The sequence below is a fragment of the Phodopus roborovskii genome, unplaced genomic scaffold (genome assembly GCF_943737965.1).
Source record: "Phodopus roborovskii unplaced genomic scaffold, PHOROB, whole genome shotgun sequence".
Taxonomy (NCBI): domain Eukaryota; kingdom Metazoa; phylum Chordata; class Mammalia; order Rodentia; family Cricetidae; genus Phodopus; species Phodopus roborovskii.
Window position 1 is genome coordinate 4,948,171 of NW_026126598.1, and position 122,371 is coordinate 5,070,541.

At 46.5% G+C, this 122,371-nt stretch overlaps 1 protein-coding gene across 7 annotated transcripts; it reads left to right on the plus strand.

Annotated features, from left to right (window-relative positions):
- The first annotated feature begins 40,393 nt into the window (after nucleotides 1–40,393).
- Sfswap (splicing factor SWAP) lies at nucleotides 40,394–113,021 on the plus strand. Of its 7 annotated transcripts, none has more exons than XM_051205015.1 (19): nucleotides 40,394–40,770; nucleotides 43,157–43,326; nucleotides 43,885–44,016; nucleotides 48,248–48,333; nucleotides 54,440–54,665; nucleotides 56,506–56,618; nucleotides 58,035–58,170; nucleotides 79,702–79,942; nucleotides 81,623–81,751; nucleotides 82,324–82,417; nucleotides 83,558–83,639; nucleotides 90,063–90,293; nucleotides 91,386–91,576; nucleotides 96,114–96,379; nucleotides 101,640–101,792; nucleotides 102,795–102,920; nucleotides 110,821–110,994; nucleotides 112,054–112,126; nucleotides 112,630–113,021. In XM_051205015.1, the coding sequence occupies exons 1-19, from the start codon at nucleotides 40,553–40,555 to the stop codon at nucleotides 112,693–112,695; spliced, it is 2,907 nt and encodes a 968-aa protein (XP_051060972.1). In that variant the 5' UTR covers nucleotides 40,394–40,552; the 3' UTR covers nucleotides 112,696–113,021. The 7 variants fall into 7 exon arrangements, with proteins under 7 accessions (XP_051060972.1, XP_051060975.1, XP_051060970.1 ...); XM_051205013.1 differs by having other exon boundaries at nucleotides 40,395–40,770; nucleotides 83,558–83,723; XM_051205019.1 differs by having other exon boundaries at nucleotides 40,627–42,758; nucleotides 43,157–43,279; nucleotides 83,558–83,723.
- Nucleotides 113,022–122,371: the final 9,350 nt, after the last annotated feature.

A 122,371-nucleotide genomic window follows, 5' to 3' on the forward strand; every position in this document is an offset into this window, starting at 1 on the left:
TCCAAGAAGGCCACACCTCCTAATAGTGCCGCTTCCTTTGTTGGCCATCTTCTCCCAAACCACCACAGGCTCCATGGCTCATGAGCTAGTTCTGTAGCCATGGCTGATCCAGGCAGTTTGTCACATTGCTCAGCCAACATAACAACTCAGGGATAAGGTCACAACCCGAGGACCTCCAAGGAGATGTGGTGAGAGTCAGGGCCAGAATGCTGGAACAGAGACTCACTTTTCTCTGATGGACATGAGCCCTGAAGGACAAGGTGTCCCTAGTATGAAGGGAGAACCTAAGTGAGAAGGAGGGAGCCCACCTCAGAAAGAACCTAGGGACGGAGCCTAAGAGCTAAAGTGGAGATAACCCTGTAGAGCAGGGCCTGGAGACCTCCAGCCAGAATAGACTTGTTTTCACATGGAATACTTCACTACAATATGAACACTCCTTCATGACTCTCACTCCAAAGTGAGCCCTAGAGAAAGGCCTTGATTTGGGCCTGGTGACATTATACAGATTTTTGATCAAGCTGCTCCTGAAGTCATTGCATTAATTTTACAGAGTGCATAAGGGAAAATTATTTTGTTCTTGGTTTGCTTGTTTGTTTGTTTTTGTTTTTGTTTGAAATAAGGTAGACTAGGCTGGCCTGAAACTCACAAAGATCTGCCTGTCTCTGCCTCCTGAGGGCTGGGAATAAAGGAATGTACTACTGCCTGGCTGCAGCCTCTTTTTGCTATAAAACAAGGAAGGTGTTTTGTAGAGTGTTGGTTTGTTTTGTTTTGGATATTTGTAACTCAAAGTATGTATCTGTTGTATAAAGACACTTGGGCTGGGCAGGAAAGATGACTCAGCAGTTAAGAGCACTTGCTGCTCTTGCAAAGACCCGAGGCTCAGTTCTAAGCACCAACACTGGGCAACTCAACTCACAAGCACCAATAAATCCAGTTCCAAGGAATCTGGCATACTCTTCTGACCTTCTCAGATACCTGCATGCATATACAAAAACATTAATCAATTAAAATTTTCATTTGGAGATTTATAAGCACACTGGATCCTGTCTCCTAGACATTCTGCTTAGTAGAACAGTGTGGCCATGGCAGACCTGGCTTGTACTACTCCAGATCCCCAATCTGAGCCACCCATTTTTGTCCTTCAATAGCTCTTTTGAGAACCTGTATCTCTTTATCCCTTGACCCTGAATCTCTTAAAAGTGGAAATGATTCCTGATGACTCAGAACCTCAAAATCCATGTGTTCTGGATCTGAAATAGCCACCCAAGTTGCTTTTCTTGCCTACATGGAGCCTTGGTCTACTTTGAGCTTCTAAGGTGTCACCATGCAATGAACTCACCATTCCAAGGTGTCACCATCCGATGAACTCACAGTTTATCATGGTTCCTTGGATCTCTCTATAACAAGGAAGCCAGAAGAAAAGCCCTCAATGCAATTGCTTATGGGGCACATGTCACTGTACACCTCTACATTAGGGTCCTGTTCAGCCATGATCATACCGTGTGCTTTGGGATCCCAGCATGCAATAGTTAATACTGATGTTAACTTAACAGGTTCTAAGGTCATCCAGAAGACAAGTTTTTTGGCATATCTGTGATGGAGTTTCTAGATTAGATTGAGAAGGGGGAAAATCACCCTGACTGTCCCCATGGGCTTCTGGGTCTGAATAGAAAGGAGAAAGTGAGCTGAGCACCAGCATCCATCTCTCTCTGCCTCCTGACCGTGGATGCCACGTGACCAGCTGCATCCCACTCCTGCCGCCATGCCTTCCCCACCATAATGAACTGTACCTTTGAATTGTGAGCCACAATAAACCTTAAGTTGCTTCCAATGGCTATTTTGTCACAGCCACAAAGATAGCATGAATACATCTGTCTGGCTCAGCCCAGCAAAGGGGCAGCCATGTGCTCTGTGGGTTCACACAAATCTTCAGACAACCCTCTGAGTCCCACAAGCAGCAGATGTGATCCTCATAAAGGGCACACAGCAAGTGGAATGCTGTTCCTAAACCACTGAGATTTGCCAATGCAATCGATGCTCTGTTCCCAAGCCCACAGCAGCTCTAGGGATAAGGATTTGCTGTGGCAGCTACAAATATCAGAAACAATGACACCTCTCCCCGGTGTCACTAAAACAGTAAGCTGTCAGGAAGGTAGATTCTTCTGAGATACAAATAACACTTTGGTCCCAAAATGACAAGTCTCTGAATCCTAGGTAATAAAAAGTCATTTTAAGAGAATATACATGTCTATACTCTCAGTGCTTGAGAGGTGAAGGCAGACTGGATATGAATAGGGAGTTCGAGGCTAGACTGGACTAAATCAAAACCCATCTCAAAATAAGAGAAAAAGACAGGGAGCTGGATAGATATGCTTGCCACCAAGCCTGACAACCTGAGTTCAATTCCCTTGGGTCCCACAAAATGGAAAGGAGAAAACCAACTCTCATTCCTGTGACCTCTGCACCCTCAAGTGAATGCACGCGCGCGCGCGCACACACACACACACACACCCACACACACACACACCAGAAAGAGGGGGGATAAATAAGAAAAAGAATATGAATTTATTTGCTGCAAATTCAAAGTATAGCCACAAGCTGGAAGTGGTGGTGCATGCCTTCCTTAATTTCAGCACTGGGAAGGCAGAGACAGGCAGCTCTCTGTAAGTTTGAGGCCAGCCTCATCTACATAGCAAAATGTAGCTGTAGAAGCAGGGATTGAATTGCAAAGCAACAGACTCCTGTTGAGATCTGCAGGTTCTGCTAATAAGCCTAGCTCTCAACAGCTCCTTGAATTTGAAAAGACCTCACCTTAAGGAGAGCCTCAGAAGCCCCACCCTAATTAGTGGGGGCACTAATTTCATGTACATACCCCATTCCTATAGCATTCAGGCTGGTGTGAGATTTGAACCCAAGGGCACCTACTCATCCGCTGTGGTTCAGAGCAACCACTCTGTGCTGAGAAAAAAAAAAAAAAAGCCCCCATGATCATCAGGGTCTTGGTTGTCACGTGGGAAGCATGAAGTAAGTGATGATCAATGACAAAGAACCTGGATCATTGGTGACCCAAAGCCTCCAAAGATTCCTATTACCCACATAAGAAGAGGGCCTCCTAGATCCATCTCTGGCAAGTCACCAGTTCTTGCATCTTGGGGACATGTATTTCAGAACAAGAGCATGTGAAGGGTCACTACAGCACTCCTCTGTAAGGAGTAGGGTTTTTCCTCCCGCTGCCGGTCTTGTCCCACCACCACGCCAGCCCCAATTAACACACTGAGACTCTGTATTGATATAATTTTGTTGGCCCGTTACTTGTTTCTTATTGGCTAGCTCTGTCTTAAGTATTAACCCATTTCTGTTAATCTAATATTTCCACGTGGTCTTCTTACCGGGGAAAGGGGCCAGCGTCTCGTCTCCCCAGTCACTCCATCTTGACTCTCCTTACTACTTCCTCTTTCCTCCTTGTCTCCTAGTCCCTCCTATCTTCCTTTCCTATTGGCCAACAGTGCTTTATTCATTAACCAGTATGAGAAACATATATACATAATGGCATCACCCATCATCTCCTCTTTTCTGTCTAAATAAAAGGAAGGGTTTTAACCTTAACATAGTAAAATATATCATATAAGAGTTATCAAATAAGAATCACAGTTAATACTATTTAGTCCATTAACATTTAGTAAGATTAAAAGAAACTATTTTATTATCTATCTTATATTTGTGAGTCTAAAGTCCTATATGTAACTTATCTTTAAGCTTAACTAAGGAAAACTATAACCATAACTATCTGTCTTTAATTCCTTCAAAGACCACAGAAGGATAGTATATAAACTCTAGAAATGACAGAGACATCTTAACTTGTTAGTCACCTGAAGTTCTTTTGTAATTTTTTATCTTTAGCCCATAGGCTATAGTGTGTCTGGCAGACTCTTTAGCAAAGCAGGAAATTTTAAACTGTCTTTTTGTATTGGCAGTTTGTCAGTCACTTTTCTCTGTGTCCTGCAGACTGTCTGGCAGACTCTTCCACGAAGCAGGAACTCTGTAGCAATGTCCATCTTTAATCAGCAGTCGTTTTTCTGTGGGTCCTGCATGTCCAGTTTATACAGCATAAAGTCAAACAGTCCAGACAAGAGCAGTATCTTGTCCAAATGGCTAGCCTTGCCATATTGGAGGCAAACTCCATAACGTGTTTCTTTAATGTCCATCTTCCTTTTTGACACAGGTGGTGTTGCCAGGAGCAGTTGTGCCTCATTGTCAAGAAAAACCCTAAACCATTTTAAATGCCACATTCTGTAGGTCTTTGAAAGGTTTGAAGAATACCTATTCGTTTCAAATACATGTCTGTATATCTAGAAATTCGAACTCACCTAACTATAAGTTTTGACTATTATAGGTAACTATCTAAAATATGTACTAAATTATACATTACATTTTTTAAATGAGTTATATAAACACAATACCTAAACAAAAGGAGAAATATACACATCATAAGATTGACCTTAAATTGTATCAATAAATGACAATCCATTCCTAAACAAAGTACTCATATCTATACCATAATGGCATCTCCCATCACTCCTCACACCACATTACTGAGCACCAGGACAGTGGAAGAAGTACTTGGGGGCAGGATACGGGAAAGCATCCAAGGTATATACCCCAGGCCTGCCACACCCTCACTGACATGAAAGCTGCAGGGGTATCATGACTTCCTCTGGAGCTGGGACCCCTCCTCAACAGTGGACTCGCAGATGCTGTGTCCTTTATTCTTGGCATGGTCCTGCTCAGGTCACATCTCCAGTGGACATGGGACTCATGTAGGTGTGAGATGTTTCCTGCTAGGGTCTGCTAGGGTCTGTCAAAACCCTGACTCTCAGATCCCTCTTGGATGTCCACACAAGCAGAACACACATCTAGTGAGGAGACTAAGAGAGAGCTAAGAACAACATGTGAAGGCTATGGGAGTGACTGGATAAGGACATGTGTGTGCCTGGATTCTAAACATATTTCCTTTCCAAAGTGGATGGACCATTGTGAACCCTAACACGTCCTGATGCAGATCTGAGTTTCTTTTTCCCACAAGACACTAGAGTTAAATGGCCCTTTGAACACAACCCCTTAAGCAGTTCAGAGTGGGTCTCCACTATTGACTCATTAAGAGTCACAACCTCGAACATAACAAGCCAAGGTGATGCTCACAATGGTTCTGAACTCAGAGCATGGACACCAACCAATCAGATGTGATCAATACATCTGCTTTCCAATGCCCAGAGCCTGAACCGAGGGGACCAGCATGAGAGAGGTAAACACCAAGATGCAGTTTCCATAGCAATGGTGATGCTGAAGAGCCCTTGGAGGAAGAGCAGCCAGGATTTCACAGGATCTGGGCCATGGAGAGATCAGGAGTGGTAAATGCCAGAATGCAGTTTCCACAGTGACAGTGGTGCTGAAGCAGGCTTCACTACCAGAGGGATATGAAGGACTCAGCCACCTGCCATCACCAAGGAAGATAAACACAAGTGGGATCCCAAGAGAAGCTGAAAAATCCTGATTCTTATGTGGGATTTTCTAGCTCTTCACCACCAACTCAAAATGCAGAAAACAAACCAACCATGGTGCACACATGCAGGAGAGTTGGTCCAGATGTTTCAGCCTCAGAGCATGACATGTGTACTGTGCTGTCGATAGTCCCTAAGGAAGCAGGCAAGGTGACTGACCCAAGAGCCTGCATCAGTCTCAACAAGCTACACTGGACACAGGGGAAGTTCATCCCATCCCCTCAGTAGCTCCCACCATAAAGGGTTATAATGAAGAATCCAACAGGAAGTCCTATGATATTTCCACAGTGGTCATCACACATGCCTAACAGAAAGGTCTGAAGCCAAATCCAGCCATTCCAGGATACATGTTCAGGTGTTTCCCACAAATACTGAGTGACACCCTCCACCCTCCACCTTCCACCCTCCAACCCAATCCCTGTCCCTACAGCCACCTGATAAGAGCTCAGCAATTCAGCAAGACTGGTTGGTCAGTAAGACCTAGGATCCTCCTGTACTTGCAACCTCCAAAGCTATGGTCACTGGTGTGCACCATCATCCCTGGCTTTTTATATGAGTGCTGGGGAGCTGAACTCAGGTCCTCACAGTGTGCAGCAAACACTTTACCCACTGAACCATCTCCCCAGCCTCCTGCCCTTGTTTATGAAGATTAAAACCCCCCTACTATAGCTGGGAGAGGTTTAAGATAAGAGCATCACAGTAGTTGATGCTGAACATGCCTTGTTTCTGAGCCTGGAATCTTCTAGAAATAATGAAGTGGAATAGGGTGAGAAGCAGTTACAGTATAGCTGGGCTCCATGGCCTCAGAGGTGTTCACATGGCTAAAGGACAGTGGTTTTCAGGCTGATCTACCAGTGGCCCTGGCACTTGTGTACCTTCTTATGAGGTTTCTGGAGTGTGGTGTGCAGAGAGACCCTGGGATGGACTGCAATGGGTTCCCCCAAAGCAGGCACCATTTCTCCTCACTCAGCTGTAATTGTCTTCATTTGTATTAAATACATGCAAAGCGCAAAGCTCCGAGCTCTTCACAGTTTCCTCATAGAAATGATTCAGGTATCTAGAGCTGTGCGCAAAAATGAACTGACATTGAACTTGGACCACTCCTGGGAGAGTCAGTTGCCCTGCAGCTCAGGTGGAGGACACTGCACACTCCAGTGGGAAACTCTGCTCAGCAACCATCAAAACTTAACCATGCTACTCATGTTCAAAGTTTAATGTCTTTTTCTGGGCACCGGGCTCGCTAGCAATGACAGAGTGCTAGGCATGGTACTCAGGGACCAGAATGGAATGCCAGGCATGGTGCACAAGGACTAAGCTGTAGTGTCAGGCATGGTACACAGGGACCAGGAAACAGTACCAGGCGTGGTGCACGAGGACTTTGCAAATGCAATGGAGGCTTTAGACACTTTTCTCTGAGTCTCCTGAGATTTTTCTGTGATTTTGCACTGTGGGTAATGGGTCTCTGGCTTAGGTTTGTGTTTGTCTCCTCTTTGATCATTCTCCCGGAACATTCCCTAGTATTTCTGTCCTTTCCTGGGGAGCCCCTGGTCGGGGAAGGTTAAAGAACTGTCAGCAGAGCTAAGCTGGGCTTCCTGAATTCTCCCCCAACCCCAGGACTGACACAAATGTGCAGCTGAAAGCTTATGTGTGTGCCAAAGTGCCACAAGGGAAGACACTACACGTTGTGTGAGTCTCCATGCATAAGGCTACAGCTTTCCAAAACAATTTCTCCCATCAGCAAATTATCCCTGGCTGTCATCTCAAACTTGCCAGTTGGCATTAAACTCCAATTGACTCTGGAGTGTGTCCACGGAGCAGCTGACCTCAGTGGAATCCCTGGGGTACTTTTTCTATGTAATGAGGAGGCAGGGTAGAGCATGTGTATATTTTATGTTCAGACATGTCACAAGCCAGTTGAAGTAAGATGCTTATCTGAGATCCCATCCAGTTCTGAGAAGCTATGATTTTAGTGAATATTAAGTAGACTGAGGGCAAGCATGACGGATTTAAATAAACTGTGAAATGCAAACAATGAGATTAACTCCACATCTCAGTGACTTACCCATTCATATTGGGTATGGGTGCCTTGGGGGAAGTAACTTTAACACTGGGTCATACCAGTGTTACAGATATGCACTCATTGTGTGTCTGGCAGCAAGCATCAGCTCTTACTGTGCACAATGTTGCCACCCAACAGCAGCATCAGGACCACATTGGCTAAGAGAAGTTCTTGGAAAGGGCATCCAGACCTCGAAAAGTACCTCCTTCTTCCCCTTGTTTGTTTTCTTCTCCATCCATAAATGACACCAGCAGTGGTGAGAGGTGAGTCTCTGTTCCATCGTGGCAATTGAGAATAGGTTCTGGTTTTGGAGATATAGGTTGTTCTTAACAGAGCATCCAGAGTTTTCTTTTTCTTTCTTTTTTAAACATTTTTTATTTATTATGTAAACAACATTCTGCCTCCATATATGCCTGCATACCAGAAAGCGGCACCAGATCTCATTACGGATGGCCGTGAGCCACCATGTGGTTGCTGGGAATAGAACTCAGGACCTCTGGAAGAACAGCCAATGCTCTTAACCTGTGACCCATCTCTCCAGCCCCCAGCCAGGGTTTTCAGACATCTCCAACTATCAGTGGTTTTTTTTTTTTTTTTGTTTTTGTTTTTGTTTTTTTTTGATGTTTATTTGCTTGTTAATTTTCATTATTTTATTTATTATTTTTGTATGCTTGGGGTGGTAGGCTCCTGCAGATCAGAGAATACCTTATAAGGATCCATTCTCTCCCCCCCCCCCGCCCCCATGTGGGTCCCGGGGACTCGAACTCAATAGGTAGTCAAGCTCAATGATAGGCATGTTTATCCACTGAGCCATCTCATTTCCCATTTTCTAGAAGGCTTTGGGGCCTTCTAGAAGGCATTATCACTGTGCTTTTTTCTATGTCCACATGTCGTGACCTTTTGATTTCATTTCCAGCACCGAGTAATGGAGACTGCACCTGGGAAGCCTGACAACTACACGCTCTCTGCAAAGATCATCAGCCTAGACTAATAAACGCAGGCCGTAGTTGGCAGCACCACAGCGAGGGGGGCGACATCTGAATTCATATTCAAGGTGCATTTTTTTTTTCTAAATAAAAATGCCACCAGGTCCCAGAGTCTTTATTCCTTGTCAGTCATATGAGCTGTGGGGTTTGGGGGGTGGGGAGAGGCAGGAGCTCTTTTTTTTTTTTTAATTTCATTATTCCATCCACATTTTGCAGAAATGAGTCAAATGGGCAAATGGGATAGAAATAAAAAGACATTAGAGATAGCTGCTTTGTACCATGTGATCATGTTAAATAATCTTGGGGAAAGCAGTTTAAAGCATTTATTATTGTTTAGGATTAAACAAATACTTCATATCCAATGTTTACTGCTTTGCCCTAATTTCTGTGTTGTTTCTATGGAAATACAATATTGCTTGTAATTTGTTGATTCTTTCAGCTTCATTTTGGATGCTTCTTCAAGAGTCTAACTTGTCTTCATTGTTTGCTGTGTACAGAGCTGGAATTGCCAGTGCTGAACCATGCACATATTAAGACAGGGTCTCACTATGTTGCTCTAGCTGGCCTGGAACTTGCTATGCAGTTGGGCCAGCCTTAAATTGCCTGTCTGTGCCTCCCCCACGTGCTGGGGTTAAAGGTATGGTAGTGGTGTACCACTTTACCCAGCAAGAACTTTTTTGTTTGTTTCTTGGTTGTTTGTCTCAGACAGAATCTCATGCAGCCTAGGCTGGCTTTGCACTTCTGATACTCCTATATCTATCTTCCAAATGCTGGGATTGCAGGCGTGTGCCATCATACCCAAGGAACTTCATTAGGACAACTTCCTATCATGGTTGGTATGGAGGTTTTAAGATTTATTTTCTTGTGCATATGTGTGTGTGTGTTTACATGTGCATGCATGCACATACATGTGGCAAAGGCCAAAAGAGGGTGTCAGACCCCCGGGAGCTGGAGTTATAGGTGGTTGTGAGCCACCCAATGTGGGTGCTGGGAACTGAACTCTAGAAAAGCAGCAAGTGCTCTTAACCATTGAGATTTCTCTGTCCATCTCTCCTTTGTATGTTTTGGGGGTTGTTTTTATATTTATTTAGTTATTTATTGTATTGTGTGTGTGTGCACAGACCATGAGGTCAGAGGAGAACTTGTGATAGTCAGTTCTTTCCTTTTATCATTATGAGTCTCGGGGATCAAACTCAGGTCATCTGGCTTGGTGGCAGATGCCTATACTCCCTGAGCTATCTCTGGGACCTGCTAAGGAGGTTTTGCTTGGGGGATATCTGCTTGCAGAACTTTTAGGCAATTCCTCACAGGACATGGTAGGTTTGATCTGGATGTAGTCTGTGGGTGTTTGGAGAGAACAGAATGTCTGTTCAGGGAACGGCCTCCACAAGGAAGCCAGAGAGTTGCAGCTGTCACTCGGCCTGCAGAAATACCTCAGTGTAAGTGAACAAAGATTAGAGGGCTACTTATCAGAGAAACTCACTAGGGAACTGAATCCAACTTTCATCACTTTTAATGGGGTTGGCATGCCATTAATGAATCTGAAACCTAATTTGTGTTCTGCTCCAGAGCAGAAACTGGGGTCAAAGATGAGGCAGCTCAAGTAGGAGGCCCTAGAATCCCACCCCACAGTCAGGTGTGCTTGAAGGAGCATGCGCCTGAGACTTTGTGGCCTAGGGTCTGCAGCCCATGCCACCTCAGGCCAGCAGCTAACTAAACTGATAAGACAATGAGAAAGCAATATTCTTCATCCCAACAGGAACCTTTTCTAACATGGCATTGAAGAAAGCCAATTTTCTCACCTACCACCCCAGCAAGTCTTGCATAGCCCTGGATCTCAACAGGAGACCTTTTCTGATGCATCATCCAAACAGCTCCATTCTGATCCATCATCCCAGCACAATCTGATGTTGACTGTCATCCCGGGAGTATCCTCTCCTGATCCATCATCCCAGGGGAGTCCCCTTCTAATCTGTCATGCCAGCAGAACCCTCTTGTGGTCCATTACCCCAGCAGAACCCTCCTGTAGTCAGTCACCCCCAGAAGACCCCTGCTGTGGTCCACCATGCCAGCAGAACCATCCTGTGGTCCATCATGCCAGCAGAATCTTCTTGTGATCCATCATACCAGCAGAACCCTCTGCTGGTCTATCATCTCAACTAGGGCCTTCTGATGCCACATCCCAGCAGGAAGAACCCCCTGCCAATCCATATCTCAGCAGAAAGTCATCTTTCCTTCTCTCTGAGTGTCCCTGACCCTAGAGGTGGCCAGTTCCCTATTCTTTGGTTCTGTTGCCCTTCAGGACCAACTACCTCAGCACTGTCCATTTAGACCTCTGGCATGTGCTCCATATCTTACCTCTGCATAGCAGTCCCATCTACGCCCTGCCCAGTGTCCTAATTATGGTCCTCCAGGTCCTGAGACACACACTATTGAATAACATTGGGGTGAACCTTGGGGGCTATTTGCACCATGGACCATACTCCTTCTGCACTCCAACCTAGTATTTATATTACTAGGTTCTCCCTTGTTCCCCCTTCACTGGAAAGAGCTACCCATCTACCCCTGCCCCGGCGCGCCTGCTGCCCAGGTCTTGAGTTAAGACAGTTTTAATTAAATTACTTTGCCAGAAGCTCTTCACTCAAAAAGCAATCGCTCTAATTGCTCATTTTGGGATCTGATATGTTACTTCCTTGACAGAGAGGCCTGTGGCAATGACGTTAGCAGAAATTAAATGTCTACATCTATATAGTCTATCAGTACCCATGGGTGCTTGCACTCGCCCACATGCACACACACACACACACACACACACACACACACACACACACACACACGCACACGCACACTGTTTAAAGGGACTTTCCCCATCTACCTGCCACATTCTACAAGTCCCCAAGAAGCCACACTTCTCTGGCTGTGACTGGTCTCAGACTCTTCTACAGGAAGCTGGCATCAAACATCACCAAGCCACTCAGCTTCCGGAGTCCCCAACTCCCCTGCTGTGGAGAAAGACCCATCTCAGATTCACAGAATAGTCCTCTATAGAGGCTGTGGTCCCTGCAGCATAGGAGCCTCATTACCTGCCCTTGGGTATTTCTTGAGTCTCTTTGAGACTACCACACACCACAAGGCTGGATCCAGGTGTGTCCTGCTCTCAGGTAGGAAGCTGCTCAGCAGCCAGAACTAGGACCACACCAATTTCTTGGTGCTAACAGGCTGTGTGACTTTGGCTTGTGCTTAACCTTTCGGGACCAAAATTTTCCTATCTCTGCAACAGGCAGCTGGTTTCCGCGGTGAGACCAGGAGGCTGCAATGTGCTGTAAATGGCTGTAAGCATGCCTGTGCTGTCCCATACACCCACCCTTTCTCACCCCCATTGTCTCTGTTCACATCTCCGCCAGCGCATATGCGGCCAGGCCAGCCTCACAGAGTGAATGAGTTGATGCAACTGTACTGTGGCGTTCACGGGCCCTAAGGTTCGCAAGCGCCTTCCTTCGTGAGCTCATCCTCCATAAAACAAGTTTTCAAATTACAGCTTGTGGCTGATGCTAACAGGAATCAATCAACGTTATATTTTAAAAACGCTTCCTTCGGCCTAAGAGCTCATTTTTCTTCCAATTTGAAAAGAAACTGAAACACTTTAGCCATTCCTAAGGCCTCAGTCAGGCTGGACACACTCCAGCAAGATCTGCAACCATCTGGCACATGCCAGCCAAGACCTCCCCCCCACCCCCCACCCGGGGGCTCCAAGAAGAAATCCAAGACAGTCTAATCGGACACTTGGGTCACGTGGCCATCCCTTAGCCAATGCCGAGAGCATGGGCTGGAATATGCTGATTGAGGGTGTGGCTTACCCATCCCTGGGGCCTTTGCCCATTCCTTTACTGAAATCAGTTGCACTGAGCAAGGGCACCCTAGCAAACAACAATAACAACAAAAAATAAATCTTGAAAACAGCAGGTGAGTACCAGAAAGGCCAGCTGACCTCCCGCCTTGGAGACCATGTGACAAAGTAGGACATGATGCTGGTCCACAGCCCAGGGACTCCTTTCCAGGGAGGGGCAAAGATGTAGACTGACAGACATCTGCATCTCTGTGTGGGGTTTTCCCCAGCAGTGCTTACAACCTCAGGGAGGACCAATGTGGTCCAGCCCAGGGCCAGAATCTGTTCTACAGTGGTGCTGTGTCCTCAGGGAATGTGGACACTGGGTCCTTTATTGTCCCCACAGGTGGACGAGTCGGTGGCAGAGGCTTTGTGTTGTATGGGCTAGAATCCTCCTTCCTGGCCAAGACCCTCCCAGGCCTGCACCTTGTCTGAAACAGAGATGATTGGCTCCTAGATGGAAGAGCCCCCAAGAAGGCATCTCTACTTGCTGCCAGGCAGAGCCCCTTGTGTAACTCTCCCACTGGTTGAATGCTGGCAGGCTTGGAGCACCCAGGAGTTACTTCTGAGCACATGCGGGTCTGTCCTCAGTGCCAGGAGTGGTACACACACAGCATCTGGGATGCTGTTGAGACATCTCATCTTCCCAGATCCCAGAAACCACATCCAGGTGTCCTTCAGTTCTCCAGGTAGAGTCAGAGCTCTGAGCTGTACACACAGACACATGTGAGTGCTTGTGTGGACACATACTCTCCACATACACATGGAGTGTAGATCAATGCTGTGCACACACCCAGTTTCCCTAACCATGTGACACATCACATGTGCACACAGCTTGCTCTCTTGGGATAGTACCTGGGTTTCCTAGGGCAGCTTTGAGTCTTCTGTCTGGAAGGGAAGGAGGGAGGGAGAGGTAAAGGAGGGAGGCAGGGAGAGACAGGAGGAGAGACGGAGTGAAGGAGGGAGGGAGGGAGGGAGGGAGGGAGGGAGGGAGGGGCAGCAGGGCTGGTGGGTCCCCCTCCCATCTTCCCTGATAGAAGAGATCAGGGGTCAGTGGGAAGAAGGAAGCCGTACTTGGACGGTCATGAGCAGGGGAAGTTGGCTACATGAAAGACCTTCAGAGAGCCACACAAGGCTTCCTTGTGTATAGAGCAGCCTCTCCAAAGCTGGGATTTCCACATAGGAGGGTGTGGGGATAAAGGTCAGCCAGCTGCAGTGCGTGGCTTTGTGGGGTCACCCAGGTCTTTTTCTAGCTCCATCCACAAATGGGAAGGGGAGGCGGGAACCAGGCTACAATGTGGGCAGGGGTGGGCTTAGCCAGGTCTATTTCTAGCTCCAGCTATTTGAATGAGGCATTTTGCTGAATGAGGCATTAGACCCCTGCAGCTGTGACCTCGCTAAGAGCAAAAGTCACAGTTCTCAGAGTGGGAGTGAGGCCAAGAGCCCAGTTGCAAGAAAGAATGGAGCTGAGGCTTCTGCCCTGGAAGAGGCTCCCCATAGGGACCCAAAACGAATTACCTTGTCAGCTTCCAGCACTCCCATTGCTAGGCAGAGCATCACTTCCTCCTTGCTGGGTGCTCACCTTTCTCATAACCACCCTCATTACTTCCCCTACTCTCCCCAAACTGCAAACCACCCTCTAGGTCCCCATCAAAATCAGCAGCCTCCCTCAGCAAGGCATAGGTGCTGCCCTCTGAGTCCCAAGTGCCCAGAAGGTGGCTAGGCAGTGCCCACACTCCACAAAACATCCAGTGAGTACAGAGTGATGATGTCCACGGGGCAGGCCATGGTTGCTGGGAACAACAAAAACCACCAGCCTGAAAAGAGCTAACAGAAAGCCTGGACCTGGGCATGCCATGGATGTCAGTCCTAAAGGGGCTGCCCCCACAAGGGCGTGCTGCAGGATCAGCCCCAAAAGCCTGAGTCACAGTTTTGTTCTCTTTGATCCCCTCTGTATAAAGTAGGAGGGAGAATGATGATGGGAGCCTGAGGGGGTTACAGGGAATTGATAAAGGACCACATATGCAAATGCTGAGGTCAGCCTCCCATACTGAGCACCAGCATGGCCCATGTCAGCAACTGATGGTCCCCTGATTCACAGAGGGATGTGGTTGTGCTGTGGGGGAATGTCCCTCTGTCAATCATCGGGTTTTAAACAGTGATGGGGGAATAGGTAGTTCTTGTTCTTGTACCAGTCATGAAGCCCAGACCTCAGCGAACCTTGTGTGGGCTTCTCAGCCTTAATCACTGAGCTGCAGAACCTGAAACTACTATGGAAAGTCCCTCTGCATGAGGATTGGTGAGATGGTTCAGCAGATGAAGGTGCTTGCCATCTGGCCTGATGACCCAAGTTCAGTCCCCAGAATCAATGTAGTAGAAGACCAGGTCCTAGTAGCTGGCCTCTGAACTCCACACTCATGCTGTCGCGCACCCACGTGCACACACACACACACAACTACACAATCAATAAAAATCATTTTTAATGTTCCCAGGAGGGATAGTGGGAAACAAGAGCAATATCTAGCTACCTGGGTCTCAGAAGGGGCATTTCTGCACAGGCTATCAGCAAAAGGTCGCCTACATAGCCCTCTTGTTCCCTGACCTTCCTAACCAGGGCATCTCACCTGAGCTGAGCAGGACGCATTCTCCAAACTGAAGTTCGGGTCTCCTGGCTGACCCTGTCCCCACTGAAACTGTGTCTACTTCTGTTGTCATAGCAACCTGAGAGCTCATGCATCCTCATAGTGAACTGCCATGTCCATTGAGTGTCAGTGTAGGAACACAGCAAGCACTAAGTCTCCCTGAAGCAAAGTGACCTTTGGGGAGATTATACCTCAGGCCAGAGTCAGCTCAGAGCAATAGAACTGAATTCATGAGTCATAAAATAATATGTCGAAGTGATGCCCCAGATACCTTGGGGCAAATGGGGGGGGGCCTCAGGCTTCTGTGGAAGAATAGGATCCATTCACACAGGTAGCCTAACAAGCCAGTAAAATCCAGTATCTTGTCATTGTCCCTCAGAGTGACCCCAGGCTGCTGTGTCCCAGGATGTGTAATTGTCCACTCTGTGTTCTTCTTCAAGCTGAGCTCAGGCTTGCCAACGCAGTGGCACATGCAGGATGGCCAGCTTCAAGCCCAGGGCAATCCTGCAGCTCAGGCCTCAGGCCTCCTCCCTGCCCTGGAGTGCCCCCTCAGTTTCCTGTGTCTATGCCCTCCACATCCCACTGCGCATCAAGGTAAGACCTCTGAAATAAGAGTCTCCTCCAAGCAGGTCCAGCTAACTGCCCAGCCCTGCACAATGGCCCTGCTGAGAGAACAGAGGCTCTGATTGCTTGCTCACAGTGAGCTGGGGCAGAGTAAATAAAATAAGCCCAAGCTGTCAAAAAGGGAGTGGGAAAAGTGAGTCTTCAGGTCAGCCTGGAGCTTTACCTGAGAGAGCAGACAACAGACCCTCTCCCCTAGACGCACTTCTTCTGGGTTTATAGGGACTTTGGGCAGGAGTAAGACTGCCTCCTTGAAGTAGCTAAAACAGTCCTCCTGCTTTCACTCATGGAAGCCTGCAGGTGTCCTCAGGAGAAGGACAATCAGAACACAGGAAACGAGGAGCCGCCACAGGTGCCCACAGATGAAGAGAGTTGCCTACCCTGTTTTCTTAAGGCTGTGATATCATCCCCCGACCCCGGATGTCACCCTCCCCTGGGACGTTGTCCCAGCTTTTCAGTCTCCCTTTGTCACCCAAGCCGCGTTTTCTGACTGACTGCTCTCTTCTAGTATGCTAGGAGGCTAAAACACAGCCACAGGCCTCTTGCTAATTAATAAGAGGCAGCAATTAGCCCTCTGCAGCAGAGCAAGCACTGGTAATGGGGTTTCTAATTCTGGAGGGGAATAAAGATTTAAACTATGTTCAGAGCAAACACAAGTTTTGGAGTCTAAGATGTTTTCAATTCTGGGTTGGGTTCTGGTAATTAATCAGATGGGAGTCATTAAACTTCATGGGACAGATCAGAGATAATGCCCCATCACAAAACATCTAAGAGATGGGGTAACTTTCTCTCTGGGAACCACCAGGGCTGAACACATGGATGCTGCCTTAAATGGTATGGGATAAAGATATAGAAGTGTATCTTGCTGCCTTTGACTCTTAACAATGCTGAGCAGGGCCACTGCTCCTGTCTAGAACTGGACTCCATACATGTGGTAGAATCCCAGCTCCACACTGCTAGCCCTGGGCAACTCTGAGCCTCAGTTTCCTTGATGAAGTTGAGATGAGGACTCTGCTCTGTGGTTCCAGATACAGTTAGAGCATTCATGTGCGACCTGTCACTAATGACACCTTCAGAGCTTCAGAGTGTCCCAGATGTCCCTGCTACCCATCTGCTCTCTTCCTATGAATTCAGCTGGCAATCTGCTTATCACCATCCTGAAAAGGCCAAATACCAATGTGTAGGGAACAGACCCCAAAAGGTGTCACCTGCATCTGAGTACATACCCCTCCCCAACCTGTACCCACCTCCCCTGTACCTGTGTCTGTGTATCTCCCCAATATATGTTCCCCCTTCCCTGAACCTAGGCCTGTGCCCCTCCCCAACCTGTGTCCACCTCCCCTGAACCTGGGTCTGTGCCCCTGCATACACTGTGTCCCCATTCCCTGCACTTGAGTCTGTTCCCCTCCAAAACCTGTGTCCCCCTCCCCTGCACCCAGATCTGTGTCCCTCCCCACCTCTGCTGACCTCCCCTGCCTCTGGATCTGGTCAGAAGAGAGCTGTTCTGTCCCCCCCAGAGACCACCCACCCCCTCTCCCCAGTCTTGTGCAGAGCCTGATGGTGGGGTGGAAGGGGGAAGTCGGGGGAGACAAGGACACATCCGCTTAGCCAGGAGGCGTGCTGGTCCCTCTAGACTAGCAGGCCTCACACCTGTCCTGCAGAACCCAAGCCAGCATGTTGAAAGGTATCTTCTCTCATACTTTTGAGCTGACATTTAATGTTTCTTTTTTAAATCTGGAGTCTGGTTGCACAGGACACAACCCCTCCGGTTTGTAAACACTGACATTTTACATTTCAAACTGGTGTCTCTTTCTCACGGATCCAATGCACCGCCGACAACATGTTCCCTCTATTGTCTATTCTCAGCCTCACCTGCCATGAAATCTGCAGGAAAGTTCCCAGGCCCCGCCCCAGACTCTCATTCTCACTGTTCCTGTGTCTCTGGGGCTGTGCTGAGACACCAAGAGATACGATTCCTCTGTAGAGCCGGCTTTCCCAGAGCAGGAGCTCGGCCTCTCTGGTCGCTCTCGCTCCCCCTCCATCCACACCTGCAGGGCTAAAGTCTAAATACAAAATAGTTACTGTGCTGCAAAGCTCCAAGGGTTAGCATGTTCTTCTGGATCACGTTTCCCCATGTTGTTGGCAGACAAGTTATGAGTACAGCATCAGCACCCTCTGTGTTTATCTTATTACATAAATGGGCACCTTCATTATGTGATGTCATTTGTAACACACCCTGTGGAGTGTGCATCATAGGTTTGTGTATTTAATGCCAGAGATAAACATACATTTCTTTAGGAAAGAAGTTATGGGCTTGTTTATGGAAGGACATGTTATGGAAATGTTTCCTGTGGGCATATAAAAACCTGCAGCTTCTCCACTCTGTGGTGGGATGCTGCAGCCTTGCATGCCACCATGCTGGTCTGTGTCACAAGTGCCTGAGCTTTGAATTAGACACCATCACACATGGGCATCCCCGGGGAATCGCTCTTTGGCTCAGCTGGTGGAAGAGGAAGCCAACTGTCATCTCCATCTTTAATTTGCACTCTGGTCTGCAGCTCTTGGCTTTCTGTATGCGCAGGAGCCATGTGTGTCCTTCTAACACAGCCCCACAACCCCAAATCTCTTTACTTATCATCTGCCTCACATCCCCCAGTCCTGGTACCCGCATTCTGCTCTCTGTTGCCAGCTGTCCAGCGCATCAGGGACATGGAATGGAGCCGTGTAGAATCTGAGTCCTTCCCTTGGCTTCCCTGACTCACTGCAGACTCACCCCCACTTCCTGTCTCCACTGTCAGCTCTACTCAGCGCTCAGCCATGACTGCTGGGTGGATGGACCATGAGTCCACATTTAGCCACAGACTGAGGAACATTCAGATTGACTCCAGTGTCTGTGGCCATAGATGAAGCTGGGAGCGTTTCTCCATGTGGAGGTCTATGTAGTCATCCATCTTTATTCCTCTTCAGCAGCGCCTGCAGCTATGACTCATGGGGGAGGGGGTACTTAACTTAACAGCTAGGCTTTCACCAAGTGAACATCACCACACAGATTTCCTATCGCCACAACCCCATTGACATTGACACATTTCCTCTTCCTCTCATTTCTTAAAAAAAAAAAAAATTCAGCAAGGCAGCTTAATGAATAAAAGTGATAAAAGTGCTGGCTGCCAACCCAAGGACTTGGGCTCAGTCCCCAAGACCCACAATGGAAAGAAAGGACAGACTCCTGTGGTGTACATGTGAATGTATGTGTGTGCAAACTGCACACACAAATTGTACTAAGCATTATTGGTCATGCTAATGAGTTTTGTGTTGTAGTTACTTTCTCACTGCTGTGAGGAAATAAATACTATGTCAAAATCAACTGAAGAAAGAATGAGGTTTGGGGAAGCTCACAGTTATAGAGGAACATAATCCATCATGGTGAGAAAGCCATGACAGCAGGCAGGGGATAAATAGTGGCTGGAGCAGGAGGGTTGCTGGTCACACTGTAGCCACATTCAGGAGACAGAGAGAGATTAATCCATGCTGCTGACCAACTCCCTTCTTCCACTTATCCCCAGTACGGGATCCCAGCTAGGGAATGGCGACACCCATAGTAGGCACGTCTTTCCACATCAACTAATATACCTTAAATACCCCCCGCCACTTGCATCTCCCAAAGATCTTCAGGTGACTCTGACAATCCAGAAGCTTGCAGCTTTGCCTTTAATTTCTTCATAACTCATGAAACTCAGCATTTCTTCCCTTGTATATTTGCTGCTTGTATAGAGAGGAGTAAAATGTCTGTGAAATTTTTGCCAGTTAAAGGACACTAGAGTCTTTGTTTGGTTGTTATTGTGTCTGAGGTCATTTTTATGTCCTGCACACAAGTGTATTGTCACATATGAATTGCAGATGCTTCCTGCCCAGCTGAGGCCAGCCTGTCACTCTCTTAACAGTGCCTTCTGCAGAGCAAAAGATTTTAACTTTGATTTTTCTCGATGGCTCGTGCTTTCAGCCTCCCCTACGCCAAGGTCACAAAAATGGCTCCTTTTCTCCTCTGAGAAAATACAATCTTGCATTTCACATAATGTCCTTGGTACATTTGGAGGCAGTTTTCACAGACGATCTGAGGTCATTTTTGCTCAATTGCTAAGATGATGTGTGGTAAAAAGTCTCTTTCCTCTGGCCAATGGCCTGACATGCAAACACGTGGTAAATAATAATAGTTGATACAGAAATCATCTCAATCACTCACACTTGTTGAAGGAATGAAGGTGTAAAGGGCCTGGACCAGGAGAGACCTTACTGCCCTTGATCGGCATCAGCACAGGAGATGGACTCTGTCTCAGTGTGGTGCTGGTGTCGGTGCATGTTTCCATGATCCTAAGCTTCCAGGGTGTTCTGGGATTGGTCTGGTGCTGATTGGACCATGCTCACTCCCAGGACCCCTGGGTTGGAAGCCCAGCTCCTCCCTCTTAGGCTTTGAGGCCCAGGGCTGTTCCAGCTCTCCTCCACTCTGATGGGGACCTGGGAATTGTCTCACTCTGGAGCCATAATTGGTCTTATCAGGCAGGGAAGGGGTGGAAATGGCATCCTCACACTAATGAACCCATGCTCTCGCTGCAGATCTACGGAGTTGATCTGAGATGCAAACTGAGGTCAATAGAAGTCACTGCTCTGTGGCTGGGAAGTGGTGGCCCACTCCTTTAATCCCAGCACTTGGGAGGTAAAGGAAGGCAGATCTGTGAATCTGAGGCCAGCCTGGTTTACAAAGTGAAGTGAGTTCCAGGACAGCCAGACCTACTCAGAGAAACCCTATCTCAAAAAAAAAGGAGAAACAAAGGCATGGGGCAACATGAAAAGCCGGACTGCCCCCCTGGTCCAAGGCCTTGATGTCATGCCTGTCTCCTTTTCAAGATGGTGAGAGGCACTGGGGAAGAAACCAATATATTAAAGAGAGTGGGGGCAGAACACATGGCTCATGTTCAGTTGCCTGGGTCATCCAGGTCCTTGAGCAAGTGACCGAGATGTCAGTGTGGGCCCCTGAGGGAGCAGAGAACTGACAAGTCCATGAGGTCAGGTCTCATGTGAACTAGATGCCCTGGGTCACCAATCAAAAGCTAGTTCTCAAATAGTCATGAGTGCATCTCAAATCATCAAGTGTGCACATGGCAGACTCTGTCCCGGGACAGCAGGGGGCTGGGAGCCATGGTACTGGGTTTCTGTATCTTCCAGGATGTGTGTTCTGCCACTGACTAAAATGACTGCAGTTGGCACAGCAAGCTCATGGTCTGTGCCTGCCCCTTGTGCTGAGTCCTGGTACAGGATTCTAATCATTGTCTATGTGAGTCCCCATGGTACAGGATTTTAATCATTGTCTATGTGAATCCCCAGGACTGCAATGCCATGCTCCCCATAGCACACCTTTATATTGAAGCGATCATCAGCCAGTGTTACAGATAACGGAATCAAGCAGCTTGGATGGTGCTGGATCCTTGAGCCTGGGCTGACTGTGAACCCTCTCTGAAGGATTCCTCCCCCAAGGGCTCACCTAGAGGATAGCTGCTGCTTTGAGGTCTTAGGCAATGTGTTATTAAAGTGGACATGCACGATCCTATGCTCTCCCATCCCGCTCCTAGACAGCTAACTTTCTAGGTTCAAGGAAACAGCCTAGCTCTCCAGGGACAGTCTAGAAGGTTGCACCTTGGATGGAACATGGGGAGGAGATCTCAGCTTCAGAACACAGTCAGGGAACTTGTCCACCTGGCTTTTACATATCAAATTGGAATGAGACTCTAGGGTGGCACAGTCTACCCCTGGAAGGCACCAGGAAGGGAACATACTGGAACAGAGTCCTGCTCCCCATGAAGGAGACAGCAGGTCATTGGCAGGAGTGGGACAGTGAAGGGGGCTTCGCGTTAGAAGAGAACATGAACTGCCCCTCAGATCCCAGCCTGATCTTCAGGAGCCCTTTCACCCTGGAGGGAGGTGACATGAGCTTAAGGATGCCACACTCCTGCTTTGCCTAGGGTCTCTCCTCCAGGGATAAACTGGAAAGGGGTGAGGGGTGGGTAGATTCCCAACTCCTTCTAGGTCCCATGGGACATGATGATTGGAATAATAGTACTCTCGAAGGATCCTGGGTTGTCAATATATGACACTGCCCAATTAGGATGGAAGGGTTAGGCAATCAAGATGAACCCAGGGCAGAGCAAGGTAAACCATGGAATATACAGATTGAAGTATAAGCCAATGAAGGTGGAGCATGGGGCCCATCAGATGAGAGTGAAGCAATCAGCATCAAGCATAGAACACACAGGATGATGGGGCGTGGTTCCATCACAGAAGACATGTCAACAGACAAGAGAATCTCAGGTGGAACTAAGCATCTGTCCTGGGACCTCATCACACCTGCTTGTCTCTCTGTTCCAGGTGAAGAGTCTGAGATAAGAACCTGAAGGATCTAAGCCCAACTCCCCTCTAATACTGCCCAAAGAGCACACTTTCAAATAGAGGATTATGTTGGATGAAGGAGCAGGAACCCTGGGCTATATTGTCTGAATGTGTGTATGTCTCTGTAGAACCCAGGGACCTCAGGCAGCTTCTGCTGTCAAGGACAGATTCTTCCTGTGCAGATCAGGGCGGAGCCCTAGACTAGCAGATCCTTACAGCACAGATGATTAAGATGTGTCCCCAGGAGCTGACTGTAACTTGGTGAATTAATTTTTAATAGTTAGTTGACATTTATTGTAAAGGATGAATGTCCTTGCCGGTCTTCATCCATCCCATCCTTGGGACCAAACACGGGACATCACTTTACTTGCTTTACAGTGTGTGTTTCCTGAAGTCTTTACAGCTGTGCATTTCAGTTTATCATCAGGGACACTTTTACAGCACTGTCTGCTGCTTCCTGGAGATCCTGGTTCCTAACAGGCTCTGATAGGAAAGAGAGAGCACCCCTGACCCCCCCAGGGGGAGTGAAGGAGAATATTCTTCATACCCCAGCTCTCTCCTCAACTGACTTATAACCCAGAGACTGGCACCTTCGAGGACAGTGCAGCCTGAGATTACAGTCCAAGACAGATGTTGAGGGAGGGGGCACACTCTGCCTGCATGTCCCACACTGAATAGCCTAGAGTGAGCTTTGGGGGCATGTTCTATCCAGCAGCCTTTACCCCAATGCCTATTACTCTAAGGAAGCACCCTTCCTAGAGTTTGAGCTCCTTTCCAGTCCAGGGACAGATCACATGGCCAATTCTCAGACAGTCAGTACCCTGTCCCCTGTGATAGGGGTGGGAATTTTACCAGGACCAATCACATGCCAGGAGACTTAAAGTGAGAGTCCAACCTTCCCTACTGTATGTGACCCAAGATAAGTGTGGACACAGGACACCCAGGAGGAACCCAGAAGTAGCCTTGCCCTCAAAGAGGCGTGGCCCAGGGTTGAAAGAGATCAGAGTTCTAAATTCCTGGCCACTTGCTGCTCTCTAGGATAAGCCAAGCCACCTCCCTTTGGGATTAAATAAAGGTGTTGAATTAGGGTGTGCTGTTGTTATCAATATCAAATGAGGATGAAATGGTCCCCCCTTCAGATCATCGGGGGACAGTGAGACGTTCTTAGGGACCATCAAACGAGCCCTGGACAGGGTCACTTACCAATGAAGGGCTTGAGAGTGGGAGATGGCATGGTGCTACCCACTGTGTTAACTCTGTGCCTGCGGAATGGAACAATCCAACACCTGGCAAGATTCGTTAGGAGCTGACTTTTACTGTGCTCATGCCTGCTCTCATCCCTGCCATCATCACTCTGCTATCAGCATCTCGTCATCGCCATCATCACTTTATCACTCTCATCACCCTGCATCCCTGTCATCATTATTCTGCCACTACTTCTGTGCACTGCATAGACCTCAGCCTGGCTGTGGTCCCTAGTGAATATCCCCTTTAATCTCTTTTTTTTTTTTTTGCTCCTATCTTTCCCCCCTAAATTTGGTCCAGCTCGGCCTCTGGACCAATTCTCATCCTTCTTGCTAAGGGTCAGTACCAGGGTTAAACCCTTTCTAGATATTGTTGATCACCCATCCAAAGATTGTCTGCTTCCCTTTTTCCTCCAACATCACCAACCGGCACTCTAATATATTGTCTTGGTGAGTGTCCCTGTTAGGGTTTCTATTTCTGTGATAAAATGCCATTGCCATAAGCAACATGGGGAGAAGCAGATTCACCTGCATATAATTTGCATAGAGTCCTCCCCTCCCTGTTTGCTGCCTTCTCTGAGCCTAGTTCTCTCTCATTTGAGTCTAGCTAGGTAAAGACTGTACCACAAACAAAAATGGCTATAGCATCTAAAAGGGAGCTGGCCTGCCTGTGAACTACTTCCTCCCTTAGGGACAGAAGTCCCTAATAGGGTCAGGGGCAGAGGATTCCTGGGCTATAGGTACCCAGGACATGGCCTTGGGCTCTGCCTGCTGAATTCACGAGTAGGACTCCCCATACCTGGTACTAATTAGGCCCAAGAGCCTCTGGGTGAGCAATATGATTCAGGAAGCCCCTCCTTCCAGGACCCATAAGGATGCCTCAGGAGCTTGGAGACATGAAACCCAGGCTGCAGCAGATGGAGTTCGTAACTCCTAAAGGCTGGATGGATCCAGGCTCGGAGCTCCTACATGCCACAGGTTTCTGTGCAGCTGTCTGAGTTCCCTTATTAAACCCCTCCTGATCAGTCTCCTGGGGATCAGCAGCCTCACAGGGAGTCTGTGGGATACAAGACCTTGCCCTGACCTGCAAAACCTGCACCTCAGCAAGATCTGAGGGGTGGCCAGCTTCAGAGCTGCCCATGGCACCTGATGCAGGCTACAGCCACAGGGACCTTCAGAACCATGGTGAGGGGGTTAGCATCCTAAGGGGAAGTGGAAGACAGGATCCCTTGAGCTCTGGTGGGCTTCAGGAAGCTCCCCATTAGATTTCATCTAAAGGCACATCTGAACCCTGAGCGATGAGAAGGGACACAGCTCAGGAACAAGAAAGTACAGACCCATAGCAGGTGCAAAGCACAGAGACCACTCCAAGCCTTGGGGTGTCTATTTGCAGAGTGGCAGAGATTCCTGAAGGCTCTCTGAAGGCAGTGTGCAGGCATGAGAATTAATAATGCAGACATAGAATAACGCAGACAGATGTGGAGGCCGGGTCATGTCAGCCCCCAAGGCTGTCCCTGCTGAGGCTACTGTCACTATTTTTACTGAGCACAATTAAGTCTGCTGTCTATTAGTGAGCTGGGATGGGGATGAAGTTCTAGTTTGCAAATCCCCCACTCTGCAGTGGACACACCCATGTCAGGGCTACGTCCCTCTACTTCACCTCCTGTGATGAAGTTGTCCACAGCAGGGCTGGGAGAGGAGGATGGACCCTCCCCTCCCCTACACCTCCATGCCCCCCCACACACACAGGACACATCTTTCACAGCCTCTGTGGAGGCACATCTCAGGTATGCCATGATTCTGAGCATTCTGCCACTTGTAGGGAGCAGAGATAGAGATGGAGCAGAGGTGTGGAGCCCAGAACCTGGGCTATGAAGCCCTGTAGTCAGTTCTCAACCCTGCAGGTCATCCAGACCTCTTGCTTCTTCTCTAGAGAGACCTCTTTCTGTCACTGCTGAGCCCACGAGAGTGGGAAATATCCCTCTGCTCCTGCGGTCACACCAGGGCTTCACTGCCAGTGCCCTTACAGACGCCTGATAGCTATGAAGGCTCAGTGGGAGGTGTTTTCAATATTTTCAAAACAGAAGATGTACGGACCGTGCATGCATCAGAAGCTCCAGAATGTGCTAGCTCTTCCACCTTGGGGGTCTTGTCCAAGCTGTTCTCTCTCTGTACAGTCTGCTTCCATCAGGTGTCTAATAACCTGCCACACACATGTCCCTGATGCTAGAGTGAAGGGTCACTTCACTTGGAAGAATGGCTGGTTTGTCATTTGTCTTGGGGCCTCTGGAAGTGGAGGGCTGTGGTGATGGGCGTCATGGCAACCTACCACACTGGCTCCAGGAAAGTCCTGAGCTGAGGCTAGTTTAATGACTCACTTACCCTGGGGAATCCAGCACGAAGTCACCTTGAACATAAGGCCAGACTGTTCAGGACTGGAACTGAGAGGCCAGTCCCCAAGGACTGTAGAGAGACAGGGGCTTACACAAAGACAAATGCCCTGTCAACATCTGTAGTCATGGCCACCTCTGTGCCCACACACTCCAAAGGGGAGCAGAGGATCTAATGAGTGGATAGACTGGCATATTGTTCTGCTCAGGTTTTTAAAAATAAATAAATAAACACAGCAATGGGAGATGAGGTAAGAGGATCTCCGTGAGTTCCAGTCCAGCCTGGGTCATAAAGTGAGACACTCTAAAATTAAAACAGAGAGGACTGAAGAGGCAGCTCTATAGGTAAAGGGCTCACTGTGTAAATATGAGAACCTATGTTCAGATCCCCAGTACCTATGTTTGGGGTGAGGAAAAAAGCTGGCATGGTCACATGTACCTGTAATCTTAGCTCTGAGGCGGCACAGACAGGCACTGAACAGTATAGCCAAATAAGTGGGTTCCAAATTCAATGATGATCATGCCTCAAAAATAAGGTGGAGATCGGGCAGTGGTGGTACAAACCTTTAGTCCCAGCACTCAGCAGGCAATTCTCTGTGAGTTCGAGTCCAGCCTGGTCTACAGAGAGAGAGTTCCAGGGCAGCCAGTGCTTCACAGAGAAAACCTGTCTCAAAAAATAAACAATACAAAAAGGTGGAAGGCTACCAGAGAAGACATTGACCTCTGTCCATCATACAAATGTACACATCTTAAGGAAGAGGAGGAGGGTGGAGAGAAAGAGGAGACAGGTACATGTCCTGGGCACTGTCCCATCAAGCTGGCCTAGCCCTTGGAACAGTGTCTCCACCTCAGCCTTCATCCACTCCCAGCATGACTCTCTCTAGGATCTCAAGGTAGAAGAATGTGGGGAGAGGGAGAGGCCTCAGACAGCCTCAGAATAAACAGCAGCACTGTGGTCAAGGACATGGACAGCCACACCGGCAACTTCCTGCTTTGTACTAAAGGCCCAGATAGGCTCACATGTGCCAGCTTGGGGCCACCAAACTCCCTCCTAAGAAGCCATGGTGAAGCTGTGACAAGTGTCTGCACTTCAGGAGGGAAAACTGGATCTGAGCTGCGCAGTAGAGCGGCCCTTCTGAGGCCTGAGACTCCCGTGGCTCTGAAGACGGTGGTTGGTGCTCCCTGAGGCCTGAGATTCCTGTGGCTCTGAAGAGGGTGGTTGGTGCTCCCCAGCCTTCTCCCCAGCACTCCAGTATGAAAAGGCCAAGGCCCACCTTCCCCAGTCCAGCCACAGGACTTTCCCTTCCCATCCCCAAGAACATCATTAGACTGAAGTAAAGTCATGATTGTGTCATGAACCTGTGACCCCAATAAGCCATCTTGCCTGGTGTAAATCAGAAAAGAAACAGTGTGGCATCACTCGGGAGTGGTAATTGCTACAAGCCTCCCTGCTGAGGGAGCAATGCAGGCACTGCTAAGGGAGCCTCTGATTGCAGCTAGAGCCACTGAAGCCTCATCCAGAGCCCACAGCCTAAGCCAGGTACCATGCAGCTGGAGTCCCCATGGCCAGAGACTTAACTTACAGCTCAGGTGAAACAGCCAGGGACGTTAATCTCCACATGTCCACATAATGGAAGCAAGCCTGTGGTCTCAGAGCAACACGACTCACCTAGGCATCTAGAATTCCCAGGGCCGGCAGTGGTGATTCTCAAGCCACTTTCCCTCTAACTCTCCCTCTACCGTTGCCCCCACACCATCCCCTCACACACACACATGCACACACACACACATGCATCCATGCACACACACCAGAGCAGTGATCCCTTCTGTGTCTCTGTTCCCAGACAAGGCCGCACTGTCTGGTCAGGGATATTAGAAACCCAAGGATGCTCTCCTCATAAGGGAGGTGCTGAAGGAAGCATTCCAGAAGTGGGAAGAGGCAAAAACAAAGACAGCAAGGAGATGGCCGTTGGGAGTAGAGCAGGATCTGTCCAGGTGTGATGCCTGGGACATCAACTGGGAACTTCAACTGAGGAATTATCCCCATCGGACTGGCCTGTGGACATGTTTGTGTGTGTGGCATCCTCTTAATTGTTGATTAATGTGAGAGGGTCCAGCCCATTATGGGTGGTACCATCCCTAAGCATGTGGTCCTGGGCAGAATAAGAATAATATCAGAACACGAGCCTGGAGCAAACAGTAAACTGCCCTCCTCCACAGTCTCTGCATTAGTTTGTGCCTCTGGGTTCCCGCCTTCAGTTCCTGCCCTGGCTTCCCTCCGTGATGGCCTATGTCATGGAAGCATGAGCCAAATAAATCCTCTCCTTCCCCAAAGTTGGTTGTGGGCAGAATGTTTATCATAGCAACAGAGTAGGGGCTGGAGCTAGTGCCAGGAGACCCTGCACTGTCCAGAGCTGGCACCTTGTCTCTTCCTTCCATCTTAACTTTCTACATTCCTCATCTCTTCAAAGAGTGCTGGGAGACAGTTGCATCACATACACCTCTAACAGACATTCTAAAGATAGTTGAAAAATGAAATACAGATGTCTCCTAGCAGGGTTGTCTTGGCATCTGATAATGAAATGTCTGCCCCAAGACCCGTCAGGCCTCATCTCTATCCTGGGAGACTCCTAGGACTCTCTGCATCTGCCCTATGTCTGTCCTCTGAAGGAAAAAAAAATAGTGGCATAACTTAGGTTCCTTCTGATAGTGCTGTCTACACTTTGAACTCTTCAAGCAGAATGAAAGCTTCCCGTCACAGTGGAATTCAAGAAACTTCCAGAACATTCTAGATGGTCCAGGATGAGTCACCAGCTTCACCGCCTTGTCTCAGGATTCGGGGTCCTTGCACAGACAGTGGTCTGTGCCTTACAGGAGTGGAAGGGACATGAAAAGAGGGTGGGGAGGGGGTGGTGTCTTCTCAGGCTCAAAGCAGTGTGCTGGAGTGAGATCAGAGTACCTGAAAGCTGTTATGAAAACCCCTAACTAGTAACTACTCAGGACTATGGACTCTGGGCTGCTTTTAGATGAGTGACCAATGAAATGGAGTCCAGTAACAACAAAGTCACACCTGAGCCAGCCTCCCACTTGCCATTCTCCCCATCTGACCTCAACCCTGCTCCCTACCACACCTTTCCTGGCCCACTACAGATGAGAACATGGCACTGACCACACCCCTTCCCAAGGGACAAGGATTGGAGACTACGTCTCTTGGCTTCTCTAAACTGCCAGAATCGGTGACCACAAGGAGAGTAGGGACAGTTACAGCTCAGAGGAGCTCAGGTAGTGAAACCTGCACTGCATGAGGAGCAATGGGGGACCCTGCGACAGGAAAGAGGTTTGGGGGATTACTGGTGGAGTGTGGGTAATAGAGAGCGAGCAGACAATAGCATGGAGATAGGATCATGCACCTCAACCTAGCATCCTAGTATAATGTGAGGTCAGTTAGAGAGCAGTGATGGGAGGCCTCTGTGTAGACACTCAGAGATGCAGTCCTGGTCCAGCAACCCAGGAAACCCAGACTGTTCTCAATAGTTACAACTTGCTGAGGAGAAGTGTATTGATGCTAGCTAATGCCTGTATCCCAAGGCAAGAGGATGACCTTGAGTTTGAGACCAGCTTGTGCTCCATAGTGAGGTCCAAGCCAGGCTACAGAGGGAGACTTGGTCTCAAAAAAAAGAAAAAAGAAAAGAAATCAGACTAAATATGAGAGGACTACAGATCTGAAGAAGAAACATGTCAGACCCTGAGCAATGGTCCCCAGCTTGGGTGTAACACAGTGGACATCTGAGCTTGGAGGTGGTAGCTTCCCACTACCACCAAGATGCTTCACCAAGGACCTTGCATGAGCCTATGGTTCTGAAATTGTTACACTTCTATTTGTTGCTTTAATTTCCCAAAATAAGGCAGGCCTAAGGCCCAAAGGGGGTAAGTACAAACTGGTGACAATGAGGAGAAAACAAAAAACAAAACAACTTCATTCTTTTGCGGGATTCTTTTTTTTTTTTTTTCTTTGAGACAGGAGCTCACATAGCACCGGCTAGCCTCCAACTTGCTATGGAGCTGAGACTGGCCTTAGACTCTCTATCCTACTGCCCCTACTTCCAAAGTGATTTACAGGCCTGCACCATGTCCTCTTAGTGCTGAGGATTAGACCTGGTGCCCTTGATGCTGGGAAGACACTGTGCCAGCTGAGCTGCATTTTAAATAAAGTTTTATTTGTATTTAGGTGCACATGTGTTCATCTGTATAAGTCCCATGTGTGTGGGTGCCGATGGAGGCTAGAATAGGAAGCCAGATTCCTTAAAACTGGAGTTACAGGCAGTTGTAAGCACCAGATTGATGTAGGGCTGGGAACTGAACTTGGATCCTCTGGAAGAGCAGTAAGTGCACTTACCCATTAGCCTTCCCTGCAGCCCTCTGAGTTCCCTTGTTGTTGTTGTTGTTTTGACCTCACAAGACCTTGTTGGCATATCTGAAGACAGCACTGATCACCCTGTCTATAAGGCCCACTACAGAGAGAGTGTATATGTAAACAAGTACACAAACCTGCCCCCTTACAAACACACACACACACACCTGCTCACTCCTGCTCCCCCCATGTGCATGCACACACACACAAATGGCCTCATTTTTAGTGCATTTTTATATTACATGATTCTAAATGGCTATATTTCAATGCCCTCATTATTTTTAATGGCTCCATGCCCCATTGTGAGATGTTCCATAACTTACTTAAGCAATTTCCTATCTAGAAGCATTCATCTCGATCTTTTATTTCACTCAGCACCGTAATGAGTGTCTTTGTTCCAGTGTCTTTGTATACATTACAGGCTTTTTAATGCCTGCTTGGTATGCAGCGAGCATGATATACAATCACTCACAAACCACATCCTCTGTTTCCAACACTTGCCTTGCCTTCCGAGTTTCCACCATTCTAAATACATTTGGTATGCCATGTATCTCTGCACACACCTCTGCTTCCTTTTTTGTGGATGAGTTTCTACACGGGAAGTGCGGGGTAAACTTGTTTTAACTTTAGCTGGTTGGAGCCCATTTCCCAAAACCTGAGTCAGGGCCAGCCTGTGTGGTGGTGCAGGTTGTACACTGTCTACAAGGGAGAAGAGGATGAAGGGGAAGCCCATTGTCCCTTCACCAAGGATTCAAATGTCACTTACAATAAGTGCCTTTTCTAATTTGCATAAAGGCAATGTAATTGGTCAGTGCCAATCACACTAGGGCTCCAGCTGAGTTATCAAAGGAGGACTCTGAGGTCAGAAGGCCCCAGGAGGCCCACGTGGTTTGTTATGTAGTTGGTGGGGGGAGGACACCATGCCTGCCTCTCTGTCCTCCACCCAGGGTTGTCCTGGGACTCACTGAGGTCTTCCTTCCTGAAACTGGAACAGGTATTATGGTCTGTATCTGTCATAGTTTTTGTTTGTCAACCCAGGAAGAGAAAAATCACAACTAAGGAATTGCTCCCCTCAGCTTGGCTTATGGAGATGTTTGTGGGACATTTTCTTGCTAGTTAATGCAGGAGGTCTGCACACTGTGGGCCATGTCATCCCTGAGCAGGGGCCTAAGTTGTGTAATAAAGGTAGTTGAACTTGAACTGGGGTCAAGCCAGAAAGCAATGTTTCTCCTTGATCTCTGTTTCCATTCCTGCCTGGCTTGGGTGTCTGCCTTGGCTTCCCTCCATGAGAGACACTAACATGTAAGCCCAATAAACCTTTCCCTCCCGTGGTTGTTTTTGGTTGTGGTGTTTATCACAGCAACAGAGAGCAAACTAGGACAGGATCTGAAGTGTCCCCTGTAAGGAGTAAGGTTTTTCTGCTGCCACTGGTCTTGTCCCGCCGTTGCACCAGCCCCAAATAACACACTGCGACTCTGTATTTGATATAATGCTGTTGGCCAGGTACTAGTTTCTTATCGGCTAGCTCTGTCTTAAGTATTAGCCCATTTCTGTTAATCTATGTATTTCCATGTGGTCTTACCGGAGAGCCGGCTGGTGTCCTGCTCTCTCCAGACTCTCCATCTTGACTCCTCCTTCCTCCTTCCTCTTTCCTCCTTGTCTCCTAGTCCCGTCTATCTTGCTTCCCTATTGGCCAACAGTGCTTTATTCATTAGCCAGTATGAGAAACATATTTACAGAACGACATCTCCCAACAGTCCCCCACCCTCAAAGGCTAAATGTGTTGAAGTTTTGGTCCCTACTGTGGCAATAATCATAGATAAAGGTTTCTGGTCCTTTGGTGGATTAATCCATTAATGGATTCATAGCTTAACTGCAGGCTTTTGGGATACAGTGGATACTTTGTCCAGTGGGCCTAGTTGGAAAAAGAAGGCCACAAGGAACATGCCGTTAAGGAATATATATTGTCCCCATTCCACTCCTCTGTTCTCATCCTCTCCCTTCTTTCCTCTCTCCCTCCCTCCCTCCCTCCTTCCCTCTGCTCCTCCCTCTGTCCCAGATACCACAGAAGTGAGCAACTCCGCCCCTCCTGACACACTCCCTGCTATTATTTTCTGTCTCGCCACTGTGTCGAAACAATGGACCAAGTAGCCATGAACTGAAACCTCCGAAACATGAGCCCAACTAACCCTTTCCCACCTTATCTATGGAGAGCTGCACATCAAAGAAGAAATGTCTCTACAGGACCCTAAAGAAAGCTCTTTGGATCCAGGCATGCTCATCTATGACCCCAGCACTGATCCTGAGTTTGAGGCCAGCTTGTCTGAGGCTACGCTAGGCTATATAGATGAGGTGGGTGGAGGGCACACGGGATCCACTTGAAAACTCAGGTGACCATTGTGATATTGGCTCTTATGTGGAAGGGCAAGTCATATAAATTCACTAAGCACTGCAGCCTCAAAGATGGGTTTGACCCAGGACTTGCAGGTCACGGCAGCTTTTTCAGCCAACTGGGTTTCCCTGCTCCACCTTCCAATGTATAAGTAATGGAGCTTCTCTTAGAGTCTGACATGAATTTAATTCTCTCTGTGCTTCTACAGTTAGATCCAGCTCTGCCACTGCAGCTAAGTTGGAAAGGGACCAAAGGACTTGTATATTCCCATCAGCAAAAGCAGAAGGTGCAGCCGGTGCAGAACCTGAGGAGCTAGCTCTCCAAACAACTTCCTTCAGGTGAAAATTAAGTTCTTGGCTTTGCCCTATAAAAGGATGTCTACTATGAAACAGGATTGGAATTTATTAAGAAAGCATTTTAGGGTGGGCAGAGGTGGCCCATGCCTTTAATCCTAGCACTAGGGAGGCTGAGGCAGATGAATCTCAGTGAGTCCAGGACCAGCCTGGTCTCAGGACAGATAGGGCAGTTACACAGAGAAACCTTGTCTCAAAAAACAAACAAAAACTATGTTTGTGTGTGTGTGTGTGCGTACACCCCACACACACACACACACGGGGGGGGGGGCAGCGAAGAAAATGTTTTATCATAGATTTGAAAGAGAGAAACAGTATACAACTAAATCATGGTGTGGACCTGTCACAAGAGAGCCACCTTGACTGTCTTCACAATAGCTATGTATGTGGTCTTCGTGACGTCTAAAGTCACATTGTCCAAAGAATGGTTGAAGAACTGTTATTGTTTCCATAAATGAGGCATGGAGTGGTTTCTGAGGAGCACTAGACAGGCTAATATGGCAAAAACAGGTGAAAAGAGTCAAGGAAATTCTTCCTACAAGTTGGGTGAAAGGAACTTGATGTGTTTTGATTGTGAAGAGCTTCCTATTTTTGTCCATGAGATTCCCAGAAAGGAATTACATGTTTACAGATGAGAAAGGAGGCAAGTTAAACCCAGAGATGTCACACAGTTCCAATAACGTTTGTCTGTCAGCCACCTTGCAGGACAGTCAAAAGCCAACACAACCATGGGTGGGTGATGGTCAAGATCACCCCTTGATCAGACTGCTTAATTTTTCCCCCCAAGACAAGGTTGCCCTGTGTAGCTCTGGCTGTCCTGGAACTCACCTTGTAGACCAGGCTGGCCCCATACTCATGGAAATCGACCTGCCTTTACCTCTTGAGTGCTGGGATTAAAGGTGTGTGCTACTACCACCCAGCTAGGACTGATGAATTATGCATACCTCTTCCCTTCTATTTAAATGTAAACTTCATGTCAGTGACCCAAAGATGAAGTGGGGTGGGGTAATACCTAATATTGATTGACAGCCTCTAGAATCCCCTAGAAGACAGGCCTTTGGGAGAGAATGTCTAGATAAGGCTAATTGAGGTGAGAAACCACAATTTAATGGTGAGTGGTGCCATTCCATGAGCTGGGGTCCCAGACATTATAAAAAGGAAAAATTGAGCTGAGCACAGGCTCGCACAGGTTTACATTTCTTCCCCTCCTCCCTCTAGCCTGCTTCTGAATCTGAAGACTAGTATCAGTCGTGAGGGCAAGGGAGAACATTTAAGGTGGTTGTTAGGACCTGGAATTTTTGTTGTTGCTGTTATCTTTCCCTAAGGCTTAGCACTCTCAAAAATAACAAGAGGGGGGGAAGGGGAGGGGAAGGTGAAATCATTATGAAGATTTGAGATAAGCTCCTGTCTCTACCTCAGAAATAAAATTCCCCTTTGCCAGCCGGTGTGCAGCCACTGTATCTGGCACAATTCCATTTCATTCATCTCCAAACTAAGCTGTTAAAATGCCAAGCTGAGGAAGATCAGCCCGGGGCACATTGCAACCAAGACACTTTTATTTTTAAGGACATGATGGTGGATGTGTGTGGTGGCACAGGCTTCTGATTCCAGCACTTAGGAGGCTGAGGCAAGATCAAAGTCATCCTGGGCTATCTAGAAAGAACCCTGTCCGTCTCAACAAAACAGCAAAGCAGCAAGTTAGAACTCAGCTGGTGAATCACTTGCCTAGCACACAAAGCTCTGTTATAGCCCCAATACCACATAACACACTGGTTCTCAAACTCTGGGTCTTCACCCCCTTGCTGGAGGTGTCAAACTATCTTTTCACAGGGTCATCTAAGACCATTAGAAAACACAGAATATTTGCAGTATGATTCATAATAGTAGCAAAATTGCAGTTATGAAGTGGCAACAAAAATAATATTATGGTTGGGGGTCACCACAACATGAGGAACTGTATTAAAGGGTCACAACGCTTTAGAAAATTGAGAACCACTGGTATAAAGCCAGACATGTTTCACATTTGTAACCCGGCATTTGAGACAGAGAGGCAGGAGGATCAAAAGCTCATGGCCTCTTCCACCACAGGGAGAGTTCAAAGCAGGCCAGGGAGACACAAGAGCGTGTAGTTGTAAAATGTAGCAACACCCATCTTTTAGCCTGTTTCCCTAGCTTGATGCTAAGCCTTGTGAAAACAGACACAATGAGCTATGGTTTCTGTGATGAGCATGACCCACTGGGAGCTTCATCGGTCACACCAGGATGACAAAGGGCCCCAAACACCTTTACGCAAAAACCATACTTCCTGGCTCTCTATAGGTCACATATTCTGAAAGCAACAACTTTAGCAAGCTCCAGGGGTGTGGTTTAATCTAGGTCTCTAAAGTTGTAGACACAAATGAAGGGCTAGGGATACAGTTCAGTTTGTAAAGTACTTGTTGTGTATGTATGAGCCTCTGGGTTCCATCTCCAAGACCATATAAACCAGGTGTGGTGTCACACCCCTATAAACCCAGCACTCAGGAGATAGAGGCAAAAAGATCAGAAATTCAAGATAAGTAATCCTTGGCTACATATAACAAGTTTGTTTTGGGTTTTGTCTTTGTTTTTTGAGACAGGGTTTCTCTGCAGCTTTGAAACCTGTCCTGGAACTCTCTATGTAGACCAGGCTGGCCTCAAACTCACAGAAATCCACTCAGCCTCCCTCTGCCTCCTGAGTGCTGGGATTAAAGGCATGTGCCACTACTGCCACCACCACCACTGGCCATAAGAAGTTTGAAATCAACCTGGGCTACTACATAATGTTAGGTTTCAACAGCTGAGGTGCCTATTAACATATCAAAGCTGATGCAGGCTGCCAGGTTCTCCCAGTATCCCTCAGGCCCTACCTATTCCAGGGTCCTCCCAGCTGGCATACTGTAAATGGAACTCTCTATCCCAAAAACTGCTCCCAAGTAATCACATAGAGGCTTACTACTAGTTATAAATGACAGGCCAATAGCTCAAGTTTGTTATTAGCTAACTCTTACATTTTCAAATAACCCATATTTGTATCTATACTTTGCCACATGGCTTGGTACCCTTTCTTTTTCTCAATACAGCATGCCCATCTTGCTTCTCTTTGCATATGCTTGCTACTCTTGACTCTGCCCCCACCCCTAACCAGTCAGCTTCTTTATTAACTAATCACAGCAACATATAGTCACACAGTGTAAAGGAATATTCCACCGCATATCCTGGCCTCCTGCCCTAAACTTATCCCAACCATTTTTTTTTTTTTTTTTTTGCCTCTTGGCCTCCTGGCTCTCTTCTAGTCATGTCTACTCGGGACTCTCCCAGATGCCTCTGTTTCTGTCCGTGCTCTCCTTTACATCTATAATAAAAACTTCAACCCCTTAGGAGCAGTCATGTCTTCCTTTTATTTTTTTTTTTCATTCACATGAGACTCTATCTCCAAAAATTAAAAAAGCAAGCAAAGCTGGAGAGTTTGCCCACTGTATTATAGTTAAATGAGCTGTATAGGTAAAATACCTTGAACAATAATAGAAACAGATGTGCAGTATGTATTAGCAAAATTAATCTCAAATTTGTACCAATATACAACATCTGTATATCATATACAGAAGTCCAATCCAATGTAAAATATTTAAAACTAGTAATTGCTTTTAAGAGTAGATTCAATAATCTACCTTTTCATCTTATCATATCTATACCCCCTTTTATTCTTTTTAGAGTAGATTCAATAATCTACCCTTTTTGTCCTGTCATATCTGGATTTTTTTCCAAAACAAAAACTTTGAATATAATCCCCTTTGTTCAACTTCCTTTCTGATCATAAGCAACAACATTTTGTAACCAATCACCCTAAACAATGACAAATATTCATAACCCAATGAGTGATCAAAAACCACCCACCCCACCTCTTGGGAATGTGGGCATCATGTTCTCAAAGTTACTTCCTTATGTCTGGGGGCTTCGGCATCTTTAGGGGATCCTGAAAAGAAAATTGGGGTTAAGCTGTATCATTTGTTGTTCAGTCTCTGTGTAATGAGCAAGTGTAGTACTTGTTTCAAATGCTGGCTAAAGTAGTCTGCGAGGCTGGATCACCTCAGTTAGCCACCTCGAAATTGTTATTAGTTTGTAGTCTAAAGCTGATCTTTGGTGGTGGTGTTTAGCATAATGGTGTTGTCATAGTCCTGGTGAAATTATCATTGTGGGACCCCATCCTTCTTTTGGAGACTTGAAAGATCACTGTTAGGGGTGGTCATGGTTCACTGAAGAAAACTGAGAAACTTAAACCTGCAATTGTGTACATGAAGATAGGTGAAGCCTCTTTCTAGAATTGGTTAATACTCTATATGACCATTAATACCATGACAAAAATTATGAGATTAGTAGCAATACAATAGTTCTAAATATTTGTTTTTCTTCTGTTCCATATCAGATGGCTCTTCTGACATGAGACAGAGGTATTGGATTATACTTTAACAAGGTATCACCACATTTATGCCATCCCCTCCCAAAAAATTGTTCCAATAAAGCTAGAAAACACAACATAAATTGTGGGACCTGGCCTGAGGGACTTGCCAGTGGTGACCTCCAAAGCACAGCAAGACACAGAGGCCACAAAAGATCAATGTGAGACGCATTAACTGTGCACTGGCTGTCAGTGTGTCTGAACCCAGTGAGGCATAAAACACCCATGCAACAAGTTACACCAAAACAACTTATTACCCACAAATAAGGCTGGAGGGACAGCAGAAGGCTACATCTGTGAGCCAATCAGTAAAGGCTCAGACAGCAAGCTGCATAGGGGAAGAAGTAACAACCACATCACAGATACGAGTTCCAAACTGCAGCCTTCATGATGTCATTCATGTATCTATAGAAATATGTGTTTGTAGAGGTTTGAAAGAAAATGGCCCCCAAAGGGAGTGGCACTATTAGGAAGTGTGGCCTTGTTGGAGTAGGTGTGGCCTTGTTGGAAGAAGTGTGTCACTGTGGGGGTGGGCTTTGAGTACTCCTATGCTCAAGCTACCCCCAGTATTACAGTTGACTTCCTGTTGCCTGCAAGAGGTAAGACTCTGCCTGCACACTGCCATGTCCCACCTTGATGTTAATGGACTGAACCTCTGAACTGTAAGCGAGCCACATTTAAATGTCCTTTTTAAGAGCTGTCACTTGTCACGGTCATGGTATCTCTTCACAGCAATAGACAGTGACTTATAGGGGTCCCAAGATGCTGACTCACAGTGTTAAAGGGCATTGGTTCCTTGGGAAGACTTAGATGGAGCTGATATGGCAAGTGTGCATATGCATGCCAAAGAACTTCTGGTGGTATTTCTCAAGTGTCAGCCTATCATAGGGCCTTTCACTGGCCTAGAACTCCCCCAACTAATCAGGGTGGCTGGCCATTGAATCCAACAGATCAATATTGTCTCTACTTTTAGAGGTCAGGAGTATAAGCACCCACCACTATACCACTTTTTGCATGCGTTCTGGCAACCAAACGCAGGTGCTCATGTTTGTAAGGCAAGTACTTGCCAACTGAGGCATCTTTCTAGCACCAACTACTTCTCAAAATGTGGCCTGATATCCCAAGCGAGGCTGTGTAACTGAATGTAGATGTCAAATGCAATAGTAGGTTTATGAATGCAAAATTATTATTATTATTTGTAATTTTTTTAAATTTCAAGACAGGGTTTCTCTGTGGTTTTGGAGGCTGTCCTGGAACTCATTCAGACCAGGCTGGCCTCAAACTCACAAAGATCTCCCTGTTTCTGCCTCCTGAGTGCTGGGATTAAAGGTGTGTGCCACCACCACCCAGCAAGAATAGCAGTATTTTTATACTATCTAAAAAAGTGTTCAGACTGGGCATTAGTCTCACCCACCTTTAATTACAGCACTGGGGAGGCAGAGGCAGGTGGGTCTCTGTGGGTTAAAGGCCAGTCTGTTCTACAGAGTAAATTCCAGGACATCCAAGGCCACACAAAGACACTCTGGGGGGTGGGGGGAGATGAATTGTTCACTTTTTCATTAAAAATCATTAAATGAATTTGGCTTGAGATTAAGACAACTGTCCTGTGTACTACATATTTGTGCAAAGAAACGTTCTTCCCCTTAACTACTACTTCACTTAGTATGTTTCTAGTGTGTGTACATGCCCTTATATTTGCACGTGTTTATTCAAATGCACATGCATGTAAATGCCAGAGTCAACATCAAGTGTTTTCCTCAATCATTATCTACTTTCCAAAAATGTAATTATTTATGCGGGCGCCTGTGTGTGTCCTTGGGAACGCTTCTCTACCTCCATCACATGTCGGTTCAATGACCTAATTTGGGCAGCGCCATACTTACACACTAAATAAATAAATATGTAGTAAAAATTTTTATGTCAGCCTGGGAAACTTAGCAAGATCTTATCTCAAAACTAAAACGAATCTCTGTGAGTTTGAGACCTGCCTGGTCTCAAACAAGAGCTAGTTCCAGGACAGTCTCCAAAGCTACAAAGAGTAACCCTGGCTCGGAAAACCAAAATAAATAAATAAATAAAACAAATAAACAGAAAGAAAGAAAGAAAGAAAGAAAGAAAGAAAGAAAGAAAGAAAAGGAAGGCTGGAGATATTGCTTAGTGATTGAAGTGTTTTGCCTAGCAAGTGTTGAGGCCCTGGGTCCATGTTCAGAACTGAAAGGGAACAAATGAAAACAGAAATACGGACATTTTTTTCCCCCTTAGGCAAGACCATTAGTGTTTTATTCCAGTCAACTCTCATCCAGCAATCTGGGCCGGATACCAGAAAAACTGCAGCCCAGCAGAGCTCACGTCGAGCCAGGGTTGCCAGAGTTCGAGACCAACCTGAGTTACAGAGCGACCCCGCCGTTAAAAACAAGCAAAACAACAACACCAACAAAAAAACCCTACTTCCCAGAAAGACAACCAGGCGGGGTGTCTCCGAGCTGGGGTTTCCCTCTCCCACTGCAGCCCCCGAGAACTGAAAGCACGAGACCTCCGACATTTACGCCTCACAAGTCTTGGGAACCTTCGGAGTCGAACGGCCAGAGCCTAGGCTTCCCAGTGATCTAAAAATCGGGGTGTCAGAAGTGAGGAAAACAACGCAGCCCTCCCTAAGACAACAGGCACACGAACCCAACGAGAACCCGCTCAGCCTCCACACCTCACCGCCTCTCCAGAAGCAGCGGAAGTCGGCGTGCGGCCACAAACCTCACTTTCGCCACATCCTAGGTGGCCACAAAAAAATCAGAAGTAAAATGCTTCGTATAAACACAAATTTCGAACGCGATATGGAATCGGACAACGGAAACCAAGGTCTCTGTATTTTTTGAGAGGTTCCAGTGGCCCGCGGCCGTGGCGAATCTACTACTGTTGTTCCGGAAACGCGACCCTCCTACCGGAAGTTGCGTTTCCTCCATTTTGTGGGCCCGCTATGGCGGCTGTGTTAAAGTTGCGACGAGGATGCGGCGCCTTTGACTGAGGGGGTAGGCCAGGCGAGGCATCTGGGACGTTGTGCGGCACAGCAGCAGACCGGCCCGGACGTCGGGGACGCTGTCATGTACGGTGCCGGCGGGGGCCGCGCCAAGCCAGAGAGGAAAGGAGGAGCGAAGGAGGAGGCCGGGCCCGGCGGCGCCGGCACTGGGGGCAACCGGGTGGAGCTTCTGGTTTTCGGCTATGCCTGCAAGTTGTTCCGCGACGACGAGCGGGCTCTGGCCCAGGAACAGGGACAGCACCTCATCCCCTGGATGGGGGACCACAAGATCCTCATCGACAGGTCGGTTCCTCCCCCCACCCGTCGACCCTCCCCTCCCTCGCCCGCTTGATTTCGCCTGATGTTGACTTGATGGCCAGGACCGAAAAGGGGGTTTTGCGGAGCCCGGGGACCCGGGGGCCTCCCTGCCCCACGTTCCCCGGCGTCCGGGGGGAGGGGACGGTGAAACCGGCCCTAAGGCTCCGGCCAGAGCTGGCGCCGCGCCGTCGCCGGAGGGATCGACTCTGCTCCCGCAACCCCTCGAGCCCGGGCTGCCGCTAGCGACTCAGCGCGGTGGAAGCTGCCCGGGCCTCCCGCCCGCGCCGTGGGGCGGGTGCCGCTGCCCCTCCGCTCGCTGTGCGGGAGGGAGCCCGGGAGTGCGCTTTTGTTCCTCCGAAGCGCCGCACGCCGAGGCCCTGGGTAGAAGCTTCTTTTGGACCCCGTGAGTTAGCCTGAACCGTCTATGGCCGGCTTGACTTTTGGCGTCCGGCGAGCCCCTCCCCGCGGGTATTCGACCATTTGACCGACCGCGGTAGTTGGTGAAGTTGCCGTCTGTTGGAGGCCGGCCGACCCCGTGCGGACCTTGCTCTTAGGGGTAGCGTTCTTAGAGCTGGTTTCACTGTTTCCTAAAGCTGAAGGGTGGAGCTGGGTTCCCTTTGTGTTGTTTCTTTTCAAATCACACCCACTTGAAGGTGCCCGGAGTTGAGGGTAAAGGGGCGGCGGGGCTGTGGATTTTTAACGGCGTTTGATTTGAAAAGGATGGCATTACATGATGTGGGTGGTTTGCTCCCCACCTTTCTTCTCATTTTTTTTTTTCAGTCCCCCTCTCCTTCCCCACCACCCTGGGTTTGGGTATTTGTCCTTCCACTGGGCAGTATGCTTCTGGGGCGAGGACTGAAAGGCTAACTGTGACCAACCATTAAGCTGTGGAGTGGTTTTCTCCAAGTGAAGGAAACCCATCGTTTGAGACAAGTAAAACTGGATTCTGCAAGGACTTGGAACATGCATGACTGTAGGGATGACCTCTGAGCTGGCCAGAACGGACACATAAATGACCAGTAGGCCTTTGCAATCTTTTACATCTGTACTTGGAGACAGATCTAGGAAAAAAAAAGGACTCATGAAGGGAGTGTTGCAGATCAGATGGGCTCTGGATCTGCTGGTCCACTCTGCTGGAATGTCCTATTTACCCTTCTTGAACCTCGGTTGATAGCAAGTGATGTGATGTGTACTGTTAAAGTTGGGCACATGCTGAAGCCTCTACTCCATATGTAGTTTCCATATCATTCTGTGCATGATTTGAGTTAGATCCTCCCAAAGCTGGTGGGGAGCAAACGCCACACATGTATATGTGTAATATTTGAAAATAATACATTTGTAAGTTAAGGAGGTTTACATCAAAGTAAAAACAAATTTTGAAAATTAATAAAATGTAACCATTGGGGTTCCCAGGAATTTTTGGCCTTTTTCCTGTGGTACACTTTTTCCTTCCTTAATTTGGTCTCCGTTACAAAAGTCATCATTAATACATTTTACAAACTTTTGTTTGTCACTCCACATTTACTCTTGCAACCTAAATTTGAGTCTTTCAACACTAACCCACTTATTGTCTGGTAGTTGTACAATGACAGCATCTCCATTGAATCTTATGCTCAAACATAGCAGAAAGTGCTCTTCTTCCTAATTTGGTAAAGTACCCATTGGTCTTCAATGATGTGTCTTCATTTTGGGATTTAAAGTTTAAGGGACATACTAGTGCTTCGCCTTCTGGTGGTTTTGCCGTGTTTGCAGTGAACCTCCTTAAACTGCATGTATATGTCACTGTTCCTTTGTATGTGTGTCTCTCTACCACATAACCCAGCACTTCTTTCCTCAGCCAAGTGGCTAGGGGCGAGCCTAGCCAAGATTTTACCTCCAATGGACGCAAGTTTCTTTGGTGAAGATCTCTCCTGAGAGTTCGGGACTAGCAGGAAGAAGCGAGGAAATTTCGCCCGTTTGGTTCTGTCGGATAGGTATTTATGGACTCGGTCTGTGTGAATGTAAGCTGTACTATTTAACTGCTGAGAACAGATATTTTTTTTGCAAGTGGCATTGAATTGTTGACCAAAGCATACATGGTAAGAACTGCTAGCAAGGGGGATACGTTTTCTGCCCTAAAGGATTGTCTGCCTTTAGCTCTAAGTTCTGTTGTACTGTAGAGAGGAGCTTAGATTTGTTATGATTACTTCAGTTTAAAAAGTAGGTGAGATATGACATATGACTAGTCACATTAAATATAAATCTGAAGCTTTGCATTTGATTTCATATTTTTATTTCATTATTTTAATTGGTAAGTATGTGCATAGAGTGTCAACACACAACCAGCATGGGTGTAGACTTCCATCCATTGACCAGCATGTTCATATTACAGATACGACGGTCGTGGTCACCTGCATGACCTCTCTGCGTACGATGCTGAGTACGCCACATGGAACCGAGACTATCAGCTGTCTGAAGAGGAGGCGCGGGTAGAGGCGCTGTGTGATGAAGAGAGGTATTTAGCCTTGCATACGGACTTGCTTGAGGAGGAGGCAAGGCAAGGTACTGCTCAAGAAAGACTTACTTCAGCCACACCCTTTTAAAATTTTAAGTATTTAAAAAGTTACTCCCATTCATTTTTTTATACTCACTCTTTCTGATATTATCTTGACAGTACCCAGTGGATTGGAAAAACAGGAGTCTTTGCGTTCTGAGAGGACCTCAGGATAGTTTATATGAGGGCAGACTGGGATTTGAAAAAACAAAAACAAAAAACAAAACTCTTTAACTGTTCTTCTTTAACAGTATCGTATGAATTAAAATCGATGTTCTTGTCTTTGCCTTAATTATCTTTAATACAGTTCTTAACCCCAACATTTCCTCAGCAGGAAGAAATTTTCCATAAAAGACGTGTAATCTGCTGTCTGTGGGTAAACACATACTGGCAAAAGTACATAACAATAGATACCAAGTGTGCATTTCCAGAAAAATCTTCTCCTTAAAAAAAGAGATTGAAAAAAGTGTGTTGTATGCTTTACTGATAGCTGCACTTTAGAAGTGTATGAAGTTTTCCTCGGTAAGCGTCCATTTCTGTTAATAAAATTCTCGTTTTTATTCAAGAGGAAGAATACAAAAGATTGAGTGAGGCGCTGGCAGAGGACGGGAACTACAGTGCCGTGGGGTTCACTTACGGCAGTGACTATTATGACCCATCTGAGCCCACAGAAGAGGAGGAGCCTTCGAAGCAGAGAGGTGAGGGGAAGGAAGCTGCGTCTGCTGGGCACTGACCACAGCACTGCTGTGACACTAGAGAGGTGCCTTTTGCTGGGACAAAGCTAGAAACCACAAGATGAGTTGTGAGTGGTGTTGGAAAGATAATTCTGACTTTGATGAGCTACCTGGATTAGTTCCTCTTGGGGTGGGTCTCACCAAGTTCTTCATCCTGTCATTCATGCTTCTGCATTGAACACACTCTCTTCCTGTCTTAGTCACTGTTCTTTTTGCTGTGAAGAGGCACCAGGACCAGAGAAAACTCTTTCGAAAGAAAGTGTTTAACTGAGGGCCTGCTTACAGTTTTAGAGTTCATTAGCATCGTGGCAGGGAGCAGTAGCTGAGAACTACATTCTGATCCTTAGGCAGAAAGTAAGATACTCTGGGCTTGGCATGGGTTTTTGAAACCTCAAAGCCCAGCACTAGGGACACACTTCCAATAAGGTCACACCTCCTAATCCTTTTAATCCTTTCAAATAGTGCCGATTCCTGGTAGCTAAGCATTCAAATATATATGAGCCTATGGGGTCCATTCTTATTCAAACTACCACACTCCTGTAGCCTCAATATCTACTTGGGGTCACTGGAAAGTCAGTTTTGCCTAGGAATCATTAATGTCCATCTCTTTCCTATGAACCTCTTCATAGCCTGTTCCCCACAGAAGTAAGTGTACAGTGGAAAGACTCCTGAGGGGCTTGTTAAACCAAACAGAAAGACAAGTTAGTATAACTAACTTGTTAGTGTAACATTAAATTTTGAAGCTAGTGCCCTTCCTAGGCTAATGTCGCACCTTTGAGCATAAAAAACAAACAGTGCTATCAAAAACTCCAAGCATTTACAGTGTAAACAGAGTCCCTGATCGCTTCTATGAGCCCTGAGAGAGCACCATTGTCACAGTAGGACATGCTTATTGTCAGTAACTGTGATGTGAACTTCAGACATTAAGGACAGGTCACTGACAATCAGGATGTTCTGTTTGAACAAGAGCAAAACCTTTAACATTGGAAAGCCGTTTGTTCAGATATTTAAAATAGGAAACTGGATCACATCTTGCTGAGACTTAAGGTCAGAGCTAAATCTGTCCTCGTGAACGTGAAATGAGATCACAGCTGCATAATCCAACAAGACGATGTCCCCCTTGTGTCCTGCAGTTGCACTAGCTCAACCCTACCTCATTCCATCCACTGAGTGATATAGTAGGACAGCAGCAGGCAGGCAGACTTGCATGCAGGCTTTCCTTTGCTCTTGTGCTAGACACACTCGTCACCTTATGGACAAAGTATAACATGCACAGCTGCTGTGTAGACTTGCTCAGACTTCGCAAGTGTAGCTGGGACTGTGTTGAGAAAGGCAACTTGAGGAACTACCCATGTTCTGTGCTGAGGGGGTGGTGAGGGGGAAGAGGAGAGAGAATATGAATATGTGTTCCTGGCTGGTCTGGCCTGTATTTCACTATGTAGACCTGGCTGGCCTGAAGTTTGTTTCAGTGCTTTTGCTTCCCAAGTGCTGGTACCTGCATTGTCTTCTAAAACAAGTGTGATGTGCTAGAAATCTTCCACGGGTCTAGGAACTAAAAACCCTTTGATTTGTCTGGATTACATTATTTCTGCTCAACTTTGTATTTGTTGTTACCAGAAGGAAGAAAGACATACTGTCACCATTTTCTAACTAACGGGTTTTGAAATGCAGAGAGGGCGTGTATTTTTTTTTAACATCGCAGCAACTGTGTTTAGAAAGGAGCCCTGTATTCCTAATATCGTAGCCATGCCCACAGGCCAGGTGCCAGTTTTTTCCAAAGGCAGTTTCATTGGAACACAGCCATGCTCCTGCCTCATTCATTGCATGCCTGTGCTTCAGCAGAGTGGAGTGGCAGGGGCAGAGCCTGCGGCCCCAGTTGGTGGTGCCCCTCTACACTGTTTGCTGACCCACCGGTCTAGGCTTGGGTCTGTCGCAGCTTAGTCTGAGCAGCGTGATGAATACCAGTGTGGCTTCATGGGCTTCCTCTCGCCATGCGGTACTTGGTTCTTTTCGTCAGAAAATCGTGTTCCTAGAATTTTATAATTATCTTTCCGTATTGGGGATCAAATTGAACAGGCACTGAACCAGTGAGCTACAGTCCCAGCTCAGCCCCCCCCCTTCCCATTTTGGCACAGGGTCTCACTAAGCTGCCCAGACTGGCCTTGAACTTGAACTTGTACCGTAACCCAGATTGACCCTGAATTATTGATCCCCCTGTCTCAGTCTCCCTGATGCTGGGAGTACAGGCTTTTGCCACTAGGGGCTCATCTGAAACTTACAGTGTGACTTTTTTTAAACTTGTACTAACTAGTAACTAATAAAATACTGTAAACTTAATAGGATTTCGTTTGGAACCTAGTACTGCTGATTGCAAAAATCAGTGTCACATGGTTTTTCTGAGCAGCATGTCTAAATATTTCTTGACTTTGAAGATTTGAATATTCTCTTTATTGCTGAGCATTCAACCTTTCAGTGCTAGCTTAGTACTTGTATACCTGTGCCTGTGACTGATTCCTCATCCCCCTTTCACAGCACACTGGTGAGCCTGGTCCCTCCTCTTACACTTTCACGGCGTTTCACCGTTATACATGGTTTTAACATTTTGGGTGACTCTGGTTTTGTATCACAATGATTGGTTGGCTTTTGTTGTTGGTTTTGTGGGGTTTTGGGTTGTTTCAATACAGGGTTTCTCTGTGTAGCCTAGGCTGTCCTGGAACTTACTCTGTAGATCAGGCTGGCCTCACAATCACAGAGATCCACCTGCCTCTGCCTCTGCCTCCCCAGTGCTGGGAATAAAGTTGTGCTCCGCCTCCTCCCCCGATAATGATTGGTTTCTGTTTCACACCCTCAGTGCTATTTTTCTGTGAGTAACGGTCTATGTAAGAGTAGAATCTATTTAGCCATCTGCCCCAGAAGCTCTTTTAAATTGGTCATCATGGAGCTGACAAGGTGGTTCAGCTGATATAGCTGCTTGCCATCAAGCCTGGCAATATGAGTTCAGTCCCCAGAATCCATGTGGTGGAAAACTGACTCCCATAGGTTAACCTCTGACCCGTACACAAATGCAATGGCATGCTCAGATGACAATCACACACAAAATATTGTAATCATAAAATAAATAAATTGTAACTTTTTTTTTTCATGTGTTTGGTACCTTGGAATTCAGAAAGGTTGATGTATGGGTGGGACCTTGTCCAGTATACAGCGGACAAATGTTAAATGGACCATAGTTAAAAAATAGAAATGGAAAAAAAAAATGCATCTGATTGCTATTTTAAACATGCTGGTTTGCTTGAGTACAGACAGCTTAATTGTTTTTCAACTTGGTGATCATAATTGATTTTTCCAGACATTGATTACATTGTGTTACTATCTAGGATCCACAGAAACAGTTGGAGGATGCTTTGCTTTTGATGGCAGTTAATGTGTCTGTAGAATAGGGTCTGGGAAAGGCAAATATAGCTCAGTGGTAGAGAAAGCCCTAGGCTCCATTCCCAGCATGGCAAGAAAATTACCCCTCAGCAGAGGACAGACTAAGGTACTAGACCTATAGTAATGTCAGGAGGGGAATAAGATTTTAAGAGCATTCATCAGGAAGCTAAAGAAGTGGGCTTGTGGGTAAGAACATTAGTTGCACATCTGAGCACCCATGTAAAAGCTGGGAAGCAGTAGCAAGAGCATCTATAATTCCAGCACTTCTATGGGAGGTGGGGTAGAATGAGAATTTCTGGAAGTTTGTAGACCAGCTAGTCTGAACACTTCACAAACAACAAAAATCCCCGTCTCATGGTTGAAGGCTAGAACTGACACCTAAAGCATTCTGCTCTGGGGAAGGTGGCCATGTGAGCTAGCTCCCTTACACCAGGGAAGTGAGCTGGGCTGCAGTGAAGCAGACATGGAAAAGGACATAAGAGAAGCATACGTTCAGAATTCCAGGGTTCAGAAATACCCAGGCTGCATTTCAGGTCACCATCTGCCCCCAAAACATGCTCTCTCGCTGCACCACCATCACACCTCTGCCATCCATGATCAGGGTAATGAAGTGTAATGGGATAGAGCAGGAGGCTGGAAGGGGTTTCTGAAAGTAGTGGTGCAGAGGTGAAGAGTTGGGAAAAGTCCACACTGTATCATTGCCTGCTGGTGGTGGGTCATCAGGGTGCAATTCTTCATTTTCTTTCCTTCCTTTTTTTAACAGAAAAGAATGAGGCTGAAAACTTGGAAGAAAATGAAGAGCCTTTCATTGCCCCTTTAGGATTAAGTGTCCCGTCTGATGTGGAGCTGGTACGTGTGCTTCTTCACAAGCCTCTGCACTGTGGCATGTTGCTGGTCTTTGTGGTGCAGTAAAACATAGCCAGTGTTTAGGGACTTCGTTGTAGGAGAAAGCGCACAGCCCACTTACCTCTAAAGAAAAGTGGGTGCCAGGTGTGATGGTGCGCAACTGTCATCATCTTGGGACTTGGTAGGCTAAGGCAGGAGGATCTCAAGTTCCAAGCCAGCCTGAACACTCTAAACTGGGACCCTGTCTCAGAAAACAGAAGGCGGGTGGGTATGGCTGGAGAGATGGCTCAGTAGTAGATTGCTTTCTTCTTTCCTTGCAAAGGACCCTGGTTCAGTTCCCAGCAGCTACATAGGTGGCTCACAACCTCCTGTCCTCCAGTTCCAGGGGCTCACATACCCTTTGCAAGCTCCTACACACACATGGTACATGTAACCTCATGAAGGTACATACATGTACACATACATACATATTGTACTTTTTAAGAATGTACACACCTTAAAACAAGAAAAGGAAGAGGCAAAGAAATGAGAGAGTGGAAGTACCGCATCATTATCAGCTCGGCACACCGGTGAGTTGTACTGGGTCTGTGTGAAGCTCTGTAGGAATCTCTTGTGTTTATCAGACAAGTCAGGGATAGGCTGAGATGTTGCTGTCCACATACAGATGTGAAAACAGTTGTGCTCAAGGCAGCCTTGCTTTCAAAAGTGCCTGGTTCTGGCTTTGTCTAGTATGAATTGTGGAGGCACTTGGGTCCATATGACGTGTCCAGGCTGCATGGAAGAGGAAACAGGTAGAGCTCTTGGACTGAATACACCTGCCTGTCTGTTAAGGTGCCAGTTTGGTGTTTGGTTTGATAAGCCATCTTGCCAATCCCTTTTAAAATAGTTTTGAGACAGAGTCTCGTGTAACTCAGGCTGGCCTCAGACTCCGTATATGGCTGAGTGAGATTGGCCTTGAACTCCCATCCTCTCTACCTCCATCCCACCCAGGTGCTAGGATGTCAAGCATGTGCCTCCAGCCCAGCATTTCTGTCATGTTTGGAAAGGCTTCCTAAGGGTTTGTGCTCAGGAAAACATGTTTACTTTGACATTATTCTCACTTCAGTGGCAAGTGTCGGAGGTATAAAGGTTCCAGGTTTTGTGCCTGGCACAGGAGGACAGGAGACACCATAACCCGCCCACAGTGCCAGCATCTCTGACACACTCTCCCCACTTGGTAGTGGCTACCCTCAGTGCAGCATGGACTTGAGACTCTCGCTCTTTTCCTCTCCTGCATCATATGAGGGAATGTGGCACCTGGCTCTTCCTTTTGACATCTTTTACAAATCTGGGTAGAAATTTCTGTGTGATAACAATTCTGTTTGCTGTGGTTAGAGCTGAACATGTTTACCTGAAGAGCTAATGTCCTAAGTATTACATTAATATATATTCTTGGTTTTTTGTTTTTTCTTGTTTGTTTTGTTTCTTGAAGATTCATTTTTAAATTATGCTTATCTGTGTGGGTGTTTGTGCACATGAGTGAAGGTGCCCACAAAGGCCTAAAGAGGGTGTGAGATCCTTTGATATATACTGTTTCTGTATATCCTGAAGTAGACTATTGTGCATCGGAGGCCCATTGAAATTGAGCCTTAAAAACCTGTATTTTATGCTAGTTTTAAAATTAACAGATTCCATCCCTCCTTTTCCAATTTTTTTATTATTTATTTCTTTCTTTTTCTTTTTGGTTTTGGCTTTTTGAGACAGAGTCTCTTTACTTAGCCCTGTCTGTTCTGTAACTCATGTAGACCAGACTGTCTAGGAACTCACAGAAATCTGCCTGCCTCTGCTTCCCAAGTGGGATTAAAGGTGTGCACCACCACATTTGGCTATTTAATTTTTTTGCTTATGTGTATTGGGGGATGTGCATTGTACACATGTGTGCAGGTGCCCAGGGAGGCCAGAAGAGGGTATCAGATTCCCCTGGAAATAGTTACAGGCAAGTGTGTGTGTCAGCCTGCCGACAAAGGTGCTGGGGTTCAAACTCTTCAAAAACAATATGTGCTCTTAACGCTGAACTATCTCTCCAGCCTCTCCCTACCCCCTTTTTTGGAGGGGGGGGGAATAGGTTCAACTTACATATTGTAAGTTGATCTTGAACTTGTGATTCTGTTTCTTCTGTCTCCCTAGTGTGAGGTCTTTTGTGTGCTTATGTACTCCTGCAAGTAGAGGCTAGAGGTCAGCCTTGGGTGTCATTTTTCAGGAGCCGTTCACCTTATTTTTTGAGACTGTATTTCCCTGGGACTTTAGGTAGCCTCATACCCTAGGGCTTCTCCATCCTGTTTCCCCAGCTCTGGTAGTACAGACACATGCCACCATGCTCAGCTTCTCACCTGAGTGCTAGGAATTGAACTCAAGTCCTCATGCTTGTACAATCAGCTCCTCATTGACTCAGCCTTCTCCTCAGCCCTTTGTTTCAACACAAAAGATTTTTGTCTTTTTTTTTTAATCTGTTCAGATAAAAATACAAAGGTACAATAGAATGTCGATGACTTAGCTCCTGTTGCAAGATGTAACAGCTGTGTAGTCTGAATGTAAGCATCACCAAGCTGTTAGTAGTTACCTTGAACCCACAGACAGTTAAGGGAGCCTTGTTCTATTGCCACAGTTCTCCAGTATTAAGGTTTGAGAGCTCCCTGAGTCCTTGACTGAGTGTCTGCTTTGTTTTGGTTTTTTGTTTGTTTTTTAACTCTTAACAGTGTCAGTATCTCACTCTTCTCAGTTGTGGCTTTAGACATTTGTTGGGTAAAGCATTCAGCTATGGAGTGTTGATGGCAATGTACTGTGTAGTTCATGTAGCCTTTGTGGTGTTGATGGGGAACGAGAGGGGACAGTATCTGCAGCAGCAGTTCTGGTTGGTGACCAACCCTGAGTGGTGGATTGGTTACATGCACGAGTTTACTGTGGCAGCTGAGGAGGGGTGGATCCTGACTTGGAAGGTTGAGTTGGGGGCAGGTAAGGAGGCAGGTGCTCTCAGAGCTCTTGGTTTACCCTAGTTGTTGGGTGAGAACCCAGGGAACACAAGGACCTGGGATACTGTCTGTTTCCTTCTGCATACCTGCTAGCCTGCACATCACCATGACTGATTCTACAGCTCCTGGTCCATGCCTGCTTCTAGACCCTTGGATTTTAGGATTTGGTTTTTCCAGTACCTTTATGGGTGTGTCTTTTTGCTCCAAGGAAAGAAAAACAGAAAGACCTATTTTTCCTTCCAATGTGTATTTATGCATCATGTGTCCCAGCACTCATATGTCTCTATCCATACCCATAACCCTGTGTGTCTTGCCCTGAGTCCCACACATGAGTTTGTCACCTGCTGTGGTTAGCTGTGTTGCCCTGTAGAGCCCTGTAACACAGGGTGTGAAGAGCAGAGTTCTTTGCTCAGTCCATCTTTTCACCCTCTCCTGGCTCCCAAGACAAAAGCAGACATGGGTGTCTGCACCTAGCCTGATGGTTCCTGAGCACAAATGTCTGTCAGGCACTCATGGTCTCCTGGGCTTACCTAGGGGCTCAGAAATTCTGCTGCTTAGCAGGCCTAGTAGAACATGTTTCTGGAAGAGTACAGTGGACAGTAGGAAAGGAGAGAGGAGTTTTATTAGATGTTATGTGCAACATTTTAGTCTGTTATGGGACAGTAGGTACTTCCTATGGACATGCCATATCCTGCCCTGGCAAAGGGCATCTCTGTGCTTGTTTGTGTCCCTCACTTGGAAATCCCAGTCACTGTGAAATAGGGGAAACCCTGGGCTCTGAGAGCTGGGGCTCTGAAGCTTGGCTCTCCTGAGTGTTGAGTAGCTTTGTTGTTGTCCATTTGTCTCTGACAAAAGAGGGGCCCTGTGGGTGCCACTCTAGCACTGGGTCTGGTGTCTGTGTGATTCTCCGAGTAATTTCCATGTCCTGCCAAAGTCCTGTGTCTCCTCCTTTGTGCCACAGGATTCTGAAGCATGATTTGGGGGACTTCTTTCCCACTCCCAGTTGATGGGAAAGGTTTTGCTGCATCTTCTCCTAGTTCTCTCATGATTGTTTGTGTGTCTTGTGTGACTAATCTGGTGCTTCTTTTGACCTAAGGACATAGTGAGTGCTTCTTTTCTTTCTCACTGGGACGAGTCACAGACCCTCATGTCATTACTCATCACCCCTAATTACTGCCTTCCTCTTGAACCACTTCTTACTGTTCCACTGCTGAATCTATCCAGAACTTCTGAGAGCTCTTTGGAAATCCATTCTTGTGGGCTTCCTGACCCGTAGCTGTCACTGCCCCACTTCCCAGTTCTTACTCTGAGTTTAGGGTTGACCACACTGATGAAGTCTCCAGGGAGAAGGGCTCTTAACACAGGACTTAGGTGTAGATGAGAGTGAAGGACATTTTCCTTCTGCTGTATAGGTTTTGTGACATGCTTATTTAACATGTTTGTTAGTTTGAGGTTTTTGTTTGAAGATTTAGGGGGGTTGTTTGTTTGTTTGGGGCTCATATGTGATTATCTATTGCTAGAGTTCAAACTCAGGGCCTCATTTGTGCTAAGTGTATGCTGTGCCATTGAGTCGTACCCCCAGTCCTTATTAACTATTTTTGTTGTTTTGTGTGGAGGGGGAAGTGTTTGTTTTTGAGATAGGGTTTACTCCAGGCCTTGGCTAGCCTGGAGTTCATAAAGATCCTGTCTCTGCTAAATGCTAGAATCAGAAGTATATATCACACACCTGGCTTACTAAGTGTATTTTAAAATAGTATTCTGTCGTGCTGGAATGGTAATGATGGTCTAAAATGAAAGAGTTTAAGATCTGCATAGTAAAGATTCAAAGGTTGACGTAGTTTCTGATACTATGATAGTTTCTGATACTATGATAAAGTGCCCTTGCAGAGGCAGTTTAAATGGGGAAGGGTTTATTCTCACTCACAATACTGGCAGGGAAGTCGAGGTGGCAGGAGCTTGAAGCAGTTGGTCACATCACATCTCTGGTCAGGAACAGAGAGGAATGAATGCAAGCTCCTGCTCAACCTACAGGGTCCAAGATCCAAGCCAGGGAATGGTACTGCCCGCAGTGGGCAGGTCTTCCCACCTCAGTAATCAAGATAATCCCTAATAGGCATGCCCAGAGGCCCATCTCTGAGATGATAATAGAGTCTGTCAAGTTGACAGAATTAACCATTATAAATGGCTTTCTCCAGGAGAAATAGTTTTTATTTTATTTTTCTGGTAGCAGATCTTAAGGTATATTCATAAGATACTTTGGGGCTGTCTCAGCAGGTGAAAGAACTTACCATGGAGCCTGGCATCCTAAGTTTTATTCCTGGGACCCATGTGGTAGAAAAGAACTGACTTCTACAAATTGTCCTCTGACCTCTACAAAAATACAACCATACACATACAGAACATAAAAGTGTGAAGGGAAAAAAAACCAAGATGCTTTGTTTTTGTGTGATGATTAGTGCTGTGTTTGAGCTGCTGTAGTCACAATAGTTGCTTTTAAATTATTTAGGCCAAGAAGTTGACTTGGTCCACTAAGAGCCCTTTTGGTGAGATCATGCCTGTTTTTATGGGTTATGCTGAAGTGATCCTAGATCCTTGGCATGTTCATAGAATGAACTATTTTACAAGTGAATATTTGTGTTAAGCCAGAGCTGGTGGAAATCTGGATCAGGGTCCATGTCAGATTTCCTTTAACATGGAAACTAGTTCCTTCAGGGAGCCAAATAACTTAAACTGTAAACATTTTTCTGTTTTCAAAAAGTGCTTTTATTTGTTTGTTTGTTTGTTCTCGAGGCAGGGTTTCTCTGTATTGCTTTGAAACCAGGCTCTTTTAAAATTTATTTATGTATAGTGTTTGCCTGCATGTATGCCTGTAGACCAGAAGAAGGCACCAGATCTCATTACAGATGGTTGTGAGCCACCATGTGGCCGCTGGGAATTGAACTGAGGACCTCTGGAAGAGCAGCTAGTGCTCCTAACTTCTGAGCCATCTCTCTGGCTCTAGGCTGGTTTTTAAAATTAAATCATGTAACCTAGTTTTATGTGCACATGCTTGTATATACGAGTACACAGACACTCTCTAATCACAGACTGTTTTCCCCTAGCCACCAACAGCCAAAATGCATGCCATCATTGAGCGCACAGCCAACTTCGTGTGTAAACAGGGAGCACAGTTTGAGATAATGCTGAAGGCCAAGCAAGCACGAAACTCGCAGTTCGACTTCCTGCGATTTGATCACTACCTCAACCCCTACTACAAATTCATCCAGAAAGCCATGAAGGAAGGACGGTACACGGTGCTGGCAGAAAACAAGACTGAGGAGAAGAAAAGTATGTGCATCTGTCCTGGCTCCTTGGGGTGGGGAGGATGGTCTGGAAGTACAAAAGGTGCCTGTTCACAGAGGGATGTTACTGAGTCCAGGCTGGAGTTCTTAGGTGCCTATGAACTGCTAACTAGCCTTTCCGGCACACCGTTCTCAGTCCTTTTTACAGATGGTTAGAATACAGTTCAATATCCATGCCGTCATCTAGAGTGCAAATGTGTTCTCTCATTTTTAGCAGCTTAACAGTCTGCAGAGGAGAGTTTCTTCACTCTCAAATGCATGTGCGTGCATCACAGCACATAGGGCAGGAAGTTAAATCCTGCTCGTTCACAAAAGGAAAGCCGATGTTTCTTTGGTCTTAGATTATCTATCTGAAGCTGTTTGTCAAGGGTCTCCATTCCAGAGTCTTAGAAAGCCAGTTGTCTCCTTTTTGAGTGACAGCCAGGGACAAATCTCCTTAGCAATGTCTTCCCATACCACAGCCTTCCACCTCCAAGAAAACACCTTGCCACAGAGCTGCATCTCCAGCCCAGCCTAGCTGTGTAAATCTTACCTGTATATTGTATCTATTTCACCTTGGTAGTGGTTTTGGGATTTTGTTGTTTTTAATTTATTTTTTGTTGGTAATGTTTTGCTTTCATGAATTTTCATGAATAAAGGTTTCTGCCCATTTTGAAAATGAAAACCTATTACAGCACTCCAGGAAAAGCCAAGGGGAGGTGGACGAGGTGGCACTCTTTTCTGCCTGGCTTTTTTTTCTGAACATCTTATGTAACCAAAAGGAATATTCCCCATGGGCTTTGTGTGCAGATAGCCAAGAAAAAGCCATGCAGAGCTCTCTGCCCTTGACTGCTTTCAAGTCTTCCCACAACTCATTTGTTTATTTGCCTCCCTCCTTTTCCCTCTCTTCATTTTCCCACTGCCTCAAACTCGGATCCACCTGCTTCTAGCTCCCACATGCTGGAATTAAGAAGCATGTGCCAACCATGTCCATCCTGTGTCTCTCTCCTTTAATGTTTCCTTATTTATGTTGTGTTTATGGGCCCATTCAGGCCATGGCATACTTTGTGAGGTTCAGAGAATGGCTTGCAGGAGTTAGTTCTTTGCTTCTACTGTGTGAATTTTGGAGATCAAACTTACTGGAAAAACAAACAAACAAAAAGAGTTTGTCTTTGTTTGATTGCTTAAGATTTTTTTTTTTTTTTACATGACCGGGTAGTGGTGATCCCCACATTTCTTAGAGGTAGAGGTAGGCAGATCCCTGAGTTAGTCCACAGAGCAAGTTCCAGGACAGCAAGGGCTTCGCAAAGAAACTGTCTTGAAAAACCAGCAAGAAGGAAGAAAGAGAGACTTCTTTTTTATTTTATATGTATTTGGGTACCTGTGGAGACAAGCATTTTGATTCCCCTGGAGCTAAAGTCACAGGCAGCTGTGAACACCCAGTACAGGTCCTCTGGAAGAACAATAAATGCTCGTAACTGCAGAGCCATCTCCTGCCCCATGTTTAGTTTGGTCTTTGTGTCTCAAGTAGCCCAGATTATCTTTGAACTCTGAGCCTCCTACTTCTTCCCAAGTGCTGGGATTAGTTACAAGCATCTGCCACCATGCTCAGGAACTCTTTAAATATGATTTTAAAGATCATATTTATAAAATACAATGATAATTTAATACATGTACATAATTAAATCAAAAATAAAACAAATTTTTTTTTTTTTAAATAGAATCTCACTACATAGCCCAAGCTAGCTTGAGATTTGTAGCTGTCCTCCTGCCTCTGCTCCTCGAGTGTTGGGATTACAGGTGTGTGCCATCATACCTTATAGCCAACATCTTGAATTCAATTTCAGAGTCGGGGACTACCTCTGACAATGAAGACGAAGACGAGGAGGAGGATGGGAGTTACCTGCATCCGTCACTCTTTGCTTCTAAGAAGAGCAGCCGCCTGGAAGAACTGATGAAGGTCTTTATCTCCTCATTATGCTGTGTGTTTACACTGTCAAAAAAAATTACTGCTCATTTATGTTTGGAAACACAAGCCTATCATTTCTTATGGTACAGCTGTATCTTGTTTTTTCACGGAGGTGTCTGCATGTCTGTGTTCCATGTGGTGAAAAATCATTTGTTTACTTACATCTCCACATTATAGGTTGCACAAGCAAAAGATTGTTTTATTTATAAATAGTGTTGGTGAAGACTTAGGAGTTGTTCTGTTGTATACATTGGAATTTAGGATTGGATTTTCTACGCTTTTGTTTTGTTTTGAGGTTTTTGTTTTGTGTTGTGTTTTGGTTTTTTGAGACAGGGTGTCTCTGGCTGCCCTGGAATTTGCTCTATAGACCAGGCTGGCCTTGAACATACAGATCCACCTGCCTCACCCTTCTGAGTGCTAGGATTAAAGGCATGCGCCAGCACTACCCGGCAGAAATTTTTTGAGTGGTTTTTCAAGACAGGGTTTTTGTGTAATAGTCCTGGCATCTCTTAAAGACCAGACTGACCTCTAACTCACAGAGATCCGCCTGCTTCTGCCTCCCAAGTGCTGGGATTAAAGCTGTGTGCCTGCACCACCAGGCTTCTAGGTTTTTTTAAACATCTGCTTCATGAAGTTCCCTTCACAGACAGTTCCTTAATACATGCTTTTACCATCAGTGCTCACACACTCTCGCGCTGTCATTTGTGGTGTAGAAGACAGAATTTATGAAATTCAAGCATGGTTCTCCATAGTCATAAAGGGTAGTTGATATCTGGGAGGAGTGGCTCTTTATAAGTGGGAGGGTAAGAGCTGTTGATGAGAAATCTAGTCCCAATGAGGAAGGATAGAGTTTGAGGTTTTGTGTGACTCTGGATGCCTACACTTTGAGTAGCTGTCTGGTCTTGATGCTCCTTCCACCCTTTGCTTAGAAGCTGTTATAGAGCCGAAGCCTGCTTAGCTCCTTTGGCACTGTCAGCCAACTGGACAGGACTTCTATGTATGTGTTCAGTCTAAATAACAGTAGCTCTTGGCAAGAAGGTTGTGTTGGGGAGTGTGTGCTCTCACAGTGGTGGCGTGTTCAGGGGGATGGTGGTTTTCAGAGGCACAAAGGGGAGAGCTATACTGGAATTAGTACCCCAGCACTGAGCAAGTGCTTCAAGGCAAGTGTGCTGTGGCAGCACTCTTGAGTTCAGGTGTGCACCTGACGTGGCCTCTCAGCTCTCCTTTTTGTTCAGATCTGACATAGTAGCTCTGCCCCTGCAGTAGCAGCTTTCATTGTGTCTTGTTGTGTGATGGGACTTCCCTAAGGCGTGCCCATGATAGCTCGAGGTTGAATCTTCTCAACAGGAAGGTTTACATAATTCAGAACATAGAAAATGCTAAAGCCAGTGTCCTCTCTGTTCTTAGCCCTTGAAGGTGGTGGACCCAGATCACCCCCTAGCAGCCCTTGTCCGTAAAGCACAGGCAGACAGCTCTGCTCCAGCCCCACCCACTGCAGATGGCACTCCTGCACAGCCCTCCCAGGTGGAGTACACGACAGACTGTGAGTACCCGGAGTATCCTGTTCCAAATCAAGCTTGCACTGCGCCGTCCGTCACCCCCCTCCGTGCTCTCACTGCAGACCTTCCTGTAGTCAGATGGGAGGTGTCTGGAGGGCATTCTGGCCTGGCCTGTGGCTCTGTGTTCCTGAAAGGAAAAGTCAGGCAAGTGCAGAAGAGTAAGCGCCAGCCAGAGCCTTCTTCCCAAAGCCACACTGACACCTCTTTAGCTCACTATTGGCTAGAACGGTAGAGGCTGGCAAGTGACGTCTATAGTTCAAAACTTTGCTGTACTAAACAGTGCGCAGATTTGTTAAGAGTGGGAAGAGCAGAGCATGACAGACAGCACAGCATTGCTTGTCCTGTAGAGTTGTTTGGTGCCATGAGAATGCCCTGGTATTGGCATCAGGTTAGGCATAATTGTATTGAGAAAAACAGCAAGCAGGGATGGAGAAATGTGGGGTTGCCTGTCATGATTGCCTGTCATGTACAATCATCCCCTGTTTCTACATGGGTTGGTTTCAGGGATATCTCTTGTCCCCAACAGACAGTAAAACTCCTGGTTTCTCTTACAGCCGCTAGCATCCTGTCTGGAGAACTTGTAATACACTGTATATGCTGTGTGAATAGTTGTTTGTGATAAGGAAAATTAGTGCCTGTTCAGTACAAATGCAATTTTTCCCTTTTGTATTTTGAGTCAGAGCTGTTTGAATAGTGGGTGTGGGACCTAAGAATAATGAGAGCTGGTGTGATGTGCAGGGGATATGTTCTTTTGGACTCTTAGGATTGCTGCTTTCCTATCTTTCTAAGTACTTGAAGCTGACTCATTGAAGGAGAGCACTCTAGAGAGTGATCCAGAACACCTGGCCTTAGGTTCAGTGTCAGGTCTCGTTGCTGTTGAGGCTAAGTAGCAAGTGTGAGTCTTGTGTGAGAAGAGGAACCTTCAGCACAGGATGAGCCTGTCTGTGGCTATCCTGCTGTAGACCCCATTCCTCCAAAAAACGAGATGCCTGAACAGTGGGCCTTGTACTGAAGAGAGAGCTGGCATTTATGGAGGATAAATAGTCTTGACAAGTGCTAGCTCCTGTGCACTTCTGTCTCCACACAAATGTGGCATTTTGTTGTAATAAAGTGACAAGACTGTAAACATCAAGTTACTTGCCAGACATCGTGGCACAGGCCTTTAATCTTAGCATTTGGAAGGCAGAGGGAAGTAGATCTCTGAGACTTGGCCTTTCTTTAAAAAAAAAAAAAAAAAAAAAATCAGTTTCTGAGTGAACTTTGTGAGCATATCTCTAGATAACCTAGGCTGGCTAGGCTAGAACTTAAACTATTTCTTCAAACAAAGAAATCGAGCCATATCAATCTTGAGTGTTCAATTAGAGAGCTCATGTAACAAGACTTCATGTTAAATGTCCTGCTGTCACATCCCATAGGCAGCCATTCTGCAGCCTTCTGGAGATTTCTGCTGGCTCAGGTACACACTTAGGAAGAGATCCATGTGAATAGCCTGCCTGTTTCCCATGCCCAGTGTAGCCCCAGGGAAAGTTCAGCAATGACCTAATCAGTGGCAACAGGAGGCTGTGGTTGCACTCCAGAGAGGGAATGGTATACTGCCAACCACTCCCACCGCATGCATGCCTATTTACTGCTTTTCTGTTTTTTTGTTTTTTTTTTTTAAAGTGTGTATGTATGTGTGCATGCATTTTCATGTATGTGCTCCCTTGTTTATAAGTACATGTGGAGACTAGAGGGGCCAGTGTTGAGTATCCTTGATTGATCGATACCCTATCTATCTATCTATCTATCTATCTATCTATCTATCTATCTATCTATCTATCTATCTTGTGTGCATAGAGTTAGTAAGTAGGGTGTGTGTGTGTGTGTGTGTGTGTGTGTGTGTGTGTGTGTGTGTGTGTGTGTGAGTGTATCCACCTGCTAATGTTGAGTTCCTCTCTGGATTGGATTGTTCTTCGCCTTACTTTTTTTGAGACAGGATTGTTCACTGATTTAACTAGACTGGTTGGCCAACAAGCCCCAGGGATCTTCCTGCGTTTAATTCCTAGGCACGTCACTTTTATGTAGGTTGCTGGGAATCCAAAGTCAGATCTTCACTGCTTGCAAGGAAGCACTTTAGTGATTGAACCATCCCTCTTGTCCATCCCCTGCATTCCTTTTCCAAGACTGTCTTGAATTTGCTTAAATCAAATGCATTGTCTATTCATGTTCATGTATCTTTTTATAGCTATAGAAGAGAGCAACAGAAATTGAGGATGGGGAAACTGATTCTGTCATTAAAGGATGGACAGCTACACACGGAGGTCAGCTGTGGTACAGTGTGTACAGACCCTGTGGGCCAGGCAGGATGGGGAAGCAAGCTGACTCATAGTTGCTTTGTGACTCACCATCCCCAGTCCAGGGGGAAGAGTGGCCTGAGGCAAACTTTAGCAGTGTAGGTTGTCAAAGGACCAAAGATTAGAGACAGGGCCCCTGGGCCCCAGAGTCCTTCCTGGGGCTCTGAGGGAATCCAAGGCTTGCTATATTGGGCTTGAGGGCTAGTCCTGCTTATAATGCCCTTGACCAAAAAGGACATCAGGCCCTGATGAAGTCTGGACACAAGGAAGAACGGGTTGTTTAGATATCTGAAGGTTGTAAGGACAAACAGGTCTACATGGGGTTGATAGGTTTCAGATATGCTCCTGTTGTCAGCTACAAGGACCAGAGCCCTCAGAGCCACCAACATGGCCTCCTTCCCATGATCAAAAAGATCATTGAGTACACAGGTGGACGTGTGGTTTTACAGCAGAGCTTGGCCAGGGCTAGAGCCTAGGATCTGTTTCTCAATGAAACTGCTCAAAAACCATCAGAAAAGTTCTAGCATCCTTGGCTGTGTGACTCCCGTAGTTAGGAACAGCCTTGGTCTCCCCAGAGCTCCAGCCCTGCTGGGTACCTGCCTGAAACTCTCACCGCCCTCTATACCCTTTCTCTTAAGTGTCTGCATCAGCTTGTTGGTCTTATCTTATGGTGCTGTTGGCTGCCAGAATTGCTTGATTCCAAATCTCTGGCCCATTGCTGGATAATCGAAGCAGCCTGGCTCTGCTCAATTAGGTGACACTTGGTTTGTAGTCAACCATTAGTACAGCACTTAAAAATGCAGCCAAGTAGAGGAAAACCAATCTCAGCTGTTGGTTTTAGTTCTCTTGTGGGAAGTTCATCCATAGACAGTAATTAGATTGCTTAAGTATTAACAGAAAGCTGCTGGGGCCCTGTGCAGAGTGTCACCAGCCTTTTTCCCTCTGTACTTTCTTATTAATGTGTGTGTATGATGGAGTGATACACATGTCACATGCATGTGGAGTCAGGTCTACCTTTAATTTACATAGAACTCAGTTATCAGGATTGCACAGCAAACACTACCACTGAGCCTCTCACTGGCCCTTATATTCAACATTTTTCAAATGTGTTTTACCATTAAAATTTCAAAGGTTTGGGAACTGATTGTAATGTTTAAAACACTGCCTGCACACAGTGGCCTGTGGCTTATCCTTGCATGTATCTATGTATCAAGGTCAGATCCAACAGATTCTTCAGAGTTCCTTCTTTCCCATAGTAGCAGAGAGGGGTGGAATGACCTCATGCATATGTGTGTCTGAATACCATCATTCTTTAGTCTTGCTCCTGCCCTCAGCAAGTGTCCCCACCCTTGGAACTAAGCTGACAGGACAGGGCAGGGAGTACCTAAGGCTGATTGACTGGCTTTCTTCCTTTCCTTTTCCCCCTCCTCCCTTCCTCCCTTCCTCTTTCTGTCTTTTTCTCCCTCTTTTTTTCCCCAGTAAAACTTTCCCTAGTTGTCTAAACAATAGTAAGGCAGAATGAAAGATCTGAAAAGAAGTCTAATATAGTGAAATATGTGCTACCAGATAATGAAATGTCATTTTGCTACTGGAGGCCCTTGAAATAAGTCGATGTCTTAAAATATGTTTTGAAAAGAGGTCAGAAGATGATAGTGGTGGATCTGAGATCAGTCTTCGGGAGAAGATCTCACCATCACCAGGCTGACCATCCCCAAGTGCAAGACTTGGTCTTTATCTTTTTAGCATTGATTTAATGTGTATGTGCACACTCAGGGACGGGCACATGCATATACCACAGACACAAATGGCAGTGAGAGAAAACTGTTGGTTCTCTCCACCTTCACAAGGGGTCTGGGGTCAGATTCTGGTTGCCAAGCTTGCAGGTGAGCAGACATCTTCCCTATCTTTCCTGTCTCACTGGTCCCCTGTCTTTTTTTTTTTTTTTTTTTTTTTTTTTTAAATAAGAGTTCCTATGTGATCTCCGTCCATCCTTTCAACTCTAGACCACAGCTGTTCCTTGAACTCCAGCAAAGCATGTTCCCCCATTCCTCCTCACCCTACTTCCGTTCCTGTTGGAGTTTTTGTCCTGGGAAGCAGGTTCCAAGTGCTATGGTACCTCAGTGTAGGCTTTTATTTTGTTATTTTGAGGCTTTAACAGTTTCTTCCCCTCCTGTAATTGCACAGTAGCTTTTGAAAGCACTTGGCTTTTTATCTAATTTTCCAAAGCATTCAACTTTATATTCACAGAAACAGCAATTTTCTTATTTGAATTGTGTGTTGGCATAAAATTTAACCAAAGACGTAATTACAGTAAGTTTAACTAAAAAGAAATTAAGAACAGAACTGGTAAAAAGCAAAGTCTCAAGCTTCCAAAAAGGAGCCCACCCTGCCTGCTGTATCATGACATGGGCTGCCAGGGTCAGGAGGACCACTGTCACTCAGAAGCTCCTACAGTCTTAGCACAGAGGAGAGGCCAACACTAGCTGGCTCTGCAGAGGGAGGTGCCTAGGAGAACCTGAAGGTTGCAGCACAGCCTGGAATCCTTGGAGAAGAGATGCCATCAAGAATAGTGTCTAGAAAATAGAGCCAGCCACAGTGTGTGGATGACTTCTGAATTTGAGAGCCGGATGGGGGAGGGTTTCAGCCTAGGAGGAAGAAGAGCCAGGAGTCAACACTTGATTACATCCGTAAATGAGGTTTGGTTTTGATTTTTAATGAAACTAATGAGAAAATGGGGGAAATGTTTCACAGTTAGACTGGAAATAAGTGACATTCCATTCAGAAATTGGTTCAGATGATAGTAACTGCTTCATTTTAGAGGTTCAGCTCAGCTGTTCCCCAGCCACTGAGCAAGGGCTTACCTATGAAGGCTCCACTGTGTGTCAGGGCAAAGTTGAGTTGGATGCCACTGAAATATACTCATAGTCATGAGCATCTTAACAAAAAGGTCTGAATGCAAAAGCAGATATCACTGAAGCAGAGAAGAAGAAATTTACAATTTCTTTTATTTCTTAGCTTGATAGTGAACCATTTTTCAAGTTCTATTCTATATTACTTTGCTATTTAGCAGTAAATCCATATAGAAGAGTATAATTAAATTATGCAAGAGGCATTAATGCTGAAATACTATCCACTGTCAGAGCAAAAAAAAAAAAAAAAAAAGTTTTGTATAATGTTCATAAATAGCCAAATTTAAAGTATTCTTTGTGACTAAATTTTCTCTGTGTATACACAGGATGTGTGTGCCACGGTATTCTTGTGGAGATCAGAGGACAATTTTATGGAATCAGTTCATCAGTCTTGTGCATAAGCAATTCTACCTGCTAAGCCATTTCCCTAGTACTATCCTAGTTAAATTGTGTTATTATATTTTTAAATTTTATTTTATGTGTGTGCTTACATGTGAGTCACATTCTACTAATTTCCTCGGATTTGGGCAGCCTGTTGAAAAGAACATCTAATTTTTATTTTATGAAATTTTTTCTGGCTCCTTTGATGTAGATGTATAAAATTAACAATTTATTTTATTTCTTAGCTTGATGGTGAACTGTTTTTCAAATTCGTGCTCACGTATACAGTGTGGCACATATAGGGAGGTCAGAGGACAACCTGCGAGAATCAGTTTTGTCCATGTGGATTCCAGGGATCAAATTCACATCAGGCTTGGCAGCAAGCCTCTATACCCACTCAGCCATCATACTGGTCCCTATCCCATTGTTTAACAGTTGGCTTACTTTTTTAGGTAGTGTAATTATTAGTCAAGGGAGGTAGGAAGAAGCAAGGAAAGTTTTGTGCTTCTTGGCATTTGTGAGCATCCTTGAATGAGGTTCAAGCCCAAGCAACTACCTTGTCACAGAGGAGAGGGATGAGTCAGGGCTGCACAGCAAGACCTGAGCAGTATGGGTTGTGGTGGGAAGGAGATTTTACTTGAGGTCAACCGCAGACCCTCTGATTTGTTTGAAACTCGATGCTGAACTGTAGATACACCTGTTCACCACCCAAGAAGCCATCCCTGAAAGAACTCTTTCTAGGTCAGAGTAAAGAGATCTGGAGGTCCTAGGATGTAGCTCAGAGGCAGAGCACTTGCATGGTAGGCCCAGGACACCAGTAAGGACAGAAAGGAAGTTACATGTTATTGTCTTACAGGGAATGAGTCCCCATGGAATCGTTTTCTTCTCTGGGTTTTATAGCTCAGTGGTATAGCACTTGCCTAGCTCATACTGAGGTCTGAGTTCATGTTACCTTTACTGGTCCCTTATTCCTAGTTTTTGTTAGGAGTATTAGCTTCATGTTGGGAGATTTTATGAGTAATGTATATTTTCTGTCTATAACTAATTTTCATTTATGTAGCCTTTACTTAGTTCTATAGCTGACTAGAGTGTTTCTCCTGCACATTGTCTCCAGTTGAGTTCTTTATTTGATTGTCTCTTGCAGGTATTGAGTCTCATAAGCAAGCTTTTTTGCAAGGGCTCTTCAGAAGTTCACAAATTCTTGCATAAATAAAAAACAAATGCCCACTGGTACCTGGTCACTAGCAGCTGGTAGTTGCTGTACTCAGAGCACTTGGGAAGCAGAGCAAGACTCTGTTTGAAAAGAAAGAAAAAGCCTGCCTTCAGCCTTCATAGAAAAGAAGATCATGTCTGTGTCTGGGTGTGAGGTCTTCAGATAATACTCTCTGTCCCTTAGAGTTTTGCAAACCAGTGTAACCCTTAACACCACAGAAAACCCTAGGCTAACAGATGCTGGCCTTATGAGTTGACTAATTTTTGTCTGCTGGGTCTGATGCTATTCTCTTAAATTCTGTGTATGATTGAAAGAGTTTGTTGCCTTTTAACATACATAGCAAAACAGCATCTACTGAGCCATACTCACCTACAACATAGTGACCCAGCCCTGTTTTCAGGAAAAGGCTCCCTATCCTACCCACTAGCTAGTTGTATGCTGTTTTACCTGAGCACCAGGAGAATACTGCTACCTTAAATGTCAGTTGCTTAGTCCGTCTGCATGTGTGGCATTAGTGGGAGGCATTCCAGTTTGTTGGACGCTTTCAGTACCATTTATTGGCTGGTGGTCCAGTCCTCCTGTTTGTGTGAGTGTCCTGTTCCCTGGTTGTGGCTCTGACTGTCCTCTTCTGTCTTCCATGGTTGACCTGTTCACACTGTGCTGGTTCTGTGTTAATGTTTCAGTCCTCTTTCTAAGCTGCACAGTGGGGCCAGTGCCAGACTTCTTAGAGCTCAAGAGTAAACATCCAGCTTCCAGGGTCCTGCGTGTCTACCAAGCTGCCAACCTCTGTGATGGTCAACAATAATATTTTTATATGAGCCAAGAGGTGAAGGTAGGAGAATCACAAGTTAGTTCTACATGAAACGATATCAGAAAACAATACAAAAACTCTGTGTAGCCACTAGGATTTGAGTACCATATATTTCCCATATCGCAAAAACTATCTTGCTTGTTTTCTTTCCCTTTAATTATTTAAATATATAAATGTAATTTTGTACTTGGGGCCTGTGAAAAACCTGACGACAAGCCCATACTGACCCCTGCTTGATTGACAGTGCTCTGATCTCTGCTCACTTACCTTCTGTCCTAGTTTGTTTTCTGTTGCTGTGATAAAATATCCTGACTTGGGAGAGAAAGGATTTTTTTCAACTCACTGTTTCAGATCAATCCATCATAGCAAGAAAGACACAGTGTCAGGAGCTTAAAGCAGCTAGTCACATCACATCCATAGTCCAGAACAGAGATGTGTTCAATCGTTGGCTTTTTGTCCAGGACCTTCTGCCAAGGGATAACTAGTCTGAAATAAGGTGGAAAGCAATTGAGGGAGATGTCAGCTGAGGACCATAGCTGGCGTTGACCTCTGATCTCCACGTGTATGCACACGCTCACACACACACAAATTCTAACTTAGTTCAGAGAGACTTTTCTAGAAGAAAGCTGATCCTCCAAGGAAACAAAGAACTTTAAACATGTTGGATGTGGTAAATGCATCTGGTGGCTCTTCCCAGATATGACCCTCATACACCACTGCAGAAGTTATTCCAATTTTCCACTTGGTGATGTCAAACAAGTCTTTTCCTGAAGACACTTTTTCAAAATTTGTGTGTATGTGTGCATATGTGTGCTTGTGAATTTGTTGTGAAGGCCAGAGGATTTTAGCAATGTATAAACATCTACCTCCTTTAAGATGGAGTTGCTAATTAGCCTGGAGCTCACCAGTTAGGCTAGGCAGCCTGACCAGAGAGCCCCAGGGATCCATTCCCCTCCTGTCACCACTTCCCTAGCACTAGGATTATAAATAATCACCACTATACACTGCATTTTTTTTATAGGTTCTGAGGCTTGAACACAGATCCTCATGCTTTTTTCAAAAGCACTTCCCAACAGAGCAGAGCCACTCCCCAGCCATGGAGACATTTTATACCCCACTAGGTTGTCCAGAAGCCTTAATAGGGCATATGGTGGTAAACTAGTGTGGCATATGGTGTTCATTTTCTCAAACATGTCATAGTGCATGCACCCCATTAGCAGACCTTGACGGTAGTCGGCTGTGATGTGATGTCCTCGAGACAGTGTGGTGAGCCAGTTATTTAGTCTGTCATACTTTCAGGGATAAGAAAGACAATGACATTTTTCTGTTTAAAAACTGTGGGTGCTGCATTTTAAGAAGTTTTGAGATTGCTTGACTTTGTTTTTATCCACTGCAATAGAAGATTTTGTGTTAGAAAGTGCTGACTGCTTTAGACTAGAAAAGGGATCTTTTGGGAATTCCTCACAGTCAGGTACCTGAGTTCAGAGGATGAAGCAAGGACTCTAGAGAACTGAGCTGACTGCATGGAAAAGAGATCCTTGGGTTCTCAGCTCTGTTTTTCTCCATTCCACCTCTGGAGGCTCTGAGTTTTCGGACTTTCCTGACCTGAAAGGGAAGGACTCAGCTGTGACAGTGTCTTATTGGTACCAACATTTATGCTCAAGTCCTAGTGTGCATCTTTAGTGTGAAGGAGGCAAGGCCTTGCAGAGGTGAGTGAGATTCTGCTCACCTTACAGTACCTGCTGTAGCATGCAGATGGCAACAGGCATCTATTGTCAGAGAAAAGATGATGTGGAGTTGCTCATTGACACTGAGGTTACTATGGTAATAATCATCCTGACACTGGTCCTGAAAAATACATCCATGAGAAATGACAGCTTCTGGCAGCAAGCCAGGCTGTAATGTTTTAGAGTAGTTCTCAACCTTCCTAATGCTGTGACCATTTCATTTAATAGAGTTTCTCATGTTGTGATGATCCCCAATCATTATTTCGTTGCTACTTCATAACTGTAATTTTGTTACTGTTATGAATGGTAAATAACTAATATTCAGGATATCTGATATGTTAATCCCTGTGAAAGATCATTAGACCTCCACCCCCTTCAAGTGGTCACAACCCACTTGCTTTAGAGCAAGCCTTCCCAGGCAGTCACCTACAAGTTTGCCTCAGTTAGTCTTTGTGATGGCCTCTTTATAGAACTGGCTGCATTGTAGATAAAAGGGAGTGAGTGTAACTATGGTGTTGGGGACTCATGTGCGTGGAGATTGCCAGCTTGATGGTACTGAGAAACTGCAGGAGGAGAATGAAGCATGCTGCTGGCTGACTGGAAACTGCAGGAAACAGACATACACTGTTGATCATCTGTGGGTGTGTTTCCACAGTTGAATGGATCTAATCAGGAGTTAGTCATTGCCTTGATGGACTCATACTATGACAGCATATTGGGAGGGAATGAAAGGTAGAAGATAATAGAGCCTTTGAAGACCTCGGGGTTTGCCCTGGCTTCTTTCTGTAGTCCTTTTCTTTACTTCTGACTTACTGTAGTGTGAACTGACTATCTCTGAAACCATGAGCCAAAATAGCTTCATTTTTCCCTTACATTCTTTTTGTTTGGTTGGTTTTTGATTTTTTTGGTTTTTCTAGACAGGCTTTCTCTGTGACACAGTCCTGGCTGCCCTGGAACTTGCTCTATAGGCCAAGCTGGGCTTGAACTCACAGAGATCTGTCTGCCTCTGCCTTCAGAGTTCTAGAATCAAAGGTGTGCGACATCACCACTCAGGTCCCTAACATTCTTCATGTCTAGGATTTGTTTACAGTAGTGCAGACTGACTAATTCAATACAGCATCCCAGAGTAATAAGGAGTAGACCCACGAGAATATTGGGGATGCTCGCACCATCCTGTCCGTGCAGCCACTGCATCAAGAGGGTAGAAAAGAGGATGAGGCCAAAAATTAAGTGTGGTGGGATGCCTGTGCCTGTAATTGCCAAACTTCTGAAGCAGATACGGAAGAATTACCACAAGTTCAAGGCCAGCCTAGCCTACAACAGGAGACTCTGTCTCGAACCAAATCAAGAGAGTCATGGTTGTGAGATCAAAAGGAGTTGTTACTCCTCTGATTTTTCCCTGCTTTCAGAAAGACTGACACTTTCAGATACCAAATGTAAAAAGCATTTTAACCAGGTTTGTTTGTTTGTTTTAAGTTGACTTTCTGAAACAAAACCTTGGTGTTGGGGAGACAGACCAGTATTTTATAGAAAGTGCTAAGATTGTAGCTTTTGTCTGGGCTTGTCAGCTGAGCCAGAGTGAGCTCTGTCAACCCACACCCGTGTAGGATATGTGGTGCAGAGTGTGATTTGAAGATGTTTCATGACAGGGATACCAACCCTGAACCTAGTTAGAAGAGGGTAATCCATGAAGAATGTCAGTCTTCTCACTAAGTACATCTGAACTGCTGGAAGTAACAGTTCCTTGCCAACAGTTTGATATTTTCAGTTCTGTCGAAATGGACATTTGAAGTAGAACGTATTATCTATCGCACACAAGTCTGTATCCCAGCAGTCGAGAGACTAAGGTGGGAGGATGACAAGGTCCCAGACAGCCTCTGCTACAGAAAGACCCTGTACAGAATAAAAAAAAAAAAAAAAAAATGGCCATTTGTTTCCCATTTTCTTACATTGTATAAGAATCTACATCTTGTCTTCAGGTTTTTTTTTTGTTTGTTTGTTTGCTTTTGCCTGTAGGTACATAGCAACATAACCTGCCCCTATCTTTTTATTACATTTTTATTGATTTTTTTGTATCTGTATGTGCTGGATGGGTGTGCCTTGGCATGAAAATCCAAGGGCAACTTCAGGAATCAAGTTTCTCCTTCTTCAATGTGGGTCTTGGGGATCTTGGTTGGCAACAGACAGCTTTCCCCTCTAAGCCATCATTCTAATTCCCCAATATCTGTCTTTCTACAAAGCTTCACTAACCCCCACTCTTGGTCCCAAAAATGAGGTGACTTGTCTAAGCATCCATGTGTCACTTATGCACAGAGATGCATTCTGAGGACTGCATTGTTAGGCGATTTTACATCAGGATTCTACTTTGGAATGTGCTTGCATGTGATTACATTCTCATTTCCTGTTTTTATATGGAGCCCTATATACTTTAATTTATTTAGTTTATTAAAAATCTGTTTTGGTAAGAGCTGCCTTGTCAGTATACCATTTGTCCTGGGGAAACACTCGGTTTTTTTTTTTTTTTTTTTTTTTTTGTTTGTTTGTTTGTTTTGTTTTTTTGTTCTGGCACTTGCATAAAATGTTTTATTGTTAGCTTTACGCCGGAAATTCATCAATTTGTTTGGGGTGACAGAGGAGGTGTAACAGAAATCAATAAGAGCCAATGGCTGAGGGCAAAATAGATGGGTGGGGCAAAATAGATGGGTGGGGAGAGCCAAGTAGGGGGGGATTAGTGGCCAAGTCAAGATTGCTGGTGGGGCTTGCAAGCTAAAGAACTGACTAGGAATATGCCAGAGGGTTATGGGTCTGAGAGAATGAACTCTAGACGCTGCTGAGCTCTTGTTAGCTGTTAGCCATAGACTGCTAGCACACCAGCTTTCTTAAACAATAGCAGAAGACCTACCCAGCCCATTCTGCGGTCCCGTCATGTCACAGTCATCAAGACAAATCAGTTTTGACTCAAAGGATTGTCTTGGTTGTGTCTGCTTTCAGAGTGGATTGATTTGTCCCGGGTAGAAATTCCCAAGTACAGCTGTATTTGCCAGCCTGGTCCTCACTAATGCTGTGTCAGCAGCCATGTGCCCCACACATTTAATAGATGGCTTCTTTAGTTTTTCACATCTTGGAAGGAGCAACAGCCTCACCACCATTTCACCAAGGGTCCCATCTTGAAAATTGTCCTGTGGTTTAGATGACTCCCCCTGTCAGTTACATGTACTGCTAGGTCTGTAGTGCCCAGCTGACTGACACAAATCCATACTTTGCAAGTGGGTGGAGGACAAAGGTCACTGAGAAGGCAGTGGAACTGTGCCTGGTAATCCAGGCCTTAGCACTAGCTATTCAGGAGGCCAAGCAAAGAGAATGTGAGATCAAGGCCTACGAGGGCTATAGAGTGAGTTCCAGGCCAGCCTGGGCAACTTGCTGAGAACTTGTTTCAAATTAATAAAGGAAGAAATGGGGATGGATGGCTCAGTGGTTAAGAGCACTTGGTCTGGAAGCATGAGGCCCTAAGTCTAAATCCTCAGTACACACATAAAAGCCAGACGTGGCTGCACATCCCAATAACCACAGCATGGTGTTAGAGACAGGAAGATCCCAAGAGCTCACTGGCCTGCCAGCCTAGCCAAAATGGTGAGCTTCGGCAATAAGGCAGAAACAACTGAGGATGACACCAGTGTCCTGCTCTGGCTGCTGATAACCACATTCTCACATGCGTGCGTCATGCACATACCATGCACAAAAATAATAAAAAGAGGGCTGGAGATGTGGTACCTTGTGACAAGGTACTTGCCCGGTACACAAGACTCTTAGTTTAGTCACCAGTACTGGGGCTGGGGTGGGGGTGTCAATAATGTGCTTCTTTTTTGCTGCAAGCTCAAGAATGTGATGAATAGAGTAAGATGTTCCTCATTTCTTTGATTATAATTAGTATATGCTAGATTTTTGTTTTAATTAGAGTAGGACATGTCTATACTTTGAAAGTCAAGTGCACACTTGTTATGAAAAGTGTTTGCTCTCCCCCTCCAAGTGCCAGTCTAGATCCTGGATTACTTGTAACATTGGCCTCTGGTGTAGGGTGGGGCTCTACCTGCCCTTGCTGTGGCTACACCTCTGTTCTCCACCTCCTGAAGTTAGATGCTCTGAGATAGTCCTCTGTGACAGACAGTAATCTGACTTTACTCACATATGCCCCTCATGCCCAGAGTTTAACACTCCAACCCTTTGGGTTCTCTTTTGGTTGTCTTATAGCTCTAGAGGAACAAAACTGGTTGAAGGTATGTATGTAAATGTATATCCTAAAAGGGATTCCTTAGAATGACTTGCACAGTAATGGCTGGGTAGTCCAGCAGTTGCTCCCTGCATGCTAGAAAGAACTTGGTCACTGCCCAATGCATGTGGCTGGATGCTTTAGCGATCAGTGTGGTGCTGAAGACCTGGAAGATTCCAGAGGGTTGCTAGTCCTCAGTATATATTGGAAGGCCAAAGAAGCTGGAGTGTGATATCAACAAAGGATGGCAGTTGCAGTAACAGTACAATTTTATCACAAGAAAGGAAAGCAAGGGACTGGAAAGATGACTCAGCAGTTAAAAGCAATGGCTTCTCATCCAGAGGACCCAGGCTCAGTTGTAAGCCACTTGTAATTCCATTCTCTGGCCTGTTCTGGCCTCTGAGGGCACCAGGCACACACATTTGTGCATAGACATACACGTAGGCAAAATGCCCATCTATATAAAAATAAACAAATCTTTTAAACAGAGAAAGAAATGAAGGCAGGCCCATAACACTGTTTTGCGTAAGACATCTTTATCTATCTGCTCAACACATTAAAAGATGCTACCCTCTTTGTGGATGGGTCACCTCTCAGTTAAGCCTTCCTGGAAATGCACTCACAGGCCTCCCAGAGGCATGTTTCTTATTTGAGTCTATCAAGTTGATTGCCATCAAGTTGACAAGATTAAGTATCACAAATCCATCCCTTGTCAACTTGACCCCCAGCTTTTTATATCATGCTTAATTTCCAAATGAGGATAACAAGAAAGTCATAATTCAGCCTGAGATGACATAAGTGTACTATGTACAACTGAAAGCATAACAGTTCTTCTCCCAGAGCAGTCCCTGGGACTGCTGTCTTCAAATTATACCCCATAACTTGGTCATGACACATAGGTCAACAACATTTAAGTATTAGCATTTTCCTGATGTTGTATGGTAACAGAATAGGAAAGGAAAGAAAACACAAATATCTGCTTATTAATGTATGTGTGTAACATTTTGACAACATAAGACAAAGCATGTTTGGCAATTACATTCCTCATTTCTGTGATTAGTCACTTGGCCATAGCGTTTATATTTTTCTACTACCCAGGTCGTATACTCAGCAAACCCTTGTTCTATCTATCCCTGTGGAATTGGCCTGAAATTCCCTTCATAATACAGGAATTTTCATCCTCCCTGACAGCCTCCTGATGGGATTTTAGTTGTTGTTTTGAACCCATTCCTGGTACCACTGTCTGTATTAGCATGACTCTCTTCATGAAAGAATACAATGAAAGAGAATTCACTAGACTGGCACAGATAGGTCTGGGTAGTCCCATAATAGCTGATTACCCACTGAAGAGTCTGAGAACCAAGTAGGTACACAATTCCCAAAAGCCTTTGCAGTCCCAACTGAAAGCCTGGAAGAATACCGGGGACTTACTGATGGAAGCAATTGGAGTCAAATGGTGACAGCAATAACAGGAGAGTTGGATGCACTCACTAGCAAGAAGCAAAGGCAGGCAGCAGTGCCTTTTCCTTTGGACCTCCTCTTCCTGTTTAGTCTGCTGCAGGACGGTGCCACCTACTCTGAGGGAGGATCCTTCCCTCTCATTTAATCCTTCCTGGAAATACCCTTACAGGCCCACCAATCAAGATTAATCATTTTAGGTTCTAATAGAGCCATCTCTCCAAGCCGCATCGACTGCTGCTAAAGCCAAGGACAGTGAGTAGGTACATCAGTCAGTGTGCACCTGTATGTTGGCTGCTGGCAGCTGTTTCCCATTGTGCCACTCGTCTAGGGCTGTGTTCTTCTCAGCTTAAAGCCCTGGGCTTTCCTGTGGCTTCTCCATCACTTGACTAGATTAGCTCCTGTATTTGTCTCTTTGGGGTTTTTGTTTGTTTGTTAGGGCACATCCTCCAGTAACTTGACACAAGAGACTGTACAGGGAGACATACATATTTCTTATTTTAATCCTTGCATATCTGAGAATGCCTAGACTCTTGCTGTTACTGGATAGGTAGTGAGGTGGATCTCAAACTGTGGTATAGATGTCGGTTTTTCCCCTCCAATTTTGGAGTGTTCTATGCTACCACTTCCCATCTCTTGACCTAGCACTCCCTTGTTCTCTCCTGTGCAACTGGTTCCTTCACTGAACAGTGTGTCTGTGCCAGTGCTATGTCAGGAATACTTGAACAGAGTCCTCCCATTTGGCACTAGCATTCTAGAGAACAAACAGATGGTAGGTGAACAGTAAAGAGACAGCAGGCCTTACATCTTTCATCTGCAGTTCTGCTTTTCATGGGACCCACAGTCTGAGGATATTCAATGGAAAATTCCAGAAATAAGCAATTCAAAAGTTTTAAGTTGTGCACTGTTATGAGTACATTGTGAGTTGAGTGTTAGGATCTTGCGTTGTCCTAGGCCTTCCCATTCAGATTTGAATCTTCCCTTTGTCCAACTAGGTATGCTGTCTTCCCGCTGGTCACTTACGAGTTGTCATCATCTGTTGTATTATGGAGTTCATGTTCAAATGACCCTTTTAAAGTAGTAGCACACTGTTAAATCCTTGTGCCTAGGCCACCTAATGCCCCACCTGTCACGTGCATACTGATTCATCTTCTGTTACCCCAAGAAGGATGTGCACAGCACAGTGGGATGTTTGGAGAATGTCCCCGTTCACTTAACTTCCATTACATACAGTACTGTAGTAATTCCATTTCATTGTTAATTCTGCTGTTAATTCATACTGTGATTCACTTGCAAGTTAACCCTTTATGGGTGTGTGTGTGTGGTGTGTGTGTGTGTGTGTGTGTGTGTGTGTGTGTGAACTAATGAACAGCCATTCAGGGCTCAGTGCTGTTTGCAGTGGCAGATGTTCCCACAGCACAGTGGGCATACAGGTGATTTCAATTGAGAATTCTAGGAAGGTCAGTCAGGATTACCGAAGACTTAAGAAATCTGGGATGCCCTGGGGTGGTTCTCACCACAGAAGAAGGGAAGGAGGAGGTCTTGGGAGTGCCCTCCCAGACAGAAGCTTGTCTGAACACTGGGCAGAGATATTGCCAAAGTAGTTCAGGAGGCATGGCATTTCCTTGACCAGACCTGCAGTAGGGAAGGGTATAGATGAAAGCCCAAGACAGTTCTGGACACAGTTGGTTTAGAATGTGTGTGAACTTTCCAGATCAGGATGCTGAATAGACAGTTCTTAGACAAATGTAGCCCAGGGCTAGAGATAGGAATTCTGCAATCATCAAAGGAATAGAATGCAAAGCCTTTGACCTTAGAAAAGGCTGAGAAATACCTGTCAACCAGCTAGATGTGGGAAGGAGATTGAAGGGCATGTCATGAATGGCACATAGCCTCAGGACAGAGTCAGAGTGGCCTGGCACCTGACCTGAGGCTGCATCACCAGGGACAACCAGAGGGTGGGTCACTACTGCTTCTCAGAAGGACTCAGCTGGTGACCTGTGAGCTTTTTAACATCTCTCCTTTAATGTCCTAGGCATGCCTTAGGAAGGTCTCAGGAAAACTGTTTTGTTCTCCTCTGCACAAACCTATGCTCAGGCTGTCAGCAAGAGTCAAAGGGCTCTGGAAGATGATTAAACAGGGCTGGGGATGTAACATTCTGTTGTTAGAGTGACTGCTCACACACAGAAAGCCTTTTCTTCGGTTTCCTGCTCTGTATAAATTGAGTATGCTGGCACACACCTGTAATTCCATCAGTAGGGAGGTGAAAACAGGATAATGAGGGTTCAAGGCCATCCTCCACAATACTGCAGGTTCAAGAACAGAGTAAAGGATGGTTGATTGAACTCCACCAGTCTTGCCTTGGGTCATTGCACACAAGCTTGTGCAGAGCTCACCTTTCTGTGTTGTCATCTAGATGGCCTGGGTACCTACTGGAGTTTCTCTCCTGGTTCATTTGGTTTGCGTTTGTGTAGTTCTCTTGTAGTATCTTTATTAGCATAATGCCACATCATATTTTCACCCAGTTAAAAGCCTAGTCTTGGTCAGGCATGGTGGTCTGCTCCTGTAGTCCTGTCTACTCAGTAAACTGAGACAGGTTGCTCACTTGAGGCCTGTCTGGGAACAGCAAGAACCCATGTCAAGATGGGGAAACAAGCAGTACCCTTGGGAAGTTTAGTATGAAATGCTCAGGACAGCAGAGGCCACTTGAGGCATGTCGGGGGGGGGGGGGGGCAGCCTAGTGTCACAAGGCAACTGGTTTGCGTGGCTCCTCAGATCTTGTGTTATAGGTATCACTTTTTTGGGTTTTTTTGTTTGTTTCTTTGTTTTTGTTTTTGTTTTTTTTTTTTTTGTTTTTTTTTTTTTTTTGGTTTGTTTTTTTGGTAAAGTTTTTGTTGTTGGGGTAGATGGGTGGGGGTCTTTCATGTGTGAGAGTGTTTCTCAGCATGTATGTGTGTGGTGCCTTGCCAAAAGAGAGGGTTGGATCCCCTGGAACTGGAGTTATAGATGGTTATGAACTGACCAGTGTGGGTGCTGGGAACTGAACTCGGGCCCTCTGCAAGAGTAGTATGTGTTTTTATCCACTGAGTCATCTCTCCAACCTCCCCTTTTTCTTTTAATAGCATCTTATTTAACCTCATGACTTACTATATTCTGTGTGTGACTTAATAATGCTGTGAGTTGTGTTTAAATGGACAGTCTGGTAGTATTAAGTATGTTTACAATGTTGCTTGGCTGATCTCTGGCACCCTTTTCATCTTGCAAAATATAAAACCTTAAATCATTAGGAGGTTTTAAATGTAAATAAAGTTTTTGCAAAGACAATACAAACATAATACTTGATTGGTGGTAGTAATTAAGTTTTTTTTTTTTTAAGAGTCTAACAGAAGGCTTTAAAGTAAGATTGTAAAATGTCAAATAGTGTACCTGTAACTTAAATTATAAAATCAGAAAGTCTGTATGTTTGTGGGCATTTGTGTGTGTGTGTGTGTGAGAGAGAGAGAGAGAGAGAGAGACAGAGACAGAGAGAGAGAGACAGAAAGAGAGAGACTTGTTCTTAACTTGGTGTGGTGTGATGTTGGTACAAATAGCTGTATGGGAACCTGTGTCAGCTGGTGACAAGGCTATAGGATGCTTGAGCTATAGACCCTACTTCTTCAGGGTGTGGATCCAAGGAGACTGAGCCAAAAAAACTGCGCTATTGTGAGCTATGGTCACTATGCAGTATTTTAGCACCGGGTTATTTGAGAACAGTACAGCTAAGGTCTAGTCACTGAGTGCATCAGGAGCTGCCAAGAACTTGCCACTGTTTTAGAGATGTGGCAACCTTGGGGCAGTAGCAGGCCTACAGTCTTAGCATTGCAAGGAATTACCACAGGTGTATGTGCTCCCACCTCTGCCTAAGCGGTGGAGGGACTTCCAAAACCAGGAGCCAGTGGGTTAAACCTAAGTGGGACCTCAGGACAAGCAGAGATATTGCACATATCTACCAAAGGCAGAAGCAGCAGAGTGAGGGCCTGTGTGATTTTGGGGTGGCAAGACCCAAAAGCCCTCAGGGCTCAAGTGTGTAGGATGAGCTAATAGCCTTAGGACCATGGAGAAGCCTGGCTCTCAGGCCATGGTTGGGGTATGTCCATTGCTTTGGTGTCCCTAACAGGAAGGGACAGATCCAGCTTCCTTCTGATACCTTCCCAGCCCTGATACTGCATGGGGAATCTGGGAACAGCAGTGGGGAGAAGTGTGTGCATGGCCACAGCAATGGCCTTTTGAATCTTTGTAGTGCCAGGACATGCGGTGCTTTATACCAGTACACCACTACCTGGAGTCTTTGGAGGTCACAGAGGTATCCTCTCTGGGGTGAGAATTAAGGTCTTAGACAGTATCACATGGACTAAGAAGTCAGAGGGAGATGGGTAGCAGATGTCCCCACTCCTTGGGTCTAGCCTCAGTAATCTTTGTTGTGCCCACTCCAAGACCAGGGTTTTGCTAGTGTCCTCAGTTTGTTTTGGGCCTTGCTGTTGATTAAGTTGTGAGTGATATTCTATTGACAGGTGTTTGTAGTGGGTCTCCCAAGTTACTGGATTGAACATCTTAGCTAGCACATCATGTTTCTTGACAAACACTGAGTGCTCAGGGCTGGGAAACAGTGAGAAGATCTGTCTTCTGCCATGAGCACCCCCCTGCCAATTGTGCCATCTGCAGAAATGTAGTGGGTGTTCCTGTGAGCAGAGGTGGAAAAGCCACCTGGCCATATACCCCATGCAAATACTTGGTTAGTACTGTTCCTGTGTACCAGTCTAGTATGTTAACACCGAGCTGGGATAGCACTGGATGCTTCATGTGAGTGACATTCCTGATAAAAGCAAATCAAACCACAGCTGTGCCATCAGCATATGGGGATTACACATCTTCCCAGTCTGAGCTGGAAAGACCATCTCCTACCCTCTGGGACATTAGTACACCACTGTGGTGTTTATCTCAGTAGCAGCCATGTATTGCTGAATCCACAGTGTTTTACTATGCCACTGTGTTCAGATGAACAAGTGAAAATCAGTAAGATTCCTTCACTTGTATCCCCTCATGAAGAAGAAATACATTCCCTCTGTATCCAGCATTGCTAAATGCTGTTACTCCGTTGAGCCTTCTGTGCTCAGTGCTGGTTTTGAACATTTTTTTCAAAGAGAAGCTGAGTAGGGCTAAAGAGTTGGCTCAGCAGTTAAAGAGTACTTACTGGGCTTGATGAGAACCTGGATTCAATTCCAAGCACCCACATGTCAGCTTACAACTTCTGTATCTCCAGTCCCAGCGGTTCTGACACCCTCTTCTGACATGCGGGCACCAGGCACACACATACATACAGGCAAAACTCTCTCTCTCTCTCTCTCTCTCTCTCTCTCTCTCTCTCTCTCTCTCTCTCTCTCTCTCTCACACACACACACACACACACAAATAAATAAATGTAGTTAAAGAATTTAAAGAAGATCCGGTACCTTTCAGGGCTGTTGTGAGCACAGTTGGCTGTTGTGCTGTCCTTTGTGCAGAAAGTGAGCAGGAAGCTGGTACTGATCTGTTGATCATGGGGAAGACCAGAAGCAACTGCAGAGATGCTGGACTTCCGAGCTGAATACAGTGGCCCCATGCTAGGCATGTGGGCATCGAAGTTTCTAAAGTGAACAGTAGAGTGAAAAAGCAGATTCCAGAAAATATAGTTGGTGTCTGAGCAAAGGGGAGTTAGGGAGTTCACTCACTCTGTGAGCACAGGTTACCTGACCAGCCATGAGGGAAGAGGGCCATCCGACAGTTAGTTATTCTCGAAGAGAGGGTTTCACTCTGCATTTAGAGGGGTTTCCCCGCCTGCCCTTTCTGCACAAAGGAAGAAGGTGGGTTTGCTTAGAGGAAGTCCTCATTTGTTTACAGTGGGTGTTCTTGTGCTTGTCTGCTGTCCACTTGTTCCAGGTGTGAACCGAATAAAGATGCAGAAAGAAGCAGTGTGGTTGGAGTGCACACAACTGATGCTGCGCTTGGCCAGGGTCTCTTTAGTAACCATTCGCTATCCTATCCTGTTATATTAGTGCTTGTCTTGTTGCTGTGATCAGACATCTGACAGAAACAAGGGAAAGTGGAAGTGGGAGGATTGTGTTTACAGTTTCAGAGGGGCTCAGTCCCGTGTGGAATGTGGAAGCCTGAACAGCTGTTCACATTGTGGTAGAGCTAGGAGTCAAGAAAAGGCTGTCAAAAACCTGATACTGGTAGTAAACTTCTGGCCAACCAGGCCCACCTCCTAAAAGTTCCATGACCTCTCCAAATTACGATAAGCTGGGGAGCAAGTTTCTAAAACGTGCGCTTGTGGGGGACATTGTAGATTCAAGTGTGACACCTGTCGTTGGCCTCTTGCTCACAAAGCATATTTCTTCCAGCAACTGTGGCAGCCATGTACTACAGCTACTACATGTTGCCAGATGGCACCTACTGCCTGGCACCGCCCCCACCTGGGATTGATGTGACCACTTACTACAGCACCCTTCCTGCTGGAGTGACCGTGTCCAGCTCACCTGGTGTGACTACCACTGTACCACCACCTCCTGGAACCACACCTCCACCACCCCCAACCACAGCTGAAACAGGCAGCGGGGTTACCTCCACAGCCACCACCACAAGGTATGTGTGCCACCTGCTCAGCATGGTGCCTGTTGTAGTGCACCACCATGTTCTTGGTCTGGATTGCATGCATGTGTCTCCATAATTAGTGTGCTGTTATTCATATATTATTACCACATACCTGTACTCGAAGCTTTTGGAAAGCTGAAGCACAAAGATCAAAAATTCCAAGTCCATCACCAGGCAGGATCAGGCAATCTCTGCATTCAAGGTCATCCTGATCTATACAGTAAGGTCTATACCAGCCAGAGACACACAATGAGTCCTCATCTCAAAAGGACAAAAAAAAATAAGTTCAAAGCCAGCTAGATGTTACATTACAGGTATCTGTAATTCTAGTACTGGGGAGGTAAGAGGCAGGAGGGTCAGGAATTCAAGGTCGTCTTCAGCTGTATAATGAGCTGCAGAGCAAGACCTTACTTCAATAACAAAAATGGCTTTCTTGTTTTGTTTTGGTTGGGATTTTGGTTTTTTGGTACAGGGTTTCTCTGTGTAACAACAGTCTTGCCTGTCCTGGAACTTACTCTGTAGACCAGGCTGGCTGGTCTTGAACCTACAGAGATCCGTCTGTCTCTGCCTCCTGAGTTCTGGGATTAAAGGTGTGTGCCACCACTGCTCGGCCCCAAAATGGAATATAGCCCCATGTAAATGTGACTTTTGGGCAGCAATCTGTATCTACTCCTTAATCCTGGGCTGCTCTTGTGCAGTGTGTTAACACCTCAGCAAGGCAATGTTAGGCAGAGTCCCAAGTGGGGAGGACCGAACTGGTCCAGCTTGTAGGGTTTCATACATTCGGTGAGGGGAGGACTCTGTTGGCCAATCCTTGAGATCACCAGTAACACAGTTGGCATCTAGTGTAAAACCCAATGATAGTAGAACAGGAGTGCTCAGCACCCCAATGAGGGCCCTCTGTGTGTGTCTCAGGTCTAATAGAGTCTGCTGAATAACTTGACTAACACCTCTCTACTCATGCCGGGAAAGTCATATGTGGGCTATGCTCACTCAGAAGTAGATCACTAGCTGAGTATGTGGGAGGAAGTGGGGAATGACATCTAGGACCATATTGCTGAGAAAGTAAACATGGAGTAAAGGATACTGAGCCATGCTAGCCAGCTGTTTTTAATGACTTTTCCTTGTTTTGTTCTAAGAAGTAGCTCGTAGTTAAAAGGGAATGCTGATTAGGAGGAGGAAGAATGAACCTATCTCTGGGACTTGACATCATTCTTTAATGAATCCCCAGTGTTGTTTCTGTTTTGGAGATAGGGTCTAGCCATGTAACCCATGTTCCAGTGTTGGGCTTACAGGGTGCCATGCACAGTGTCCTTGACCCTTTACGGCTCAGGAGCTGACTTTATTAGCTTACACCAGCAGTTCCCTACCTGTGGGTCTCGACCCCTTTGGGGGTCGAATAACCCTTTCACAGATACCAGATATTTACATTATGATTTATAACAGTAGTAAAGTTAGAGTTATAAAGTAACAATGAAATGATTCTATGGTTGGGGGTCACCACAACATGAGGAATGTATTAAAGGGCCTTAGTATTAGGAAGGTTGAGAATCACTGCTTTAGACCAAGAGTCTACCTCTTACATGACTGAGCCCCACAGGACCCTCCAGCTGCCATTGCCAGACTCCAGCCATGCTGAGTTCAGGGTTGCTCACCAGCTCTTCTCCACAGTGCGCTTGCTCCTGTGGCCATCATACCCCCGCCCCCTGACATCCAGCCTGTGATCGACAAGCTGGCAGAGTACGTCGCCAGGAACGGCCTTAAATTTGAGACAAGTGTTCGAGCCAAGAATGATCAGAGGTAAGGTAAAAAGGGTTTGAGTATTGGTCTGGGGTGTGGTTCAGTGCCAGTGTTTACCTGGCATCTATGAGTTTCTGAGCTTAAGCTCCCACATGTAAAAAATTCAAAAGAGTTTAAGCATGTCATGTAGATGAGATTTGGGGTTTTCATTTAGCATTCTTTAAATCCTGTCACTATTCCTTTGTGCTTTCATTTTCCCTGGAGTATCTCTAGATAGATGTATTTTTGTTCATCATTAAATTACTTAGAGTTGGAGACGGTTTTTGTTTTTATTGTGCAGTAAAAACATAGGTGCTTATAAGACTGGAATTCACACTTCTCAAGGGTCCTTATTCCCTATCTCCCAACAGCATCCATAAAACATGGACCGAATTTTCATCTGTGATGATGTGACCTGGAGGGCAGGTTAGCCCTCTGCCTGAATCACATGTCAGTGGATAGAGCAGGACTGAAACCATGTGCAATCTATAAGGCGTTGGATGGCCACTGTCTCTATGTTCAGGACAGTGCAGGCCACGTGGGAACCACTGAAGCCTGCATGTGGGTCACACTGAATCCTTCTCCCTTCACAGGTTTGAGTTCCTTCAGCCCTGGCATCAGTACAACCCCTACTATGAGTTTAAGAAGCAGTTCTTCCTGCAGAAGGAAGGAGGCAGTATCACACAGGTATTCACTGAAGGTGGGGAAGGCATGAAACGAGCTCTAACGACGGGTGCAGACGTCACTTCCTGTTTGTTCTCAAGTCTACACTTTGTCAAACCTTTCCCTTCAGAGCTGTCTTAGATATTTTGAAGCACCCACTCACTCGTGCCTTGGTGACCACTTGTGTCCTAGCATGTCCCAAACAAAAAACACTTGCTTCAAGCAGTAGAGGCTTTTTTTTTTTTTTTTACAATACTGGGGAGGGGAGTTAAGACATGGTCTCATGTAGCCCAAGCTAGCCTTCAGTTCTTGATCCTCCTGCTTCTACCTCCCAAGTGCTAGGGTTGCAGATGTGCCACTGTGTCCAGCTTACTTTGACTACTGTGTAATGCAGCTCATGGTGCATATGCCCTCCAGGGGTAGAGCTGGACCCCGGCTGCCACAGTGCACAGTCCCTCGCACAGTTCTCTTGTACTGGGAGTATTTTGTCCTGACCCCCTTGAGCTTACTCTGCCAGAGATGATTGTGGAAACTCAAGCTGCTCACACACCTGTAGTCAATGGGGGATTCTATTCTGAAGGTATTCTCACTAACCAGACTCCAAGGAAAAGGTACTTCTTTTTTAACCTTTTAGAAAAATACAAGTGGAGTTGGCTGGTGGTGGTACATGCCTTTAATCCCAGTACTCAGAGGCAAAGGCAGGTGGGTGGATCTCTGTGAGATCAAGGCCAGCCTGGTCTACAAAGCTACACAGAGAAACCCTATCCTAAAAAAAAAAAACAACAACAACAAAAAACCCAAACAAGTGGGATTGGGGATGCAGCTCAGTGGCAGAACACTTGCCTAGCATAGCAGAGGCCCTGGGTCCAGTCCCCAGTAAAAATAAAACACATTCATACATGAAAACTTCAGGTCAGAGTTTGAGATGTGGAAATACTATTTCAGGTGGTTTGGGAGATTGTTTTGATGTTTGTGTGTGTGCTTTGTTTGTTTATTTGTTTTTGTTTTGGAGTGACTCATGCAGACCAGACTGGCCTCACACTCCCTTTGGCCAGGATGCTCTTGAACTCCTGAGTGCTGGGATTATAGGCATATACTGTGGAATATACTGACAAACCTGCATAATTGTCATGTAACAGTGCATAGTGATGTCTCTCTTTCCAGATAGCATCAACAGCTGAAGAGGCTTCCACAGAAACCGCTGCTGAAGAGTCAAATGAAGCCGGGGAGGACGGCACTCCTGAGGGTATGGCGGAGACTGGGGGAAGAGGCAGCGGGAAGAAGGAGGCTGGGTCCAGCAAGAGCACCGTGGACGGGAAGCTGGTAAAAGGTGCGCTGTCCAGGTGAAGCCTAGGCCTCATGGGCTTCCCTCCTGAGGGACAGGACTAGGTACCTCAGCCATGGAGGCTCCTTGGGCTTGGCTTCTTGAGCTGCTATATTCAGGCATGCTCACCTTGTCCTGCTTCCAAACATGGTGTTTGGAACCCTGTAGACGCAAACTAATCCAAATACCCACCAGCTTTTGGTCTATTTTGAGCCATTTAGTAGACGTGTTTATAAATTTTCCAATAATATTTCATCCTTCCCCAGACCTTTGAAGCTGTTCAGTTATTTGTGGTACTGGGGACTGCCTCCCTGGCTCACCGGAGCCAGTGCTTTCTACTGTGATGAGATTGGCTTTCTTTGTCCAAGTGGCTCGCTCCCTTGATCACCCATGTCAGGCAGTGCTGTACTCACATTTGGTCTCCTTGCCCTGTCCCCGACTACACGATGTAATCTGGCAGGACAGGTGTGTGTAAGTGACTGGTACAATAGAGAAGACAGAGGAAAGCCTACCTCAGGCTGGTTAGCAGAGCTCTGTGGTAGAATGTGAAGAAGCTGTTACTTCCGCCTGCTAGAAAAGGGATTGCAGGAAAGGGTGTTGTGTTGGGTGTTCAGAGACAAGCGAGGTCCCTGCTTTGCTATGGTGACAGGTATCTCTAGTGATTCAGTCTGGAGAGGTGTACTGCCCAGAACCTGGGACTTTGCTTTCCTTGAGGCCTGTGCTTACTGGGGAATGCTTTATTTAGCATTAGGTTTTTGAGATTAAGACAGAGGGACAGTTGGGGGCCTTTGGTAGCCCAGTGGCTAGTATAAGAGTAGCAGTAGTAGAAGCATGAGCCTACAGCTCCAGAGTAGAAGAGTAGCGACAGACACAGGCAGCAGTCTCCTGCCTGACCTAGAGTGGCCTTCTGGGTGGGGTGAGGACTCACAATAATCTGGCTATCACTAGGAAAGTACTGTTTAGAAAGTCAGGTGACTGGCTGCTTCCTGCTCTTGATGAAATAAGCAGAGGCACAAGCAGAGCAGAGCAGCAGCTTTTGCACTAGAAGCCATTTGAGATGGCCCCCTGGGACTTACTTCTAAGGGGGAGAGACATGTCTGAGGACATTGATCCCAGGGCAGCCACTGCCAGCAAGGAGAAGCTGGAAGGCTGGGACAGGCTAGCGTACATCCACAGGTGGCACCGTCTAGACTGGTCTTGCCTGGGGTGGTGCAGACACAGAGAAAGGAGCTCCAGGCCCAGTTGCCGCTCCAGCCTGCCCACCCTGGTAGAAGAAGCCAGGGACCTAGAAGAGATATGATGGGCCTTCTCTCAGGTTCAGGACAGAAGAGTACAGCCCTACTGAGGAACTGAGAATCAGAAGACAACAACTGAGCCGCTAGCCCTAAGAGTCAGAACAGATCCTTAAGTCTTTATGTTCAAAAAAATTGAGGGTGTTATAAAATACAGGCTACTGATAATCTGACAGCTTCAGAAGACTGCTCAGAAATGCTGCTGGGTTAAGCATAATGAAATCACCAGGGTCAAACTGACTAGAAGACAGCCTGGGAAGTTCTCAGAAATCTCAAAGGAAGGGAAAGATGTAGGAGAAGTTCATCCAAGCAGAAACAGCCAGGCTTTTCTCTGAAGAGGAGAGAAAGCAGGTCGGTGTATCATTTCTCTGTACATTTGAATGCCAGAACAGGAAGACCTGCAGGTCGGTGTATCCTTTCTCTGTACATTTGAATGCCAGAACAGGAAGACCTGTAGGCGTGTCAGCACCCCAAAGTCCTGAGTCCACAGAAGTCAAGGCAGTGAGAAGAGCATCTAAGGATCATTACGGGTTAGGGCATAGTTCAGAAGTAGAGCACTTCCCTGGATTCTATTCCCTACACTGCTGGGGGTGAAAATGCAATAAGTTGCTATTTCAAAAAAGACAATGGCATTATCTGTTTATTGTGGTAAACAAAAAAAATTTAAATGGACATTGAATTCAAGAAACTAGGAGAACTAGGAAGTGAACTGGGGCACAGTACAGTATGGCCTAGCCATGTTCAGTCCTTGGCATGGTGGGAGGGGCTGGGGCAGAGAGGCAAAGAGCTGGACTTTTGGATCGAGGCTCAGCCAGTAGCACAGAAGCTGAGGCAGGATTTGAAATCCAAGCTTCCTGATAGTGGGACCCTCTTAAAAATTGATAAGATGCTTAAAAGGAAAATAGAAACAAAGGAATAAAAACATTAAAGGAAAAATTATTGAGAAAGTGATTTTTTTTAAAAGACAAGTAAAATGTTGTCTGTGCTCAAGAGAAAAAGAATGCAGATACAAACCTAAAGTTGTAAATCTTTTTTAAAAATACACAAGGATAGCATGTACATAACCTTAAATGGAAATGAACTCAAGTCACTGAAAAATACTATTTCAAAGAAATATAAATTGCCAAAATCATTTCAAGAAAAGAGAAAGAAAGGAAAACTGACAGATTTTTAGTCTGGCAGAGTTTTTGAAATACTGGTTGGTGAACAGCCTCTAGAACCAGGCAAGAGGCCAAAACCAATTAGAGGTTGGCTTAATTTGCCCTTGAGAAGTAGACCGTCTCTGTCCGTAAAGCTTCTCCAGGACTTATGGGAGGCAGAATTAAGAAGCTCTCAGAGCTCAGCGATCTATAGACCTCAGCACTTAGAAGCATGATGCTAAATATTAAATGGATTCCAATTGTGTACTAAAGTGGTGACAGGAATGAGCAGTGGTCTTGTTCCAGGGCCCTGGTATGGCCTTACCATCACCTGTCTGCAAGCAGACTTTTGGGGTCTTGTCTCCGTAGGCACTGAGAAAGTGTTGCTGCTTCTGAAACTTCAGTAGTGTCATGAGAACTGAAGTTGGAAGGGCAAGCTCCACTCTGACTCTTCCTCTACCATGTGTGTCAAACTCGGGGTTGTCCAACCTCGCAGCAAGCTCCCTGCCCACTGAGCCATCTTGCAAGCCCCCTTCATTTTTAAGGAGTTAATAAGACTTAGGTATCAAAAGCAGTGATTCTAGAAGTTCAGTGTCTAAATGCAGTGTGTGTGTGGGTAGTGCCAGGGAAGGTAAAGGCAACAGAAGGATCTGAAGCTCAAGACCAGCTTTGTGAGCCTACCTGAGACCCTGTAAGAGAGGAAGAGGGAGGAGCAAAGAGGAAAGGGAAGTGTTAACATATATAATCTTAGAGTCAGAGAGTTGACACCAGAAATCAGGCTTACAGATCTAGGGAGCAGAGCCAGAATAAAGTTAGAAGGCAAATGACAGTAAGTTGGAAGATAAAGGGTCAATGACCTTACTATAGGAAAAGCCTTTCTGGGCTAGTGTAGTGTGCCATAGTTTGTTCTAAACAAGGTGATGGGGCTGGAGAGCAGAGGGCCTGGTTTGATTTTCCAGAACCTACATAGTGGTTCACAGCCATCCATAACTCCAGTCCTAGGGAATCCAGTTATGCACATGCTACACATACATATGTGCAGGTAAAACATTCATGCATATAAAATAAATAAATCTAAAACAAAATTGTACAAAATTTTTATTTTATTTTATTTTTTTTTTAGTCTCAGGACTAAGGAGATAGCTCTGTGGGTAAAGAACTTATGCAAGGATGAAGACCTCAGGTCCTCTCCCTAGCACCTACTAAAAAGTCAGGGTTGGCTGTAACCTTAGCATGTGGGTTGAGGATTCCCTGAGCTCACTGGCCAGCCAGACTAGCCATTGGTAAATACGAATTTCAGTGAGAAATCTTGTCTCAAAAAAACAAAATGGAGAAACTCACACAGGTGTACTCACTTGCACACACATGAATGCACCACAAGAACAACATAATAATTCGTAATAATAATAACTAATTAGGCAGCTGTATTCCCACCTACTCAGGAGATTGAGGCAGGGGAATCCTTTGGGCTCAGGAGTTTAAGACCAACCCGGGCCACGTAGCTAAGAGATCATCTCAAAGTAAGTGTGTGTGTGTGTGTGTGTGTGTGTGTGTGTGTGTGTGTGTGTGTGTGTAAACACACATGCAGCTATTATCCAGAAGTGGAAAAGAAGGTGTGAGGCATGGGTGTGCCTCAAGGAGGCACTGCTGGACCCATCCTTGAGGGTCATATGCACCAGAAGGAATGGATCCTGCAGGCAGCAGGCAAGGATGTCCATCTTAGCCTGATTGAGCACAGTGCAGAATGCAGAAGGACAGATGTAGCTGGCTTACACACGGTATGGACCTAGAGAAAGAGCTTAGGATCAGTGGTAGTGCAAGCTGTGGTGTGCAGATTGTGTAATCAGAATATTCCAGAAGAATTTCCAGGGCCTTTGGCTGGGCTGACTTAGCCTGGAGAAGCTTCCTCTTGGTTCTCATCAGTGCTGTGGGGCATGAGGCACTTGATAATCTCATCTTCAACACTAAGTGAGGCAGGACACCTAGACACATGGGTTAAATGGCTCTTTAATTAGGCTCCTTGTATGTGGGGTAATGGTGCTTTGGCTCTATGTCCAGCTGTAAATGCCTCTCTAGACTGAGTGGCAAACTGCTCACTTACTTTTGTTGTTATGATCTGCTCATCTGTTCCCTTATCTGGAAACAGTACAGGTGGTTTTTAAATCATCTTGTATTTTTAGTCTTTCTTTGTGAGTCCATTAACATTTTATGTGTTTGCACTTTTTAAAATGTCCTTGACCCTCTGCTTATTAAAGAGACCATATTGCTATAGGCAGTAAATGATTTGTTTTGTTCAATTTAGCTTTCCTTGTTGTTTTGTTTGGGGGGTTGTTTGTTTGTTTGTTTGTTTGTTTTTTGAGACAGGGTTTCTCTGTGTAGCCTTGGCTGTTTTGGAACTCACTCTGTAGACTAGGCTGGCCTCTGCCCCCAGAGTGCCACTGCCTGGCAATCTTTAGTTTTCTTATTGAGCCTTAAGACATGTACAAAAGCAGCACATGGCACAGTCACCCATATCACTTCACCAAGTACTCAATGCCGCCTTCAGCAGTTGGCTCTGGGGCTGCGTTGTTCTGTATCTCCATCCCTGTCTTAGAGTCCATGCAGAATTTGCTGCAGCAGATCTTCATCATCATGTCATTAGCATAGACATCTTGGCTGTACTGTGAAAGATGAGGCCTTTGGTTAGTACCCAATCTGCATTACAACACCGCAGCAGCTTAAAGTGTTCTGCTGCTTACCAGGTCTGATGTGAAAGCCTGTTCTCCTGGCTCCTAGCTAGTAAATGAGGTGTATGTCACAGGTGTAAATTCTCTTCAGCCCACACAGGGGTGTGGAACATAGAGCAGTAAGGCAATGAGACCCTCCATCCAGTAGATGGCCAAGCGGCCTGCCTGAGAAGCTTGGAGGCCGGGTACTGCAGTAAGTCACATCCTGTTCGAATCTGTGTTTCCCACAGCCCACATCATTTAGAGGCAGCTGTTTTCAGTGCACCAGAGATGGCCCCTCAGTGTAGGTTCTTGATGCCTGTCATGAATGAAGGCTGTAGCTTCTGACTGCATCTGGGTGGCTGTTTGGAGTCACTCAGCATAGTGAGTGACAGAGAGGCTCAGTGTCAATGAGCAAATAGAACAGGAAGACTTTCTCCTTTAAGACCTTCACATTTCTCTTAGGGGCTGGAGGTATATCACTAAATTTTTGTTAGACCTTGAAATGTTTGTGACAGGGTGCTTATCATGTTCACTGAATAAAGGAATGAATTGTATGTTTGTTTTGGTTTGGATTTTTGCATGAAGGTGGTTGTTGTTGTTTTATTTTGTTTTGTTTTTTAATGTAGTTGGAGGTTTTCTAGGAACTGTTTCTTAGTGGAACCATGTCACATGCTTACTCATACCAATTCAGCTACATGCCAGATTCCTTTAAAAAAATTTTTTTTAAGAAAAACGGCAGGCTAGCAAGATGGCTCAGTGGGTAAAGGCACTTGCTAGCTATTCTGCCTACCTGAGTTTAATGCCCACAATCCATGTGGCATGAGAGAGCTGATTCCCACTTGTCCTCTACCCTTGACAGGCACACATAACACACTTTCAAGCACACACGGAAGGAAGGAGAGATGTTTAAAAGTTTACAAAAAGGACAAAAATCGACCATTTAAGACTAAAGTTGACTGCTCTGTGTCCAGCAGGTGTGTGTCTACCATGGCACCACCACTCTGCTGCCCATGCTAAGCATGGTTCAAACACACTCGCAAGTCTGATGCCTTGCCAAGAGCATTTAAACTGTCAGGCTGTGCCTTCACTGCAGATGCCATCAGCCTGTCAGCCATCTCTCTTGTAAGTGGTAGTGCCTATGACAGGGTCTGCACATTCTGCCTCTGGTGCCTAAAAATGTGTCCCACTTCTCACCTTTCCCAACAGCTTCATTTGCTCCAATAAGCTTTGCTATCAAGGCCAAAGAAAATGACCTACTTCCTCTGGAAAAAAACCGAGTCAAGCTGGACGATGATAGTGAAGAAGATGAAGAAAGCAGAGAATGCCAGGAAAACACAAGCAGCGTGGCCAACCCCAGCCCAGCCGCAGCCCCACCCTGTGTGGTTGTGGAAGAGAAGAAGCCCCAGCTCACGCAGGAGGAGCTAGAAGCAAAGCAAGGTTTGTCGATAGCTTTTTAAGTTCTTAAAAGAAAGAAGACAAACATAAGATTTATGTGCTAAGGCAGAAATTCTAAAACGGTGAAGCAAAGCCTGGAGCTATGCAGGAGCGCTCTGAAAGCCCCTGTGCAGTGCTGTGTGGCACTGTGCACTCCTCAGCTTGATGCAGTGCCCTTGGCAATCTGTACTCAGAGCGGCCTAATGCGCTAAGCGGGCAGCTCTAATGGAGACACACTTTGTACTTGGACGACAGCCCCGGGGTGAGACACCAGGCCTGGACTCCCAGCTCCAGTTAATGCACCAAACTGGGAGAGGCCCTTTTGTTGGATTATCTCTCAGCAGAACCATCAGCCCTTGAAGATGATGCCTGCCAGAGCTGATTTCTGAGCCCCAACTCATCTTCTTCATGGGTCACAGCATGGCCAACAGCATGTGGGGGACAGGGGATGAGACTGGCACTTTGGCACAATGTTTGCTCAGCATTTTTGGGGACATCTGCACCTCCAAAATAAGCCCCATTCCACAGTGCAGTGGTTACTTAGTAAATGCATTTGTGCTTTTACCTGTTCTAACTAGTTATCTTGGAAAGCATTTTCTGGGTGTGTATGAACAGACCATACAACACTGATTAAAGGATGCTCTTGGAGCCAGTGTCGTCCAGGGGAGAGCGTGGCATGGACCTACACTTGTTCTCCCACAGTGCATTTACAGTTACACTTGTGTGTTTGAGTTTGCACTCTGCGTGTGTGAACCGAACATGTTGCCATGCCCTCTGAGCTAACACATTTCCCACCTGGTATCATTCATCCAAACACTTGGTGTGTTTGGGGCTCCTGTGTATGAGAGCCATTCTGTGGTTCCAGCCCCAACCAACCCCTACCATTATAGAACCCCTTCAGCCTTGCTGCTTGTGAGAGTAAAGTGTACATCCCCAAAAGCCATAAGTTTATTGTCTCAATGTTGGTCTATCCCGGGTGTCTACCTGCTCTGAGGTTAGTATTGAGATGGCAGTGTTGTGTGGCCAGAAGGTGCCTATGAAAATTAGAAATAGAGTACTGTTTGTTGTAGACGCTGCCTTTCTTGTTTTCTTTAGCAAAACAAAAGCTGGAGGACCGTCTTGCTGCTGCTGCCCGGGAAAAGCTGGCCCAGGCGTCCAAGGAATCAAAGGAGAAGCAGCTTCAGGCCGAACGTAAAAGGAAAGCGGCTCTGTTTCTACAAAACTTAAAAAACCCTCTTCCAGAAGCAGAAGTGGGAAAACTGGAGGACAGTGCTTTCAGTGTAGAGGTATGTAGAAGAAGGGAGTCCTGGTGGCATGCTTGGGTTTGGAGTGGATGAAAGTTGGTTCTGGGTTGCTCTGGCCGTGGAGTCCCAGCCTAAGTCCCATGCCAGCAGCCTGACATCTGCCTCTAGCATAGAGTCACAGCTTTGCTAACAGCTTTGAGTCTGTGGAAAGAGATGCCATGACAATTACCTGTAAACACAGCAAAGGCAGGCTGCAGTCTCAGAACACAGCCATAGATCCCGATCAGGAAGCTCAGCTCATGGCTGCCCATGCAGGGCTTCAGTTATCATAGCGCGTGGTTGAGCTTACACTAGGACAGAGATCTCAATGCCGGCTCCTGTGTCTGCATTGTGCTGTACTTGGAGGAGGAGGGCTCCTCTTCTCTGGGTATGTTGAACTGTGGTAGAGCACTACTGTGTGGGAGGCCCTAAGCTCATCCTCAACACCAAGAGGTCATAGAGAACCCAGGCAGCTCCCTCCTAAGTGTTGGCCTTGAACAGGACCGTCACATGGTACCTTGGGAGGCTCTCATGTGGAGGGATGTGAAACAGTACCTAGCACCAGAAACCCTCAGTAAACGCTGTTGGCGGCAGGAACATGTCATTCAGTGGAAATTCTGGTCATGCCTGCCTAGACCTGGTCAAGGAGACCAAGGCCAAATGTGTAACAGGTAAGTGCTCTGCCCTGAGTTGTATCCCTAACCCTGGGTGTTTTCTTCTAGACTCACAATAGCAGGTAACTTTCAAGAGTTTTTTGCAGGGAGGGGTTAAAATACATTTTATGGGTATCTAGGAATTCATGGAGGAATTCAAGAACATTTTAGAAATAATAGTTTTCTAACTAAGAAAACTAGCAGTGTAACAAACGCCTTGAAGTTTGAAGGGTGACACAGCTGGAGTGCAGACCCACAGTCACTTGTAAAAAAGTTGTGACTCAGGGTGTTTTAAGAGCAGTTGAAAATGCTTATTTAAAAATCATTCTCGGAGGCTGGAGAGGTAGATTAGCAAGCAGTTAAGAGCAATAATTGTTCTTCCAGAGATTTGATTCCCATTACCTACAGGGTGGCTCACAGCCATCCATAACTCTAGTTTTCAGGAGCGGTGACATCCTCTTCTAGCGCCCACAGACACACATATGGTGCATATGTACAAGCAAAACACCTATACACATAAAATAAAATTTAAAAAAAAACAAATCTCAAAATAAATTGTTAATGTCCCCTGTGCATGGTGGCTCACACCAGTAGTCACACTTGGAGGCTGAGGCAGAACGATAGCCACTCTTTTTCTTTATTTTATCCTAAACTCTGATTTGGGGAGTGGGGGTACTTAAGAGCAAGTACGTATAGCTTTAGAGGGCCTGATTTTGATTCTCAGACCCATAGCAGGCAACTCACAGCAGCCCGTAACTAACTAACGCCTGCTCCAGAGGATCTGATGTCCTCTTCTGGGCTCTGTAAGCATCTGCACTTGCATACCATACCCACATACAGATACAAACATATGTACATGGTTTAAAAGTTAAAATAGTTAGGAAAAAAATAACTTCTCAGGCATGCCCATGGAATACCTGAATTAGAAAACAGGCCTGGGCCACATAGCGAGACCTTGTCTCCAGGTGTCTCCAAATATTTACTATGCTTGGTTAGGGTTTCTGTTGCTATGAAGAGACAACCATGACCTAAGTAGCTCTTATAAAGGAAAACATTTAATTGAGACTGGCATACATACAGTTCAAAGGTTTAGTTCATTATTGTCACGGTAGGAAGCATAACAGCATGCAAGCAGACATGGTGCCAATTGAGAGTTCTCTGTCCAGATCAGCAGGCGGCAGGAAGGGAGTGTGCCACTGGGCCTGGCTCGAGCTTCTGAAGTAAGAGCCTTTGGAGTCTGCAATGTGTCTATAGTTAAAGACTCTTCTCCACCTCCTGGATGTCTAGACCTGCTGCTTCTGTGTCTACTTTGCATGTTCTTAGTGATCCTGTCTTCAGGCTGACCTCTCTGCTCTGTCCTTACCAGAATGAGCTTCCAAGGGAGGTGGCAGAACATAGCAATCCCACTCAGGCACTGTGGCCCCATTTTCCAGAGTTTCACAGAGGTGAACTGTCTTCTGGCCCCTCACACAAGGCCTGTTCCTGCAGAAATACAGGAATAAAGTGCACATAACTGAGGGCATTCATGAGATACTGTGGCATGGGGTGTGCTGGAAGGGTGCAAGAACATGAGCTCTGTAGCTATGTGAAGACATGGGCAGCAAGGAAAGAAACCTTAAACAGGCCTGCATGGGTAGGGATGGTGAGGCTTGATTGAATCTCTGATTGTTTCACTATCATTTGTACAATGAACAAAGAGATTCATTAAGATACATCTGTAAACCTGTAATGTAGCTCTCAGTTGGTAGAATGCTTGCTTGGAATGTGTAGGGTCTTGGATTTTTGTCTTTGACACATGTTAGTACACCTTATAATCCTAGCACTAGGGAGCGGGTCCACAAGTTCTGAGTCAAACTTGGTAATGGCAAGTTCAAAGTCAGCCTGTGCTACATGAGACTTTATCTCAGAAGGGGAGTGAGGGTTAGACAAGACAGTATGAGAAGGTTCAGTAGGTAGAGATGCTTGCTGCCAACCCTAATAAGCATGAGTTTGATCCCTGGGACCCACATAGTGAAAAGGGAAAACCAACACTGGGCAGTGGTGGTGCACATTTAAATCCCAGCACTCAGGAGGCAGAAGCAGGTGGACCTCTTGAGTTCAAGACTAGCCTGGTTGACAGAGTGAGTTCCAGGACAGCCAGGGCTACACAGAGAAACCCTGTCTTGGAAGGAAGGGAGGGAGGGAGGGAGGAAGGAAGGAAAATAAAAAAAATAATGTAAAGCCGTATCTGCAGATAGGAGAAAAAAGTCGCAGTTGCAAGATTGCCTCTATGTTGTAATGTGGGTCGTTTGTCATCTGCTTGCTGGCAGCACCACAGTGCTGACCCAGCCTGTGCCTTCTCTTGGAGTGGCTCCATTGTCTGTCAGCCTTGGCCTGTTATCCATGGATGTGTGTGCACATGAAGATTATCTCAGCAGAGCTGCTTCAACCGAAAGGGGGCGTGAGAAGCAAACGGTGATAACTGTCTGAATGCTTTGAAACAAAGACTTGTAATAAATTGACAGTTTATAAACGATAGTCATACCCAAAATGTGTTACTGTCAAGAAACTTCATGGGAAAGGCAGGCTGCCCTTGACTTCGCTAAGTAACTTGATATGCGCTTTGCCCACAAATGTTGGCATATTTCACCCAGTTAGCCACATAGACACGGGCAAGAGTTCTTACGGGCTCTAAAGGATATGCCATAAGATCACAGGTGGTACTACTAGGTCTGTTAGAGCCTAACTCAGCCAGCTCCTCAGGATGGGCACTTGTCCACAGGGTAGCATTCCACCATTCACATGTACATGGTCCTTTTCTACATGCTGGTCTGTCAGTGCCATTGGTCATTAGATGTATGTGGGGGTGTCCAGAAGAGGATATCAGATTCCTTGGAGCTTGAGGTATGGCTGATGTGAGCTGTCTGATGTGGGTGCCAGCAATTGAACTTGGGTCCTCTGCAGAAACAGCAAGCCCTCTTAACCACTAAACCATCTCTTCCACCCACCATTGGTCATTAGAGATGATTTACATATCCAGGTGTGGTTTTTAAGTGATCTCTTAAAATGTACTCATTGACATAGAAAAATATTATTGGATGGATATGTTGGAATTTACAGAGATTTGCCTTTAATCCCAGCACCCAGGCATATCTCTGTGAGTTCCAGACCAGCCAGGGATACATAGGTGAGACCTTGTCTAAAAGAAGAGATTAATAGTACACTAAATTTTCAAGCAGTCTATGTAATAGCTAAGACTATTGTATTAATGATGATAAGCCTGTCTGTGGTTGAGCATAGTGGCCTAAGCAGCAGGGAGCTCAAGGAAAAGCTGAGAGAACTCCCTCCTGTCTGACAACTGCAGGTAGCCATCTGGCCTCAGCTCAACCCACTGGCCAGCTTTTCACTGTGAGCTAACAGTTCTGTAAGAATCATGTGTAGGGATGCTAATGAGCTGCCATAGTGGACTGGAGTGATGCAGGAAGCCAGGGCCCTCCTTCCCACAGTTACAGATCTACAAAATCACATGCATACCTCTTCTGTTCACATCCCATTCCAGAGTTCCCAGACATCTGGGGCAGTATGGGAGGCTGGCCCATAAACCTTACTACTAAATCCTCCAGGCACAAAATGAGAAATCTTCCATGTGTAACATTTGATGACCAGTTAAACTATATTTCTCCTGAAAGACCAGAGAGATTTGTCTGTCTTTTGAGACAGGATCTCACTGTAAACTAGGCTAGCCTAGAATTAATTTTGTAGCCCAAGCTGGTATCTTAGCCTCATGCTTTGATCACAAGTGTGATCCACCACACCCAGCAGGGGATTTTAATAAATAACCACCGAGGTATCTGTATTTGAAGTGTTGTATTTCCTGATTTCATCTGCATATTCCCTTACATTTCCAGGAAACCAGTGTCATGCCCTGTCCTCTGCTGGTTGGAGGCAGAACTCTGCCCATGTTAGAGGTGAAGCCTCCAGAAAGGTCTTCAAGCAGATGCAGAGATCCACCAAGAGAAGAAGAAAGAGAAAAGAAGAAGAAGAAGCACAAAAAACGGTCTCGAACGAGGTCCCGCTCCCCCAAGTACCACTCGTCTTCCAAGCCCAGGTCTAGATCCCACTCAAAAGCCAAGCACTCCCTGCCCAGTGCCTACCGGACAGTGCGGCGGTCAAGGTGGGTGTGCAGGCACTCATGCCCTCCTGCTCATGTCTGCCCTACATGTTGAACTTCCTCCTGGTCCCCTGTAGAGCTAGCAAAAGGTTAAAAATGAAGACAACGTTCAGCGGGCTGGTTAATGTACCAGGGTGTGTGTGTGTGTGTGTGTGTGTGTGTGTGTGTGTGTGTGTGTGTGTGTGTGTGTGTAGGTAGGTAGGTAGGTAGGTAGGTTTAAAATGAGCATGGTATTCACTAGGCTGGTGAACACACCAGGGTCTGTGTATGTGATCCTGCACATCTAAAGGAAATCTTTCACTTTGTTTAGGCTTCTCAAAGCTTATCAGCAACTACAGGTTAAATGACTTATTTATGCTTCTTATCTCTGCATAGCTTATTTATACTTCACTCTTCACTCAGGAGGTGGAAGGAAGAGGATCTCCAGCTCAAGGCCAGTCTAAGCTACACTAGATGGTAGCTCAGTCAGTACAGTTTGTTTTACAGCATGAGGACTTGGGTGAGAAAGCCAGGCCTGGTAGTTCATGCCCCAAATTCTAACACAGGGAGACAGGAACAGGCTGGGGCTCAATGTCTAGCCAGTTTAGCCCAATAAGCAAATCCAGGCCAGTGAGAGACTGTCTCGTGATCAAGTGAATGGCTAGTTTGGGTGCAAAAGCCTTTACTCAGCACTAAGGAGGCAGAGGCAGGTGGATCTCTGAGTTCGAGGCCAGCCTGGTCTATATAGCAAGTTCTAGGCTAACTAAGGCTAGTGAGAACAGTCTCAAAAGTCAAAACACAAGCAAAAAGCCCACAGTGAATGGCTCCTGAGGAAGAACACCCAAGGTTGCCCTCTGACCTATTTGTGTATGTACACAAATAAAACAAGTTGCCTGACAGTAGTGGTGCCCACTTTTAATCCCAGCATTCAGGTGGCAGAGGCAGGCACATCTCTGAGTTCCAGCCTGATCTATAGAGCAAGTTCCAGAACAGCCAGGGCTATGCAGAGAAACTCTGTCTGGAAAAACAAAAAGGAAAAAAAAGTTATTCTCTCCCTCCCACCAAAAGTTTTTAAAAAGGAAATTGTGAGTGGGCATGGTAACACATGCCGGTGATCCCAGTGCTTGGAAGATAGAGGCAGGAAGATAAAGGCATTCAGGATCACCTTCACCTGTATAGCAAATCTGAGACTGTGAGACTGCCTTATAGAAAAGTGGGGAACCATTTGTTTAATCATTTGCAGGTTATAGAGTGAGCCCGACACACGTTGACTTGTAGAAATTCATAGGTTGGCATGCTGGGGTTATTTTGTGTGAATGAATTTTCCTATGCTGATTGCTTCTGAGTGAAGTGGTACAGCAGCCCTTCCCGCTCAGTCTGTGTTCAGATATCTGCAACTGAGTGTAAAGAGGCAGCTGTGTGGATCTGTGTCTTCGCCTCAGCCTGCTGACTCTCCAGACACCTACCGAAAAGCCCTCTTGATAAGAAGCCAGGTGTTGAAAAAGCTGTTTAGCATTCTGGCAACAGAATTAGTAAACTTGAACTTCAAGGGCCCCACATACCCCTTAGTGTTAAATAAAGGTTTAAAACTCAGCAGTCTCTAGTATGAAAGAGATTCAGAAGGCCTATCCTGTCTTTAGCTCTTACCCTGCCTTGTCATCCATGGTGACCCTGGACTCTGATCAGGTGCCATCACATACCTGGCATCCACTCCAGGTACTCCTCTTTCTTCTGGGATGGTGCAAGCACCATCCATAGACATTGGTGTCCTATGTTCTTATATGTACTGCATACATTGGTCTCCTTGTGTACATCTTAAAAGCAGTGTGCTTTCTCTGTCTTTATCCACCCCAAGCCCAGGGCTGACAAGTACCTGACCTGTCTTCACTGAGTGTTTGTCTTCATGGTGAGCCTTTGGCTCTAGTTTTGGAAGCTCAGCACCTTGTACCATTACTGTGCACATGCAGAAAGCTTCCATTTTATAATTAAATGAACGGTTGTTGTGTTTTAGATTTTTATTTACTTATTTTTTTTTAAACTGCTAGGATTTGTGTTACAAATCCAAACAATACAAGCTGTACCAATCCTTCAGCTTCATTCTGTCCAGTCAGTTCTACCTAACTTCCTCTACTCCAGGGCTTAGACAGGAAAGAACAGTCCTTTCATGACTCCGAGACCTTAAGCCAGTAGAGGGGATTACCCAGGCCCTTACTGGCCACAGGCACCCACACTAATCTCAGTGTGTGGTAGGGCAGATCGCCATGGACCTCTTGCCTGTGTTCTGCCTGTTCAGCTTGTCCCCAGGTTGGGGTGCTTATTGACCTGGAGTGTTCACCTAATACCTGTATTATAAGTTCTTAGCTATAGTTAACTATAGTCCTTAACTGTAATGGACTGGCTTATTTTATACATTATATTATTTTACCTTTTAAAATGTTTTTAAGTTTGCAACAGATTTAGATTTGCATATTTTATACAAGTACATTATATGTAACACTTTATATCTTCAGTGCCTACAGGTCTAAGGAGCAAAACCCTACTCCTTAGTGTAACTGTCAGTTAAAAGACCAAATGAAGCTGATGTTTTTCTGACCATTATTTCTTCTCTGATGGTAGGCCACCAGTTTTATCTTAATTTGACCTTCAGTGAAAGTGTTTTACGGTGTCAGCAGAGCTGGTTATTCTTATAGCTCCCCAAACTTCTGCCTTAGTGACTGAGGTGGGATCAAAAAGATGCTTTTGATTTGTTTGGTTAAATAGCTCACATAATTTATGGCATTAAATAAATCGATCTTTGGTATTTGGTTTTACAGTTTAGATAAAATATCAAGATAAGGTACAGCCTTGCTACAGAATAGGAGTGTTGTTACTGTGACCCACCTTCCAGCTGCTGTCTTTCTGCACAACATCAGGAGAGCTGGAACATGGCCCCTGGAATCTGCTGTCCTCTGCTGCTTGAGGACCTCACCCCCTGGTCTCCCTTTATCCTCTTGCTTCTGAAAATAGAGGCTCGTGCTCTCTGGGTAGAGTTGTATTTTCCCAAGCTGAAAACAGAGCTGCCTGCCCAGTCAAGACCCTGCCAACACTGCCATCCCCAGGATCGAAGTAGTTAGAAAGCTGTGGTTATGGCAGGTGCAGTAGTCGTGCTTATGATCCCAGCACTCAGACTGAGGAAGGAGAAGGGAAGATGTCCAGGACCAGCCTGCTCTTCATAGTAAGACTTATCTTGAAGATAAAACACCAAATACAATGTTGCCGTTGTATGGAATGGCAAGCTCTGTGCTATGTATGTGCTGTTGACATTCTAACCACAGTGCAGAAAGTGCTGATGATACTGTCATTATTTTGCCTTTAATTATCTTTTCAGGTAGAGTAACCCATTGCCATGGTAACGTCTACACTAAGACATACTAGACTTATTTTTCAGGCCTGGCACAGCCTAAGTGGTCATTTTTAAGTGATGACTGCTAGCTCAAAGTAAATGCTGCGGTTGTTGCCATTCTCCTGTGGTAGCATACTGCAACTGAAGTGCATTGTCTTCTCTGTATTAAGTGGTTCTGGTCCCATATAAAGTGCAGGACAGAATGATGTTCATCTACTGTGTGGTGTACTCATAGGGTGGAAGCTGCTTACGACTTATGTCCAGACTGTGGGTGGCTTTGGATCTGCAAGGGCAAGTTCTTAGTAAAAGTCCTGAGTCTCATAACAACGCCCAGTACCTCAGAAAGCATAGTGGTTATGAGGAATTCATCTAGTCAGCATCAACCAAAGTGTAAGACTGCAGAGGTGTTGCTCCTGTACTCAGTTGTGCTATGCCCCTCTTTGAGGCTTCTAAGGTGAAGCAGCAGGTGTGAAGTTAAGTCACGTGCGATGGTTTGGGTGTTCCTGAGCTAACTTCCACCAGTGAAGGGTTAAGCTGCTTACCTGTTAACCTCCGAAGTCAGATCCCCTTGGTGGTGAGGTGTTTATCTGAGTGTCTGAACGCCTCTTGGGCAGCCCAGCAGTGTGGGAAATCTGTGTGGTAAAGATATTTCTTTAAGGATAACTCCATAAATCCCCTCAAGCGGGGGAGAGGTGCAGGCTAAGGAGACTTTTGTTTGTTTTTTGCTAATTTATAGCATTCAGTAAGAAAGCTGGGCATGGTGGCGCACACCTTTAGTCCCAGCACTCTGGAGACAAAGGCAGGGGGAATCTCTTGAGTTCAAGGCCATCCTGATCTACAGAGTGAGTTCCAGGACAGCTAGAGCTACACAGAGAAACCCTGTCTCAAAAAAAAAAAAAAAAAAAAAAAAAAAAAAAGCAAGAAAGAACTTGTACAGGCAAAATTGAGGTTCTACTTTAGTTTGAAATTGGTGGATCTTTCCTGTCCGTTTCTTGATGCTAAACTGTGTAGCAAAGACATTTAATCCCTCAAACCTGTTTCTTAAAGGAAGGAGGAGGAGGATTGGAACTTTCTGTGTGGTGATACTCCTCTTATGGGTGTGGGACAGTAGTTTTATATTGAGGTGACATGTGACCAAGCCAGGTAAGGCTCAGGTGCCTGCAGCTCACATTGCCACGCCTGTGAATGGGATGAACAGATGACTTGACCCCAGTCCAGTTCCCACTAGGTTAGATCCAGACCCTGACTGCCCAGTCACCTGCCCACAGCCGTGAAGCCCTAGAGAAGTGAGGAGCAGACACTGGCATGCAGACAATAAATAGTTTGGGTTTTATCATTAACACTCTCCTGCCTCCCACAGCAAAGCATTGTGGTCATTGAGAAGGGAACATCTTTGTTGCTGTATGCCTGGAAGTTTTTAATTGAGACCAGTTGTCTTCTTTAAGAAGGCTGTGGTGACACTGCACTACTGATTTACTTTTAAGCTGGATTTCCCGGCTCTTGTACTGTCCTGGCATCAATATTAAGAGCCGGGTTAACAAAATTAAAAGCACTAAGACTTACTTAATTAAAGTGAAACCTAAAGAATTACCGGCTGTTATTCGCTGCCCTGTTCTGAGCAGGGCTTCCTTCCCAGAAGGAACTCTACTGGAAACAGCCGCTGTGCTCTGAAGAATTCATAACACCAATAGCCACTGCAAAAACGTGTTGTACTTCACCGTTCTGAATCTGCAGGCATTACAAACTAACATATTTTTCCTAATTGTTGAGTTTATTGTAGAATTCTATGCTAAGCATCCATAGGTGCTAAAGCTTTGAGTGAGCGGAGCTTTCTCACGGCTCTGGTAGCACCCAGCCCGGCACATTTCATTCTGAATGTGAAGTATGTGCCTCCGACCGCAGGCCCTCAGCCTCCCCAGGGATCTTGAGTGTGGAGCCTTGTCCCAGCAGCTCGGCAGTGGCGGCAGCACAGCAGGAGAGTTATCAGGCAGCCTCGGCCTCGAGCAGCTTTGACTCCTGGAGCTCTTTTGAGGGGAAACCTGGTAAACCGTCAAGGTGTCTGACTGCCCCCACCTCTGTAGTCTGTGTAGCCTAGGGAAGGTCTGGGGAGGCACACCACCTAGACTAGCCCTGCTGGAGAGAGGCCCCTCGTGGGCTCACGGGGGCCAGGGTGTGACCAGAACTTGATTCCTGAACAACTATGTTGTTTTTATTGGGGGGGAGGAACTCATGTGCTCAGAGTGATGCAATGAAGAAGTTTTTCAAATGGTGGAATCAAACTGCTCTCTCATATATTGTTTTTGAGTGGGTTGCCATGGAAACAGAACAAAGAGTTCGGGTTTGGTAGGGTTTTTCCCCCTCCCCCGCTAAATTTCTGCTTATTAAGAGATTTTCCTGAAATAGCAAATGGACAGAGAACTAAAATAAAAGTCTCAAGCCTTTATTGAGGAACCCTCTGTTAAGGACCTCTACACCCACAAAGGGTAAGAGGGGCCTGAGGGTCTCTCTTGCCATGTGTGGATTATATCCCAGCATGAATCAAATGAAGAATACATATTAATAGATGGTTTTGTGTCCATGAAACCTCCCATAAACTTGAAGTAGCCAGTCTGTCCTGAGAGCGTCATTTCTGAGCAGGTGCAGGGTTTGGGCTTCATGCCAGTGGGCCTGCAGCATGGTCCTCTTGCCTCCTGCCACATGGCCTAAGATGAGCGACAGGAGGAATGGCAAGGTACAGCCTGCAGTCCTTGGCTTCTCAACCTTTAATTTCTCCCTTTGCTGGAACCTCAGCGCCTTTCCCTGCCTGAGGAGCAGCTTGACTGGGCTGACAGCTTCAGGCCGGGAGCGAACACAAAGCACAAAGCAAGCGTAGGGAAGAGTAAGCGTGGCCTCCTGGAGACCGGGGCCTTGCACAGGCAGGGGTGGGGTCAGTAGGGCAGGGCCCATCTGAGCAGCCTTTGTCTCAGACAGGGCCTCTCTGGCCTCATGCTAGGGAGGTGCACACCACAGAGACCAGGTCTCAGACAAGAGCTAAAGTCCCCCTTGTTCTCTATCTAGGTCACGTTCTCGGTCCCCAAGAAGGAGAGCTCACTCTCCTGAGAGACGGCGGGAAGACAGGAGTGTCCCTACTGCCTACCGGATGAGCAGCAGCCCTGGAGCCAGCAGGAAACGGACCCGTTCCAGGTAGGCTGCCATGTTTTCTAGGAAGAACAAAACAAACAAAAACAAAAAAAAAAAACTGTCCTAATCTTGGTGTCTCCTCTGTGAAACAGTTGCAGGGAATTTCTGTAGTAATGTCTCCTGGGAGCCCAGGCTCACCAAGTAGAGGGTACTGTTTGTTGGGGCAGTCAGTGGGGACCCAGAGCACAGTTGTGCACATGCTTTGGAGCCCTCATAGGGCTTTGCTCTGGAACCTGTTTTTCCTTAACACTAGCCCAGGGACCTTGCTGTCTCGGCTGGATCTGCCCCGGTTCCCCTTACTTGTCTTCAGGGAACAGAGGGGTCAATACAGGCAATACAAACTCCTCGTCTCGGTGTCCTACTTTGTCTCCAGTAATGGCCACTGGAGACTGGGTGGTATACAGTGGTGAAGCAGGGCAGGGAGGAGGTCAGTCAGCATGGTTAGAGCAGAGGTCTGAGCCACAAGGTTTGGGTCTGACCTCCCCTATCACACTCAGGGCCCTAGTACTTTCTCTGGCTTTCTCGTCTCTAACTTTGGGAGACCTGTCTACACTCTGTGGTGCTAGCTTCTGTTCCTGTGTTAATCACCTTTCTGTCTCTAAAGCCCAGGGCCTGAGATAATCAACTTACAAAGAATGAGGGTTTGTTTTGATTAGCCTTGTTGCTTTGGGCCTGTGCTGGGGCAGTGAATTGTGGTGGGAGCACATGTTAGGGCCAAACCGTTTGCCTCTTGACCAGGAATCAAAAAGGAAGGGCTGGGCCCTGTTATCCTCTTCAGGGGCATGTCCCCAGTGACCTATTCACCTCCCACTAGGTCCCTCTTGACAGTCCCTGTCCCTCCTCCCTGCAGCACCGCTCTGGGGACCAAATGTTTTGTGTATAGTCCTCTGGGCGATGTTGAAAATCTAGATGTTGACTGCAGTGGGTGAAGCCACTCCATGAGAGCTATGTTCCCATCATGGCAGCTGCCCTGGAGCATCCTCCTCTGGTCCTAACATCTAGTATCTCCTGGTGAATTTCTTTAGTTCCCAAGTGGATAGGAGTCATCTCTATATGTCATGGGATATAACAGCCAGAAAGGCTAGAATATTTAAGGGACAGGCCCTGGATTACAGGTGAATGGTATACATCTAGGGCCCCAGCTGTTGCCACAGAATCCCCCCTCTGGAGGTAGCCTAAGGTAGAACAGCGCAAAGCAGCCTATTAGCTGGTCATAGGGTGGCTGTTGATTGGAAAAAGGAGATCATTTTCTTTAACCTGAAAAGCCAGCAGACAAGCTGAGAGGCTGATGGGTGTTGGCAAAGGTTTCCAATACAAGTTCACATTTATAAATTACATTTCAGCCTTCATAATCCTACCAGCTATTGCAGTACATAGAATTCATTCCTTAAGCAAGTGGTTTAACATTTGAAGTTCATCATCACCTTTGGTATATGTAAAGGGCATGGTCTAAAATTAATTCTTACAGCAAAAGATCTTTCTCAACAGAAGAATTCTTGCTTTGCCCTCAAATTAACCTTTGCATTCAAAGGGAGATGATGGGAGAAGGTGGTGGAGGGGCCAGTGTCCCAAGTGCTAGGGCAGCTATCCCCATCTTAGGCATCAATACTTATGGAGCCACTGGCCCTTCTGCTGGAGCACTGTCATCCCAAAAAAGACAGGAAGAGGCTGTCAGCTGAGCACTGCTCCAGGAGCAGCCACTGAAGAGTGTGCAGCTGCTAGCCACCGTGTTGTCTACTGCAGACCTGGAGCTGGTCCACTCGCTACCCAGCACCTTCGGTCCTGTATCAGACACTTCCTCAACCTTCCCTCTCAGCATGTGGGTGGGGTCTGCTTTAGCTCGGTGGCCTGTGACTGATTCACTTACCCTCTGATTCATCACCCAGTCGGAGGGGCACGCTGCCACTCTGATAGAGCAGTCTGAAGCCGTTTCATACAGACTGATTACCACCCTCTAACTAGGGTGGGGTTTGTTAGTTTGTTTTGCTTTTCAAGACAGGGTTTCTCTGTGTAGCCCTGGCTGTCCTGGAACTCACTCTGTAGACCAGGCTGGCCTCTACCTCACAGTTACCCACTTGCCTCTGCCTCCCAAGTGCTGCAATTAAAGGTGTGTGCCGCCACCACCAAGCCCACTAACTAGGGGTTTTAACATGGTACTGAGAGCACCCATACACATTTGGTCAGCAGCTTACTTAGCTGCAGGTCTTCTGCTTCCCTCTGTCCCCATCCATTGCTCTTCCCACGTGTGTTAAAGAGTCCAGGCCAGCAGTGCTGCAGAAGACCCACGGGCAGGACCATGGTACTCATCCATGGAAGCAACTCCAAATACTCTGAAGAATGCATTCATAGTGATGCCACACCTGGCCCCTCAGCTAAAGTTACTTCCGCCTCTCTGAACAAGCAGGTCACCTTCTAGGGGGCCCTGGGCAAACACGTGAACTCTGTTGCCAGCAGTTTTCTACCATGATAATTGGTGGCAGCAAGAATGGCTACTTTTTGGTCCTGTCTCCTCTTCTGTCATTAGCTGGCCCCTCCCTTGTTTAGCACTGCTTTTGGACATTGTTGACTGTACATTTTCCCATTGCCTTATCCTGTCTGATTGTAACAGACTCCAGGAACCTCCAAGCCAGTTGTCACATTGTTCTAATGACTCTGGTCTTGGTATTCTTCAAACACTAGCCAGCTTCTGTGTACAAATGTTCAGGCTCTGCTGCCTTGCCAGCCCCAGCTCTGAGGTTCATCCTTTTTCTATGTTACAATGTTTCCTTTCCATTTCATTTTTATTTTATTATTTGTGTTTATGGCTGTTTTTGCACATGTATGTCTGTGCATCATATGTGTGCTTGGTGCCTGTGGAAGCCAGATTGGAGTAACAGATGGTTGTGAGCTACCTACCATATGGGTGCTAGGATTGGAACCCAGGTTCTCTGGAAGAGCAGTCAGTACTCTCAACCACTGACCCGTCTCTCCAGCCCACCCTGCCCACTTCCTTTAAGTGAAGGTTTGGAGATTAGGATCTAAGCCTGTTGAACATTTAGAGTGAAATCTGGTAGACAGGACATGACAGCATACACCTATGGCCCAGCTATTCAGCATGCAGGAGGTAGAGAAAGACGGATCAAGAGTTCAAGGGCACCCTCAGCTACATAAGCTCATGAGATCCTGTCTCAGAAACAACACATCAAAATTGGCAAGGCATGAATGCAGACAGCAGCATCCACACGGCATGTGCATGCGTGGTGAACCGTGTTTCGGGAGAGTGCACAAGATGGCACTGTAGTCAACAGGGTGTCCTGGTTACTTTACAGAAGGCATGAAGGAATCAGTAGCATGGCTTCCTGCCATTGCTTTCCCTTGCAGAGCACTGCATCTGGCATAGCACCTGAAGTTAATGACTGAAAGGTTCTCACTGTGTGTGAAGTGTTACTCCTTCAAGGTGAACTTGGAAAATGAGAAGGTGTATGTTACAGTCCCCTCGACAACCAGGAGACATATTGCTGAAAGGCATAGAGGGTGTGGGTACCAAGATGGCTCAGTGGGTAAAGGTGCCTGACCCCAAGGCTGACATCCTGGGCTTTATCTCTAAGTGGTGGAAAACAGAACTGAAACAGGAGGCAGCCTCGTCTACATAGTTCCAGGACAACCATAGCTACATAATGAGACCCTATCTTTAAAAAAAAAAAAAAGTTTTTTAAAGTAAATGAGTAAAACCTGAGAGGATATAAAACAATTAAAAAGCTTTCATTCAAAAGAGAAAACAGAAGCTGGGGAAGGAAAGAAAAGCAAATGAGGCCATAAGAAGGTGAATGGTTAAAAATTCGTGTGAAAAATTATTGTAAGTGCAAGCAGGTCAGGCAGATCTTAGCCCTGTTTATAAAGTGGGTTTAGGGGACTTGGGGATTTTGGCAGTGCTGGGGATGAACCCAAGGCCTCTCACATAACTAAACAAAGCTCCCTACCATAGGGCTGACCCCACTATAAGAGGTCTTTAGGGCCAGCGCTGTAGCTCAGTTGGGAAAAGACTCAAGGCTCTGGGTTCAGTCCCAGCTCTTGGGCATAAACAGGGTGGAAAGTGGGGGCAGCAGGAAAAGTGGGGTCATCTCCTCTACATGACCAGTTTGAAGCCCGCCTGGACTGTGTGGGACCTTTGTCTCAGAAAGAAAGGAAGGAAAAGAAAAGCAAAAAGAAGACACTTTAAAAATAAATACACTAATTGATGAGATTTTAAAAGAAAAGGACGATTCTCGTGGCAGTGAAGATGACAACTGACTTTCTGAGGCAGGTGTTTTATCATCAGGATGTGTTGTGCAAAATGTGTACAAATGGACCCTTAGTGCTGCAGTATGTAACAGACACAGCTGAATACAGTGCAGCAAGCAGACAGACAAACAGACCGCTGAGACACAGCCAGTGGCCTGAGGGCACATCTGCTTTTAAAATGAGCGCACAACACTGACCAGGACAGCCATGCTTCATGTAATAACATGTTCCCTTACTGCAGTACAGTGTGTCAAGACCTGTGACAGTATGGAAAGCAACAGGCAGGTTGGCAACACTTCCACGTACATTTGCTGAGAGAAGTTGTCACTGGACATGAGCCCTACTTAGAAGAGAGCAATGTGAAAGTATGGCCTTTTTCCTTTGCAGGTCACCAGCTAGGAAGTCAGGCTCTGTAATGTTTGCATTATACTACAACACAGTGTAGAAACACGATCGTGTTTATCTTAATCTGGGGAAAGAACAAATCAGAGGCAGTGCAGAGCAAGGACATTACTAAAGTGAGACATTTGTAAAACAAACAGAACAAAGCAAAACAGCAGTATAAGAAAGGAGCAAAGCCAAAGATGGTTTATGGAAAATGGTCAAAGAATTGGCCATTCTGTGGTTAACTTAATCAGGCAGGAAAGGCCTGCAGATGTGTAATGGATAATAAGGAAATTCCATCTTTCAGAGATGGACAGAGTCCCAGACTGACACAGGAGAAGGACATCATTTGATCTGTTCCTCATCTGTTTGGGAAAATCCAATTTAGGAATTGGAATTTACAGTCTTAGGACCTGGCTCCCAGCTCCAAGCCAGTTTTCCCCTGTGAATCCACCGTGCAAGAATGATGAGGTAACTTCTCAGAAACCTCAGCAAGGAGAGGTGGCCTCTCATGGCCACATGACTAATCACTAGGCCAGCACGGACTCTGAGAAACAGCTTCTCCTGAACGCTAGCAAACTGTATTGCCCACGCCTCCTCTCTCTGCGATCCTAGATCCAACCCAACTCCAACGCACATCCTAGGACTTTTGGGGGACTGGCAGACAAACTGAAACAATGCAGTTAAAGGAATAAGTTCGAGGACTTTGACCTGGTGATAGCCAGATCCCTGTAGAAGCCTCAATCAATCTTCCTGGAAAAACAGTAGTGAACCACAGAATTCTTAAAGCCTGACCCATGAGTGGTTAGACCACGGCACTGAAGTGGTTCAGCAGGAAAGTCCTCTAGCAGAACATGCTCAGCCCACAGGAAACTGGGATGAGGAAGACAAACTGCAGGTGTTATTTCCTTTTAGATCAGTATCTAAATGTAAAAGCCAGAACCAGAAAGCAAAATGTGTGCCTTAGACTCCTTAGGATGTGTTGGGGGGGGGGGGGAACAAACAAACAAAAAACCTAGTGGGTTGGGGAGACAACTCTGTCAGTACAGAACTCAGTAGGACCTGAGTTCCATCCACTGGAGCCACACAGAAAGCCAGACATGTGGTACATGCTTATAATACCGGTACCAGGGAAACGGGCAGCCAAGGCCCTTGAACTTAGCAGGCAGACTTCTGAGTTTGAGGCTGGCCGGGGCTACACAACAGTGGATAGCAGCTGAAGAACCAAGTCCTTGGTGTGTGTACATATACACCCACAAGAACACAAAAGAAGACCCTATCAATGGGAGGAAAGCATAATAGTCAGTGTTGTTAAAGTCAAAAGCCTGCTTTAAAGGGCAGTTAAGAGAGCAAGCGGTTGTTCTCCCAGTGAAACAGACACCCACAGTGCCTGTCTCTGAAGTCCATGTCAGCACCGGAGGCCACTGACTTCACAGAGAAACACATTAGCAGGGTGCACTCAGAAGGATGCTGGGCAGTGGCAGTCAGTGAGGGAGCCACAGCAAATTTCTGCTTCTCATTCACTGACCAGTCCTCAGCCACGGGCCTGAGGCTGCCTCCCAGAAACAGCTGTCTTACAAGGTACAGGTGCGCCCGCCAGACTTAACAGCCACTTTTCTCCCCAGAGTGCACTGAGGACATTTGGCCACGGAAGCAAGGAGGTGTGAGGTTACCCACTGCACACAGAATTTGCTACTGTTATAAGAACCTGCAGGGACACTCCCAGGCTTAGAAGTAACTTGGAAGCACTGCTGACACACACACCCCAACACACACACACACAGAGAGAGAGAGTAGTATGGGCATCGGTTCCTACAGAGCTAAGTGTGGAACAGAACATAGGCTGAAAAGTACACTGTTGTTCCAGAACAACAGGCCACAGTAAAGCTTTGGTCACTCAGCAGCAGCACAGAAGACCTAGATGCAAAGTGCACCTCAGTGACTTTGGAAGTGAGCAAACTGCTTTGCTCCAACAAAAGCCTGACTTCTTATATGAGGTCAAACTGTTAAGATTAAATCAGGCCTGCTGAGATGGCTCAGCAGCCTGGGTTTGATCCCCAAGATGCATGAGAAAGTGGAAGAAGGGGAGAACCACCCAGAGTCATCCTCCGACCTCCATCCCTACCTATGCCTTCCTGCAGGACACAGGGCTGGGCCAGATGGGAAGAGCCTTTGTGTCTCTGAAAACTGGATGCCATAAAACTAGGTCCCTGGTGACTGCAAGAGAGAAATGTGACAGTGACATACAAGTGTTCCCATTAAAGTGGACACGCTTTGAAAGATAGAGCCGAGCAGGGTGGTCTCCTGCAGCCTAGGAGGGAGGACAAAGCTCTAGGAGCCAATGGCAGCTCTGCACAGCATCTCAAGCCAGACTAAGTGGGACGTGGAGTGCAGGCTGGCGGCTGCCCTGTCCTGTGTGTAGGGAGTGGATCTGAGAGGAGATACTTCATTTACCAAGCATGTAAAGTAGCCTTGAAGTCTCGCCCAGTGTGTTTGTGGGTGCCTACATCTGTACATGGTAGAAACAGTGAGGCGATGCTAGAGCCTTCGGAATGAGTGGGTCGGGGCCCGGTGGGCTTGGCAGCCCTATCCTGTGGTGGGAGCAGGGTCAGAGCTATGCTGGCACTGTGTGGCAGAAATGCAGAGCAGGCTCAGGCTGCCTCCTGAGTTATCAGATGAAGCAGGTATGTGCAGGATTTGGCAGATAATTTCCTATCTTTTGGCATGGATAAGAAAGCAGTATAGACTTTCCTACAGGCTGCCCTTGGTAGTAGTTATCTTGGTATTTTCAGTGCAAATAGATTGCTCAGTCTACATTAAATGCCAGACATTTCCCCAGGACTAAGCTTCCCCTATGGAGAGGCTGGCTTCTGGATAGTTCTTTTTAAAACTCAGTACCCTGTGGATATCCAGGCTCAATTGACTGAAAGATTACAGCTGTCTAAGGCATGCACATGAGGCTGGAAATGTACCCAGCTGGTAAAGTGCTTGCCTAGCATGTGACACCCTGGATTCCTTTTGCCAGTACCACACACACCAGTCCTGGTGGTGCATCCTGTAATCTCAGAACTTGGGAGGTGGAGGAAGGAGATTGGGGGTTTAAGGTCACCCTCAGCTACAGAGAATTCAAAGCCAGCCTATAATATATGTCTCAAAAAGAACAAAAAGGGCCATGTGTGGAGGGGCCCTCAAAACAAACGAGTTCAGACTGCCCTCCTGTCGTGCTGCGTGTGCCCTGACGAGAGCACTTCCCTTTCAGAAGTCCCCATGAGAAGAAGAAGAAGCGGCGGTCACGGTCTCGCACCAAAGCCAAGGCCCGATCCCAGTCAACGTCCCCGAGCAAGCAGGCAGCACAGCGTCCCTCGGCCCACTCGGCCCACTCGGCCAGCATCTCTCCTGTGGAGAGCCGAGGTTCTTCCCAGGAACGCTCCAGGTAACCATGACCTCTGGGCAGCTCTCGGTGGGAAAGAACAAGGGCAGCCAAGTGAGGCCTGGGCAGCCCTGGCTGTGAGTGCCTCAGCGGAGCCCCACCGTTGCTTCTCTGGGATAGGGCATACCAAGCTACCTGAAATGGCTGACCTCAGAGAGGAGCACGTGACAGACAGCACCTCCTCCCAACCCATGCCTTACCAGGCATCCAGATTCCTTCTGAGGTGCCATGCAGGACTTAAGGGGTCTCGGTGACAGTCTCAGGAGGCTATCCTTGCTGGAATTGCATTTACCAAACAATCAGGCCTTGAGGTTGGGGAGTCTTGAGTCCAGGGCTGGCTGTGTGAGGATAAAGTTTGTGTCCTTAGGAGCTTTTGTAGGCACAAACAGGGCACACTCAGTTCAGACATACATGTTTATGGCCACTCGGTAAGGAACACAGCTCACCTAAAGGTTCCACATCTGAAGGCTGCCATCCTGGAGTGAGTATAGTTAGCCCAACCAGTAAGACGTAAGCGGTGTGCACATTCACAGAAGCTTTTCGATGAACCAAGAATCACTTGGACTATAGTTCTGATCCTACTGGTCTTCCTGATAGGTGCCTCCCTCGTTGGCCTCCTCTCCCCATGCATTTGTGTAATGTTGATGTTAAAATGGGAGTTAGGTTGGTTTTGTGAAGTGGATATAAAAATACACGTTCCTGGGATGGGGAGAGGGCTTGGATAAAGTAATCACAGCATGAGCATGGGGACCTGAAGTTGATCGCTGCAGCCGTGTGCAGAGCAGGGTACAGCGGCATATACCTGCAGTTCTAGCAGGCTGGGGTGGAGATGGGATGATCGTGCTGTCCAGTCCATGAACAACAGATTCAGGGAGACACCTTGCCTCAAAAGAGAGTGGAGAGCAATGGAGGAAGACACCCAACGTCAGCCTCTGCCCCACATGTGCGCGTGTGTCTCTGTTCTTGTTGCTGTTTTACAGTTAGTTTTAGAGTATAGGGGTGGGAACTAGCCTTCAGATTCTGAGTGTGTCTGAGCCTCCTCCGCTCTTTCTTCTGCACTAGGGGAGTTTCTCAGGAAAAAGATGGCCAGATCTCCTCAGCGATCGTCTCCTCTGTGCAGAGCAAAATAACTCAGGTAAGATGGGAGTGCTCCTGTCCTTTTCATTTTTTATGATGGGCCCATTTTTGTTTTCTCTTTGCCCTCTGTTTCGCCAGTACTGACCCAGTCAGAATCTTGTGCTCGTCACCTGTTGATTTAGTGGCTTGGGCCCTGTCACAGCCAAGCACTGGGTCAGACAGCCCATGAGGCAGGCGAGGGGGAAGAATCACATCCCAGGAAGCCTCATCTTCCACAGGAAGTTAGGACGTTCGTGTCCTCTTTCTGGGGTCGCCATGCTGTGGAGCATGAGTCTTCTGTAGGTGACTGACACATCTTGGGCCCTGCTTGTGCCCCTAGGCCACATGGAGTCCCAACTGTGGGAAGTTTGTGACAAGACAGAGAGGTTACTTTGGCTCCTGTGCAGGGTGAAATGAGTTTACAGCTAGGCTGCTAGTAGCTCTGCCTCCTGTCCTCACCATGGCCTCCTCACAAGTCTCGTAAACAGGAGGCTGAGATGTCTTCCATGTCTCCCCACACAGGATCTCATGGCCAAAGTAAGAGCAATGCTCGCAGCTTCAAAAAACCTGCAAACCAGCGCATCCTGAGGTGGCAGCCACGGAGCCAGCCCCAAGCAGAGCATCAGGTGCAGCTGTGGCCCTGGCTGTGGTCACAGGTGCTGGGGCTTCAGCTCAGAGCAGCCCCAACCCAGACAGAAGCTGAGCTGCAAGCTCTGTGCTGACCTACGCACGGCCCTCCAGGTTCTCCAGCCCGACTCCCTGGGTTAGTCGGTGGCTTTTGTAAATTTTTGGTGACTTTTTCAGTTTCAGATTTTTGACCAGCAGTCTCTTACCTGTATATTTGTAAATATATCATGTTTCTGTGAAAATGTATTATCAAATAAAACAGGAGGAAACACCTTTTCTAGCTAGCAGCTGGGCCGGAGGCGGCTCTTGTTTTTGGTGTGTCTGCCATTTAATGTGTGTCAGCATGTGGGGAAAACAGGCCCTCCCTCCAGTGGTGGCTTCTCCCTAGTTGTGGAAAGGGAGTTCTCTGAGATGTCTCACCTGTGTCCCCTGTGGGGCTCTGCCAGACCAGTCAGTCACAAGGTCATCCTGACATTCTGGCCCTCAACTGCCCCATGAAGATGCAAGTTTGCCAATCCCTCCCTCTCTCCCTTCCTCCTGGAGGCCTTTGCTCTCACAGAACTCACATGCAGAAGCACACAGGGTCCTGACACCAGACATGAAGACCGGGCAGGCTGAGGCCGGTGCCTGCTTCCACCCTGTGCTGGCCGGACTTCCCTTTCAGGTCCTGACCTGAAATGGGCTCCTTCCCTCCTGGCAGGGTTCCCCTGTGGTCCTGTGCTTCCATCAGGACACTTACAGCCCCCAGAAGCTGATGCGGGCAGGACAGGTGATGGGGTTGGTGCCTAGAAAATGGGTGTCTATGAGACATGGCCCCCAAGATGGCCCAGCAAGCACTGCTGAGCAGACAGGACCAAGTGCCTTCAAGACACCTGCTGTACCTTGTCCTCTTCACCAGGCTGGTGGCCAGCTCTGTGTCCCTCGTGTATATTACATCAGCGCCCGGACCCCTGTGTCCCCGTCCCCAGTGGCCTCAGCTACACCTGGTGAAGGTGTCCTCAGAGGACTGTGTGACACTGAACATGCCTAATCTGTCTCTGGTTCCCGCTGGGCCACTCCTCCCTGCCCACAGCACAGACGTCAGGGAACATCGCGCCTCACCTGCCTGCCAGGACCATGGAGAACTGGGTAAGTCAGGAGCGTGAAGGTGCTGGCTGAGTGTGACAAACTGCCACCCTCGTGCATCTCTCTAGACTCTTACCCTGGGTCAGATGGATGTAAGGGGTTTGCTTGTTGAGGTTTGCTTATTGGGAGTTGACAGGGTCTCACCATGTAGACAAGCTGGCCTTGAACTTATTTAACTTTTTAAAGGATTTTATATGTGTGTGGTTTTGGTTTGGTTTGGTTTTTTTTTTTTTGTTTTTTTTTTTTTTTTTTTTTTTTTTTTGTTTTTTGTTTTTTGTTTTTGTTTCTTTAATATTTACTTACTGTGTGTTTTTTTGGCCTCAAACTCACTATGGAGTCCAGAATGACTCTGAGCTCCTCCTGATCCTCCTGCCTCCACATCTCAAGTTGCCAGGTGTACCACCTTGCCAGGCTGGAAGGGGCTCCTTTTAATACTTTTTTAGTGATCAATGAAACCAAGTGGCTAGCCTGGTCTGTGTAATTCCAGACCAGCATAGTAAGAACCTGTCTCAAAAAAGAAGAAAGAAAGAAAAAGCGGGGAGGGGGGGGGGGTGTCAGAGAGACATTTCAGTGCTTGCCTAAGAACCCTGAATGTTCTTCAAAAGGACCCAGGTTTGATTCCTAGCACCCATATGGCAGCTCCCAGCTGTCTTTAATTTCAGTCTTAGGTCTTCTGGCCTCCACAGGTACCAAGCACACACATGTCCATATACATATATGCAGACCATGAACTGCTCGCTGGCTGTTTTCTGCTGTGTTTTCTACTGTGTGGGTGTCAGGGTGCTGTCTCAGGCAGTGCTGCTGCTTGGTGACAGTCTGTGGCTGACGTGTCTTGTTCCTTGGTGCTCCAGTATGGTCCCCTTAGATTGCTGTGTCCTTTTCCACTGTGGAAGTGCTGGGCTTGGGAACCAGGATTAATAGTGTCAGTGGGCACAGTGTCTTCTAGGAGTCCACGTGAATCTCTCATCTCTGCTGTACCTGTTCTGCCATGGAAGGCCACCAATGGGTGGTTATAACTAGTGCTCTTTAGGAATTCTGTGTGGGATTCTATCCCCTCGGGACTGAATGAGGACCTTCATGATTCCTTGCTTTTGAGATGTCCAAGAACCCTAGGGTGATGTCTAGGTTCAAGAGCTCATCACTACGGAATGTGTGGATTGTGTTTGTTGAACTTCCAAGAGCAGGACCCCAAGTGGCCTCCTCTGTAAACATACCTCAAGCTAGCCAAAGTCTTGAGGACAAAGCTGTCCCCTGGGTCTGATCCAGGCGCTCATGGCTATAGGCTTTTGGCTGTCCCCATGGTAAAGCCACCTCCCCATATTAGTGGCCCTGCCAGACCCAGCAGCCGGTAGGTAATAGCTGCCCTTTTCCGTTGTTCAGGATTCAGGGTCTGAGAACAGCTTTCTGTGGGGGACAGCAAGCACTTCCATGTGCCCAGTGGGGACAGTCAACCTCAAGAAATGAGGTGCTGTTACCCAAGGAAGTGCAAGGAGGCTAGGTACAGACACCCAGGGCTCAGTGCACGCCATAATAAGAGGCCTGGTGATGCACACATGCCCAGGCCCTGTGTAGGGTCAAAGAGCTTCTGTCTCCAACTCCACCATATCCATTGAGAGTTCAGTGATCTTAGACTGTGCAAAGGTACCCTAAAGGGCACCTTGCCCCATCTCACTTCAGCAGCATGAAAAGTTGCTTTAATTACAGACTCATAAGCCGTGCAGCAGGGGCAGTTTAGGGAAATAAGAACATCAGAAGCAGAAGACTTGCGAAAGCATTTGGAGGGCTCCCCGCTCACCCACATCTCACACAGCAGAACGGAAGGAAGCCTGTGTCCTGCCTAAGACAGACCACATGGTGATGAGTTCAGATGATGCCCTCACCCACCTGGAAATGACCCCAGGTTCCCTTCTGGGTAGAGCAGTCTTCACAACTCAAAAATACAGAAACAAATGGGATAACTGCTAGCAACACTGTAGCAGAGCCCCTGGAGCCATCCTCAGCTTCTGAGGGTGCCTCCATCTTCCACATGAGTCTCCAGCTCCCACAACACACCACCTGGCAGCCAAGGGCTCCTGTGCCTAGAGGCAGCCTTGCTGGACTGGCCATGGCCTCTGCTTGGTTTTAACAGCATCAGCTGGGCACAGCCTCCCCACAGAGATGCCTTAAGGGATGATGAAAAACACAGCAGCCCTGAGAGGTCAGTGTGAGGCCGCTGTCCAGTAAAGTCCATTGGCTGTCAAAGCATTCAAGAGAGATGCAGAGCAATGGGCAGGTCTCGGGACTGGGAGAATGACATGGGGTGGGGGCAGAGGTGAGTGAGGGGGAAAGCAGGGTGATGGGGGGGTGAGAGAAAACCAGCTCTGAGCCCTCCGCAGCATTAACATCCAGTGCCCAGACTGTAGCCCCTTGTCCATTTCCTAAGAATGGGACTCCTTGTAGAACTGGCTAGTACCAGGGCTGGGCAGGAAGGGCCAGGCTCACAAGGGCCCAAAGTGACTGACATCTCGGTGGGTGGAGCTTACCAGAGGAGCCAGCTGAAGCGCCCTCACAACAGAGCAACATGATTAACACTGCACTGGATTCCAGCGTGAGTCAGTGTCCATGAATCCATGCTGGTGCCCGTAAAAGACATCGAAGTAAATGGGGAAGAGACAAATGGGCGCACTCATCCTTCACAGGACACCTACTATCCTCAGGTCAGCTCACAGCCGGAGGGCAGATGGCCCTCAAGCCCAGTCACATATCACTTAACAGCCGTGTGTGCTCAGTCGTTTGTCACCATGTGAACATCACTAAGCATGTTTAAGACAGCTACGACATCACTGTGCAGCAGACTCATATGGGATCACTTGGGAACTGTTCCCACACCCCCAGCACATACACAGGCAATGCTTCCCCTTCCTCACAGGGAGTATGCAGCAACTCCTTCCTGAGGGATGGACCCAGGTGAATAATGTCACACAGCAAAGACACCCTGACCAGGTACTCAAGGCCACCACCCTCAAGGCAAGTCACAGTTTGTTTTTGTTTTGTTTGTTTCTGAGTCAGGGTCTCTCTGTGTAGCCCTGGATGTCCTGGAACTCACTCTGTAGACCAGGCTGGCCTTGAACTCAAAAATCTGGCTGCGTCTACCCTCCAAATGCCAGGATTAAAGGTGTGTGCCGCCACTGCCACCATCACTACCCTGCTAAGTCACAGATTCTTGCCTAGTGGAATAGAAATTCTGCCATGACTTTTATTTCTGCAAACTCATAGACATGGCAGCACACCACAGAAAAGCACAGGGTTGCTGGTGAGAAAAAAAAAAAAAAAATGGAGCCAAGTCTCAGCTAGTGACACTGTATCAGACAGTCCCCCAAAGTAAGCTTGAGCTGCCAAGGGGAGGCAGTCACTAAATGTCATGTCCTGTCTGAATGAAATCTTTGGACAGGCAACATTAGGGGAAACTCAGTTGCCAGAACCATTTGTTAAATCTTTTAATTTTTTATGTTTTAATTTTTTTTTTTTTTTTTTTTTTTTTTTTTTTTTTTTTTTTTTTGGATTCAGGGTCTCACATAGTTCAGCCTGCTCTAAAGTTGCAATGTGGCTGAGACTGTTAACTCCCAAGAGCTGAGATTATAGGCATATGCCACCATGCCCACTTATTGGTTAAATCTGATAGAAGAGTCCTTAACTGCCCATGAGCAGTGGCAGCGTAAGTGGTTGTGGTAAGAGTTGGTGACAAAGCCTGGAACACACTATTCTGTCTCCACAATATTTCTATAACTCTAAGTATTCTAAATTTAGAATCTCATTGTGAAAAACCCAAACAGCGTGTGAACACAAACGGCACATTCCAAGGCTGTCAACTAGGAAGGCCAGTGCTCTGACTTCATGAGACAGGAGCACAACCCCACACGTGTCACCCATGTCATGGGCATTCCACAGCCACCTGATCTACTCCAAGTCTAGCCTTTGGGAGTGTGGTGGGAAGATGGGACCTTGGCTCTCCTGAGACACGTGGTCTTGGTTCCACGTGAACTAGGCAGGCATGGCACTGTTGGCAGTGTGCCTGATAGACATCGTTCTGCCTCAGGGCTCCCATGATTGGGCTTCATAGCTGATTTCCAGAATGTCTTATGATTGATGTTTGGTTATCTCCTCTACAACAGATAGCTGTAACTTGTGTGTGTGTGGGGGGGGGGAGACAGAATGCTTGCAAAGGCAGTATACGTTGACTTTAATAAAGGCAAGAGGGCAAGACATTTCCTTTCTCACTATTGTTTGGAATGAATAGTTCTAGAATAACATGTTAAACGATATGTGAAGGTGATGGCCGCAGCTCCAGGTGGAGAGCACTGTCTACCAGGCACCTGGGTGGTAGGGGACGGAGGCAAGGCATTAGATTTGGCCAGTGAGTTGGAAGGCCTGCTGCTTGCTTATTACCAGGGGTCTCCAGGAAGCCTGTGAGAGATCAAGCTGAGGCCAGTGATGGGACACTGGAGACACACAGCAGCCAGAAGGATGGAGGAGGCAGAATGGGCCCCAGGACCAGAAACGAGAGGTACTTGCATGGGGCCCAAAGGTATAAGATGCTGCCAAGGAGATACCAAGAAAATGAAGGGCATAATATGAACAGACAGAGTAGACGGTCTACATGTACATCCACAGCCATATGGATAGATGGTATATGGTCCCAGTAGACAGCGGAATATTGTTTTGCTTTGCTTTGGTTTTGTTTTTTGCGAGTTTTTCTGTGTAGACCTGGCTGTCCTGGAACTTGCTCTGTAGACACCAGATTAACCTCAAACTCAGAGATCCACCTGCCTCTGCCTCCAATTTGCTGGGATTAAAGACGTGTGCCACCACCTAGCTTATTCAGCCTTACCAATACAAAAACAAGAAGAGGAGGAGGAGGAGACTATGACGACGACAGTGTGGCTGGATCTTGACATGCTCAGTGAGACAAGCCAGCCACAGAAAAACAAATCCTACAAATCCTCCCTGGAGCCAGCAAATCCATGGAGACAGAATGACCAATCCAATGCCAGAGGCTGGGGAGTCCATTTTAAATCACTCAAGAAGGTGTAAAAAAAACAAACAAACAAACAAACAAACAAAAAAACCTTGGTTGGGAGACTGGAGAGATGGTTCAGTGGGTAAGAGCAGCTGCTCTTGCAGAGAACCTGAGTTTGATTCCCAGCATCCATAAAGTGACTCACAACTATCCATAACTCTAACTCTAGGGGATTCAATGCCCTTGTCTGACCTCTTCAGGTACCAAGAAAACCACGATACACAGACATATAAGCAGGCAAAACACACACACACACACACACACACACACACACACACACTTTTTTAAATGGGATGGGGGAGTTTATGGCTGGAACTGATGATGAGCCTCAGTAGGTTGACAGCATGGTCCAGGTTCAGTTTCCATTATCCATGTGGTAGCTAGCAACCACATGTTAACACCAGTACCAAGGAATCAGGCGCCCTCTTGTGGTCTCCTCTGAGATCTGCATGCTCAAAATAATAAAAATTAATCTTTAAAAAAAAAAAAAAATGTGCCAGGCATGGTGGCACATACCTTTAATCCCAGCAACCAGGAGACAGGGACAGGCAAATCTATGTGAGTTCAAGGTCAGCCTGGTCTACAAAATCAAGTTTCAGAACAGAGCTGTTACACAGAGAAACCCTGTCTCAAGAGAAAAACAACAAAACACGTTGAGCCATCGAGATAGCTCAGCAAGTAAAGGCACTTCCACACAAGCCTGACAACCCACACTTTGGAAGGAGAGAACTGACTCCCACAGGTTGTCTTATTTGCATACATGTGGGGTCCCAAAGAGTAGCCAGGGCAGAACACCCGGAAGCAGGGAAGCAGAGGCAAATTCGGGGCAGCAGAAGCAGGGCGAAGGGGAGGGGCTGGAGAGCTGATGCTACAGAAAGGCCAGGGAGAATTCTGGGGTTTTGTGAAGCTGTCAGGACCAAGGATTCCCACTCAAGAGGCTTGAGCTCTGCAAAATCAGGCACCAGGAAGCTGAAGTCCCATCACCTTACTCTTGGAACCACCAACTTGGATGTGGTGTTCACTGCCCACTGACGCTGGAAGCTGGTTACATCAGCTGCCAAGTGTCAAGACTGCTCGTGGTTAAAGCCCAGAGCAATAAGCCTCCAAGCTGAGAATCTTGAGTCTCTGGCATCTAAAGCCTGGAGCAATAGGCCACCTGACTCTCAGAAGCTATAAGCCTCTGGGTCTGCCAGTCAAGCCCTTAAGCCTTGGGAACTCCAGGGCTCAGAAATGCCAGCACTGGGACAGACTCTCATGATTCCTATTAAAGCAGAGGAGTGGCTAGCTGGGTGCTAACAATGGCACCACCAGGCTCCCAGCCACATGTGCCTGAGATAGGCAAAAGGGGACACTGGCTCCAGTGGGTCTACTTGAAGATAGAGGCTGCCTACTGAACCCATCCCCACTGTAGCCAGAGCAGGACCTGGTGTTACCAAACTGCTGAGCCCAATAGCAGATATCTCTGCCCCCCCCCCCCCGGTTGATGCCTCTGGGAGCCAGGCAGTGAACAGAGGAGGTCCAAACAGATGGCAGAGGGGGAGAGCTGCTGGGAGTGCGAATGAGGCGGTGCAAAGTGAGCGGGTGCCAGAGGCTGCTTTTTAGAGATGAAGCAAGAAGCATTTGCAGAGATCTGAGGCATAGAATCATAAGGCAAGACCATCCCACAGAGAGCAGGCACAAAAGTCCTGTGGCAGGAATGCATCTGGAGGAGGAGGTCAGGGACTCTACCAGATGAGGGAAGCAGGTAGGAATGGGCAGGGTGAACTCAGAACAGACTGGGAAGAGTGTATAAAGAGCCTTTGGCAGGGTGGGGATGTGGGTGGTGACATCTCACTCATCTTTGGAAAGGCTGGCCTGATTCTGATTGGCAGGCTGCCTGTTGGAAGCCAGAGTGGAAGTAGAGACTGAGTAGCAAGTACCTTGGGGTCCAAGGCAAAGGGTCACAGACTCACTGGCTATAAACAGCCATAGTAACTCAAAGGGAGAGTCAACCCATCTCCAGCTCCCAGAGGTGTTGCTGTTTGTAGCCACATCACACCCTCTGCCTCCCTGATCACATGGCCATCTCTCCTATGACTTTTCCTCTGCTCCCTTATTTGCTTGCTTGCTTACTTTTTTGTTTTTTTTTTTTTGTTGTTGTTGTTGTTTTGTTTTGTTTGTTTTTTAAATACACTTTCAAAGCTGTAGGCTAGGTTGGCCTGGGATTTACCATCCTCCTGCCTCTGCCTCCCCAGCGCTGGGATTTCAAACCCCTGCTACCAAGCCCACCTCCCCTGCTTTTATCAAAACATTAGATTGAGTTGCCCTGGACAATCGCCAGTGAGTGCATCTCAAAGTCTTTAACTCAGTTATACCTGTAGAGACCCCCTTATCCAAACCAGACATGGGAATGCATGCCTGAAATCCCAACACTCAGGAAACTGAGGCATGACAGAGTCCTAAACAAAAGAAGATTCCTGTCCAAGTAAGGGCATATCTGCCATGTCAAGTGGATATTCGCCAGATAGGCAAAGGCATTGCACCTTGGGAGAAGGTGCCAGATGGAGTTGGCAGAGTCCAGGACAGAGTTGAAGCCAGAGCCTCTGGAGCCACTCATGCCTGAAGGCATTTTTCCATTCGGGCATTTCTCTGAGATACTCTCCCACTCAGAGACAGGGATATCATGTACTGGAGGACCAGAGACCCTGGTACAGGCAGAAGACAAGGTCCAGCACTTTGAAGCCGATCTACAGACAGTAACTACAAATGCTACCTTCCCTCTCTTTTTAGTCCACCAGGTGAGCACAAAGCTTCTCAGTAGGGACTGAGTTTTCTTCTAATATCATGTGATGTTAATATCATGTGTTAATATTGTAAACTAGAATCACCTAGGAAACAAGTCTCCCAGCACACCTGTAAGAGATTATCTAGATTAGGTTAGCCTCTGGGCATGCCTTTAAGGGATTACCCAGATTAGATTAATTGAGATAGGAAGATGAATTTTTATCTGTGGGCAGCACTGTTCCATAGACTGACAGGGAGTGGTATGGAGTCTATCTGGTCCCCATAGCTAAGCACCTCAAGATGTTACCGTCCCATTGTTGGATGGCTGGGTACCCTCTGGGCCACCGGCCCTCCAGGACTTTCTCATGCCAGGGTACTTAATCCCCTCCCACACATACAGGAAAACGCACGTGCGTGTGCGTGCGCGCGAACACACACACACACACACACACACACACACACACACACACACACAGCACCAGGGACTGTATAGGCTACAGCTGGGACTTGGGGGAGGGCGCTTTACCTGGAATGCAGGGAGCCACCCTCCTCTTCAGGGGCATCACCTGAGCCTCGGTTTCCATCTACAAACAGCAGACTGCAAATCCTAACAACTCCAACAGTAAACAAAGGCCGGTGCGAGAGAGACTGGGATCCAGCCGCACCTCAACGTGATGAGATGCCGAACTGGGG

Coding starts and splice junctions, on each gene's coding strand:
- Sfswap (XM_051205013.1), top strand. CDS start 40,553: ATGTACGGTGCCGGCGGGGGCCGCGCCAAGCCAGAGAGGAAAGGAGGA. Junction 48,334..54,439: donor TCCCGTCTGATGTGGAGCTG/GTACGTGTGCTT, acceptor GTTTTCCCCTAG/CCACCAACAGCCAAAATGCA. Junction 79,943..81,622: donor TCCACAGCCACCACCACAAG/GTATGTGTGCCA, acceptor TCTTCTCCACAG/TGCGCTTGCTCCTGTGGCCA.